Source organism: Lathamus discolor, chromosome 15 (assembly GCF_037157495.1).
Source record: "Lathamus discolor isolate bLatDis1 chromosome 15, bLatDis1.hap1, whole genome shotgun sequence".
In the NCBI taxonomy this organism is placed as follows: domain Eukaryota; kingdom Metazoa; phylum Chordata; class Aves; order Psittaciformes; family Psittacidae; genus Lathamus; species Lathamus discolor.
The window spans coordinates 1,566,247-1,688,391 of NC_088898.1; the positions used below are offsets into that span (position 1 = coordinate 1,566,247).

The 122,145-nt window shown below is 50.4% G+C and overlaps 2 protein-coding genes and 2 long non-coding RNA genes across 8 annotated transcripts; 3 read left to right on the forward strand and 1 right to left on the reverse strand.

Moving 5' to 3' along the window:
• Nucleotides 1-9,721: 9,721 nt before the first annotated feature.
• LOC136022536 (uncharacterized) lies at nucleotides 9,722-12,268 on the reverse strand. The gene is made up of 2 exons (XR_010616200.1): nucleotides 12,178-12,268; nucleotides 9,722-9,894 (listed from the first exon to the last, which is right to left on the reverse strand). It is a non-coding gene; the product is annotated as an uncharacterized LOC136022536 (long non-coding RNA).
• Nucleotides 11,887-69,090, forward strand: NACC2 (NACC family member 2). 5 transcript variants are annotated; one of them, XM_065695988.1, is made up of 6 exons: nucleotides 11,887-12,054; nucleotides 47,678-48,601; nucleotides 57,465-57,632; nucleotides 60,703-60,808; nucleotides 61,095-61,192; nucleotides 63,580-69,090. In XM_065695988.1, exons 2-6 carry the CDS (start codon nucleotides 47,740-47,742, stop codon nucleotides 64,077-64,079), a joined length of 1,734 nt encoding a protein of 577 aa, XP_065552060.1. In that variant the 5' UTR covers nucleotides 11,887-12,054; nucleotides 47,678-47,739; the 3' UTR covers nucleotides 64,080-69,090. The 5 variants fall into 5 exon arrangements, with proteins under 5 accessions (XP_065552060.1, XP_065552062.1, XP_065552063.1 ...); XM_065695990.1 differs by lacking the exon at nucleotides 11,887-12,054 and adding an exon at nucleotides 30,169-30,240; XM_065695991.1 differs by lacking the exon at nucleotides 11,887-12,054 and adding an exon at nucleotides 36,525-36,666.
• Nucleotides 69,091-77,700: 8,610 nt separating this feature from the next.
• On the forward strand, nucleotides 77,701-80,153 carry LOC136022535 (uncharacterized). Its single transcript, XR_010616199.1, has 3 exons — nucleotides 77,701-77,784; nucleotides 77,864-78,024; nucleotides 80,022-80,153. It is a non-coding gene; the product is annotated as an uncharacterized LOC136022535 (long non-coding RNA).
• Nucleotides 80,154-84,862: 4,709 nt separating this feature from the next.
• On the forward strand, nucleotides 84,863-108,835 carry UBAC1 (UBA domain containing 1). The gene is made up of 10 exons (XM_065695538.1): nucleotides 84,863-85,338; nucleotides 90,753-90,873; nucleotides 94,079-94,152; nucleotides 95,302-95,409; nucleotides 96,245-96,347; nucleotides 97,050-97,158; nucleotides 98,588-98,819; nucleotides 99,917-100,003; nucleotides 100,927-101,065; nucleotides 103,064-108,835. The coding sequence occupies exons 1-10, from the start codon at nucleotides 85,201-85,203 to the stop codon at nucleotides 103,177-103,179; spliced, it is 1,227 nt and encodes a 408-aa protein (XP_065551610.1). The 5' UTR covers nucleotides 84,863-85,200; the 3' UTR covers nucleotides 103,180-108,835.
• The last annotated feature ends 13,310 nt before the right edge of the window (nucleotides 108,836-122,145 follow it).

Genomic DNA, 122,145 nt, shown 5'->3' on the forward strand with positions numbered 1-122,145 from the left:
TCAGTCTCCCCTCGGGCAGGTTCAAGCCATTCCCCTTGGCCTGTCCCTACAGGCCCTTGTCCAAAGCCGTCTCCAGGTTTCCTGCAGCCCCTTTAGGCAGTGGAGCTGCTCTAAGGTCTCCCTGGAGCCTTCTGCAGGCTGAACACCCCCAGCTCTCTCAGCCTGTCTTTATGTACTGGAGGGCAGAAGAGCCCACATAACTTGCACAAGGGCTGCATAAACACAACACTTCTGAGCCGCTGCTTGCTGGGATCTGCAGAGCCTCTTCCCCCGCTGACCTCCACCCCACACTGCACTGGCTGCACACAGCGGGCTCCAGAAACGTGTGATGTTCCCCCAAGTGGGTGAGCGTGTGAAAGGGCTGGTGATGGAGCCTGCGGGGCCGCATCCTGACCTTGGATGCACAAGACTCTAGTAAAACAGAGCCTCTAATACATCCGAAAGCCAACTTTCCCCTGCATGGAAAATGCTGTATGTAACAGTGAGACAAATACCAAAGTCCTTAGCTGGAGCTTTGAACAAAAAAAAAAAAGAAGTAAAATATAAATCTCCCTTTGGCCCTGGTGAGAGTTTTGCCTGAGTAAGGACATCAGGATTATGCATGCTAATTAAATGAACGACCCATCCCTTCAGAGCCTGCTCTCTGCTGGGAATTCCCCTCTGAGTAACTTGCTCCCAGCGAGGAAAGGAGTTGCATGAAAAATTTCCCAGATGGTGAATCTGTTCGAGAAAATCACAATCTGTTTGTGGCTTTTTCAAACAAAAAAGAGCACAGGAGACGCTGCCGAATAAATTTGCTGTTGCAAACCATTTGCTCAGTAATGGGGAGAATTTAGATGGGCAAAGAGCTGGGTTTTTTTATCCAGAGGAGTCTTATCTGCCTGCCTGGAAAAATGAGCAATGGTTTAAAACATAAATCACAGCGATGGGTATTTTCAAAGCCCAATGCGCTTCCTGCAATGATGCCTCTTCGTTTATCCTGACATCAAGGGGGTCCAAAGCTACTGGGGGACAGCGGCCTCGGCCATGCAAACCTCCAAAGGAACAATTGCTGCTGTGTGCTGAGCAGAGCGCAGCTCTGTGCCTGCCCGGCACAAAGGAGCTGTTTCAACACCGAGCCGCTGTGTCCCGTGAGTCTCCAGCCAGCATCCCTGGGCACGGGGACCCACACAGCCCCGGGACCCCAGTGCTGGCTGTGCTTCAGGGCCTGGGCAACCACCCCAGGGGAAGGGGTTTGGGGGTGATGGAGCAGCCCTTGGCCTGGGGCAGGCATTGACAGAGCCCAGCAGCAGTCCCAGGCAGGAGCACGTCCATGGGATGGATGGTGCTGCAGGCTCAGCAGAAGGGAGCGTGTCCCACACTGTATGCAGCCTGGCTTTGCTGCATTTCTGATGTGCCCTGAACGTATTTCACTTGCAATCTGAACATCATAAAAAGCTCCAAGCCAAGGAAAATTCGTCCAAGTTTTTTTCCTGTTGCTGTTTGGGTATTTTTCATTTAAACTTCAAATGAACACTGCTTAATAGTTTCTTGGAAAGGCATTTGCTTGCAGTTATGTGCAATGTAGGCTCTGTTACTTCCTTCTTTTCCTTGTGAGGCTGACTGCGAGCTGTGTGGTGGCGAACCCGAAGCCCGGCGTTGTGCAATGCGGCGGGGCTGGGGAGCAGCAGGCGCAGCTCAGACGGGCTCAGGGTTAAACTGTGCTGTTTCCCATCCAAAACTGATGGTGAATTCTGCTTGTGAGTGCTTTGCTTTAATCAGCCCACATCCTTTTAATAACCCAGCTAAGAATTACATAAACCCGGGTGGCTTGGGTTTGCCAGGTTCAGTTTAAGAGAGATTTATGGCCCTTCAGGGTTTGTACAACTCACTGAGCTTCAAGGGCTGTGGGTCGGGGACGTGCGCGCAGTTCTCTTGTGCTCCAGCCTTTCCTAACGAACCGAGCTGGTAGTGCTGATTTGCCAACAAATCTCCTATTTACTGTTCACCAGAGCATCAGTTGTGACAAACAAACAGAAGAAGGCAGCATTTCGCTGAAAGCATTTCATGTACTGATTAAGACACTATGCAAAGAGAGCTCCTCAGGGGAAGGGGAAGGCTGGGTTGCAGAGGAGCCGTTGCAGTGCTCTGGGGGCTGCTGTCAGGGCTTCGCAGTGCTATCCAGGTTAACAAAATCCCAGAAATCCCTGTATTTCTGATACCTGCTGTCCAAAGCCGCTTCCCTTTGCAATAACAGGGGGGTGGTTTCCACAGAGATTGTTTAAATGATGCCTTTATTCACACATTGGGAACGCCTTCGGAAAGGGACGAGTGCGGGGCCTGGGTTGGAGAAAACACAGGATAACAACATGATAGCAATGTGCCATAATAAGGGCAAGCACATTTCACGCTTCAGGGACTGTAACTGCTTACCAAAGAGGGCAGGAAGGGACTGATGCTGCTTCTCCCATTCCTTGGGAATGCTGGGCATGCATAAAAGGGCGATAGGGGTTTTGGTCTCTTCCTTTAAAGCATCAAACACCAACAAAGAACTGAAGCAAGAACCAAGACCTGAAACCTGGTTATAGCTCTGGATAAATGTCTAGTTCCGCTGGAGGCAGTGGCAAAGTCTCAGTGCTTCCAGCGGGGTCAGGATTTCACCTTGTGTTCCTTTCAAACAAAACTGCCTGTTCTTGGGGAGATAAATAAAACATTTGAAAGCGATGCTCATGGGTCAAGTTGCGACGTGCGTATGTACAGAAGATGTACGGTGCTTTGTGTCCTGTGCAGCGCAAGAAATATGAGGCCAAATCCTGAAGTCCCTTCAGGGCTGTGCTGTGGGGGTTTTTCCCTGCTGACTTCGCTGTTTGTTGTAGCTCCCACGTTGCTGCTGTGCTTCCTGGCCTGCTCAGAACACACTGCTGCCTTCGAGAGCATAGGAGGACCATAAGAGGAAGATGGGTTTGCTTTTCCCATCTAAATGGTGAGCAGAAGGGGTTGGGTTCAGCCCAGGTTGCAAGCTGCACCTCCGCGGGGGGGCGGTCCAAAAGCCCTCCGAATAATAAGCAGCAAGGTGGGCCCCTTTGGAGAAGCCACCCACTGCTGTGGGTCCCATGGGGCAGTCGCACCCATCACCCTCAGCTTGTGCTCGGTTGACAAAGTGCAGTGAAACCACAGAGATGGGCGAGAGCCGGGTTTGTTCCCAGCCTGTGACCTTGAGCATCTTTTGCATCCTTCCAGCACATGATTCGGGGGAGAAGGCAGTGGCGGGGGCGGCGGCACAGGAGCTGAGCGTTTGTTCAGCAGTCGCTGCGGAGAGAAAAACTTGCTTCAATCTGCAGAGATGCCAAGTGAATTTTGTTTTGTTTTGGCACGTTGGAGGCAAGCCAGCAGCAGGATGTTGTGAAGTCTTCAGCAGCTCCTGCCTGCTTGTTCCATACCAAGCATAACTCTGTATGTATTTTTATCGGCAAACTCGGTCCCACGCATCTGATGCACAAACAAGCCCCGGCTGCAGGGCTGCTCTGCCAGGGCGCTGCAGAACGGAGCCCTTCTCCTTGGCTCTGCTCTGCCATCAGAGGTGCAGGAAGTGGCCTGCAAAGGTTTGCAGGGGTTTTCCCACCCCCCTGCCAGCTGCTAAGAGGAAAATCAAGCTGCTCATTTGATGGGAGAGGAAAGCAAACCAAGTTCTGTGCTGGCTGGGGTTCCTGCTTCCCGGCCTTGGGATTCAGCGTGTCCTGGCTGCCGTTCTGGAAAGGTTGCAGGGAATTTAGGGTATTCCTTTTTGCATTGCACATGGGGATGAGGCGCGTTTCTGCTTTGTCAGCAGAAGGGCCTGCTCTCTCCCTTGCACAATAGAAAGCCGCTGGGTATAAATAGCCTTTCATGCCTGTCACCTCGGTGACTCTAATGGCGATGCCCTGATTTAAGCCCTGCTTCCAGAAGATGCTTCAGGTGTGTGCTGTCCCCAGGGGACTGAGCACTCATTTGAATGAAACCTGTTTAAGAGGCTCTAAGCAGCAATGCGCTGAGCTCGTGTAAGCTCATGTTTTAGTGCGCTGCAGAGCTGGGACTGGCACGAGGGGGGAGGACTGAGCCCATCGTCGCTGTTTAAGCACTACAACTGTTGCCTTCACAAAGGATCAGTGCTCAGAACAGGGAGACATCTTAAGAGTGTCTGACAAATATATGTACATTCAGGGACCGTGAGCTTTGAATGCTTAATACAGTGAAGGGAATTGAACATGACAGAGCTCCACAGAGGGCAGAGCCGACGCTTTACCTGCCTGCCTCCAACAAGCCCCCGGGATCTCCAGGGTGGGATGGCAGCTGCTGGTGGGGGGCAGAATGGGTGCCCAGCACCCATCAGGCACAGAGAAGATGGGTGCTCTCTCCTTTCTCCCTTATTAATCTCCAGCCTCCTCTCGGAGATCTTCACAGCTCACTCTCATCAATGTTTTCCAGTGCTTTCCAGCCTGCAGCCCCAGCATCACCCGAGGTCAGGGAGCATTATCAGTTTAATAGTAATGATGACATGACTTGCCTCAGGGCACTTAAAGCTGGGCTGGGTGCAGATTCCCGACTGGAGCAACAGGAGGAATAGGCAGAAGCACCCTGACAGGGTGACCCAGTCCCACTCTTCCCTCATCCCATTTGCCCTGCCTGCATCCTCCTTGTCCCTTTGTTCCTAAGAAAAGCATCCGAGGTGACTATGGATGCCTTTTTAAATGCTTATGATCGCATTATCCATCAGATACATATTTACAATCATTCATTAAATTAGGATGTACGTTTCATTCTTCTTTCTTAGAATATTAATGCCTACTCCTGGCTGAAATGCCATATGAATATTCATTAAAAAATCAATCAATTCCTGTGCCAGGAGTGATGTCATTGGAGCAATAACTGAAGCAGTAATCGAGCATGCTATGGAGAAACGATGAATGCCATCAGATCTAATGTTTATTGAATTCCAGCTGGGTAAATCACAGGAGGTTTTTTTCCATCCTTTTGTGTGCATTAACTGGTGCTCCAGTTCCTCCTCCTGCCCGGCACCAATCGGCCCACCAGGAGCAGGGAGCACCTCGGAGCAGGTACGAGACACCCCACTAGGATGGATGAGGCTGGGGGACCGGGTGGGATGTCACATTGCTGCAGGGCTCTTAATGAAGAGAGGATTAGAAATCTGTCTTACAACAATGGGACACAAAAGCTCTCCAAACTGTTGTGGGAAAGCTGGGAAATTAATAGGCTGAGGTCCCCTTTCCAGCAGATCTTTGGCTGGCAAAGCTCTTTCTCATCACTTTGAGCATTGTCCTGAGGGACTTCAAGTGATGGCTTTTCTTGGGTTTTCCTCTCGGTTTTTAATGGTGGAGCTACCAGAGCAAATAGAGAATAAAGAGTAACAATACACTTCGGGAGGGATCATTATTATTCTACACTTTCTCACATCAAGACTTTCTCAACAATAGCAAAGGAGCTGTGCCAATGCACGGGCTCTGACTGCAGCTCCTGTGATAAGATCACACTCTGGTTGTGTGGGAAATATTAAGAGTTTTGGCTTGACTTCAGCAGCAAGAGTCGCTTTGCAAGGCTTTTGTGTGCAATGCACCAGCTTTAGACGAGAGGTGCTTTTCAGGATCCGCTTTTTGCCGGAGCTGCCGCAATCAAATCCTCCATCAGGTCTGCAGAACACATTTCACAGAGCATTTGTCCTGGGGAGAAGTGGGTTTGATTGTAACTAAACGCATTGCCAAAGGTGATTCTCAGGACGTGCTCACCGTATGTTGGAGCTAAATATTTAGGGACTGTCACAGCCGTAAGACATTAAAATTCTTAGCATGAATCAAGTTATTGCTTAGTCACTCCGATTACCTCGATCACTCAAAATAAAGGCTCAGACCATCCTATGTGCAGCAGCGATACTTCAGCTCAGAGCTGCAGGGCTGCTCCATCCCCCTGCCCACTCCGTGGGCTCCAGCCGTCAGTGGAGAAGACAAGCCCAGGTCGGCTGGTTTAGCTGTCACGTGTGAACGGTGCCAGGTAACATCTTCAGTGGGTGTCAGTGTCAGTATTGGCCCATTCTCAGCGGTGAAGGAGCCGCTTCCCAGCAGCACCCATCGGTGACACCGGGTCCTGGGCTCCTGGCAGAGGAGCAGCAGGGAGCCAAGGTTACCCGCTTCCACCTCCAGCACTGCAGCATCAACTCATGCATCACTGCTCTGACAACAGTGACTTGCTGTGTCAGTCACATCACAGACACTTCAATCCGAAGTGTTCTTCTATGGAAAGGAAGGGGAAACACAGACCGATTATGCCAGGCTCATTTACATGCTTAGCTTAGCGAAATGAGCCGCCTGACTCTGCCTCAGGCGGTGTGACGCTCTCCCTGAGGGCGTCATCGTCTCCTGCAGAGATGTGCAGCCTCCTCATCCCCTTCCCACCTGGCCAGGTTCATTCACCCCACCAAGGTTGCTGCTTGTGTTTCTGCACATCTAATTCCCCGAACGGTGAGGGATGTAAGAGGATGTGTAGGGAGAGGCTGAGCACCATTTATCTGCTTAGTGGTCAACTTTAGAGTAATGAGAATTGCTATGCAAGAAAGACTTTGGAAAAGGGATGGTTCTATCAAAGAAATGAGCCATTCTATGTGTCCTGTCCCAAGTTTCACAACTCTTTAAAGCAAAAGGTGACCTCAAATGCAACACGCTGCAGTGGGAGCAAGACCTAAAGGGTCTGGTGCTGCAGCCATCCAGGTTGCTTGGCACAATAGGTCCTGTGCTAACAAGATGCACGCTCACAGAGCCAAGAGAAAGATGGTGCATCTGGGAAGCAGAAATCCTGGTCAGACCTTAAAGAGGAAGCAGTGAGCCAGAGAAAGGCTTGTAAAGTCCTGTGAATTGTGCCAGTTGGAGTTAAATGCAGTTTCTGAGCAGTAAAGACAATTAAATACCAAGATCATTTACAAGAGGATGTTCTATCCACCAACACGTTGGGTCTTTAAGATGAAAGTAGGTATTTCTCTGAAACATTTATTTTAATGATGCTCTTGGGAAAAGAGTCTCCATTCTGTGTCTGGGGAGGTCAGGAGCATTCCAGCACCAGCCTGGCAGCATCAGCTGAGCCAGGGCAGTCCGTACCTGCCCCTGAATTAACACAGCCAGGAGGGAAACACATCCTGGGGCTGGGTTTTCTCTTGTCCCACTCATCACCAAACCCTCCTGTAACAAGTAGCTTCTGAAACAGGCCAATGATCCGTTGGTTTGTTGTTGTCCTGCTCTCACCTCATGGGATCCAGCTGGAAACAAGCAGTGCCTTGTGCTCCTGGAGCAGTTCTCATGCCAGGAGCTGAAGGATGTCTCTGTTTACAAACAAGGAAAGGCTTTGTGCGCACAACCCTGGACCGGTTGAGGCAGGACAATGCGGCCACCTTGGAGACACTCTCATTTCGGTTTGTTTAAACTTACTCCTAATCATTTTAATGTACACCAAATAAGCCTGGTCGTAATCAAAACAACCATCACCTTGTCAGCTCTGTGGCAGAGGGTGATTCCTGAGCCTTGTGCAGCTGCTTAATGTAAAGAACTCAGACCTTCATGTACTTTATTGATAAGAAATAACAACTGCAACCTCTGATTCCATCACACGGGCTCGCTCTGAGCGGTGCCTTATCCTATGAGTGACTTCATCATGTTCCTGGGGATGCTGATGAAGGAAAGCCCTGCCCAGGGCAGTGAGGTGGCAGAGCCTGCTGTAGTGGTGTTTCCCACTTCCTGGTCAGCATTCCGTGAGCGGAAGCAGGGGGAGGGTTGGGATAACTGAGGCTGTCACCTCGCGTTCGAAGCTGGAAAGGAGAATACCCAGCAGAGAAAAAAGAACTGAGCTGAACGGCCACCAAAGACAACAAAGGAAAGGCTTTCTTGGGTAAGAGATTGTCTCCTGGGTCCTGCAGCTTTGGCTGAGCAACGATTTCAGGGGCTTGTCCCTGGTGTTAGCACCCCATCCCTCCTCAAGCGTGGTGGGTATCAGGAAGGGGGTGTGAATACGCTGTTCGTTGTCCCATCACGCCCGGCAATTGCCATTACTAATGTTACAAGCAGGCTGTGATGACACTTATCTGCCAGGGTCATGGTCTGGTTCAGAGAGCTCAGACACCGTCAAAATGCCAATTCTGAGCCCTGGGCCTCCCGGGGGATCTCTGTGGGCTGACATGAAAACATTGCAGGGCTGGAATGAGACCCCCCGTGACCCAGGAGAGATTTACTGCAGCAGGGTTAAAGCTTTCCCAGTGAAATATGTGCCAGCAAGGCTCCCTAATGGGAGCAGAGTGTAATTCTGGAGTGGGAAGTGGAATGGAGACACCACAAAGCGGTCAAGGAGCACAGGAGCAAGAGACTAATGAGGCAGAGCCGGCATGGTCACAGGTTGTCATTTAACCTCCTTGTCTCCATTTTACAAAGGGAAATGCAGGCGTACTGCCCACCTCCAGACCCTTTTGAGTTTTGTAGCTGAGAGGTGTGTACTTAGAGCCATAGAATAGTGTGGGTTGGAAAGGACCTTAAGAGCCTCCAGTTCCAACCCCCCTGCCATGGGCAGGGACACCTCACACTAAACCAGGCCACCCAAGTAAACCATTACTTAGACAGTTACTGTTCTGTATGGCCAGAAGCTGGGTATCCTCCCACACCACTGAGCTCTACTACGCTGACTACAACAACCCCCTGAGGAGCCAGCTCTTTCCTCCCTTATGGTGTTTTAGGTTTGTACGAGGACATTAACGCTTGTCTCTACTCTTGCCGCTGGAGCACAAGCAAAACTCATCGCTTGGCTGCTGTGATGGGGAGAGGAAAAGGCAAATCCCTCCGCCATAAATAAGTACAGAAACGAGGGTTTCTGATGCATTTTGGTTTGTCATTTGCTCCTGTTCATGACGGTATGTTAATCCCAATGAACTTCACATGGCTGCTGTTTCCTCCCCTCTCTTCCATGAGTTCCAAGGACACTGAAGTGTAAGCTAAGTGTAGTGGCAAAGTAAAGGTTTCTAGCAGCACGTAATCCTCTCTGCACACCAAACTGCCTTGTAGTTCACAGTGCAGTGCACACACTGTTTGTGTGTGTTGGATTAGGGTGATAACACTGCTTCTACCTGCAAAGAAAGCTTCTGTCCCAGTTACAAAACTCCATCCCCATATGACAACTGATCCGCCTTGTGAAGGCCTCGGAAGGTTTGCTTCAGAGGAACCCGTTTCTCAGGCAGACTTCTTCATTTTTCCATTTCTTCCATCATCCTTTTCCAGCCCAGAGCTGCTCCACTGGGTGTATGAGGCACAGCCCAGCCTGCCCTGTGGCACACATGAGCCACACTGATGGCTGTCCCCATGGCATCGTCCCTGCAGGGAGGAAGGCTTGAAACATCTTGCAGGTCTTGCTCGTTACGGAGCTTGCTGGAAAGGCATGTCTCTGCACAAAATAAGTGTGTCCTCTGCTCACTGGCCTCATAGAATCATGGAATGGTTTGGGTTGGAAGGGAACTCATCCAGTTCCAACCCCTGCCAGGGGCAGGGACACCTTCCACTAGAGCGAGTTGCTCCAAGCCCTATCCAACCCGGGGCTTTGATTTGTGACCTGTGGCACCTGATACATCAGGGTTTGATGCTGTGGTGCTTTGCTGTGGGCTGCCTGAGAGCTCTGATGCCAGAACCAGGCCGGCTGCCTCCCACTGCCACTCACGAATACAACTGGAAACCAAGATCCAAAGTGTATTTTAACCACCTTCAGCATCCTTAGAGCCCGGAGTTTGGAAAAGGCACAAAATCCCTAAAGCTCTGCCATGGACAGCAGAAGTTTTACTGAAGAGCTGCAGCCAGGAAGGGTTAAATGGCCGTGAGCTGCTGCGGGGTTGTTTCTTCTGCTTCACTAAGATGAAAAAACAGAAGTTAGCTTTTCTCCTGCAAGGATGTAAATGCTGGGTGTTTCATCAAGTGATTTCTCAGCCCTGCAGCCATCCTTCAATTTGAAATGCTAGATTAAAAAAGAGAGAGAAAGAAAGAAAACATTTCCGTCAGCCCGAGCACACTTTGCAGACATTATGGGAACTGTCGCCCGTTCTGGTTCCTCTAGTCACTGAACCAATCTTTTGCATTACAATCAGCACAGTAGTAAATAAACATGTTTTTTCGAGCCCTGGGGCCATCCTGAGACATGAAATGGTACTTTAGAAATGTTTCTTTCTCCATCACAGAACGTTTTTAAGATGCCCATGGCTGAAGGGAAGGAAGATGCTCTCCTGGCTGCAGCATTAACAGCCTTTCTGCTCTCTCAGAGCTGGCGGAGGCCCTGGGCAAGTCACGGCACTTGGATTTTCCATCCTGCCTGAGCACCTGGGGAAGAACAGGAGCTCTCCACCTACGCAGGATGTCACAGCTCCCCATGGACGTGGCCTGGGGATTCCAGAATCCACACCGCTGACGCCCATCCCTGCACCGGGTGGGAAAACATGGCCAGTACATCGTGTCCTGTGTCCTCTGGAGCACAGGGATGCTCTGATGTCGGCTGTGGTCCCTCAAGGAGGGACGTGGGGCTGGGGCTGGCCGTTCCCACTGGGATATATATACTCCAGGAGGTATTTCATGTATTTGGACTGGAATGAAACTCAGAGGCTCTGCTATGTCCAGAAAGTGGCCAAATGGGCCATCAGTACCCAGTTCCCTCCTCTGTGAAACAGCCAATGGGTGTCATGCAGTGTTTGTAGCATCATGTTGGGATGCTTCATGGAAACGGGTGGTGAGGAGCAGGGAATGTCCCATTTTAAGGGCAGCAGGATTGCGCTGCCTCGGAATGCACTTTGGGATAGATTTCTCATGCATCATTCCTAAAAAAAACCCCAATTTTCTCTTGCGCAGCAAAGCAAATGTGGCTGTCCCGACCTGACACTGCTTTGCCACGTGTCGAGTGCTAATGGAATTCCTCAGCCTTGAGCAGCTCTAGGCTGATTTAAAAAAATGGGGATATTTTGGTGCAGATTTTAGGGCATCCTCAAAACGATGAATGTTGAGAGAGAAACTTCCAGATGCAAAGAAGCTCTGCCACGCTCTCAGCGCGGAACAGACAGAAAGAGGCTCGCGCTTTAAAGAGGGTTTCTGTGATCCCTTTGAAACGTGTTTGGGAGATGTGGGGTGAGCGCTGCGCGCTCGCATCACGCAGATCTGCTGCTGATTTGAATATCAGAGAAGCAACAAAGCAAAATGAGGTTTTGTTTTAGGCTACAGGAATGGGAATTTGCCCAAGAAGATAAAAGAAAGTGAGATAATAACACGAAATAAATAAAGCAAAACAAAGCAAAAGATAACGTGGAATGAAGTAAAACAGAGCAAGATAAAATGAAAGAAAGCAAAATAAAATAATGCAGGAAAGTCCAATAAAAAATAAAATAATAATAAGAAAGATAAATAAAATAAAAATAAATAAATAAATAGAATAGAATAAATCAAGGTAAATTAAAAAATAAAAAGATAATATAATAATAAACCAAAATAAAAGAATAATAAACCAAACTAAATTAAACAATTAATAATAAACCAAGCTAAAATAAAAAATATTAAAATAAAATAAGAGAAATAAAATGAGATAAAAGATGAAAAAGATCAAACAAAACAAGATAAAAGCAACGAGACGAATCCGACCCAGACCGAGCCGACCTCGCCCCAGGTCCCGCGCTCCGCAGGGGCGCACCCGGCGCGCAGCCGCCCCGCCCCGTGACCCGCCCGCGCCCGGCCGCGCCCTCCCCGCGGTGCCCGGTGGGGGCTGGGGGTGTCCGCGCCGGGTCCCGCCCCGCGGCCCCTCCTCCCGTGCGGGGCAGCCCGGGGGGGGCCGGTCCCGTCCCACCCCCCCCCCCCGTCCCCGTCCCCGAACCGCCGCCCCCCGCCCGCAGCGGGCGGCCCGGCCCGGTCCCGTCGGGGCCGTTTCTCGGCGGCTGCCGGCGCTGCCGGGCGAGGTCAGGCTCGGTCCGCGCGGAGCGGCCGGAATCACTTCCTGCTGCAGGCCCCGGGCAGCCTCCATGGGGCCGGCGCCCCGCAGGTGAGCGCCGCGGCCGGGCCCGGCGGGCGGGGAGCGGGGTTCGGCGCCGGGAGGCAGCGCGGTGGGACCCCCCCCCCCCCCCCTCCCCGGGCACCCCCCGGCACCCGCGCTGCGGACGCGCACCGAGCTCATCCCCCGCTGCCCTTCATTGTCACGGCGCGGTTACCGGAGGGAGGGCTGGGCTCAGCGCACGGGGTGCGAGGAGGGAGGGGGGGGCTGGGAGGACGGAGGGGGGCACCCAGGGGTGCCGGGGCCCCCCCGCCCGTGGGAAGCGGGGTTCGGGGGTGGGGGTGGGTTAGTTCCTGCTCTTCCCAAGTCTTGCACGGATGTGGGAAACCGGGAAATGGGGCGGTTGTTATTAGCGGTACCTTCCCGAGGCGGCCGCGGTGCCCGGCGCATGCCGTATTTTCTGCTGGCCCCATGCAGGCGCAGGCTCGGACTTTCTCTCACAGGGGAGGAAGGGGAGGTAGTCAAAAAAGCCAAACCTAAACCCCAGCGGAACGCTTAAATTCGGAGTTCAGGAATGACCCCAGGGGTTATTGGGGTGCCCGGTGCTTGCTTGAGACAGCGGCTGTGCCCCCATCCCGGCACGGAACCCACCCCAGGGCGTTCATGTGCGTGTCGGGGACGAAGCGGGGTCCGTGGCTGGGTGTTGCTGGGTGGGCGCGTTCCCCCGCTGCCGCAGCCTGCAGCCTGCTGTAGTTAAAGTGCCTTTGCTGTGCTCAAGGACTTCTCCAAACATCTTCCCTGCTGTAGCGAAATGAAGCGCCGGCAGCTCCCTGCGTGCTGCGCTCCTCCGGGCTCCCCCGTGCCCGAGTGCAGGATCAGGCCCAGCCAAGTCTCCATTACCCGCTGGGTCAGTAATTTGAATAGTCCCTTTCCCACCCACCGCCCCCCTTCCTTGCAGGAGGCATCTGTGGGCATCTTGATGTGCTTCGTGCCTGCCAAATGCTTGCCTCGCGCCCGGTGTAACTGCGGGGCCGGCGTGCTGGTTTACCTTCTCCGCCTGAAATATTAAACAGTGGGAGCAGTTGGAATCGGGAAGCAGACCGGAATGATTGCTGCCCTCCCGGTGGTGCGGCCTGGGCGATGCTGGCAGCGGCTCTGCAAAGCCCTTTGGGTCCCCAGTGCCCACTGGGGGTGACCTGGCCCCACTCTAAGACCCGAATCACCTTGTTCATAGCCTGCTCTTAAATAAACCCCTTCGAGTCAAGGGAACAAAGCTGAGCCTTTCCTTATTAGCTGAACTGATGTTGTTTACCCAGCCTAGGACAGTGAGTCTGTGACCTCAAGGTGGGGGTAATGGAGGCAATAATAGTTTGATATGAAAGAAGCAGCAAATATAAAATTATTAGGGATCTTGTCTTCCTCCTCCTGGGAATAAATGTCCTTCTGTAGCCATCGCTGCTGCGGGTTTGGGGGTTTTCCTTCTATACAGGCCTTAGAATTAAGACTTCATGGGGGGAAATGGTGGTATTGAACCCGAAAGGGTGGGGATGGATTTCTACAACTTAAAATTTGTCAGAGAAAACTTCCAAGGCTCGCTGCATGATGCAGGCAGCTGGGAAAAGGCAATGTTTTAATGCCTTTGGTTCCAGGCTCAGACCCCCTCCCTGGGGTTTCACCCTTTGGACCAGAGCATGCTGGCCAAGAGCTGGCCCTGGGGCAGGGGAACGGGTGCTGGTTGCTCTCTGTGGGTGCTAGTGACAGGTCAGTGTCTCTGTGGGGTGGCTGTGTGCTAGTCTGCGGTCCATAGAGCATCGTTACTGCTTGTAAGCCCTCTCCTTGAACTTGAAGGAGCCTGCCCATAAGGTCTTGGTAAGTCCTTCCTGGCCTAGGTTGAGGTTCAAATCCAAAGCTGAGATGTCAGGAGGTGCGCGGCTGCTGTGCGGCATTGCTGGTCGGCCCTTGAGGAAGAAGTGCCAAGAAATCTCCTGGCAGAGCCCGTTTGACTTGGTGAGCTCTGGGTTTGCTTTGGAGAAACCTCCAGGCTGGCATGGACCTGCCCGAGTGGGGACACAGCTCACGTCGGGATGGAGACACTGGCACAGGGTGCCCAGAGAAGCTGTGGCTGCCCCATCCCTGGCAGTGCTCAAGGCCAGGTTGGACACAGGGGCTTGGAGCAAGCTGCTCCAGTGGAAGGGGTCCCTGCCCGTGGCAGGGGTTGGGGCTGGACGAGCTTTAAGGTCCCTTCCAACGCAAACCGTTCTCTGATTCTAAGGCTGTCCAGTTTCCCTGCCAGGCCTCATGGAGGGCCGGTGCTGGGCTGAGGAGCTCTGCAGGGACGTGGTGTATCTAAGAGGCCTTGATGGACAATCCCAGTACTGAAGTTGGTTGGCGGCTCTGGGATGCGTGGTGGCGCAGAGCTTGGATTAGGGATAACCATAGCGGAACCACCTGCAGAGGGATGATGGGATCCGCTCTTGCTTTGCTCTGTGCAATGCCTGTGTTTAAAAATACCCAGGCCCGAAATGGGGTTAGAAGGAAGCTTCAGTCATGGGTTTGAGTATTCCCAGGTTTGCTGAGCCAGCCAGCTTTCTAAGGTGGGAGATGGGCTGGGATGTGCCAGGCCAAAAGGACCCACTCCTGGAGAGCTGCAGGGATGTTGAGGAGCAGGGGGGGCTGCACTTTAATTGCGCTTCTTTATTTTACTACTTTCCCTATATTTCTTTGGGTTCGCTTGAATGCAGTGAAAGAAAGAAAACAGAGGCATTCAGCTGGAGGAAATGAAAGTGAATTCAAGTTCCCTGCCTTACCTAATGGCCAGAGAGAGCATTGTGTCTTGCTGCGATTAGCCTTCAAATGGAGCCTGAGCCTGCCTTCACCCTCTGAAGGGCAGCTTCCCGGCCCTCCTATGCTTTGCCTGGGGCAGTGGAAGCAGATCCAAGAGCCACCAGCACCCAGCTGGGGTGGGCCCACCTACGGGAGGTGTCATTTGGGGGGGGGGGGGGTCTCCATCATTTTATTGACACCCAGGCTGGAGAGCAGTTGAGAAGTAGGTGAAGCGTGCTCCGGGGAGGGCGAGGCTGTGCGTTTGCTCTACCTGACTTTATTTGCGAAGTGACAGGGATTTTGACAGGCTTTGTGTCTTTTTTAGCAAATCAAGTGTCATGCCAGGTTTGCCGGTGGATGAGATCATTTGCAAAATATGTTTCCCAGCTTGCTTCAGGCATAATTCATTGTGTCAACTGCAATTGCTCATTTGCGAGGAGCTGTGATTCATTAGCGGTTTATTTTTTCCCGAGTTCAACTTGGTTTTAAGCAAATGTTTGGAGGCAGAACAGAAATTGAGGAAAATTGTTAAACCTTGCGCTCTTTGTATCCAAACCCGCCGCTGGGGAGGGAGAACTTGCTGAAATGCCATCAGGAGGGAGAGGCAATCCCTGGGCTGTGCAGGATTGCGCTCGGGTTTGTCCTGTGGTTACTCCTCAATGGGGACGGAGGTAATAACAATCGGACTGCTGGGACGGAGCCTGCCACGTAGAGCCTGGAGAGATGGAAGGAGCGCGTGGAGCTTCCTCCTTCTTTTCCGTGGTGGGGAGGGGGGTTCAGCCTGCTGAAGGTACCACATCTTCCTCATCCCCGGATTCAGCTGGGGCAGAGGCTGCCCTATGGATGGACAGATGGGTGATGGACGGGGGGCTGCTGGTGTTTGCGGCCCTTGCGTGACACCAGCTCTTCCCCATAGCTCCTTGATGGAGGAGGCCTTGGGGCTGGTGGAGATGGGGGCAGTTGCTTGTTACGGTGACCAGCACCCCCCAGAAGCTGATGCCTCAATGGGATAAAACGATGATAAATAGCCCTTGGCACATGTTCTGTGCTCTGTGTGTTCCCGGGGCCGTTGCAGACATCGCAGTTTGGCTTCAGTCTTTTTAGAGGTCCTCACGTCAGACTTCTTAAAAAAACCCCAAATCTGCATGTCAAGTACATTTTTGCGTTGCATTTCCTATGAAGACAAATATTTCAGTGCATTTTTTTTCCCCCTGGGTGGGTGGATGGGGGGGGGGGGGGGCAGAAATCACTGCTGCTGCTTCAGCAGCCAGAAACTACCCTCCAATAACAACCCAGTCTGTGTGGGCTGAATAAATTGATGTATTTTTCACAAAAAAGATTGATTTTTTTTTTCTATTTTCTTTTTAACTTCTAAGTGATTAAGTACATTTGAACAGAAGTCACTTGACAGGTTTTCTTTTCCCCGTGCAGCAATTCCCTGTAAAGTACTCTTAAAACGGGTTTGTCGGTTGGGTTTTTTTTTTCCCCGAGTATCTGCGCCTTCTCTCTCTGGTTTTCTCCCACTAGAAGGTTTGTCAGATTAAGAGCTGGGAAAGGGGGAGCGCTGATGGTAACGTGGGGAGTCTGCTGACCCGCGGCGCGCCGGCGCCGTGCCCAGGCACTGCTGCTTTGCTGCAGAGGCCAGTGCCAGGAGCGAAGGGCAGCAGAGCGTGAGGGGAGGGAGGTGACTCCATCACAGTGACCATATATAGTCACTGGGATGGGATTAAACCCTTCACCTCCCGGTGTCATCCCTGCGGCAATAAAGCCAATATCGGGATCTGTTAATCATTCCCAAAGCCAGGAGGAGAAGAATCCTCTTCTCTTCGCAGCATCCCGTTTGTAGCCATCGGGGCTCTTCTGGATCAGTCGATTTGGGGACAGGAGCCAGATGTTTTTCATCCCTGGGTGTCTGGAGGCTGGATTTCGGTGAAGAACAGAGCGTGTGAAGAGTTGCAAGTTAAATATGACCCAGCTTGTGCTTACTCAGGCTCGTGGGCTCGGTGGCAGAGCAGTTGTGTGGAAAGGGTCCTGTGTTCGGGTGCCAGCGCTGGCTCGGCTCCACGCGCGCGTTCTGATCGTGATATCCACTGGGGAAGCATATGGCAGCCTCGGTTATATATATATATTGTGTGGGGGTACATGTTTTACATGCCAGTTCTCTCTGTCATAGGACAAACATTTACGCTCTGATTATATGAAGCATTAGGCAAACAAGGGTTAGGTTTGGAAATAGGATAATTCCTTGCAGAGATGCTGTGGAAGGTGCTGTTAAATGATGACACGGCAAGGGAGTGATAATGTTTCGGTACTCGGTGCTTTCCAGGGTGCTAAGCTCTGAATGGATTGTGCTAGATAGAGGTGTAACATGCAGGTGTATAAATAAAGGGTTGGCAGTTCAAGGTGTGCAATGCAGAAGGCAATGGCCAGGTGCCCAAAAGACGCAGGGAGTGAGGTTTTGCACGGCTGAAGGTGGTTAAAATGGCTCGATTGGCAAGGGAAGAGGCGGATGGGCCTGGCCAGCGCTGGGTGGGAGATCTCCCGCAGGACAGGATGTGCCTGGCTGCACCATGGACCCTCCTGGGGAGAGGCTCTTTGCCTGGGTGCCAAGCTCATGGCTGAGATCCTGCTGGAATGAAACTCTCATAGACGGGGGTGACCCCCGTTCATGGGTGCCCCTTCGCTGGAAACCTGCCTGGATGCCGCACTGGCTGCAGCCACCTTGGCAGGACTGAAGCTGAGGAGCATAATGTGCTGTTCGGTTTTCTGTTGTGGTTGGAACCACGCTCTCGTGTGATTTTATGATTTGCTGGTGGTTGTATGGAGGGTTTGTGTCCCTCTGACTAGATCTCCTCCCTTCTCACAAGTTCTGATGGGCTATGAAGTAAAACTCCGCAGGTTTTGCATGGTCTCTGGAGCTGCTGCCCAGCCTCGCAGGCAGGTGAAAGCATCTGTAGCACTCAGCCATTCCTTTCTACAAGGAGAAGTCGCTTCAAACTTCATCTGTCTGCCCTGCGATTATCTTCTCTTTTCTGCCTCCCTCCATTTATACATGCTACCAGCATCAATACATGCCCGTGCTGAATGGAACATTGCTGCTTAGGTTTAATTGTCTCCTAATTAAGTAAACCAGAGCTTTGCATGGTGCTTGTAACTGCATCTTCATGTGAGTCCTGCTATGGCCAGGAGCCTCCAGAGCGGGGAGAGCAGCAGCATCAGGGCCCTTCAGGAGAGGGTCATGGTCCACAGCAGCAGCCTCCTGTGCGGCTGCTGCTCCGGGATACCACCCTGATTAAATTAGATGAATTGCCAGGTTTAAAGCATGCTTTTCTTTGGATAAATCTCTGCGTGCTTTGGGAATGCTGCCTGGGGTATTGCCTCAGCACAGCCCCACTGAAAGGCACGGATCTGGGGTCGTGGGGACGGCAAAGACAGGGCATGCAAGTGCAGCGCTGAATTTTTGACTCTTGTCTGAGTACAATTCCTGGTCTTAATGCATCATTAACACGGTTTTCTGCATTCCATTCCGTTCCCATTACAGCGCTCGGTTCCGTCGGGTAATTTTGGCATGTTGATATTTTTGTTGTCAGCAGTTTTTCTCTTTTCTCTCTTTTTTTTTTTTTTTTTTTGACGCATATAAAACCATTAGTGTGAGAGCAGATTAAAAAGATACATTACAATTAAAATGTTAATGAAATCGGCATCATACAACTTTTGAAACCATTTAGGCATTAATCTGTCTTGGTCTTATGGCCATTAACTCGGGCGATTCTTATTCTACACTGACCCCTGCTGAGAGAGTCGTGCTATAATTGGATTTTAAAACCTGGGGGGAAGCAAAGGAGGGAGAAAAGCCTTTTAAAAACATGGAAGTTGTGGAGGTGGCGTTAGCCTGCTGTGTGGGTGTCCACGGGAATGGAGCCGGCGGAGAACGGCCTCCTCTCTCCATCACTGCCCCAGTTCCCCACCGGGGCAGGTCTTGCCCCTGCACCGCTGCTCCGCAGCCTGGGAATGCCGTGGTGGTGGTGTGGGGCGGCGAGCTGGGATCCCCCAGGCTGGGATCCTCCTGGGCACTTCGCTGTCACCGTGACCTTGGGCAGGACACGAGCACCGCGATCCGCTTCGGTTTATCGCAGTGTAACGTGAGCAGGGCCGTAGCGGGGCGGGGGGAAGGCGTTTGAAGGCTCTCGGAGGAAGGGAATGGGACGGCAGCAGATAATCATTCACCCTCAGCTTTCCCCTGTTCCTCCCAAGTAGTGTTTCTACAGATCAACTGTTTGGGTTGGGGTTTGTAATTCTTTTTAAATAGGGTTTTTTGCAGCTTACACAATATTTGGATGGGGGCCAGCCCCCCCCCCCCCCCCCCCACCTCCTGCCCCTGGGTGAAAGAGGAGGATTGACTAATTCGCAGGCTGGGTAGTGAATCCAACAACGGGACTTCTTGACTCATCAGACAGCTCGCAGGATCCGTGCCATGGCTCTGCTGGGGCATGGCTCCATTGGCTGCTCCAGCCCCACCAAGCCTCCAGTCCATCCATGCTGGGCTGCTTGGTCTCTGGACACCTCCAGAGCTTTACCCTGTGCTGTCCATGAGCTTCACATCTGTGGGATGCTGGAGAAACTGGGAAGGGCAGGTCCCTTAGAGAAGGACCCAGAACTGGGATGGGGCACTGGCTTGTTAACAGGGTGGGTGTGCTGCTAACAAGGCAGTGATGCACCTCCTGAGGGGATGAGCTGTTAGTTGACGGATGAGCACATCCCGATGAGGGAGGAGTGGGGAGCCAGCCCTGCTTGCGTTTGTGCTGCAAGTGGGAAATTTATAATGAAGAAAGGCTAAATAGGAATGTGGAAGCTGCAGAGCTGTCGTCTTCCAGCTGCTCCGCTCTCCTCCGAGCTGCTGTGCCGTTGCATGATGGGGAGACTGGAATCTGGTGTGTTGGCCCAGAGGCCCGCTGGAGCTGACGCATCTGCAGGGCTTGGGGTAGCGATGGCAGTGATTGGGGCTGGGTTTTTGGCTGTGAAGCACAGAGCATGCCTCTGGCACCTCATCGCAGGGACTTGGAGCCTGGATGACCGGAGTGATGGAGGCTCTTCCTCGGAGCTCTGGAGTCACTGCTCACTCGCAGCAGAGGCTGGGGTTTAATGGGTTTATTCCCTTTTTACGTGGGCAAAAAAGTCGTTTATAGCGGTGCTATTTTGTGTCAAGTGTTCAGGCATTTTGTGAACTTACAACCTGAGAGAATTTGGGATGAGGATCCAGAATCATCTGACTTGACAGGAATTGCATGAGATTTCACTGGAGCATGACACATCCATGTCCCAGCTCTCCTGGCTGGACGACTGGGGGTGTATTGCTGGCATAGGGCTATCCCAGGCTGCTGTTTTGTGACCATGGGTGAAACCAATGGCATTTATGCCAGTCAGGTTAAAGTACCTTAGGGAATGGGAAGGAAAACCACTTCCCCAGAGCAGGAAACCTGCAGAAGATCCTGCCATATTGAACTTGTGTCTCTGCCCTCCCATCCTATAGTCCTATGGGAATCCTGCATGTGGAGGGCATTCCCGAGGGCAGGAGAGCTGGGAGGTTCCCAAGGGTTATCTGCAGGTCTGGTCTGGAAGCCCTCAGAGATGCAGGCAGGTGATGAACACCACCCGGGGGTGGGATGGGATCGGATGGGATGGGAGCTGCGGCATCACTGTTGCCCACTCCTTTTCCTGTGTGGGCATTCACATGCTCTTCCATGTCTCAGCACAGTGGCAGACGTGCAGGCAGGGAACAAAGAAATTCCCATTTGAAATTCCTGGCTTATTATATGGATGTGTACTGGCAGTTGTAGGCCAAGGAAGAGGGAGCAGAACAACCACCCCAGACAGTCCCAGTGTGTTTCAGCACACAGGTAGGATTTCCAGCAGGGGGGAATCTCTGTGTTGCAGCCCCAGCAAGATGCTCAGTTCACCAGAATCAATATGTGAGCAGTCCAATAAAATCCGTGGGAATTTAATTTCAGGCCATTTCGAGCAATCTGATAGCTGGTCTCGCAGATTGGGTGGCTTGGCTTTTGTTGGGTATTTTTTCATGGTGTTTTTCATTGTGCGACTGTGAAAATGCAGATTGAGCCCAAGGTACCTGTAGTGCTTTGGTGCTGCGGTGTCAGGGTCCTGCCCAAGGGCAGGGAGGGCTGGAGAACCCACGTTGCCAGCTGGGATAACTTGGCTCTGGCTGATGTTCAGATCCGCTGATGGTGGCAACGCTTCTGCTTCCAGATTGCAGTGCGGCACAAAGCAGCTTTTATATCCTTGCATGGCATTGCTAAGATCTCGAGTCCCATTTCCTTGCAGGTTCATGAACTGGTTTGGGGCAAAGCCCATAATGTGCCATCACCAGCCTGAGGAGGAGCACGGGATCCGGGCGAACCCGAACTCTTTCTAGCTGCTCTGTGGTCTGAGCACTGAGCCCAGTGGTTCTTCTCCTGCCTGTTGCTGGATGTGGTTGGGCAGACCCTGGAAGTCACCGAATCTTGTATGGCTTTGGAATGACCACAGGTCTCCATGATGATCTCCATACCCCGTGCAGCAGCTGAGCAGACAGGGCAGCCTTGCTGAGCTCGCTCTGGCACCCAAGAGGCTGTTTTCTCCGTGCCTTGACTGCACAGATCTGGTATTTGAATTTTAGACTTCGTTTTGTAGGTGGGAAAAAAACCACCCACCCTCCAGGCTGAATGATGCCCTGTTGTATATGATAGAGACGTGGGCAGCACTAGCTGGACTATATGTACTTTCCTCTGTGGTCCTGCAGATGCTATGGGTAGAGGCTGGGGACGCTGGCTTTCTGGGGCACGGCAATGCTCTCGGGAGCACAGCCTACGCCATGGATCCTGCCTCATGCTTTCCTCCAAATCTGAGACTTACATCATTTGTACCATGAGAAATAGATCGGTCTGGAAGTGGTGTCTGGCTTCGCTTCATTGCAGTGTGTGACTCCTGTATTTTATAGCCTTCTTCAAGGGCCTCCCCCAAGAACCTCTCCGAATTCCTTCTGCAGTTTTATTTTAGTTCAGGGAAGCTTAGCTCAGGTTTAAACCATTCAGTTGTGGTTGTTAAGTCTTAGTGACATATTAAGCATTTAATATCTAAGTGCATTAGCTTCCCACCCACATCCCCTGTTTGAGATGGGTTGAGGGAAATAGTCGGTGCCCACATCTAATAGGATGCTGCTCGGCGTGCTTGTGTAGATGGCTTCCTCCTGGTCCTCGTCTTCTTAGGTTTAGTTCCTGACCTAATTAAGCCTGAGCAGTGGTGGGAGCAGGGATCTTGTGACTGCATCAGACAGCACCTAAGCCCTCGGAGGGATGTCAGGAACGTTGCTAGTGCCGGAGGGGATGCTTTCAGTGCAGTGGGGATGTGGCAGTGGTGGCCCGGTCCTAATTCCCTGTGCCCTGCACGTGGCTCTGCAGCCACCCGGGTAAAAGAGGTACCCAGATAGAGCAGTGTCCCCAGTACCTGGTGGTAACTGGGGTATGCCCTGGTCCTGCCGCTGCTGCTTGGCTTGGTGTGAGTACAGATGGGAGAATCCGCCTTAATTGCGGTGGCACCTCTTGATTGTATTGCATCTTAATTTCTAGGCCCTTGCTTAACTTGTGCAGTACATCAGAAGCTCTTGTGAAATGTAATGTGCCGGAGCATCGGCGCAGGAAAAAGCTCTGCCTTCTGTGAAGCCAGACTGTTGCAGCGTAATTTGTTTTGTAAGATTTTGAAAGGCAGTGTTGCAATCTGTAACAGTAGAATAGTGGGAAGATGGTCAGGTGGTTCTTGGGACTTCAACAGACAGATTTCATGTCTGTGTGTTTTTGCAACACCTTTCTATAAAGGGAAACATAATTTAAAATATGATTACTTAGTGTTGTAACAGTCTTCTCAAACGTTTTTGCATTATGCAGAGATCATTATCAGAGGCTGATATTAACTTGCAAAGAATATTATGCAAATCATTCTCCTGTTCTTCTAAAAAGAAATTTCCTTCATAATGCAAAGCGTGACAAAAAAAATTGTGCAGAGGCTTTTGGCAAAATTACATTCAGAAGATGTAACAGTTTTTCTGCTTACTCGCACAATCCATTTGTGCCTTTCTACTGGATTTTCTCAACTCAGGCTGATAAAGGCTGAATTTTAAAATGAGGGCTGGGGAAGGAGGGGGGAGTATCGTACCTCGTGGGTTCAGGAGCAGGCAGGGAGGCTTTTCAGATCATTGTTTCAGAGCTGTGCTACAGTCAGTAGAGGTTCGGTTCATTCTCAGCTGTTCGTTGGTCTCTGAAATCACTCGGTGCTGCGTCTCCTCTTTCCAGGGTGCGCAGCATCACCCTCACCATGGGCAGCAGCTTGTAGGTACCCACTGAAATGCATCTCACTGTGTCGCACTTCCGACATGTCCAACAGTTACAGCACTGTTAAGGCTCAGTATCACTGGTACCAGTAAGAGCATCCCAAAGGAGGGGCACTGACTAGGTGATGGGAAGCTGGACCACAGACGCCCATGGTGGGATGGGTGGTCCTGCCCTGGGGTGGTCCAACCTCAGCATCTTCTTTGTGTTTCTCTGAGCAGCGTTCCTGGAGGAGATCCTGGTCCTGTGAAGTCACTGTGGGTTTTACCACTGACTTCATCCCTTCTCCATGGTTTTTTTTTCGTTACAAGCTGGTGGAATCAGTTCACAGCTGCCTGTTTCTAATACAGAAACCAGACACAGCTGAAATTGAGAGAATCATTCTATAGGTATTGGCTGTTCTGCGCTTATTATAGATTGATATATAGATTGATATTTCTGGGTGCTCGCAGCCCAGAAAGCCAACTGTATCCTGGGCCGCATCAAAAGGAGCGTGACCAGCAGGTCGAAGGAGGTGATCCTGCCCCTCTGCTCTGCTCTTGTGAGACCTCACCTGGAGCATTGTGTGCAGTTCTGGTGTCCTCAACATAAAAAGGACGTGGAACTGCTGGAAAAAGTCCAGAGGAGGCCACGGGGATGATCAGGGGACTGGAGCACCTCCCGTATGAAGACAGGCTGAGGAAGTTGGGGCTGTTCAGCCTGGAGAAGAGAAGGCTGCGTGGAGACCTCAGAGCAGCCTTCCAGTACCTGAAGGGGGCCTATAGGGATGCTGGGGAGGGACTCTTCATCAGGGACTGTGGTGACAGGACAAGGGGTAACGGGTTCAAACTTAAACAGGGGAAGTTTAGATTGGATCTAAGGAGGAAATTCTTTCCTGTGAGGGTGCTGAGGCACTGGAATGGGTTGCCCAGGGAGGTTGTGAGTGCTCCATCCCTGGCAGTGTTCAAGGCCAGGTTGGAGGAAGCCTTGGGTGGGATGGTTTAGTGTGAGGTGTCCCTGCCCATGGCAGGGGGGTTGGAACTGGATGATCTTGAGGTCCTTTCCAACCCTAACTATTCTATGATTATATGATTGACAAAACCAGACCCTAATAAATATTGTAACTGGCTTAAATGAGTAAAATATTTGCTGCTCTGGATGGCAGTCAGGGTTGGGAAGGCTCATTCAATGTAGACCCCGTTTTTCAGGCACTGCAGATCATGTAGAAAAAGTGTAGCATTTGTCCTGGTTTTATTTTTCCTTGGCCATTTCTCAATACAAATGTGATTCAGAGAAGTCAGGATTGTTCCGAGGTACAGATTGAATTATAGCATCGTAAAATGGCAGAGGGAGTCTTCACTGGCAGCGGAGATTTCTTGAGTTTTGTGTGTGTGTCTGGTTAGATAACTCAATCGTTTAAAATCAACCCAAATTAGATCAATACGCTGGAAGTTGTAGTTAGCATTCATCAAGCAACTTAGGCTGGATGTTCAGGCATTGACAGGCTCCACCTCTAGCTGCAGGGTTTCCCTGTTATGAACGGGTGAATACTAATCCTTGTTTATTCTCTGCTGCAGGGGAATGGATTCATCACTGGGTTTCGATCTTGAAGCCCTTGGTGGGAGCGGGGTTGGCTGTTATCTGTGCGATGGTGTTCAGCTGGATACCACCACTTACACCTCTACCAACACAAAATACCCTGTTCTGGTGGCATGGGGCTGAAGTTTAATACCCCAAACGTGGCCCCAGGTGCAGGGCTGGGGTGTGGTTGTGATGTGATAGTTACAGAGATTACAGGAGCTGGCTCTGACCTGTGCTTCGCATGGCGTGCCCTGGGCACGGTGTGCTGCTCAGCCCTCTAAGGAGCTGCTGGTTGAGCATCGAGGTCCTCCCTTCACGTGAGTCACGTATTTCCCTTTGGGACACTGTCCAGTGACGAGGCCAAACACTCAACAAAGCTTGTCCAGGTTGGAGGAAGCCCTCAGAGTCTGCTAAAATACAGTGACATTTCCCAGACTCGTCACTTGTGCTTTCTGTAGGTAAAAGACTCTCCAGTTCTCCTTTCTTAGGTGAGCCCAGCCTCCGTGCAGGGCTGTGGCACAAAGGCATGGAATTCATTTGGGTTTTATAGTATGTCTTAGAAGAACATTTGCAGAGCTAATCATCAGCTGCTTCATTCCCCCTCCCTTTCCCCATTAACCTCATATTAGCCTGTGCATATCAACAGTGGCTTTTATCCTCTGCTGCTCTTTGCCAGGTTTTATGTTCCTACTTGCCTCACTACAACCACATTCTTCCCGTCACGCATGAATAAAAGCAAAGCAGTGGCCACTGTGATCTCCTGCTGGAGGGAAACTCTTCCCAACAAACAGAGTGGAAATTGCAACTGGTTATGTAAGTGATGGGCAGAGATAAAAAGAACATTCAAACGTGGCTTGAGTTGTGAGTGTGTATCTTGGAAAGGAGTTGCAGCAGCGCGGGGCGCGGGTTATTCCAGTGTGAGTTACGGGCTCACCCTCCCGCAGGCGCGATGCTAGCTGCCGGCTGTGGAAGCAGATATTCCAACCTTGGAGAATCTTGTAGGACATAAAAGTTTTAATTAAAACCGTGGCTTGGTTGAGGTTATTTTGCTTTCCCGTGAACGTCTTCATTTCTTCTGCAAGAATTAAATGAAACCCTGGGTATTTTTATTTTTTTTTTGTTGTTTCTGCATATTTATTCTTGAAGTTGAAGCATTAGAAAATAATTGAGTAAAACAAAATCCACAAGGCTTCAAATTACCTCGCGCTTAATGTTTTATTTAAAGGCTTTGCTAACTGGCATCCTTTCTAATGAAGCGGGTCACGCGCTGTGAAGAGCGCTGGGTTTCTGTTTGCCGTTGAAATTGGAGGCTGCTCCCCTCAAACCTTGGGCTGTGCTGCTGTGAACCGCCGCACGGTTCTGACTTCCCGGCTCGGGGAATCTCGCTCTAATTGTTCTCAATCACACCAGTGCAAATGAATATAGCCGTGTTTGGAGGATGGAAGCGGTGTTGTCATGGCAATCTCCGTAAGGTCAAGAGAAACTCATGGATACTGTTTGCTGCCTCTCCCGGGAGACCTCTCCTAGTTTGCAAAACTATGGATTTGGGGGCTTTGGTAAGAAGTTGAAAGCACAGTTCGGTAGTGGTTTGGCTAAAAGGATTCTCTGTTTCCTACAGGGTAGCTGAAGGTGCCAGGGTTCAGGTGAAGGTGATTATGGGCTCATGTCTCACGTGCTGACTAGTCACCGTCCTCTGGGAGCTGTGTCTCACCAGCTCCCGACCTGGTATGTGGACCAGGAACGTTGGGATCCTTATAAAGGTTGCTCCAGAAGGGATTCATCTAAACCAGAGGGACAGTGGCGGGGACCCGTTTGGTGGGCTCAGTTTGCTGCGGTGAGCTCTGGCTTGGGTTTGGTCGGGATGGGGTTTGTTTTTGTGCTGTTTAAAAAGCCAAGAACCAAAGAATTTCCCCCCTCCCCCCAAAAAAAAAAACCCAACCCCAAAGTCCCCAAACCAACTCAGCTTTCTGAATCACAGGAGGCCATGCTCGTAACAGAGCTATAGCAACGGGCAGCTCAGAGCTGGCCCTGCCTCCCACCGCGGCTGGGGCTGTCACCCCCGAGTCTGCCCCTTCCCTCCATGCCCGCAGCAGGCAGGGAGCAGGGAATGGTGCTGAGTGCTGCGGTCACTGCAAAGGAATGTGGGCAATGAAGCACATGCATTGCCGGGCTGTAACTCCGGGATCGTGCTCTGCCGTTCCCGTGCACCGGGTGGGAGGGGATTCCTGTAAGAACTATGTGAACGGTAAACACGGAGAAGTGGCAAAGGCAGCAAGGGGATGTTTGCTCAGCACCGCCGGGACAGAGCTCTCCTCTCCTGATGGTGGCAAAGTCGCAGGATGGTTTTGGTTGGGGACTGCGGGTAAGGGGTTGGGAACAGCGTGCAGCTACGTGGGTGCACAGCAAGAGGCTTTTAGAGATGCCAGTGTGGGTCCGGGTGCTTTTGTGAACTTCAGTTTGTGAAAGGTGCTAAAGCTGAAATTAGCATGGAAGCTAAATTGAAATAAAGTGTAAAACTGACCCAAAAAGTTAGTTCATTCTGTCATAGAACCGCAGACTGGTTTGGGTTGCAAGGGATCCTAAAGCTCAGGCAGTTCCAACCCCCTGATGCTGTTATCTGTGTTCACTTGGGGTTTTATGCTGTTCAATAACCTCTGTGTACCTTCTGCATGTTTGGATTGTGGCAGCCACACCGATGCCTTTACAAACAGCTTGTGTAGCGGGACAAATGAGTTCCCTAAAACTGGCATGTAGCAAGCCTTGGGTTAGGTGATCTGTGTAATTGTGGGTTTATGGTTTGGCATTCCCAAATTCTTCTTGTTTCTTAAGAAAACCCCAAGACCACAAACAAAACAAACCCCAAAATGAGCCTTATTCAATAAGTCTTATTCATAGAGAGCCATGACAGCGTTTTGATGTACAACTAAATGCATGTTAAATCTGCAGTCCTTTTGCTAGCCCAAAGAAGTTATCCATACACCTCCCCTCACCCATCTTCACGGGAGCTATTAGACAGGTTTAGCACATACACAGGCAAATTATTTACGTGGAAATTGCTTGCTTTGAATGATCCGATGTTATTTAATGATTGATACCAAGATTGTACAAAAAGGGATGAGATCCATGTTTAAAATGAAAGGAGAATCTTCACTTCTATTGGCTGTGGAAGACGTGACTGTGCCTGTCGGATGCATGTACGGCTGTTACACTGTATGTGTTATCTGCACTTAGCCGCTCCTGGTTGTGCTGTCTTTCAGGCTGTTGATCCCCGCTGAGCTTGTCCTCACACCCAACAAGCGCTCGCGCATCAGAGCAAGAGGACAGGTTCTCACGGGTTTTGGCACCTTGGAGGTGTGCAGACACGTTCACCCCTGCCGAGCCAGGCCTGGCTTGCAGAGCCCCTGCCCCTGGCTGGCTTTGCCCCTGCCTGTGCAGGCAGCAGCCGCGCTGTGGGTGCCCTGGCACCGGGGTCCCACACATGGCAGGGGACACCGGGTCTGTTATCTCTGCCCTGTGACTCTCTGCCCATCATGGGGCTCGCTTTGACCTGATTTTCTTTAGGACTCTACAAAGAATGACATTAAAGGTTTTTAAAGGTCAGTTTAAAGGTTTTTAAATGAAATTTTAGCTACTGCTGTATGTCAAAGAAGTGTTTCTTGGATTCCAGGGTAGATATGAGTTAGGCTTAAAAGAACCCAACAAAACGCTTGGAATTTATCATTAAAAGCCTATTTACATCTAAACAACCATTTTAAATGCTCTTTCTCTGTGCTTTCTGCAGAGACACAAAGCAGAGACTGGGCTCAAAACAAAGCTGGTTTTCTCAGCTGACCTCCTGGCACATGGGTGTTCTCATTTACTGCGGCCTCGGCATCCGCACACAGGCACACAGGGCTTAAGCCCTTCATCTGGCACCTGTACTGTAGCTGTTAAGAACCTCCAGGTATTCCTCACACTGGCTTTTGTCAGTTGCTTGATGTCTAACATGTTCCCTTCAGCTTTGGTGTCAATAGCATGTGAGTAAGCTGAGTACCTGCATTTCTGAACAATGGCTCATGGTGATTTCCTCATTTTCCTCGGTGAGCTCAGGCTGCTTGGGGTCTCCTTCCTGTGCCAGAAAGACTATTTGCTCATACAAAGTTCTTCATTGTAATAGGGAAAAAATCAATTTGATTACTTTCATGTCAGCATGCATGTCTAATGGCTTAGAAGTTATTGCAGCCATAAAATATACAGTATCATTTCTCTCTCACTCTGAAATTTGACAGGATTAATATAGTCAGCATGAAATCTTAGTCATAAAGTCGACCATAAGTGATGGTAAAATTAGCTGCTGAAATCGTCTGCTTATGGAAAGCATCTTCTGTTTTTCCTTCTGGGAAAAAATGCCAAGGGGCTGGTGCGCGGATGGAACGGAGCTTGCAGCATCTCAGGCTCTAATACAGATATGTCCGTTTCATCCCGTGCTCTTCTATAACAAGGGAGATGGTGAGCGCTGGTCAGCTCTGGGATGTCCTGAGCGTTGTTCTACAGCCCGCTCATGGGCTGCCCGGGCAGTGGTGGGGCTGGGTTTCACGTCCGGCGCAGCCCTGATGGGGGGGATTGCGGCTCTTCTGCATCCCACCCTCCCCTGGGAGCCATTCCGTGTGTGAGCTGAGCAGGGTGACCACCTTCATCGGGGTGGTCCCATAGGAAGCTGCCTGCCTCCGAGCTGAGACTGAGAAACCTGTGCTTGGAGCTGAGTTTCCTCCTGGTCACGCTGGGTGCCAGCGGAGGAGCCCAGGAGATGACCAGTGCAGCCTCTCCTTCCTGCTTAGCTACCTCCAAAACTGCCTTTGGAAGGGGGGATGAAATGCCAGGGTTAGGCAGGGGGAGGTTTGCTGACTTCTACTCCTTCACCAGCCCAGCCTTTGAATTACTTGTTACTGGTTTTGTTTAATGACAGCTCCTTTCGGCTGCATTGTGTAAGGTGCCTATAGCTGGTTTTGTGCTAATGAAGCTGGTTCCAGACAGAAGGAAGGTGCTGGGTGTTGGTATCTTTAATATCATCTTTAAAATTAGCCCAAGGGAAGGCAGCATCTTGCATCTGGGCATCATTTACCCACTTGAGAAGGTCCAAGACTGGGGTTCATTGCGAGCCCTTCACCTGCTTGGCTTTGTGAGGGGAATTTTCTCCTGTCTCTTGATCAAAGACACGCAGGGTTTTACTTCCGAGGGGGGCTCAGGGGTCCCTCCTCTTGTATCCGGACGCTCCCACCTCCGCTGGAGGCTGTTGTCCTGCTGGTTCCACGTGTTCTGCCTCCCTTGGCAGCTTGTTGTGCAAAGTTAATATCTGGTCATTGGTTTTGGCTGCATCTCCAAGGCAACTTCATTCATACGCCAGCTCCCGGTTCATACCGATCCGGACATGCCTAGATGACTAACTCCCGGCTCCTGTTACGCTGTCCCAGAAGAGCTGTTAACTCCTTCGGCCCAGGTAGGTGATGATAGAGAGGGGGCACACAGGGCCCATGGATGCCACAAACACCCAGCAAATGCCGACTTGCTCTGTTCCCCCTCCATCCCTTCTGCTTCGGTTTGCTCCCAGTGCCCCGTCCAGCCTGGAGGGTAAAGAGCACGTCACTGTTGAAGGTCCTTTTCAGTGCAGAAAGGTCTCAGACTAAGTTTGTTTCTCCTGAAATTATTATGCTTCATTATCCTTCGGTTTGGGCAGAGCATTGCCTTTGGGGTCTAAACTCACCGAAGAGCTTGGCTGCACGGTAGCAGTTTGCTCTGGAATGCAGCTAAAATGTCATTTTGCATTTCCTGCACAGCCAGAGGAGGGGGGATTTCCTCAAAGGGCAGGTGATGTGGTGAGGCCACCACGTTCCTGATGTGCGCTGGGGGTACATGGGCCCTGCGAGATGAAGCTGTAACAGGTTAAACACGGAGATGCCCAGCGTTGCTGCAGCGCCTGGTCCCTCGCTGATGTGCCTCTTTCTCTATGGGTTTGTCAGATACAGATTTACAGCCCCCAGAGACTCCTTTTGCTTCTCACCAAAAGATGTAGGAAGGAGGAAAATGAGCCAAACTCTGGGGGCTTTTTGCTGTTTGTTTCTCTCACAGCAGTGCTGAGAGGTGCCGTTGCACTAGATGATGATGATAATGTCCTTAATCCCCACCACTCACTGGGATGGGTCCTGCAGTGCCTGACATTCCCTGTTGGGGCAAGTGGCTTGTTTCCAGGGAAGCATCCGACCCCAGGAAGGAGTGGGACTGGGAGAGGGGCAGTTTGGCTTGAGCTTGCTGAGCATCGCTTGGACGTGATGCTGCACTCTTCCCTTGGTGTGTTTGAACACTGACATATGATCCATGTACCCAACCTGGATGTCGTGATGCTGCTTTCTGGGGGTCCTGGAGGTGACAGGGCAAGAGCATAAGCACAAGTAGGCAAAGCACACTGGGTTTTACTGGTTCCTGTCCTCCTTGCAGCCAAAGTGGGGTATCAGCAGCAGAAATCAAGGCTCAGGGTAGCCCCGAGGGTCACTGAGATGTGCAAACTTGAAACCCTGTTAATTTTTTAACACCTAATGCACTACGGGAGATCCATTACGCTGAAACATCAGGTGGAGAACTGAACACAGTGGGAATACGAAGCTGCTGGGACTCATGACCGTGCCCAAGCGGCTGCACGAGCCCGCTCCTGGCAGCAGAGGGAATACTCTGTGGAAGAGTTAAATAGGGGAGCATCAGGGGCATTACCCCAAGGACCCGGGTACAACCCAGGCACCGCGTATGGAGCCCAGTGTCTCGCCAGCCTCCCTGTCCTGGGTGCTGCTTTCCCTTCGCAGAGAAGACAAACTGCTGCAGGACTGTTTGGCTGCTATAGAACCCTTAAATTTTAATAATAGATTACCATTAGTACCAGCCTTATATAATGCACACCTCATTATTGCTTACTCAGAATAATTTTGCAGCCTCCTTATAGAACCTTGGAACTTTATTTGCTGAGTATAAAATATGCAGAAATGCATGAATAGTTTTCAGACTCGGTACCCTAAACTAATACAGTGCGCCTCTCTTTTTCACCGGGCGCCGTGATTGAAGTCACATTAACATATTTACCTTCAGTGCTCCCAGGAGCAGCATTAAAAAATTCAGGAGGTGATTCAGAAGAGTCTCCCATTTACTGGAGAATGAAAGCTGGGTTTCAGTTCTCAATAAAACCAGGCAAACACTTGACTCCCTTTCAGCTCTGCAGCCTCTCTCCTCCCCGTGCGGGTCCTTGGACTTATCAACAGATGGTAGCAGTATTATTACGGCCATGTTCCCAAAAGGAAGCTTTTTCTTTCATTTTATTGGTTTTTTCAGGATGGGGGAGAAAGCAGGGGCAGAGGAGAGGGAGGGAAGGAGTTATAACAAATAGCACCGGAGCGGAGCTGCTGTTTTAATCTGAAGTAAGGGAAGGGATCAGTGTGATTTTTGCCTCGCTGCCTGCGAACGCTGGTTTGCCCTGTGGTGTTGGTTACGTTATCGTGCTCTGCCTCGCTTTATCTGGACGCGGTAACCGCTTCCTAAGGCAAATCCTGAAGCACAGTTTTTGCGATGTGTTGACATCTTCCCAGGAAGAAAAGCCATGTAAATGCAGGGTTAGGAAATGGGAATGGTTGCTTTATTGCCCAGAGGGTTCTTTATCCGTACCAATCATCACCCGGGAGCTGCCTGTGCTGTGATTTATTCCTACAGCTATAGGACGCAATGCCTATAGCTCCAGCAATTTCTGACCCCACAACGGCCGGGTTCAGGGGTCCACATTGCTGCCTGAAGCCCCAGGCTGCTTCATCATCACCTCTGCCATGGGCTTCCCTGGGGAAGCACCATCTCTGAAGCTTATCAGTGCTGCAAGGAAAGCTTCAACCCTCTTGGTTTTCCTGACCAGGTAATAAATACCATGGGGAGCAGGTCTGTGGAAGGAGCCCTTTGCTCAGCTGGGGTGAGCTGGAACCTTCAGAGGGAAAACTTTCCTTACCACAGACCAGAGGTACTGCAGTGTCTTTTTTATCTTGCCTGCTCCTAGATTAGGAAGTTCTTTCAGCAGATGTTGTCTCCTAAGAAAATGGGTTACTGCTTGGTGGTTCGAACAGTGTGGCAAAAAAAGAGCTTATTTGTGTGAGGTTTTGGCTAATGGCCGTGCAAGTGTTGCGGAGCATTGCAGCAAACTTCCTGGGTTTCGCAATCGCGATGGTTCTGGTTTAACTGGCCAGAAAGATTGTCAAAACCACACAAAGAACTGGGAAAACAGAGGCAAAGCACTTGCTGCAGGGGGCTGAAGGACCTTGTGTCCGGGGTGGAAAGGGTGCAGGTGTCTGAGCAAGCGACTGGGACATGAAGCTGCGCTGACCTCGGCTTTATCGTCTTTTAGTTGCTGAAAGGTGGCTGTTGCTCTGGGGCAGGCCAGGACAAACCCCTTGCAGAACTCAGAAGTAATTCCCAGGCTCAGAGTTCCCTGGGAGAACAGGGGTGTTTGTCATTCCCAGTTCATAGGAAAGGGGAAAAGGGTGGTTGTGCAAGGGAGGGAAAGGCTGCTGGGGCACAAACTATCCCTGCTCCGAGGGCAGGGACCTCGGGGGAGGCAGGTCCCAGCCCTGATGTGGAAGCTCTTCCTCCTGCTCTTCATCTGTGCTGGCAGGCAATAAGAAAAGGAGGGGAGATGTATTTCATGCACATATGAAATGCATCCGTGGAAGGTACTGATGCAGGTGAGAAGAGAGCATGGACTGAGGAACACGGTTGGTTTATGTTCAATAACATTGGTGCAATGAGTCATAGAATCATGGAATGGTTTGGGTTGGAAGGGACCTCAAAGCTCATCCAGTTCCAACCCCTGCCATGGGCAGGGACCCCTTCCACTGGAGCAGCTTGCTCCAAGCCCCTGTGTCCAACCTGGCCTTGAGCACTGCCAGGGATGGGGCAGCCACAGCTTCCCTGGGCACCCTGTGCCAGCGCCTCAGCACCCTCACAGGGAAGAGCTTCTGCCTAAGAGCTCATCTCAGTCTCCCCTCGGGCAGGTTCAAGCCATTCCCCTTGGCCTGTCCCTACAGGCCCTTTTCCAAAGCCCCTCTCCGGGTTTCTTATAGGCCCCCTTAGCTAGTCCATACTGCGATGGTCACATCCTGTCTCACTGACATAATGCCATCTCTTTGGGGAAAGCTGCTGGTCCCTGGTCTCACCCACCAGTGGCAGGGCTGCTCCCCACCAAGGCCTCAGCCCTGGTCTCATCCAGGACTGATGGAGGTGGAAGCCGCTCTATGCTGGGAGGACAAGGAGTAGTTTCAGCCTGCACAGAGTGAAGCCAGCAGAAAGGCCAGTGTGCAGGAGAATGCAAATGCAGTGTTGCTGTTTCTGAGAGCATCCCTGTAGAAAGACTTGCGCTGTGTCAAAGCGCGGTGGTGCTGAACTGCGGCGGGTGGGGATGGAGGAAACATCAGGCGGTCTCCTGAGCACTTCTGCACTGGGGTCTTTGGGGAAGGCCTCAGCATCACCCTTCAGCCAGTCCTGCCACCCTGTGCCCCAGAGGAAACCCATTTCTGGGCAGGGTCCCTGGGGCCACGTGCTGGCACAGCCAAGTCGGGGGCGTGCGGCGTCGCCCGGCACTGCATCCCCACGCTGCTGGTTAAATGGCTAATTAGCTTCCATCCGAACAGCAGCATAAACCGGGAATAAATGGAATTGGCTTCATAAAATTAGCACTTAAATATTTTCCCAGGCAGGAAAAAAAACACATTTGCTTTCCATGCAAAACATATAAATCTTGGAAAAGTTCCCAAAGTTGCGTGTTTAACCGTTAGATCGGGTGTTTGTAGCACCGAAGTGGTTATTCCTCTGCATAATTATTTTTCCTTTTAAAAGGAAGCTGAGATGTTTGCGAGGGAGACATTTTAAGTGACTGCTGGGGATGAGCAAGAGTGAAGGGAGAGTCAGGTTTAATGATGATTGCTTTGCTTTGCTTTCTCACTGTTGGAAAGAAGCACCTTCTCCTCATCGCCTCCCCGCAAGGACTAACCACAAATGCTGCTTTTACCGTTGTGTTTTGGGTCTGTTTCTGCTCGTCTTACAGGTTTTATTGGAACATGTGTCTGGTTGCTCGTTTCTCTTTAATCCTCCCAAAATACAAGAACTGTTACTGGAGTTTATTTAACGTGGTGGAGTCTCTGCATAGTTAAAATTGCGGATGCTGTATAAAACACAGGCTCTCCTTGTCCTTCCCGACAGCTCCAGTGCAGAAGATGCTGCAGTGGGATGCTCCGTTACTTAACCAGTGTGGGCAAGGGGTGGAAGGGAAGGGAGCAGCTTCCTCCAGCAGGGCAGGGCCATCGGTGCCACTCGCCCCTTTGCCATGTGCTGTGGTAGCAGGCGAGGGGTTCCCATAGGAAATGGGGGGCTGACACCCAATGGGGGGCTTCTGCCTCCAGCCACCAGTGTTATTTGTCCAGGATGGAGATTTCCATATCCATCAGCTATTTCTTACATTACCCTTCCCTCATGCTCACCCCATGAGGGACCCCACTCTATCTCTGTATATAAATACACAGATAAGGAGCATAAAATCACCATTTCACATATAATCCCCAAAGTGATGCTGTCGAGACTTGTCACCATGATTCGTGTGATGCTCAGGTGGAGTTGGCATCACTCTGTCCCCATCCTGGGGTGCAGATGGGTGGCAGCACCCCCGGCCCAGCCGTGACACTGGGATGTGGGTGGGAATGGGGACTGGAGGTGATGGAGAAGCAGGTCTGTAGTGACTGCCCTGCCTGGAGCGGGTCACGTTTTGGCATGAGGACAATGAAATGGGTTTGGGGTCTCCTTGTTTGATGGAGTGTCAAAACAAGATGATTTATTGTCATTACTCAGGGTTTCTCCGAGCACTTTCTGCACGCTTTGCTGTCACTAACAGCCACCGGTCCAGAGCTGGAGCTGCCTAATGTATCTGTGTTCTCCTCACACCTCTGTGTTCTATCAGAGCAGCCGCCCCTTGGGGTCTGGCCGGGAGGCAGCGGTGCCTGCGCGCTCCCGCTAATCCAGGAGTGAATCAAAGCAACTTTTTACAAAACAAGATTCTCTCGCTGTTGCAAAAGAGCTTTGGGGAAATCTGGGTTTTGTGGTTAAGGATCTTACTCTGATGCACAAGGAAAATGATGTGTAGCTTTTATTTGGCCCAAAGGATTCTTACAACATTATCCGTATTTCCTTTAATTTGTGGGATTTCTAGTAAATGGGCTTAAAAATAGGTCCGGGCAAGATGCCAGGGTACATATGAACAGCAAGAAAGCTCTGCAGGCTGCGAGCAGCTCGCTTTCACTTCTCCCTCGGTGCGGGCTGGGACGGGGCGAGCGCTCACCTTTGGGGGTTAAATTTAACCATGGCCCTGGAATTCGTTGAAGTTGGTGCGGCAGAAAAGGCCTTGGAACTCTTTCCCAGCACTGGTGCGGTGTCGTAGAGCCGGACACGGGTCTGGAAAGGGGCAGGAGGAGCTGTGGCGCCAGGAAGGGCAGGAGGGGGGGGGGATCCTCACGTGAGTCCCTGGACCCGTTTGCTGAGGGGACTGGGGGCTCTGGAGGCCCGGTGTACGAGTGGGGCAGGACTTGGCCTTGGATTTTATGGTTTAGTTTTTCATTCTCAGAAGTCTCTTAAAGCGCATTTTAAAGCAGGCGAAGTCTCATAAGGGAGAGGCTGCGGTTGGAGCCGGAGCGACTGCTTGTGCCCGGCTCCCTTCGGTGATGTTCTCCTGGTTCTTTCTTCAAAATCAGTCTCGGTTCAGGTGACTTCAGAATGCGTTTTTCCCTGGGGACAGCCACCCACAAAAGCCTTTCATTAAGACGTAGTGGGTTTACGCAGCTGGAGTCCCAGCGGTAAAGGGAAGGTAAGCGGGGAATGATGCCAGCTCGCTTCGCGTTCCTCGGCTGGGCAAGGGCGCCTCAGCTTCCCAAAACGTGCCGGGTTTGTCCTATTTCTGCACAGTTTAGTTCGTTTGATTTTAATTAAATCTTTGGGCATAAACCTGTAAAACTCCAGTGTGAGTACCGCGGATGCTGCGCCCCTCTGCTGCGAGCAGCTTCCGGGAGGTGAAGAGGAGGAGCAGGGAGATGGATGAAGGGCAGGGAGGTTTTGAGCTTCCTGGGAGCAGCAGTGCTGGATCGGTGCAGTGGGCAAGGAGAGGTGCGGGGAAGGGAAATGCGGGGTTGTGGCAGCAAGGCTGGGGTTGGGTTGGGATTGCAGCAGGTCCTGTGGGTCATGACAATGAGGAACCCTCCTTGCACAAGCAGCGTGCGGGTGCAGGCTCACACCATGCCTCTGCCAGCTCTCTTGAGCTCAAAATGTCCATTTTTCATGTGTTGGTAGTGATGGACTTCCATAAAATCGAGAGGACCCTGGTGCCTGATGCGGAAGCAAGGTTGTTAAAGGGAAATTATTGATGCCATTGGCAGTAATGTTCTAATAACACTTTCACACAAGGGTATCCAGTTGCTTTACCGGTTATTAAGTCTTCTGATGCCTCTGTAAACTGGGGGAAGTGCGGTGAATTGGGTTGTACAGGTGAGAACCCCAGGCCTCACCCCTGCTCCCCCTCCCAGCACAGCCTGGCTCCTCATCCTGCACCGTGCTTTTCCTTAGAAGTCAGTAAGTTAAGAGCTGTTGTAGGAACCAGCCCCCCGGGACTGTGGTGGCTGGGGACTGCAGTCCCACAAGCCATCGATGCCGCCACGCAGTTCCCAGTCCCCTTTCCGGAGGAGGCAGGTGAATTTGCTGCAGGGATAATATCCGGGATGTGTCTGGAGGGCACTGGGCTCCGTAACACAAACCCTTCCCATTTCCAACCAGCAGCCGAAGGGGATCTTGAGCCTTTCCCGTGGGACTGGTGGTGGGTGCTGCAGTAGATGCGGGAGCACCACAGGGCAGCTCCCAGCTCCGAGGGTTTTTCCATGTTTCAGGGAAGAGCAGAGCAGAGAACGCCCCGTGCTATTTCAGCATGGGTTTGGCACATTGTGAGCAGAAGGCATCTGTTTCCCTCTGGACATGGAGGTGCTGAGTGCAGGCACCCCAAGACATCTCTTTAATCATCAAACTTTGGTATTTAGCGGCTTCCAGCCCCAGGAACTCTTTCCCTCCTGCACTGGCGATGCCAAAGCACCACCCTCCAGCCAGCCCGGTGCTGGAGCAGAAGTTCACATTCAAGCTGATTCTTCAACTTTACCTCCTTAACTGGAGATCAGCTTTCCCGGCTGCCCCGGAGGAAGAGGCTCCTGTTGTTTCTTCAGCAACCAAGGTTAAATGAGCGGCTGCAGCACGGCTGGGTGGTAAATGTGAAGGGTATGGGGAGATGAGCTGGTGCTGGGCAATGGGTCATAGCCAGGGCTGCTGCTGGGTTCCATCACCAGGGCTGGGATGCGTGAGGGCCCCTCTTCAAACAGTGTCAGCCCTGCTACAGACCCCTTTGGTTTTCCTCCTTAAGACTGATTGGGTTTGTGCGTGTTGCTTGGGTTTAGGGTTTTCTTTGTTGTGGGGTTTTTTTTTTCTTGAAGATTTTTAACTGAGAGACAGCAAATTTAATATTTTCTGTGTCTTGGATGTGTTGTGATTTACATTTGATTTTAGGCATAATTAGAAATGCAAGTAGAGCGCTTTGTGTTTTACCTCTGCTTCGACTATTTATGGCATGATATGCAAATGAAGCAAGCTATGAATATTAAAGATTAGAGTATGTTACAAAGTATCACTGTCTTTAATGAGTTGGGTAATGGGCACAGGCTTTGCACACACTTTAATATGGAGGTGGTTTATGTTGTGTGCCGGCTCCGCGGCTCTGCAGCGCTCGATGCCGGGTTCGGTTACATCCCAAGAGAGCGGGGCCGTGATTTAAGCCCCATCGAGCCCCGCGTCAGCTGCAGTAGGTAGGTGCCATTTCCAAGCGTGCCCATGACAAAGGCGGCTGCGGCTGGCGAAGGGTGTTGATGGATTATTTCACAGAGACTGTTTCAGTTCTTGTCTAGGTCAATCCGTTTCATCTGCTGCAGTGTTGTAGATGGAGCTGAGAATATGAAAGCACTCGTCGACCTTTCAAGGTGCTTTGCAGCACTGGGAGGGAATCTTAAACACGCTCCTGCCGGAATGGAGCTGCTGCTGTAACATCACACAGACCCCAAGAAATTAATTTTGCCATTCCTTGCCAATTAGATTTATTGTCAGAGAATTATTTGGGGCTTTATTGACATATCTGAAGGCATTTGAAGGAACATCCTATCTGCTGGATAGCAGAGGGTTGGGAAGTGGGCTCCTTGGATTAACTCTTCCTTGCCGTGGGAGTCTGGGCAGCCCGGGTAGGATGGGTTTATCTCTAAACCAGTGAACGGCTTTAAACCAGTATCATAAAGGAGGAAGGTTGCGGTGTCTTGGGGCACTGCGCTGCAAGCAGAGGTTTCACCCATGGGTAATCTGAAGCAGCAGCAGTGGGGTCCCTGCAGGATGCTGTGGGGTGATGCTGGGGGGCTGCAGGAGATGGGGCGGGGGGAACCAGCCAGGGAGGGAAAGCAGCGGGTTTTGTGCCGAATGGGGCTTGGGGAGGGTGGGCGGCGGGGAGGGGGAACGCAGCATGCCCCGGGGAGCGTGCTTTTGAGATTGGAGGTATTTAAATTACAAATTTGGATGGGGAAGATTGTCAGCAGTATTCAAAACAGTGCTGAAATTCTTTTGAAACACTGTCGAGCTGTGCTGTGGCAGTTGAAAAGTTTGGCACACAAGAACTTGGCCCAGAAGTTGCTGCTTGGGTTTTTTCCTTTAAAACTCAATTCATCTGTATGCAAGTATCCCACATGCTTAAGGCAAAAAAATCCCACCAGGCTCACAGCGGTTTGAGGCAGACCCGTGTGAAGCTGCAGAAGTCACCGATCTCTGATGGCAGGGGCTTCTGTATTTATACCTTTATAATTAAGATCATCATTTTACAGTGCTTGTATCTACTCATAACGTTGCGTGTTCGGCTGCGGCACAGCAGCACACGACTTGTAAGGTGTTAGTGTTGGCTCTGAAGATGTACTTGACCATATAGAATCATAGAATAGTTAGGGTTGGAAAGGACCTTAAGATCACCTAGTTCCAGCCCCCCTGCCATGGGCAAGGTATATGTATATATATAATATGTGCATATATTATATATATATATATACACACAAAAAAACTCTATATTGACCATATCTAATCTGCCTTATAATAGTTATATAATGCAATATTCTGGGCTGCAGCATTGTCTGGGGGTGTTTTAGGCCATCACATTCAGAAGTTTTGGGCAAAATTTGTTGCACCCAGTGAATGGTTTTGTTGTAAGAGCAGAGAAGTCAAATGAAAAGTCGGTGTTGAGTCTCTGGTACCTGCCAGCCTCGATGCTGGGATCTGGGAGCAGGAGATGGGTCCGGAGGGAGTTTTCCTTTCAGGAAACTGGGAGGGGGACAGAGAATTGTTTGCTGAAGTGCAAGTAACGAATGCAATGTATGGAAAATGCAGGTCTCCTGCTTTGCCCCCATCCCCCTGGGGAAAGTGGGCGCCAGGCTGGGGTGACCCCCTCGCATCACCTATTTTAGGTCTCTCAGGGGGTTTGCTGCAGGATTGGAAACCTCCGTTTTGAAAAGCATTCCGTGCACTCTGTTATTCGCTTCTCTAAACCTAGAAGCACAGCGTTAAATGTCTGCAGTCCGTAAGTTGCCTTTTCTGCAGGCTTGTACTTCCATTAAGGATCAGGCTCCGATGCAACTGTGGCTTTACTTTATAGAGTATTAAAAGTTTAATGAATAAATCTCTTCCTTCGCCAGAACTTTTGGGCAATATTGTTTCCCAGTGCTGAAATCCCAGCCGAAACACGGCGATCCCGGGGCTCAGGAAGGGTTAATTCTATCATACCTACTTTTTCCTTAAAGCAGGGAGAATAAGCTGTAGCCAAAAGTAAAAGTCATTAATTTGAAGACAGAGATGTAAGCAAAGTTTCCTTCCCCTCTGCAGGCTGGTCAGGGTAGGCTATGCAGTAATTGAAAAGTAAAGGCAATTGAATTACAGGCTCCTGTCCAAACGGAGCGCGATTTCTTCTTCTTTTTTTTTTCCACCCTCCATTGCATCAGAACTAGGCAGTATTCCTGATGTTCTCATGTGTGTTAATGCTGACTCACAGACTAACTTGCACAAGAAAAAAAACACACAGGCAGCTCCACCATACTAGGTAATGAGCTCTAGCAAGAAGCAGCGTCTGATGTTTTGTAAGCTTTTTTAATTGACCTTTTAAGATATTGACTTTATTTTAAGGCTTTCTGTTCCGTAGTGGTAGAACTGAGTCATGCATGTTATATATATTGCTAGCTCTGCCGTTGTGTACGGGGAGTGAGGAGAATACCATTCAGCATGGCACTTGTCTTTTTGATGTGTTACGGATGTGGATTAGCGTTTGGATGGGATGCAGGCAGTGCAGGCGTTGCGGAAGGTGATGGGGTGCTCTGTGCTTTCTGGTGGCTGTAACTTTGTCGGGGTCTTGAGTTTTTATTACATAGCAAGCAATTAAATCCTGCAGGATAATTGTATTTTTCCTTCTTTTCTCCATGTCTCTCCCTTCCCTTTCTTCCTTGCAGCAACGTGGAAAAGAAATGAAAATGTTGCATTTTCTATTTTCGCTTTCCTTGCTTTGAGAGCTCTTAAAATCAGTGATAGAGAAGGGAGGGAAAGAAACCCCAAACTTAATTAAATAATAATGGCAATAACACGCTTCGCCCTGGCTGCATGACGGCACTTTAAGGAGGCAGCAGCCAGCCGGGGGGTGACCTCGAGCAGCGCTGGAGTGTCCAGCCTGCCTCTGACTCACCTTGCAGCAGCACGGAGCCTGGGGGACCAGTGCCACCAGTGCCGGGGTCCCTGGGGATGACCCCATCACCGCATCCCCGGCAGTCCCGGCCGCCGGGCTGCAGCATCACCGTTCATTTAATTCACTTTTCCATCTTTCCCCCCCCTCCCTCATTCCCTGCCCGTGCCTGCGGGTCTGTACTTTCTGTGCGAACTTTCAGGGTTATGAAGCAAGCGTAGCCCCGTGCCGCATGTCTGCTGCGTGTGCGGTGCTTGTGGGTTACTTGGTTAATATTTGCAGATTCAGTTCCTGCGCTCTTTAATACGGCAGAAATCGCCTTCGCTCACCCATTGCCACTGGCTGCTACACTAAAAATAGGGACGGTTCGCGCTGCTCGCTGCTTGCCACTTGCAGCATTTCAGACATAAATACTTGGGAGCTGCAGGGACAAATGCTGCAGGAGGGGAGAGGAGTCTCGCTGGTGCTGGCATTCGCTTACCAAACTTAACCTTGTTCGCTTTCCCCTGCCAAAGACGGGCATTAAGCAGTGCCGGCGTTCGCAGTCATTCCCCAACCCCTCTCCCATCCCCTCCTGGGTTTTCTCCCCCCCAAACCCCAACGGGGGCAAAGGGGAGGCTTGTTTTTGGTGCCGGGGGGGTGTGTGTGTGTGTGTATGGACTTGTCTGCTTTGCTCCTCTGTTGCCTGATACAGTGATCTGCATGGAAGGGGGGGGTGGAGGGGGTGATGGTGGTGGAATATGCCCAAACCAGACCTGAAATGTGTTTTATTTGACTTTATTTAACTCTTTATCTTGCTGACAGCGTTGCAGCAGCTCCGTGCTTGGGGAATGGTGCTTTGCCTCCCAGTTTTGCAGTTAGCTGTTGCCTATTTTAATGCGGGCTTATGTAAAAAGTGCGTTTCCTTCTCATTAAAAAAAAAAAAGGGGGGGGGCACCCCAAAAAAGCTGGGTGCGTGGTTGTGGGTCTGGGGACAGCGGGTGGCTTTGGGGAGCCCCTGGGTGGGTGACATCCCCCTGGCAGCCTCAAAGCCAAGGGGGGGCCAAGGCGGGGGGGGGGGATGTGGATTTTCTCCCTCTCTCCTCATTTACAGAAGAAAGGGAAGTTCCCTTTGACCCTTTGGGGCCTTCAAGGGCAGGACTTTTCAGCTCTTTTCTTTTGAGGGGTTTGGCTGGGTGGGGGTGAAAGCCCTCGGCCCCTTTTGTCTCCCATCCCTGGAGGGTCCCGCTGCCTTTGTCCCTGCCCAGCGCACCTTCCTGCGGGGAGCTTGGGACTTTGGGGGGGCTTGGGGGTGTTTTCGGGGGGGGGGGGGAAGTCTCTTTTTACATTGGCCAAGAAAAAAGCCCATTTAAATACATTATCTGATTATTTCTGATCACTCCTGGGGGGTGGCTCTGATGCCAGATATCTTATTCTAGGTCGATGCTTTTTTCCTTTGTTGTCGCCTTGCCCCGACCTCGGAGCAGGAAAATAGTTTAGGGAAGAGCAAACCTGCTCTTTTCCCCTCCCCTTCCCAAAGCGCGTGAATGCAGAAACTGGGAATTCTCCAGCTCTCATGGAAGTTGTCTCAAATAACGGCTGCATTTTTGATGAACCTCCTGTGACAAAGGCTATGACTTTACAAAAACCATGCAGACACGTATAGCTTGTCCTGCTCTGTCCAAGGGATAGGAAAAGAGGCTGCCGTCAGAAAACAGAATGATGTCTTGCTTGAATGGTCAGGTACCTTCAATAATAGGGGTGGGAGGGGGGCTTGGCTGGTTTTAATCCTGTTTTGTCCCAAGTTTTCCCATTTAGTAGGAGGTCCGTTGGATGATTGTCACCTGTAGGACATGGCAGCCCCAAAAGGGACTTTTTAGGGTTGTGCTGGTGCTTCTGCACCCCAGGGCACAGCTCAGCTTGGGAGATGAGACTGTAAAATACAGTTTACATCTGTAATGGCTAAGGTCATTTGCCTGCAGCGCAGCTCTCCCCGTGTCAGATGGACTGAAGCCATTCCAAACCATTCAAAAGCCGCTCGGTGCTCTATTAAAAAGAAATAAATCCTATTTAATAGAGGAGATTTTAAATGAGACATTATCAGGCATTATTGCATTCGCTATCTGGTCACAGGAATGTTTTGTTGTGTTGGGTTCAGAGGATGGGAGGTCTGGGGGTGAGCAGGTTCTGCTTGGCTTTCAAGTCTGCTGTTATTTCTTGTATTTGGGGGGGGCATTGATTTGTTGGGGTTTTTGATGGGTTTTTTGTATATTCTGGTCCTACAGAGGCAGAGGTAGAGAAGGGAGGAGGAAATAAAAGCCCAGCAGTCCTGGCCAAGACCATATTGAAGTGGTTTGGGCTTTTCAGTGTGCTGGTATTGGCTTTGCTCATGTTCCTCAGTGCCCTATCTAGACCAAACACAGGTTTTCACCATTTCCCTGTGGGCACATTTCAGGGCCTTTTTTCTCTGGGAAGACTGGAGGTTTAGACCATTCCTTGGCTGCTTTGTGACCAGCAGCTACAAAGTCTGCTGGAATCAGAGCTGAGACCACCGGGAGCTGGAATGATGGGGTTTTTGGGGGTGGGATCCCTTGAGGATGGTCAGGCCAGGCTGCAGTGCAGGGGAAGGTGCACCTCAGGAGGAATCAGTTTTGTGAAGCATCTTGGTTCAAACTCCAGTGTCTCATAGGAGGTTTTACATAAAACCCAGGCAGTGATTTGCTAGGCTGGGGCACTCTGGTGCTTCTCTCTGGCTTAAACATGCCCTGAAGCAGCATGGTTCTGGTGGTTTTAGAGAGACATGGGTTCCTCCTGGCATGCCTGGCTTGTTTACAGAGCAAATTCGAAGCGACATTAATAATTGATACCTATTTTAAGCCGGTTTGTCTGTGCTACCAAGCTGTCCTTGGCTGGTCCTGCCCTGCCAGGTTTCTCCGAGGCAGGGGTTATGAGAGGCTCCAGGGGGGTCCAATCCAGTACCTCCCTGGTCTCTCTTCCAGCTGGAAGGGAGCTCTTGCTGGAAGAAAAGAGAAGATCCTTCTGCACCCATGATGTGCCATCACCATGGATGCTCAGGTGCCTGAGTGGTGAAGTTCTGTTGCCTTGAAGTCATTTTCAGGGATACAGGGCAGATCCGTGTTTGCCAGGGCAGGCTCCTTTCCTTCTCCAGGGGAGATGGGCAGTGTCATGGTTGGAACAGGCTCTCGGGCTTGGCTGTCGTTGTGTCACCTCTGACCTCCTTGCAGGATGTCACCTTGGTCCTTCTCCTCCTCCACACAAGACAGAGCTCCCGTTGACCTGACCCAGGGTTTGGATGAACCCTTTGGGCGCTTCCGACACGTGAAGGTCCTGAAGATCCTCTTGGGAGGCTGCAGGTGCTGTGGGATGCAGAGCAGATGTTAGTACCGTTTGCTGGAGGCGCAGGGGGAGGCAGGCAGCCCCGAGCACTCGGCAGCAGCAGCAGCAGCAGCAGTTTGCTGCTGTGGAGTTGAACTTAATGCACCAAACATCTATTTGGGTGGTGGATGTGGAGATGGCAGCGGGGATCAGCAGGGAAGGGTCGCACCGGAGCATCCCTGCAGTTACCCTCCTCTGAGGATGCTTCACCTCTAATCTCCTGCATTTTAACCGCCTGAGCAGAGCAGTTGAAACAAATCTGAGACCAATAGCAGGAATCAAAAGGCTCTGGGCAAGAGAGAAGTAAGCAAAGGGAGGCCCCACCCTCTTTCCCAGAAAAAAGCACCAAACATGCTCAATAAATGCGAAGGTAATTTAAAATCTGAATCCAGGAGACAATGTGACTGGGATTTCATTACTTAAGCAAATGGATTTGCTTTTAGTGGATTCAGCCACAGACCGAAAGAAGCTTTCCCCAAGGGGTAAACATTTTTCCTGCATTTGAAAGGCTTTCTTGTATGGGGGGGTGAGGGACGACTGGGGGGGGGGGGGGCAGGAATCAGGACTGTGGCTGCCCAAGGAGCACCTTTATTTGGGGCAGATTTGGGCATTCTCAAAGCTGTCCTTTTGGGCGGGTGGTTTTGGGGAGCTCCTGCTGTGGGATGCAGGGGGATGCTGAGGGGATGCTGGGGGGGATGCAGGGGGATGCTCACAGCCCCCGCCCTGCGCCTTCCCCCGGCCGCAGGAGTTAACCAGCAGCAGTGCCAGCTCTGCAGACTGTTTGGAATAGTTTAAATGCTTTGACACTCTGGATGTACTAGATGGCAGGGGAGGCAGTTTACAGCGTAATTCATATGCAAAACTGCACTATAAATTTAAAACCTGTCTCAGTTGCCGTGGCACCACTAAGCATTTCATCAGCATACAGTACAGTATTTCTGCCATCTTTGTTTGCATTGCAGTGACTCATCAAAAGTCTGTCTTGTACCAACACTGAGAGCATTCCTCTGGCACTGATATTTCTCTGTTTTTAAAGCTTCGGTTTGAAACTGGCATTTACTTCAGGTCCCTAATCAAAGGGCTCTATTCATTGCAGAGAGCAGCCTGAATGTTAATCTGCATCCGGCCTATTCATTTAGATGCTGTGCGCTGCCGGGGAGATTTGACTTGGTAAAAGCTTGAGCTACAGCAGATACAAACCCAGGGTTTGATCCCAGAGTTGGTGGGGTTCGGTGCCTGCCCTGAGCCGCAGCGTGCGGTGGGCGACCCGGAGGGACGCGGACGGGCGCTGCGGAAGGTACGTTCGAGGGCACCGGGAACTTCCTCGCTCGCTCGGGAGGGGTTTTTTGACCATGCAGATACAATGAAATTGGCTCCGAGTCCGTTCCCTTTTCTTCCTGTTACCCCGTGGCCTTACAGATAGGACTTTCTATTTTTTTCCGCCCAGCAATGGGAACAGAGCGGCTCTGTGTGGGTTATTATTTTCTTTTCGTGGATTTTTTTTCTCCTGGGTAATCTTTCTCAGATAAACTTCTTTTTTCTTCATATTCTTCTTACCAGCTTTCAGGACTAGTTAACCGTAGTTTTTCTTCACTAGTATTGAAGGCAGACGGGGGTTTTAAATCTCCTGGACTCTTGCATGGAGCTCGGGGAGGGGGGACGGGGAGGTTTGGGCTCCGGCTCATGTCAGTGAATCCGCAGTGATTTGCTTTGCTGGAGTTTCGGTGCACGGGCTGCACTCGCGCTACCTGCACGGGGTTTGTGCACGAAGGCAAGGCTTCATTTGGTCAGTGAAAGGAGGAATTAGCCCCACGGCCAAAAGGTACCGCCGGCCCCAGGGGCGGCCGCGGTGGGATGCGAAGCCGGAGCCATCATCCCGAGCCTGTTTTGTGGGAGGTTGCTGGGAGGGTCCTCGATGCCGGGGCAATGGGGGCCGGGGGCTCGGGCTGCAGGAGCCCCAGCTCAGCCCCACTTTGGGTTTAGGGGAGGAAAACCAGAAGACAGCTCGCCTCGCTGCGGCACGTTGGTTTGTTTTATTGGGGCTCAAATATCTGGCTTAATTTGGAGATAAGCCTCGTTTTGTTGGAGGATAAATCTGTTGAGAAGGGGTTTAACTGTTGAAATGCTTCCTCTTTCTGGTGCAAATGGCAAGATTGCTTTTCAAAGTGCTTGTCCCTGGGAGCTGTCGCTCGGGCAGAATCCTGCATTTATTTCAGGCAGAATGGCACATTGTTTTATAAATATCTTTTCTGTAGTTTCAACATAGCTGCTGGTTGTTGTGTTTCTTATATAATGCTGCCCGAGGTCTGTCTTCACTGTCTTAGGTTTGCTTTCCTGCTCGCTCCTCTCCCTTTACTGTTCAGATTTTCCTGCATAAAGTAAACCCCCCCCAGGGGAATAAATCAGTGGTGCTTATTTAAACAGCACAACTCAAAGAAAATACTGGTGGTTTTGGGATCTCCTTTGCCATCCACCAATGGCATTTCCAATGCTGTCTGAAAACACTGATAAGTAATTTCTATAAGCGGTTGCTTTTCTGCCCCGGCTCTCGGGGCTTCGCTTTGAGCCTTTGATGTGGGGTGAGGTGGGTTCCTCTGCTCCTGCCTGCTTTGGTGAACTGTCTAAAAACGCTCTGCCTCTTTCCCTGCCTTCTCCCTTTTTTCAGATGTGCCCTACTTTGGATATTCCTGCATTGAATGTCTGAGGAGCTCCAGCCGATCCTGAGCCATGTCGCAGATGTTGCACATAGAGATTCCCAACTTTGGGAACACCGTTCTGGGCTGCCTGAACGAGCAGCGGCTGCTGGGGCTGTACTGCGATGTCTCCATCGTGGTGAAGGGCCAAGCCTTCAAGGCTCACCGGGCGGTCCTGGCCGCCAGCAGCCTCTACTTCCGAGACTTGTTCAGTGGGAACAGCAAAAACGCCTTTGAGCTGCCGGGTACCGTCCCCCCCGCTTGCTTCCAGCAGATCCTCTCCTTCTGCTACACCGGGAAGCTGACCATGGCGGCGAGCGAGCAGCTGGTGGTGATGTACACGGCGGGCTTCCTGCAGATCCAGCACATCGTGGAGAAAGGGACGGACTTGATGTTCAAGGTCAGCTCTCCCCACTGTGACTCTCAGACCACCATGATCGAAGACCCCAGCTCGGAGCCGCAGAGCCCCTGCAACCAGCTGCAGTCGGCCTCGGCGCCCTACGTCATGTCCCCTTCCATGCCCATCCCGCTCCTCACGCGTGTCAAGCACGAGAACCTCGAGCTGCAGGCGGCCGCCCTGCCCGGCCTGCCCGGCAAGCGGCCTCTCGAGCCCGGCGCCCGCGATGGGGCTGGTGGTGGCACCAACACGGGCCCCCTGAAGCTCTCCCGCGTCTCCTACTATGGGATGCCCAACCTGGCCACCCTCATCCCCAACGTCCAGCAGGTCCAGTACTCGCAGGGGGAGCGGACGAGCCCCGGCGCCAGCAGCATTCCCACCACTGACAGCCCCACCTCCTACCACAACGAGGAGGATGAGGAGGACGACGAGGCGTACGACACCATGGTGGAGGAGCAGTACGGGCAGATGTACATCAAGTCCTCAGGAGGCTACTCTGGTAACGGACAGTCTCTCTTCTTGGGTTTTCTGCTCTCCTGCAGTGGTTGCTTGGTTCTTCTCCAGCCATTGTGGGTAGTTCTGGGCTTGTTCATCAGGCTTTTATCTCTGGGGCTTTGTTTGTTTATGTGGCGCTGTGCAGAAAGTGATGCACATGGTGGGCTTGGGGCTGGTGTCCAGGTATGGCATGGGCAGGTTCCCCCGTGCCATCACTCATGGACTACATCCCAGGCTCTTTGTCTCATCTGTCACAGTGGGTTTAGCTCTTGTCAGCTGGGGCTGCTCACAAGGTGCCTGGTGGCTACATGAGCCATGCGCTGGTGCCACCCATCCTATGGTGATGACTGGGTCACCGGCTGTGGGTCATCGAGAGGGGTGGTCATCCATGGGATGGGAAGTGTCAGCCCTCGCCCAGCAGGGGTTAGGAGGTCAGCCTGGGAGTTAATCTTCAGCAAGGTGAATGTTCCCTCTGCACTGGCTTTTTAGAATAGACCTTTTTTAAAGTGATGAACACGGGACATTTGGAGGCGGGGAGAAAACAGCGAATAAATCATTTCCATGTACGTTGTTCATTAGGAATACCTGCAAAAAGAACAAACGAAGGATTTTTATCCCCACTGTTTGAAGTGACCCCCCCCCTCCTTTGCCAGCCTTGACCCACACATCGCTGTCAAAAAGGGAAAAGCAGTTGGGGGGGGGGGGGCTTGATATTATTTTAGCTCCCCGTTAGAAACACCATGCCCGGAACTAAACAAGACCCCTCTCTTGCCCTTCCAGAAGCCGTGGTTAAAAGATGGTAGAGCGAGTCCCTGGATGTGCCTTAGAGGAGGTGGCTTCACTTTGGTAGTGCTCAGCCAGGAGCTACCGGCTCAGCCCCAGGGTGGCACAGGGGCAAGAGGCCCCTTCCCTCTGGCTTCCCATGTAGGAGAAGGCTTCCTCAGGCACCTGGCAAGGCTCAGGCCCTGCTGAGGAGCAGGGGAAGGCTGGGGTCTGGAGCTGCGGGCTCAGGACCACAGATGCCGAGTCAGGTCGCCGGCGTGCCTGTATCCCGCACGGAGGCAGCGCGCAGCATCCCACGCAGAGACTCAGCCTCGGCACAGTGGCCTCCCCGTCGGAGCTGCAGGTGTTTATGGCAGCAGCTTTGATCCATGCGTGATTCCCAGGGAGGGACATCTTTCTGCTGGCACTGGCCACATGGAGCATCCTCTCGTCTGGAGCCGCTTTCCCCGTTACGGTTCTGCGCTGGAAGCGCTGGGCTAATTTTGCAGCGATTTCGCTCGTGCGTTGGAGAGCTGCTGGAGTCTGTTTCCTTAAAGCTGCTTCCATTTATTCCTGAGCAAGGGAGACCGTTTGACAAGTGTGACCTTTTCTGTTACCTAAAGCCAGGCTTTCCCTAGTACTGAAAACCGGCTCATCCCACTCACTGTCCCGTCCCGTCCCAAAGAGCAGGAGCCCAGCATCCCCTTGGCACGTCACCTGCCGGGGATCAAGCAGATAACCAGTATTTTCCAAGCATTTTTAGCAAGCCACGTGCAAAAGGAGGGAAGCAGGCTGGTAGCAGTGTTACTATTTTAATATCAGAAATATCTGCTGAGACAAATGGATGAGCCACTTGTAGAAAACGAGCCTCGGAAGCCTGTGTGCTCTCTGCCGTGCTGCAGGTCCCGGCGGTTGGTACCAGGTGGGTGAGGAGGAGCGGGACCAGGGCTGGGGACAAGGTCCATGGTCTCCCACCTGACAGGAGCAGGGCCCCATGCCCTGGCTGCTGTTGGAGCCAGACCAAACAGAAATCAGGCTGGTTTCCCACACGCTGGTTTTGTTTCTGTTTTGCTGCGCGCTTCCCCTGTGCTGCGGAGCACGCAGTGAGTAACGTGGCTTCGCCTTCAGCGCCGGGGCTCGCAGCGTTGTTCCTCACAGCCATGGGATTATACCCTTGGACGCGTTTTTTTCCCTTCCCTGTCACGGGGCCAGTTCGTGCAGTAACAGAACAAACTGAATTCCGAAGGCGAGGGCAGGACCGGGCCAGCGCAGCAGCAGCAGCTATTGCTGTACCGAACGCTTGTGGTGTGGGAATCATCCCAGTTGGAAAAGTGAAAATAGGAGCAGCTTTTTTGAGTGTTGCTGGAGGTGCCAGCCCCAGACACCGATTTTTCCTGCTCGGTTTCTGTAGGGAGAAGACTTGAACCGCATCAGGATGCCGAGGCAGGGGTCACGCAGGGAGGAGGCAGGTTGGAAGCGTGGCGCTGCCCGGCCGCACTGTTAAGCTGTGATATACCACAGTTGTGCTAAAATACCTCTTCCACACCAGGATGTTTCAAGGGAGTCTCCTGTTTTAAATAAGCCAGCTATAGTAGCAGGCTTCCTGGAAAAGAGGGCACACACAAAAAAAAGAGATTAAAAACAATAAAACCTAAGCTATTCCATTATGGTTTGGGCTTGTAGAGCTAACTGTGTTTTAATTACTCGGGATAAACTGTACCCTCAAAAGGTGCAGAATAATAAAACCATAAGATGGAATAGAGAAGCCAGCTAATCCTGCTCCTGGCATGTAGATCCCGACAGCCTTACAAAGGCCTGGGGGAGGGGGGAGCCCTTTAAAATAGTGATTGCCAAGGTTTCCAAGAGCCCCGTTTGTAAAAACACAAACAAAGCCAAAGAAGAGCAGAGCAGATGAAGCCCTGGGTTTCAGAGGCTTTTTGTTGGGTTTTTTTCCTCCTTTTTCTCCAGTTTCTCATTCCCAGCTGAAGCGCTGACTGAGCTAATGCTGGTGAGTGTGCGGTTGGGATGCTGGTGCCTGATGCTCTTCGCTTGCCTTGTTCACCCCTTTTCATAGTCAGAGCCGTGCTGAATCTCCAAAGCCAGGATCAGAGAGACGGGAAGCACATCATCACCTTAGCCAGGGGTTTGGTGGCAGAAGAGGCGGTGAGGAGGAGGTCTTGTTAAGCAGTGTGCCTCCTGCAGCGCTGGCACTGGTGTGATGGATCGGGACAAGAGCTGGACCTGGGAAAGGAGGAGCAGAGCAGCAGATAAGAGGATAAACCCAGTGTTAACCACAGGCCGATAGGAGTGTTAGGTTTAGGTGCTGGTGGACCGGGTGGCAGCTTGTAGGGGGATGTAGGAGAAGGTACCTCAGCTCCCACCGGCTTCTGGCCGCGTTTGGTGGCCGCAGTGTCCCCTCTGCCATCGCCCGTGCCTGCCTGCTGCTGTGGCAAGCTGGGAGCATTGCGGTAAAATGGCTCCTTATTCTCTAACTAGGTCTGGTTGTGGAGAACATGTGGGCCTTGAGGACACGGGTGAGACTTAATGAGGTTTCTAGCATCTGATCTGAGGAATGCACAACTCCAGAAAATATTAAACAAAGGCAAAGTATTTTTATCCTGGTTAATTACAGCGTTGTGGGCCTGATCTGAAGTGGGTTTCAGCAGGACTTGCAGATGCTCGGCGTTTCTCTGCGCTGAACCTCGTTCTTGTCAGTCAGCTCTGCTCAGCAGATGCAGTTGATTCAGTTTTGACAGGCACAAGCGAAGTTGCACCGGGGTCCGTCCTCCTTCCCTGCTCCTCCTGCGCCCGTTTGCAGGGGAGAGGAAAAACCTTTATGCAGCAAATGGCTGGAATGTAAAGGCTGGGCTTGAAAGTTATGAAATCCCGAACTGACAAGAGCACGCTTCATTAAAAATTCATCTAAAATAGCCATTATAGAATAGTTGTGGTAATTAGCTGAGAGAATAGTTTTCTCTCCTGGCCTCTTGATTCCTGACAGTAAGGAAAGAGGGCAAGAAACAACCCAGAATCCATAATGAGCAGCTCCGGCACAGCCTGTGCAGCATCCCGGCCCAAGCCTGGGAATGACACGCTGCAGCGCTGTAAATCACAGCTCGTGACGCCGGATAATTACAGCTGGAATAAAGTAGCTGATTCTGACTGCAGGAGCAGTGACCTGCTTGGGTTCGAAAGGACCTTAAGTCTCATCCAAGCCCACGGGCAGGGACCCCTTCCACTGGAGCAGCTTGCTCCAAGCCCCTGTGTCCAACCTGGCCTTGAGCACTGCCAGGGATGGGGCAGCCACAGCTTCTCTGGGCACCCTGTGCCAGCGCCTCAGCACCCTCACAGGGAAGAGCTTCTCTCCAGATTCCTTTAGATCTCAGCCCCTTTGGGTTCTGGAAGGGTACCGTAAGATTTTCCTTTGGCTTTTTGTTGCTTTTTCACACAGCCCTGCTGCTGGGGGCACCACTGCGTGCTGATGGGAGCCCGCCAGCTCCAGCATCGCCCATCCCAGCGCGGGGACCGGTGATGCTGAGCAGCCGGAGGCAGCCAAGCCCCACACCGGGGACATGCAGCCTCTGGCCTTTTTTGGCATTAAACCTCCAGTCCCAGTTTCCTCACCGTAAAACACAGATGTTTAATTCTGGGCTGGCAGATGTTTCACTCCTGGCTGAGATTTGAAGCGAAGGCAAGATAGGGGTATTTATAAACCAGTAATATTTTTCCTATACTAATTCCAGATTACCTCCCTGTATAAATAGGTCACAAATCAAATCTCTCCATTCCAGCCCGTTGTTATAAATGTACTAATTGTAAAACGTAAACTATCCCAGTTGGGACTATATCATCTCCCTGTCCCGCAGTGCGTGCGTGTGTCCTCTGTGGTACAGGTTTACATACGCAGGCTGATGCTGGCGATGCCGGCGCCGTAGCAGGGATGCTATTTTTGGGTTAGTCCCACTGCCAGTGGAAAATAGGCTAATGGGATAAAAATGTTTGTGAAGTGCAGCTATGTGAAAAGAAACTTCTTGCCATGTAGAGAACAGGGAGAATTATCCCTGTGATTGCGTATGTAGTGGTTGGCAGTGGAGCAGGTGATGGTTTTGGAGCTGTTCTGTTGGACCAGGGCTCCTGATTTGTAGTTTCGTGTTGAGTGAGGCTCTGTAAATGTTAACTTTTGGGTGAGGGTCCATGACTCTGATCTTTCTGTATCTCAAAATCTCATTCCTAAACCAGAAGTAGGTGTTTGCTGCCCACGGGTGTAGGTTGTAGTTTATCTGCAGGAAATGGTCAAGAGGAGAACCCAGGCTGGTGGGGTTTGGGGATTCAGGAATAATTTTGAAGCCCTGGTGTTTGGGTTGTAAGGAAATAAGTGAATACTGGCCCCAAGTGTGCGGCCAGCAATTCCCAGCACTGCCAGACCCCAGGCAGTCGCCCAAGCAGCTTGTTGCCCATCACTGATGAGGGTCAACAGGAGCTGTGTGGGCTCAGCATCTCTGATGCAACTGTCCCAGCATCCCCAAAACCACTGTGGGTTCAGCAAGAAGGCGTAATGGACCTCTGAGCTGGACAGTATATTTTAGGGACAAGGAAGACATGTGCCCGTAGCGTCACGCAAAGCTTGGAGCCATGAAGCACCCGTGACTCCAGCTTTCCTCCGAGCTGCTTCTTCAGCCAGAAAACCCAGGATGTTTCCCATTCTGGACCAGTTGTCGCCAGCTGCAGCATCCATGTAAGTTTGGGATAAATAAAATATAGCCGTGTTTGGCTGGCAGCTCTCATTGCTTCCTCTGTAATGATTTCCGGCCCCTCTCCGCTAGCTGGTAGGCTCCTTTCTTGGTCCAGAACAAAACTGTGTTAAACAATACCTCACATTGTTTGCCCTTTCATTCAAAGGGAAGGAGCCGCTGCCCTCTGAAGATACAAATTAATTAGAAGCGAATACTATCCTGTTCTTCAGAGCATAAAGGCCAAACAGACTGGCTTTCTTTGAGAACATGGGACCAAAGTGTCTCTTGTATCCTGCTTCTTTACATAACCGATGGCTATCTGCTGAATTGAGGTGGCACTGAAAGGCCTAAATCTTTGGTTGGTTTTGTTTAGTATCGTTGAGTTTGTGCTGATGTTTTAATGGAAACCGAGTCCAAAAACAATGATTGGTGCCCATGTTTAAAGAGATTTATAGGCAGCGAGCCAGCAGGACAGCTGTAATCGAAACAGAAGCATGCATTGAGTTGCCCTTGGTCATTTTAGCCCAAATTTTAGTTTATGAAGTATTTGATTTCACAGGAAGGAATGCAAACTTCTCAATGGCTCCATGTGTAGGAAGTGAAATGCCTTCAAAAGCAAAGAATTCCTTCAAGGCAAGACTGTTACCAACCAGGACAGCAGCGTTGTCTTCCTGAAAAGCTGCTTTTCTTTCAGGTTTGACACCAAATCCTTCCAAATTCCTCCAGGATGGTAGCGTGAGCACAGTGCTTGTGATGATCTTTCCCTTGCCTGCCCCATTCTGCCTACCTTAGGATCTCTTTAGCCCCAGAATTGGTTTTTATTGGATGTTTGCCTATGAAGGTGGTAGAGCAGGTAGGCTCGTCCTTGTCTGCTGTAGCTGTTTGCCCCTTGGATGCTGTGGGTGTTTGATTTCTTCAGTGACAGCAGTTTGATGAAGGAGCAGGCAGGAGGAGGAGATGGCTGATGGCTGCTCAAGGCTTTCTCCTCTGTTCCCATTACAGCAGTGGAGGGTCACAAGCTGCGAGGAACCTTCTCCTGCTCTGACCTCTGTCTCATTTGGGATATTGATTGCAACTGCTTTCCCTGGAGACCCACAGCCTTTGTATTGCTTAAAAATTAACTGGAGGCCTCTAAGAAACGTTCTGAGAATCCATCTCAGTCTGCTCAGCTTCCCCTCAGCAGCTCAGCAACTGCTGGGTTTTAGGTGGGGAGGAATGTCATAAAGCTATTGCCAAGTTCTCTTTTAACCCCCAGTAGCATCATTCACCTGTCTTCTGTTGCTGCTGCGGAGGATCTCAGCACATCCCAGCCTGGTTTTGGGGGTTTATCAGCAGAGCAATAGCTCGTACATGGGGTATATACAATTTTACCTTCTATTTCAGCCTGTGTGTAACCTGCTGCGGGCTCTGGGTAGGAGCTGATGGTGATGTCCATTCCTCCTGCTTCCTCTCCCCTTGGGATTTGCATTTTGCAGTGGCCCTTGTGCTGTAGCATGCTGTGGTGACCATGCATTGCCAGAGCCAAAAAGCTTGTGAAGGACAGCAGAGCAGGCCCTCCCGGAGTGTTGGTTCCCTCATACCCAGTGCACCTCTGCTTTTGATAGGTTTAAGCTAGAACATACTAGTATTTCCTTGGATATACTCTGCTCCTCACTCTTTGAAAGCATCGGAAATACAGGAGGTCTTTGAGATGCTTCCTCTGTACGCACAGAAGGTGACTTCTCTCTCCAAGGAGAGGGTGTCTGGATGCTTGGAAGTGCTATTAAGCAGGGAAACATGGCAGTTGGTGAAAATGCTGTGTGCCAGTGGGACTGCACATCAGCGCTGCACAGCATAGATAATCGGGCTGTGATGGCAGGAGAAGTTAGTTTAAAAACATCATGGGAGTTGTTCTGCTGCTGTTTGGTCCTTAATCACTGAAGGAAAGGCTCCTCTGCCACGATGCAGCTCCACGACCAAGGGGCATCCTCCTGGTATTCCAGCTTTTTAGGGAAGGAGGGAGCGATGAGGGTGGCGATGCCTCCAGCCCCGTGCCTGCGATAGGATGCCACGGCACAGCACGGCGGCGCGGGGCATGTCCTAGTTAGAACACTGCTCCCATTGTACCCGAGCCATCGTCCCTCGGTTACTGCAGCAACAAGTCTGCAAAACTTGTTATTTTATCTAGAGAGAGGAAAAGTGGCCCCCAGAACACCAAAATAATTGCAGGAAAAGGCACCTTTTGAACAGGAGACGTTTTGAGTTCAGAAACGCCAATTGCTGGGGTTTTTCCTTCTCTCTGTATTCACAGGTACTCAAGCACAGAGCTGAGTTTGAATTTATGTGTGGCACTTGTACCATTATCACATTTTGGGTTAAAAAAAGATGGATTGTTGTAGAGCTGGGCTGCGGTTCAGAACTGTAGCTGCTCCCACCGTGCCCCAGTGCAGCTGGAGCTTCTGTATGCGTCAGCCCAATTTGGTGTCAGAAATTGGAATTTTAGGCAAGCCTGTGGACTTGCACTGTAAATGTGCTTTAGCAAGGAATCCTCTGTATGCCCACAAGACCCAGACTTGCACAGTGCTGGTAGGACAGTTCAGTACTTCCAGTGTCAATGATTGCAGTGGTGCATTGGTGGGCTACAGGAATTATGTGTTGGGGCAAGTCACAGCCATGTCCTGGCAAACCCCCGTAGTTTGGTTGTGAAGCCACAGCTCAGTAACATATTTTGGCTTGTTGATTGGGGTGTCCCTTGTTACTGAGAGGAAACAGTCGCCTGCAACAGGCAGAGGAAGAGAAGGAGCTTCAGGGCGTGAGTTGGAGCTTGTAGGTTGTGGCTGGTGGGTGCCATCTTCAGGAGAGGCTGTGGTGACCTTTCTCAGTGCAGAGGGTACCTGCAGAGCCTGCCTTTTAACTTCAGCAGGAAAAAAACACCAGGAGAAGCAGTTTTGGTACTGACGCAGGTATTTATCAAACTCGGGCAATTCATTGCCTCTTTTAGAAACCCCTGGTGAAGTGAGCTGCTGTTCTTCTGGGAGCGTTTGGGGAAGCCAGCTTCCTGTGCCGCGCTTGCAGAGCGATGCCAGCTGTGCAGAGTTGCCCATTTTCATAAATGATTAACTTAGGCAAAGTTAAAGCCTAATTAGATTCTAAGAATCCCTCCCGCAGAACCTGAACGCACATACGAGACTGCTGTGGCAGGTGATGGGGGAGACCGGGGCATCTTCCCATGCTTTCAGGTGGCATCTGCCCCGCAGCCGATAGCCCTGGTGACAGCATCTGGAGGGGAGGAATATTTCCAGCAGCTACGTGAAAAATTCAATACCTGACCTTCTGTTAATGCTGTTCCTGCATCATGAGCTGGTTTAATGGTGTTCCCTTTTAATTTTTAAGTTGCTCAAGAGAAGCCGGAGCAGATCCCACTGGAGAACCGCTCCTGTGTCCTCATCCGACGGGATCTTGTTGCGCTCCCAGCCAGTCTTATCAGTCAAATTGGATACCGTTGCCACCCAAAACTCTACTCGGAGGGAGATCCTGGAGAAAAGCTTGAGCTTGTTGCAGGTAATGAAGGGGGAACTTTCATTCGGTTGGCAATTCATGGGAATCATTGATGTTTTCCTTCTTGAAATGTGGTGTTCGTCCTGCACCACTGCCGGAGTCAAGCATCCTGTGTGCCCTTCCTGTGTCTTTCTGGATTATTCATCACCAATCATCGTTTTGAAAGTTCTAAGTTTCCTTTAATTTGCTGATAGAAAAATGTGTCATTAACAGGATTTATTCAATTGAATTAATTTAGCATTTTAATTGAATTCTCCAGCTTGTGTTCTTCCTGATTGGTGCGGGCTGCATCGCAATTGTGGTTTGATTTAGATGCACAGATCTAAAAAAAACCTGCTGAAAACCCCAAACCCCTCTCACATTATCAGATTTACAAAGCCATGGAGAGAAAGCCTGTGTCAGTGCAGAGGCTTTGAAAAGCCTATGAAAGCTCTTATAAAACTGGGGGTATTATTAAGTGGTCAAACCCTGCAGTAGGCAGGAAGAGAAGGAATTGGGTTTGGTCCTTTCTTCCATCTTTATTTTCATTTTGGGAGGAGTTTACGATATTGGAAGAACTCATTACTTCTCTGTAAAGGATTTATGGGCAACCTGAGGTGGAAGATGATGCTGTTTAGCTTGTAATGGTACTGGTTGTGTAGAGCTGAATAAGACATGAAATCCGGTAGCTGTCCAACGTGTCCATGCCAGCCTGCAGCCCAGGTACCTCGAGTGCTGCACAGGAGATGGATGTTGGACTGGGGTATCCAGGTCAAATTCCAGTTTCAATAATTACATTCTGCTTTTATCAGTTCCCCCCCCAGTTTCGCTTTGCTGTAGTGCTCCTCTCAGCCTATAGCCCATGCTGCTGGGAGGTTTTTCCCCCTGGATGTAGCTGCTTTTAGTTGAAGTGATCTTTGCACAACTGCCCATGCCTGCTGCCACAGCGGGGGGTGTCAATTAGTACCTATAAAGCCCTTGGTATGAAAATGATGCGTGGCAGTGCAATCAGTCCAGATCAGTTGTCCTTTCCTTCTGGTCATTTATCTCATGGTGAGTAGCGTGATTTTATTTTCAGGCTGTAGAAGGAATCCTTGTTTCAGGGGGTGCCCAGAAAGTTTCCCACCTGATGGAGGATGGGGCTCGGATGGAAGGCAGCAGTAAAACACACACGCCGCAGCACAGCGGACAACCACAAGTATTTCTTTCGTATCTGGAGTAGTCATTTTGTGCCCATTTACATTTTATGTGAGATTTCTTAAAACCATCAAGTGGTGCAGGTTGTTTTCACAGGGAGAGCTGCAAATTGGCTTGAGGCAGCTCGGCTTGATTTGCATTTTTCAATCTGGGAAAAAAAAGTAGATGAATATCACTAACTGATAGTGGCTGCCTCGGTTGGGCTTTATTTATCAAAGTGAAGCTACCCTCTGATGGATTAGCTCTTAAAATACAGCTGCTGAAGGAAGCCAATTCCTGTCTCAAACCGGGTGAGAGCTGGGGCAGGGGCTTTTGCCTGCAGCAAAAGTTTTCCTCAGCTCTCCACTCTGGAGCATTTTCCTTTTGTCTCTAATTATTTGTGCCATGATTGGTGCTGGGAACTTCAGCAGCTCTGTCCAAGAGGGTTTTCAACAAGTCTTGCAGTCATTGCACATCTGACGGATGGATTCTGTGCGTGGAAGAGAACACATGCAACCTAGAAAAGGGCTCTGGACAAGGGCCTGTAGGGACAGGCCAAGGGCAATGGCTTGAACCTGCCAGAAGGGAGACTGAGATGAGCTCTTAGGCAGAAGCTCTTCCCTGTGAGGGTGCTGAGGCGCTGGCACAGGGTGCCCAGAGAAGCTGCAGCTGCCCCATCCCTGGCAGTGCTCAAGGCCAGGTTGGACACAGGGGCTTGGAGCAAGCTGCTCCAGTGGAAGGGGTCCCTGCCCGTGGCAGGGGTTGGGGCTGGATGAGCTTTAAGGTTCCTTCCAACCCAAACCAGGCTGGGATTAATGATAGCACATTGAGAAGCAGGATGGCTCAGGGATCCGAGTGGGGATTGCTCTTTCCTGGGGCAGGACCAGGGGCCTGGCTGCCATCTCTGGGCAGAGGGTTGGGCTCAGGGAGCTGCCAGTGCCTGCCCCGATGGCATGGGCTGCTCTGCAGCTCTGTCTCCATCCGGAAGGTCAGGGACAATCATCTGTAGGGTTTCCTGGAAATCCAGGAGGTAATTTTATTGCTCCGGTGCATGTTTTTATATCTTGAGAACAGAGTGTGTTCTGGGTCCAGATACAACCCATTATTTAATCTTAATTAAAAGCAAATACCAGAACCCTCTCGTATAACAGTGTGCTTGAAAGATAGGATAACCTCCTCCTGTAAGCTGATGCTGAGGCGGGAGCAGTTTGCTCTGTGTGACTATGTGCAAAGTAAAAGGGTTTGATAAGAAACCTGCTGTAAAGCACTGCCAAAGCCCTGGACGTGTGCAGCTGCTTTGGCAGGGGCTCTTTTTTCTGCTGGAGAACATTCTCCGAGACAGCGTGTTTCAAAGTCAGCAGTTCCTGTGCATTAGAAGGAAAATTCCCTGCGCACCACCAGTATCAGGAGGTGATGGGCTGGGGTTTTTGGAAGCAGTTACATCTGTAGTGTAACCCCGTACCTTTTCTGTGCTAGATGGGGATATTCCTTTTCTTTCTAGCTCTATGTTCTGCAGTCTTTCACTGGAGAGAATGAAAGGCCAAACGGACTGGGGTTTCCTTCCTTCAGAAAGAATAAATAATCTGATCTGAACATATAAAATCACGGTATAAAGCCTTGCTCTGTGTGTATTTGCAAGAAAAAGAGAAGGATACTTTCATTTGAGTTCCATACAGATAAAATTAGTTATTATTCTTACCAGGGCCTTGCCGTGACGCCAGTGATGACAGTCCCTGCTAGGCTTCTCCAGAGATCCTGCTGCCCTTGGTGGGCTTCCATAGCAGCGTGTGAAGAACACACTCCCTCCTGTGTTACACCGGAGGCCGACCAGCACAGGAGCAGTTTGCTCGTGCTCGGAGGCGATGCTGTCAGTGAGACAAGGGTTTAATTTTGAATTCTCCCTTCCCAACCCCTCCAGGCTCAGGTGTTTATATCACCCGCGGGCAGCTGATGAATTGCCACTTATGTGCCGGTGTCAAACACAAGGTCCTTCTGAGACGTCTTCTGGCCACCTTCTTTGATCGGTATGTCCTCTTGCTCTCCAGAACCCACGGGATTTGGTTTATTTTCTGCTATTCTAACCATGTTACTAGATAATGTGTCAGGAGTGCTTCATCTTTCGTATGTGCTGCACTGATTTCTGTGCTTTTTCTTAGTGATGCATGAACCTGAGCACAAGGGTTTCCAATTCCTTACCTTAAAATCGTGTCACATAGTGATCCCTCCGTAAGAACCTAAAGGGAAGAGGACAAGGCAGTGGCTGTCACTTGGAGTCCCCAGTGTAAGGATCCTCCTTTGCCTTTCTTGCAGGAACACGCTTGCCAACAGCTGCGGAACTGGAATCCGGTCCTCCACAAGCGATCCCAGCAGGAAGCCCCTGGACAGCAGGGTTCTTAATGCAGTCAAATGTAAGGAGAGAGATTTTTCTGCTGCTCTGATGGAAGAGCAGGCTAAGAGCAAAGCCAAAACCTGAGCAGGGAAGGCCATCTCTGTTGTGTAACAATGGGAACTATCTGTGGTGAAATTGGGTTATAGGAAAAGTAATTCTCTTAATTTTTTTTTGCATCATTTTGGGGCCGAAGTTAATTTTTTGGTGGGTTTGGCAGTATCTTAATATAAAACGTTATTGCTGCTTGACTTTTGCTATATTTTAAAGCAGTGATTTTGCAGTTAATTAACTTATTGATAGGTGTTCTAAGGAGGAAACTGAAGTTATGTTTTTGGCAGCATCCAGAGCTCAATACCACTGAAACAGCCCATCTGCATGTGCTGGCTTTTGTGCCTCCAGGCTCATCTGAGCACAGGGCTCCACCAGATCCCCTGGTTTATAGGAGCAGAACATACAGCTCCAGCCCATGGTCCAGTCCCAGCTTCTGCCCATCCCTTGGTGGTGCTGGCCCCACTGTGCCCAGGCTGTGGCTATGTCCTGGGCTTTTGGGACTGTTGGTCTTCAGCAGGAAATGCTGGAGTGGGGTGAGCAGCACCTCGCTGGCAGCCTGTCTGGTGCTTTTACAGTCTTATTTCCTTGAATGGGTATTGTAAACCCTTTTTGTTTTCCTGAATACCTCCAGTGGGAGCTCTGCTGCAGGTATCTGCCTTTTAAAAGGTTGCATAAAGCAACAGGAGCTTTTGGTTTTAACACTGGAGCTGCAGACAAAGTTCTGCATCGTGCCACGTGGCTTGGCTGGTGGCTCTCTTTGTAGAGCCGCTGAGCTCTGTCTCAGGGCTGGGGTTGCAAAAGGTTCAGATGTTTAACACCTCTTCTGCTGTCCTGCAGGTAAGATCCCCTCGTGTTTGCATGATACACAGCGCCCTGACTTGAGCCAGGGCTGGGATGTGCAGGGCTACCTGTGCGTTCGTGCCCAACATTGGTGTTTATACAAGAAAAGGAGAGTTTGGTTACTTCCATCGAGGTAGTTTAGTTATTTATGGCAGGCACTAGAGACGAATGGTTAAATACTTGGCTTCTGAAGTCACTCTTGAATACAAGCACCATGCTGTGGGACAAAAGGTGCCTGCTGCTGAGGGAGGACCTGGGCGGTGCAGGAGACCCTGATGGGTTGGTGCAGCGAGGCCTGTTTACCATGAGCTTGATATACAGTGGAAAGCAGCGTGTTCTCTCACCCACGCTGGATGCTGGGTACTGAATCTGGATGTAAACTTTATTGTGCTGGAAAATGAAACTCTAAGCAGGTTTTTTGTTACTGTTTTTTATTTTTAAGATTGGGAAGATAAATCTTTCCTCTCCCTAATTGTTGCTGTGCTGCTGAACTCCAGGGGCCTTCCAGCCACCCTCTGGGATCTGTAGCACATGGAGAAAAGGGATAAGATGGCAGATGTTCAATACATAGAGACAGAATCACTAAGCTGTGCCGGTGGTGCTTGCCCATAGCTTGTGCATGGTGCTCTCCTAAGACAGGCTCCCTGTTAGCAGCTCACACTGCAGAGCCATGGGTCTGGACCTTCCAGGTTTGGTCTTTGCTGATGTTTGCAAATACCTGCAGAGGCTGGAAAGGCATCGCTGCCCAGTGACACTGCCATGTGTCAGGGCATAAGATGACTTCTTACTGCCTGAATTTTACCTTGTGCACAAGCTTTAGCTGGTAGTTATTCACTGTGGCAGTTCCTTGGATGTTGTTCTATAACATCAGGTGCTTGGTCCCCTTGGAGGAGCAGGGCTGCAGCCAAGGTCTTGCTGGCCTTCTGCAGAGTATGTGCTGGTGAAGGGATGTCAGAGCAGCCACACTGGCAGGGTTGGTGGTCCATGCAGCACTGGCTGGCCCTGCAGTGGCTGGCATGAGGTGTGGGACAGGCAGAGGACAGTCCTTTGGGCAGCTCCTTTGCTCAGCCAAGAGGAGCTCTGACATTTCCCAGCCCCACAGCTGTGCCTGCACCTCTGTGGCTTTAAGACCCATTGGTGGATCTGCTCTTGAGGTGTTTGCGTTGACCTTTTCTGTGTCCATCTCTGCTTCTGGCCATCCCAGCGTTGGTGCCGTACTCCGGCTGGAGGCTGGGTCCTCTGTGGGTCCCTGCATCCCCAAGGGCTGAGTGGTCCTTCCCCAGGCCTGCTGGGCTTTCTATGCCTTCTGGTTTTATCCCTTCCTGATTGTCCCAATCTCAAGCTGAGGAATCCTTGTCTGTAAGGCTTTCCTTGCAAGAGCTCTGGTCCATGGGTGAGCCTCCTCTCCATGGCATCTGCAGGTCCGCAGGATGGGGCAGAGGCTGTGTTCACCTCTGGGCCACCTTTGTGATGCTTCCTCTGAATCCTCAGCTCTGTGTATCCCTGTCTTTGCAGTGTATTGTCAGAATTTTGCCCCGAGCTTTAAGGAAAGCGAGATGAATGTTATAGCAGCCGATATGTGCACCAACGCCCGCCGCGTCCGCAAGCGCTGGCTGCCGAAGATTAAGTCCATGCTGCCGGAAGGGATGGAGATGTACCGCACGGTCATGGGCTCCACCACAAACAGTGTCCCCCTGGATCCTGAATTCCAGCCCAACACTGCTCAGGTCTTTGAGCAGCGAATCTATGCAGAAAGGAGGAGCGATTCAGGAACTATAGTAGCCTTGAGAACTAACACAGTGAATGTAGAGCTAAGCAATGGATCCAACCAGTCCTTCGAACAGAGCGAGGATGCCGAAGGGGCTGGCTCTGTGATACAGGAGGCAGCTGCCACAGATGCTATGGCATCGGATACCCAAAGCACTCCGCAACCTTTTGAACAAGGTTCGGGCTCCTCCAGCCGGCCCGAAACTCCTGTGCGAAGACAAGATGGTACTTTTGGAGGGACTTTATAAAGAGAGCAAACATTTCATGACCTATAAGGGATCTGTAATACTAAAGCTGCTTGCATGCATTACTAATACAAAACAAAACAATGTGATCAAGCCACTTACCTACTGAACTGCTACTGTTGCCTGAAAAAAATGTGATTTTTATTCTGCTTGTATTTAAAATTTATGAAGGAAATAATCGCATTCGTTATACTGTAAACGACTAGGTCTGTGGCGACCTACTTCAAACTATTGGGCTCCTTTTTTGATATTCCTGAGGTTAGTCTATAAGATTGTAGCTTTTTCCTTATTTTTTTTTCCTTCCTTTTTCTTTTCTTTTTTGGTTTTATTTGAAGAAGGGGAGGAGAAAAGCTCGCCACCCCCCACCCCCGCCATCACCACCCCATCCATCACTCAGCTCAGAAGTAAAGCCATCGTTGACCTTGTCCTCTAAAGCAAGTTTTACCGTCACTTAACAGGAAAGCGAGGTGCGTGAGGGTGCAGGTGCTGGGCCTGGCGATGGGTGTCTCTAGCAGAAGGGCTTTAGCCAAGTGGGACAGGGTGGGGGAAATCGTTACAGGCTCCTGGTGTCTGAGGGAGCCCCTTGCAGTGGGTGCTGCAGGGCAGGATGCTGCGGTGCCCAGGTGCTGCGGTGCCCGGCTGCTGCTGGAGGCTGGCAGGGACTCGGTGCCGTTGTCTCTGGCAGTGTTATCCAGTTCCTGGGATCCGGGATGGTTCCATGGGAGTTCAGGCTTGCACGTGTCGGGAGGACTGCGTGGGGTGCAGGTGGAGGCCCTGGCCGGTGTTGTGGTTGTTGTCGGGTTTTTTCCCTCAATACGGCTGGGTTTGGGGTTTGGTTTCTCTCTCCCTCCCTCCCAGCAACCCCTTTTTGTTTGCTGCTCCTTCCTTGCACCTTCGCATCACCCACTTGGGTGAACGGGCTCATGGCACCCACGGCAGCAGGGTGTGCAGGTCCTGGGGCATGTCCCAGAGTGGGGAATCGCCCCCCTCAGCCACCTCCAAAGGGCTTTGGAGAGGAATCCAAGCATGGAAAACGCGGTGTTCTTGCTCCAGAGGGCATGGAGCCGGGAGCTCTGCACTGGAGGCACAGTGAGGTGTGTGGGGCTCGTCCACTGCCCCTTCCCTCCTCCCCAGGCCAACCAGGCTCTCACTTTGTGATAACTTGGAGTGTATAGGAAGTAAAAACAGAAAAGATCAGCTTCGTTGCCTTCCGTGAAGAGGTTCTGGGGAGGAGGAGGAAGCATTTTGCCTCTTGCTCATCCTCCAGACAGGCCCTGCTGGGGTAAAAGCCCAATGTTGAGTTATTCCTCTCTTATTTCTATGTTGAAAGCTGATGTTTCCAGACTGTGTTGGCTTTGGTGGCCCCAGCTGGCCTCAGCTCAATGGTGCAGGAGCTGGGATGGGACCTGCAGGTGCCCTGGCTGGGCAGCAGGTCCCATCTTTACCCGTTCGCTGCCTACATCAGCTCTGCCTGCTCACCCTTGGGGTGCCCCAAGGACCTGGAGTCCCTTCCTCGTGCTCCTGTCAGGCTGGGGAATGCCGGGCATCCAGGGGGATGCTGAGGCCCGGGTGCCCCAAGGGATGGGGGCAGTGATATGGGAGCCAAGTATGGCTTTTTCCTTTCCTTTTTGACTTCCTATCTTTACTGTGACTAAACACCTGCTTTAATGACATTTGCAGCTTGTTCTTTAGCGAGTTTGGGACTATGAACAAGTGCAAAGTGCACAAAGAGTCACTTTGAAGGCTACTGTGGCTGTGCTCTTCTCTTCCCTGCTTTGGTTCCTGAATCCAGACAGCGCTTGCTCAGGGTTTTCTTCCTTCTTTGTATTTCCATTGGGAAAGGGGGCGGGAGGAGAGGATAACCCAACTTTTGGCCATTTCTTTTGTTTTCTTTGATACTTGAAGCAGTTTTTTGCATCGTAGTGACAAAGCTGTCCAGAGCTTAGCCTGGTCCAGGGCTCCAGGAAAAGAAATCAGTGATGGGGTGGTTCCTGCCTCATGGCTGGCACAGATTTGGGGTTTTGGCATGGCTTGGCTTGGGTGGACCATGATGCCCTGGACCACTTGACCTGGTGGTGGTGAGGGCTGGTGAGGGTGGCAGCGTGAGGAGCTGCCGAGAGGTGTGTGATGCTTCAGAGGAGCGGGGACAGGCAGGGCCAGGGGCTCTATTTGCACTTTACCCACGTCAGCAAATCAAACTCGTGCTCTTGCTGAAGCCCAGAGCTGGGGCAGCTCGTCCCGTGCCTGGCAGCACAATGGGAGGAGGCTCCTTCTGCACAGTGATGCCCATTGGTGCTTACCTGTACCGGGGGCATGCAGCCGGAGGACAAACATGAGCAGGGGGTGCACTGGGGACCACAGAGCTGAGCTTGGGGTGCGCTTCTTCCCTTGCCATCCCCGAGGAGATGCAGTGGCCCAGGTCCTTGGCCATGGGGGTGTCCTGTCCCCCAGGAGCAGTTGCTGGGGTCCAGCTCTTGGTCAGCTCAGCCAGGCCATGGGGCTGGGCGGGGGGGCTCATCCGCCACCACCTCCCCAGCAGTTTTGGGTTTGCCAAAAGCTTGAGGCAAACCGGGAGCGGAGCCGGGTGTCAGAGATCAGAAGTCGTCCTGTGTGTGTCTGTGTGCGTATATATACACGTATATAGAGATTTATATTAAAAGAGAGAATGCAAAGGATTCCTCCTCCTTTTTGGCACTTGCTGGGGCTGGGGAGCAGCCTGAGCCCCGCGGCCGGGCGCTGCACTCGGCTGTAGGGATTCATTCTGGACCAAACCCGAGCCCAGACAGTCGGTCCTTGCCCAGTGGGGCCACCCCGGGGGCAGCAGCAGAAGTACTTGAATGGCTTAGGACAGAGAGTCTGAAGAGAGTCAAGTTGCACAGTGAAAATATCTATTTTTATACCTAGCACAACTTCCTGTATATTTTGGGGGTTTTTCTTTCTTTTTTTTTTTCTTTTCCATTTTCTTTCATTTCTTTTTTTTTTTTTTTTTTAATTATTTGGGTTTGTTTTATGAATTATTATTATTAGGAAGGCAAACTTCTCAAATGTGAAGGGCGTTGGGTTTCTCCTTATCTGGTAGATGAGGGCAAAGCATTTTGCACTAATGTTTCCTGTGTGTGGAGGATTCCTGATATGTTTGCAGATGTTACATGGGAATGATTGTATTCTTCCGAGAAAAAAAACCCTACAAAAACATAGAGTAACCCCTCTCAAACACTGAATGTAAGGTGGGAACAGAGCAGTCATCGATTGTATGCGGCTTTCCTGAGTGCCTTAGAATTTTTTGATCCTTTTCTTTTCCAAGGAAAACAGATGAAGATCAGATCAGAACCGACTCCTTCCTCCTCTTTGTTTACGACACTATTTTCAATTCTAGAATTTGGGGCTGCTTTATAATGTGAATAGGAAACTGCATTCATCTAGGTCTGACAGTGTAAAATCAAAGCATCAGTATTTATGGTATGTCTGCACCTTTATTCTTATGCTTGACTATTAGCAATATTACATGTATATTATATATCTAAAGTTATACCAAGCACCTTTAAAGAACTCCGAGTGTAAGCATCCAAGTTACCTGCAGCTGCCATATAGTGTAGAAGCCAGCCCCTCTCCTCCTCCTCCTCCTCCTTAGCACCAGTTACCACCACCCTGAGAGCTGCTGCTTTGCAGAAGGGCTGCATGGCCTCTGCTGCACCCCGGTCCCGCTCGGCATCGGCCGCGGCTCACGGTGACCCCCGGTGTCCCCCGGGCTGGCTCGGTGACGGAAGGGGCTCGGGAGGAGGGATGGATGGTGCCGGCCCAAGGTGGGGAGCGGGTCCTGTTTGCCACCTTGATGGTTTAATCCATCCAACCGCGGTTTCACCCTCGTGATCCCCTGGGGGTCGTGGGGCTGGTGGTGGGAGCCTGTCCATGGGTGGCACCAACCAGGGCTCCCCTCCTTCCACCCCACCCGGCCCCCCCAAACTGGAACCACGCACGGCTTCGGGGGGAGCAGAGCACCCCAGGGAGCAGCCGCCTCCTTCCCCTCCACCCTTTGCCCACCCCTCAGATCCTTGTGTGTCTGGAATCCGCTCCCTGCGAGCGGAGAAGGGCCCGCGGGAGGCCGGGATGAGCCCCGGCACCGCATCCCCATCGCCCCATCGCCAGCCCGGGAGCCCCGGGCTCCAACTGCTGTTCAAAGTGTTCCTGCTCTCTGAATCGTGCTGTGAGCGCTGGGGGGGGGGGGGGGGGGGTGGTGGGGGGCAATCTGACATTGGAAACCCCTCGACTCCTCCGATGAGTTTCTTCCACTGTTAAAGCGTTTTGCACACAAAATGATGATTTTTATGTCAAGGTAAAAAAGCCAAAACTTGCAATACTATTTTTAGCAGACAAAAAAAAAAAAAAAAGAGAAAAAAAATAAATAATAATAATAAAAAAATAATAATAATAAACCAACTGAGTATAAATGTATAAATATTTTTGACTTGAACATTTGGATGGCACTTGATTCAAACAGAACATTAATCCTTTGGACAGGATGTTTGGGGAAAACCAAGGAAAAAAGGACTTAAAGTACAAGGTTGTTTTTAAAGCGTCTTCATAGGGTATTAAGTAGTACTGTAATTCATGACTGTTAAAATACTGTGTGCTGTAGGGAAATCTCACAGTACCACTGAGTTATGTTCCTCGACTGTCGCAGCCACAAACGATGCTTGCTTCTTCTTTATGTTGGTTTTCTCGTGCATTATTCACTGGTATTTATGTGCTCTTACTCTGTATAGTTAAGACTGTTATTTTGTAGCCATGGCTGACACGATGTATCAGTAACTAAAACAACAAGAGACAAGATTAAGGCACCCCCTCTGCCCCCCCCTTACCCCCCGAGCTGGAACTGTGCTCGTAGCTGTTTTCATATGATGAAAAATCCATTTAAACCCCCCCCAAAACAACCGACCCGACGTGATCATTAATTGTAAAGCGCTTTGTAAAATTCACATTTACAGAATAATAAAGTAAATTACGATTAAAAGCGGGTTTTTGCCCTGGTTTTCCTTTCCTGGTGGGGGTGGATGTTGTTCATCGGGAGTTAATGGGTGCCGAAGGGCAGCCACGTCCCTGTGCTGCTCCACTTTAAGGTATGAACCAAGCCCCAGTCATGGCCAATTGTCTGGGTTTGCCCAGATTTTGGGGGTTTTGGGGTTTCCTGCCCTGGGCTCTCCCCATGCCTCAACTCAGCTCCTTTGGGCATCTCTTGGCTTTTTTTGCTGGACACGTCCCATGGTCCCTTCTTCCCTGGACACATCCCATGGTCCCTTCTTCCCTCTTCCTTCCCTTCTCCCCTCCCTCCTGCACTCACTTTATTTATTGTTATCTCTTTAAATTGAATTCACAGCCCCCAGATCCGTGCTCGGTTGAGGCCGGAGGATGCTGCATCAGCCAGACCCCACTTGCTGCCTGTTCATCACAGGAAAACCTTCACCAGGCTCCAGAGTAGGGGCAGGTAAATGGCTGCTGCAGGAGAAACCGCATCCCCGCTCCCAAGGTGGGAATCAGGACCCGGATACATGTGATGAGTTTCCAGGCCTTGAGGAGTAAGTGGCTCGAAGCCGAGCCCGGTGCAGGGTGAGGCTCCATGTGGGATGTGGTGCTGGTGGCTGCCTGCACCATCCCTGCTGCCAGGGGGCGAGGTACCCATGTGGATGGGGAAGATGCTCCAGTGGTGAGGCCATTGGAGAGCACTGGGAGGTCCAAGCCCTGCTCCAGGGCTCCTGGCTCAGGCTGTGTGCAGGGATGGGGCTGTTGCAGGTGTTGATGTTGTCTATGGGGTGGGGAGGGGGAGAAAAGGGTTGCAAAGCCAAAGAGCCTGAGATGCACTTGCAGGGGTTGAGTAGGGTGCGAGGGACCCCTTGGCTGGGAGGGAGGGCAGGGGCTGCTGGGGTGGCAGGAGCAGGAGGGGCTGCTGGGGTGGCAGGAGCAGGATGGGTTGCGAGCACGGCAACGCTGCTCTCCCTCATTTTTGTCTCTCTTTTCTTTTCTCCCAACCCAATTGGCCATAAAATTGCTGAGAAGCTGCATTTCCTCTGCTTAGCAGGGGAAAAAAAAAAGTGCCCAAAACCACTTGCATTTGGGGTTTCATTTAATCTCATCTCACTGAAAGGAAAAACACAGAAACTTGGATGCTCGTGCGCGGCTCACACCGCGCGTTACATAAACCATTTCAAACTGATTTATTCTAAATGAGTTCTTATAATCAGAGTTTTCCTTAGGAGCAGCTTTCTTGCAAACGTCAGGGTTTCAGGGAACGGGGCGGGGGGGGGGGAAATAAGCCCCAACTCCAAGCATCACGCGACCGCTCCAATATTTCAAACTGATTACTTATAAACACCGCGTCTAAAATTAGGCCTTTGGTGCGCGGCATTGTCAGGGTGGGTGTGTTATGATCTGCAGGGAGCATAAAGAGATAAATGAGTTATTTAACCAAGTAAACGACGTTGCTGTAGAAATGTGCAGAGGGAAGGAGCACGGTGGAGGGGAGGGCTGGGGGGGGGACGGGGCCTCGCACTGCGGCAGCCGAGCGGGGCCGGCGCAGAACGCGGGGTGCACGGAGGAAGGTTTCCTCTTTGCACTGATGCTGTGAAGGAGCCGGTCTCTGCCCCACACGGGGCTGTGATTTGGGAGAGGGAGGCAGCGAGGGGCACCCATGGGTGCGCTCTTCCCCGGGGCGTTAAAACATCCTGTTTGTGGATGCTGTGTTGGGTCACAGCTGCTTCCTGGAGGCAGCTCTGGGGTTTAAAGGCTCGATCTGTCCTCCTCGTCTCAGGGTCTGCTCCGGGGAGCACTGCACCCTCAAAGTCCCTGAATTGGGCTTTTCCCCTCAGCCTGTGCTGTGTTTTGTCCCCCAGGGTGTCCCAGCGCTGCCCTGGGTGCAGGTTGACCCCAGGGACGCAGCTGGGGGGGCACTGCCCCAGCCGCCATGGGGAAAATACCCCCAGGTCTCTCAGTGCCCAGCGGCTCCCTCGTCCTCCAGGAAAGGAGCCCCCAGTTAAGTGAATGCTGTTCCCTTGGTGCAGCCCCTGCTGGGCTTTTGGATGGGCTTAGGGTTTGTTTCCTGGCACTGCTCTGCTTTGGCTCCTGGTGTCCCCCCCGGGAGGGGGAAGAGGAGCTCATCACCCACCGCAGCAGGGGGGGTGAGGCATCAGGCACTGGGGAAGGTGCTGGCCATTGCAGGAGGCAGTGGCTATTGCAGAAGGTGCTGGTCCTTGCCTTTGCAGCTGGGGGATGCCAGCAGGCAGGCAGCAGACACCGGGGGCTGCGGTACCCCAGCACCGCACTGCTCCACCGGCACCAAGCTCCTGTGTCAGCCCAGCACCAAGAGCTGCCCTGGCCAGAGCCGGGACCGCGTTTTGCTGGGTCCATCCCGGTTCTCCCCCCTTACCCAAGGTTGCTGCCCTGGAGGGTGGCCCAGGAGGGGTGCAGCAGGGGGGGTTCGTGCCCGCGGGTGCTGGGGGTGCTGCCGCTCCCTCTCCCTCACTCCACGCACGTGAATGAAGTGAGGGATTTATGCCAGAGAGGCCCCATGAGCGGCTGCCATAAATCACGGCCGCGAGCGCTCCCTGCACCGGCGGCACAGGAACGCTTCACGCCTGCTCTTATTTATATGCATCTTTTGCACCGAGCCATTTTATAATAGACTGCGGAGCAGCTCCCGCGCCCTGGCGGGGGCTGATCCGTGTCGTGCAGGACAGAAAATACAAAGAAAGGGTGAGGAGAAGGAACTGCATCATTCCCGACGCGCGCCGCGTGCCCGCCGCGCTCTGCGGAGCTGACTTGGGCGCACCGGCGCTGAGTTAGGGTCGCTGCTGGCACATCAATCAGCCCCGGCGAGCAGGGCTGCGGGGAGGCTCTGCGGAGGGTTATTGTAGGGTGGCTGAAGAGTAGTCATAGGAATAGCAGTAATGCCCCTGGGCTGGTGAAGGGGTGCTGGGGGGTGGCAGGGATGGGTCGGAGCGCGATGGGCGCATCCTTGGGGTGGCATCGCAAAGCCTCGGTGGTGGGTCTGGTCCTTGCTAGGTTTGGGCAGGGTCCCGCTGGGCCGGCAGCCCTCCCTCAGCCCTCTAGGGGAGGAATTAGATCAGTCTAATTCAATGCAAGGACAAAAGGAAGAGAAGAAATGCCAAGCCACGAACCAAGATGACAGCGAAAGCCAGGAGGGGGATGTAACCTCACCCCCTGGGCCCAACCAGAAGTTACAATGCATAAATTATTGCACCTAAAAGCTTCTATAATTTCACTTCTATTTGATTCACCATAAAGTACCACAATGCTCTCTGCATCTACCCGTTTGATTATACATTTGTACCAAGGCACAGCTTACGCTTAAAATAACATTACTGGAATAGAGACGGACAAGAGAATTCATTTGAATGGAAATCAATTTGATTAGAAAAGTAAATTACGCAGAGTCTGAGCAGCAGATTCTGGTTCTGAATAATCATCCAAGAAAGGGGTGGCAGCAAAGGTTCTTAAATGCTTCCATGGAACGGAGCTGCTCGGGCAGGAACTGTGGTCACTGCCCAGCACGGAGGTGGGGCTGGGTCCCTTGGACAGGACACCCCGAGCAGAGCTGCTCCGTGTCCCCAGGACCATGGGACAAGGTCATCCGTGTCTGCCTGAAGCGATGTGCACGGCGCGGTGCAGGTGCAGGGCCGTGGGCAATGGGCATGGCTGTGCTGGCTGAAGGGGATGTGCGCAGGTTCATGTGGCTGGAGGCGCCTTCAGAGCTGTGATTTCATGTGCGCAGGGGCGATGCTGGGCTCAAACAGCCATCGGATGAGCAGTGCTCCCTGGGTTAGGGAATCACTGCTCCGAGTGGGTGACCCTTGGGATAGACAGGGCACCGGGGCACTGGCCTGGCTGTGGGGAGGACATCAGTGTCCCTTTGAGTCCAAGGTCGAGGAGGCCAACAAGGTGCAAGGAGCCAGGGAGGACGGTGCCGACCAGTGCCCCCCAGTGCCCCCCAGTGCCCCCCTTCCCTCCCTCCAGGTACGTTCCCCTGTGCCAGCTGCGGAGCGAGGAGCCGCGGAGCAGAGCTGCTCTTTGCTGAGCTGGGCTATTTTATAAATAATCAATTGGTATTTAATCCCCATGTGATAACTGTCTTATTAAATCTAAATTTAATGTGTATTTGGGAAACCCTAATTTAAAGTGTTACTGCATGCACCATCTGGTGTTGCTCTCTAAATACAAATGCAATAACATAATTCAGAATTACATCATAAAAGTAAGTTATAAGAGATTAAAATGCACAACTGTGTTCTTCAGTCGAGGCAGCTTTTATGCTTTTCCTCCTGATTCAGACACAAATCACAGACAAAACGTCCCTGCCCTGATTAAGTGATTTTCTGCAGGGATTTTTGGTTTAGTGGCGAGCAGGAGCGCACGGGAGGGAGGTGAGAGCGGATCGGGAGCTGGCAATGGGCTCCGCTGCTGCTGAAGACACTGGAGCCATGGAAACCTTCAGCTCATCGGTGCCAGGTTGGTTCGGGACACCCAGTACTGCCCAGGCAGGGGTAGGTGATGGGCACAGGGCACCCCAGGGTGTTGCATCTCCCACAACCCAATAGCAAGCCCCCAGCACAGGGGAGGACTGCTCACCTGGAGCATCAGGGGCCTTAAAGGTAAGCATGGAATGGTTTGGGTTGGAAGGGACCTTAAAGCTCCTCCAGCTCCAACCCCTGCCCCGGGCAGGGACCCCTTCCACTGGAGCAGCTTGCTCCAAGCCCCTGTGTCCAACCTGGCCTCGAGCCCTGCCGGGGATGGAGCATTCATAACTTCCTTGGGAATGCTTTAGGTCAGAGCATCCCCTCCCAGCCCCTTCCCAGTGGCGAGGGGAGGCTCAGTGACACAAAGCTGCCCTTTGTTGAAGAACTGGTCAAATGTAATGCAGAGTTCGGTGCATCAATGATCTTTTATAGTGGCAGTAAATCTGATATCTTTGCAAAACCCCCTATTTTCTCTCTGCGTTGAATGAAACATGAGATTCCTTAATAGAGAGGGAAATTAAAATCTAGTTTTATTGCAGTTCCTGTAACTGGTATCTAAGCTATTAATAATCAATCCCTTCTTGCTTAAAAGCTAACATTTATCACGCCAGCTAAGATGAGCTGACGGGCACTGGGGGGAAAGTACAATTGACTGCAATTACACTTTGAAAAATGTTATCTGTGCCACTGACCACTGGGGATGAATGATGAGGTTTCATTTGTTTCTTCAGGCTTCGGACTCTTTCTACCCAACTTCTTGTTTGCTGCTGGGTTGGGTCGTGTTCTCCTTTTACCCACAGCTTGCCTCCACTTTGGGCTGCTCAGAGCCAGGGCTGAGGGTACTGGAGTGTCCCAAAGTCATGGGCATCTTCCGTGCTGTGCCCTGGTGAGTGCAGGTGCCATCCCCTGCTCCCATCCCGGCTGGTACAGCGCATCTTCCTCATCCCAACGTGGGGACATCATACCCAGGGACATCGCACCTTCCTCATCCTCCCCTGCGGACGTCGTGCTCAGGGTGAGCAGTGCTTTATGCCGCTGGGGGCCAGAGCACCCATGGGTGCGTATTGAGGGGGATCACCCAGCCTTGTTCTGGGCTCACCAAACCTCTTTTAACAAAGACCCCAGCGCAAAAGGTGATTACGTTTATTCCTTCACTTTACAACGGGGAGGAAGAGGCTGGTGAAGGAATTGATTTGCTTGATTTACCGGTATTAATGAAGCACTGACCGCGGCTCGCCCGCAGCAGTATCGCGCTCCCTGGGACGATCCTGCAGCCTCCAAACTTCTCAAATGAGTTTCTGCAATCTAAAATTACAAATTGCTCTGTCTCGAGCAAGGGTAATGAAACGCCTGCTCAGCCTCATCATTGTCAGCCCTGTGATTTGTTGTTTGCTCTGTAATGGAATTAACCGCTTTACCTAATGGGTGCCAAAACTTGATAATTAAAGCTGAGCAAATAATTTGCAACAAATGATTTGCCCTCTGGGTTTGGTGGGGTCCGTGGTGGGTGTGGGGCTGATGCGATGCCATCAGCCGCGGTGATGGGAGCCGGCAGCGGTGCCCAACCCAGCACAGGGCACCCCCACCAACCGCCTATTCCTTAAAATGATGATTTTTCACTTGAAAACGCTTTTATTCTTTCCTTCCCAGGAAAAGAGGCTCCATCCCGGGCTCTTCCACACACCTGGAGCACGAGGCAGATTGTTCATCAGGGCGTTGTTGGCTCATCCGTCAGCCCCATAAGGAATATCAGGTGCTCCCTGGTAAACCCCGAGGGCTGCGTGGTTGGAAAATGGGGAGAGAAATCCCAGTAATGAGCCAACAAAAGGAATTTGGTCGGACACAATCTTCTAGCAAGAACGGACGTTAAAATGATGGTTCTTAGCCAGGTTTCAGCAACACTTACAGGGGCTTTAGAAGACCTCACAATTAACTTGTAAGTTTATATTACACATTATAGCACAAAGGGGCCATTAACACCGCGGTGACACTGAGTTTAATGTACTTGGCGAACGGGACAGTTTGCCTCTCCCTCCTCACTGCATTCCCAGTGGATGGCTGGGATTCAGCGCTGCTGTTTGCCTCTCGGGGTGGGGGGGGATGCTCAAGGGGTTGGCTGGTACCACCGGCACTGGGGATGATGGTGGTGATGCCGGGGCTGGGGGGCACTGATGGGAAGGGGCGTTCTGGCCCCAGCTCTGCGCCACAGCCAACGAGACTCAGATGAATATAAGGAGAATATGAAATGTCTCATACCTATAACTTTGAATTAAAAAAGCAATGTAGTGTTTATTGGTTCTTCCGAGTGTCTCCGGAGCGGCAGGCTCATAAAGATCATATTACAGTACAAGCCATTATGCAAAGAGTTTACTATATATACATTTCTAAATGCTTCAGCAAACAGCAGCCTACTTATGAGCAGAGAAGGATAACTGGTTCGTTTGGGGTAACAAATGATCCTTGATTTGATTTTAAATGCAATGACAGCAAAATTTACTTCTTATTTAATCACTTGCCAGAGCTGTTGAGGACGGGCTGGTATTAAACTGCACAATGCCGCATATGACTACTGAATCAGTTGAAATAGGCATAAGAATATATTATGTTTATAGGATAGAAAAAGATTGTACAGCAATGCATATAGCTAGAATGGGTATTTTTGTCATTTATACAGTAGCTCAGATCATTATTTCTTCCCGCTTCCAATTTTTCAGTAATAAAAATACAGGGGATGTGATTCTCTTTGCATTACAGATAAACCACCTTGATTCTTTATTAAATATTTTTATTAATCTGAAGTACTACAAAGCATTTGAGCAGATAAATCAGGCGCCGAGTAGTCATTTCCTCTCTGCTATGGCTCTATAAAGTGGATTCATTTATGAGTGCGCAATACCAGAAAAGAAGGTTTCCATATTCATTAATATGCTCTTTACGGGTCCTGTTTTCATCTCCCACTGCACCTCCAGAAGGATTAGCACTGACTCGGTCTGCAAAAGCAAACAGGTCTCAGTGATCCACCTTTAATCCTGCCTTGTCCAAGGTCCGGTTTAATCAGGAATCATGATTTGGGTGCCACCGGCCAGCCCTAGGGTGCTCGGGATCTCAGCACTGGGGGGCACCAGCACCTTTGGAGTGATCTGGGGATGGATCCAGCTCCAGCATCATCCCAGCTTTGGCAGCACCCGGCAGCTCTCCCAGTAGGATGTGAGGATCCCATTACTCAGCAAAGGGACCGATGGGGATTTGGGGACCAGCTCTGCTGGAAGCTGCTCAACCTCCTAAGGTGTCTCTGGCCTCGCGCTGTCCCTGAGCCCCATCACCCTGCATCCTCCCACCCCACTTTGTGGCTAGCCCCCCAGGGCCCAAGTGGCCCCAGGCCATCCCAGGGGATGCTGCCAGGGATGCGGGACCAGTGCAGGGGCAAGTTGAAGCAGCAGCATTCAGCCTTCATTCTGAATGCTGACAAGTCATTTAGTCATCAGAGGAAGCTGCGGAGAGGCACAAAGGAATTAAATCTATTTAAAACACAGCCAGGTGTGCAAACAAGTTTATCCTATTGTAACAGCTAAGGTGTGAATCAGGAGGGCTCTATAAAGGTTACAGCAGCTGCGTGGTTATTTAGGGCTTCTTGGGAGATGTGACATTTAGTGCCTGCATTTGCTGGGGCTGTGGGACTCACCGGGACCCCCGGAGCTGCTGCCTTCACCACACTGAGCCCAGGGCTGCGATTCCCTGCCCTGTGCTGGGGTTGGCCTCATCCTGCCCCTTCACCCCTCCTGGCCCCGGCTGCTGCTGGCACCCCCGGGGGACTTGGCTTTGATTTCACATTTGACTGCAGCAGCTGCCGAGCATTTGTTTGCTGTTTGGAAACAGGAATTATGGCACTCGGCAAAAGGCAGGCTCCCTCCAGGGCTGCAGCCGGCACAGCGCCAGCCTGGCACCCCGGGGCTCCAGAATGCTCCTCCTGCTATGGGTGGCCTTTTGTGGCCAAGCTGTGATCGCATGGTGGGGAGTGGGAGTCCAGATTCGGGGGGATTTAGCTCTGCTTCTGCCCAGGCTGCTGCTGCTTCCTGCTTTTGAGCATCCCTGCTCCCTCCAGGGCATCCTCGGGCAGGACTGTGCACGCTCACCTGGTCCAGCACGTGGTGGGAGCCCACCAGCATCACAGAAGGATGCAGATGGTGGAGCCTGTCCCCATGGGGAGGGGTCTGCACGGGGCACTGCAGCGGGGTGGCTGATTTCATGTGTTTCACCGACCAGGTCAGGGCTGTTTGGAGGCAGAGGAGCGGGCTCTCCGGATGCACCGGGATGCTTTCCCCGCCAGGAGCCATGGGGCTGCGTATAAATCCGCCATCAGCCACAACCGTGTCACACATGTCCCAGGACACGAATTTCTTCTCCAGTTTTAGTGCTGTGTCAAGGTAAGTTATGGTACTTGTCAGCATTAGCGAAACCCATCACCTCCGTCCTGCCTGGAGAAAGCACAGCGGTGGGGCCGGGGGGCTGGAAGAGGTGGAGGAAAGGTGGCTCAGCTCCTGTCTGCAGGAAATTATAGGGACTGGTTTATTGCTGGTGCTTGTCCCTGGCCGAGGTCATCAGCACAGCAGCAAAAGCCACTGCAGGGTGGCTGTGGAGGCACCTCAGCCACGGGGAGCTCTTCTCCATCCCTCCACCTCCCTCTTCAATGCTGGCGAGGATCAGCGGCACGCTCAGACCCCTCCTGGGGCCCGTGGCTGCAGCCAGGGCGGTGGAAACTGCATTCAAGCTAAATCCAACCAGAAACTCTCATGGTGCCAGCCAGGGCTTGAGCACGGACAGCTTGGGAAGCGCTGGAGCTCCGCACCTCTATGGCAGGTGAGCGCTGATGTAGAGCAGCGGCTCCTCATTCCCAGGACACGCGGATGCTGTTCAACAGCGGCTTAGGGAAAAGCAGGAGCAGGCGAGTTTTACACCTTCGCCAAACAGTGTTGAGGAAGGAAACGAGCAGCCAGGCCTTGTAATTGAGATGGATGAAAGGGCGTCCAGCTTCCCCTAAAGCGTTTCAGGCAACATACTTGAGGAGAATATGAAGTGCTGCTGCTCTCTAAAGATCGCCACGCTGCGGCTAAATTATTAATGACGAGGAATGATTTCATATTTAATCTAAAGACTATTAATTACACTGCAGACGAGCAACACATCAGCCCGAGAGCCCCTCTCACCAGCTGAATTATTTAGTGATGCCCCATATTTTACCTCGGTGTCGCGGCCGGCGGTGACACACGTGGCTTTTGGGGCAGACATTGGTGTCCTAATGGGGTACATGGTGCTGAGGACTCACCCCAAGCTCTGAGCCCCCCGGCCTGAGGAAGGGTGCTGTGCAGAGGGGAACATGTGGGGCTCCATGGGGCTGGGGGCATGGCTGCCTCCCCACCTTGGCCGGGCTCAGAGCCCAGCGGCAGCCCCAGCTGTGGGAACACTAAAGACAGATGCTTGTTTGCCCAGGATTATTTGCTGATCACTGTTACAGCGATCCAAGATGATCATTAAAAAGTGAAATGGGCTGTTTAATAATAATGCTCACAGCACTCAGTGTGCCTCGCATTAAGAGGATGTTTAAGCATGAGCCCAATTAAGTCCCTCGCATCCCTACAGAATTACCCCGGTTGTGCAAACTATTAGGCAAACTCCAGGCTCCTCGTACTCGCAGGCGGTGCTGGAGCCCGGCACTCTGCTAGAGACCCATTTCTATCCTGAGGCTAAATTAAAATCCTATTGTGCCGGTGCTGCTAATATTTCCTGCTCTTGTTTCCAACAATTAAACTGTGTCATTGTGCCGAAACGTATGAGGAAGCAAGGAAACGCTCTGGATCAGCTGGAAAGGGAAGGCAAATCCTGCTGGCTGCCTCCTGCCAGCCAGACACGTGGTGATGGTCACCCCTGATGGATGAGGTAGCAGATGTGGGTATGCATCATTCTCTGCTGGCACGCAAGGGAAACAGGACTTCAAATACGAAGCCAAAGGGGGTTTCTTCTCTGCTTAGGAAAGAAATGTGTGAACAGGGTCCCTGCAGGACCCCAGAGCAGAACACTGATGTACTGGGGGTACATGGCAAGGGTTTGGTAGCGAGGGGCTACAGGGGTGGCTTGTGAGAAGCTGTTGGAAGCAACTGTGTCCAACAGAGCCAGTGCCAGCCAAGACGGACCCGCTGCTGGCCCAGACCGAGTCCATCGGTGATGGTGGTAGCACCTCTGGGGTAATGTATTTAAGAAGGGGGAAAAGACTGCACATGGCAGCAGGAGACGGCAGTGAGAATATGTGAGAGGAACGGCTCTGCAGGCCCCAGGGTCAGTGCAGGAGGAGGGGCTATGGTCAGCCCACCGCAGCTCAGCATAAGGAAGGACTCAGAGGATGATTTCTTCTCCCCTTCTCACACAGGTACTGCCACATCCCTTTACATACCCCATGACTGGGACGGGCACCCGAAGAGCTGCAGGTGCTGCAAAGCTGGTGAGAGCAGGTGAACTGATGGGGAGAAAGAGAGGGTAATAGCAGGCTGTTTAAGAAAGCAAAGGCTGTTTGGTCATGGCTTAGAAGTTGGTACTTAGAAATTCCATGAATTTTAAAATAAAGACATGGTAAGATTTGAACTTTCTTTTGAATACTGGGGAACTGCAGTGCCTAATACCTTCCCTGGCCATTAAGGAGCTGTGCTGGCGAGCAGAGAGCGCTAAGTACTACACTGATAGAGCAGTTAAACACGGTAATAGAATTGTGTTTGGAGAGGCTGCAAAGCCAGGTATAGAGCCCATACATAAACAAGGCCATTACCAGCCAGGGTAAGCGGTGATAGAATTTCATGAATATCCCCACAAAAAGCTTTGTATATTTATAACAACCCACAGAGTCGTTTGGAGCACAGTCAGGGGCCTTTCAGAGTGATTCTGGAGTTAAATTGTACAACAAATCTGCCTGTGTCTGCACTGGGGTAGCAGCAGCAGCGCTGATGGCAGAGCTGGATGGGGCAGAGAGCTCCTGGGGTGCTGCACGGGGGGTGAGGCAGCCCTGTGGTGCTGTTGGTCCTGACCCAGTGCTGGAAATAGCCCGATGGATATTGCCCTCGAATTTTCCCAGTTTCCAACTTAAAACACTCATTTAAATGGTTTTTAAGATGATCCTCGGTTTGCAGGGAAGGAGAAGCGGAAAGGGGCTGCTCCCGCAGCCGGGATGGAGAGGGGAGCAGGAGCAGTGATTGCTCCTCCACTGTCTGATGGGGAAGTTGCTCAGGGGCACAAGATGGAAGTTTCCATGTTTCAGGTAAAGAGAAATAAATCTGGAACCCATCAGCCTTGAAGCGTGAGGATGGGGATGCTGTGAGGTCCAGAGACTGGGTGAGATGGGGGGGTCCTCTGTGGTACAGTGTGATGAACAAAGCCAGGATCCCATACAGGGGTTGTGGGCACAGATAGATCCTGGTGCTTCTCGTGGCTGCTTTGCTGGTGATCCTGCAGCATTCCCAGGACAGGCTGTCAGACACAAGCAGGATACATGTGCGTGCTGCTGGAGCCTGGGCAAGGCGAGCCATGCGAGCCAGAACCCCGGCAGCCTCCGCAAGAAATCCACACTCTCAACCTCTGCAGCTTGCAAACAACCCCTTTGAGCATATTTATTGCTTCCATTTAAATAAATAGCTACTTTAAACTGAGGAAAACTTCACTTTGCAACTCTTGCAAAACCCAAACCCAAGTGACAGGTCCGCAGCTCCCACACGAGCCATAATAAAATGCTAATTGCAATTCATAAATTATATCGGGATGCCCGGGACTATTGAAGAGCCTGGATGAAGTGTAGCGTTCAATTTATCCTGTGCATGCTGCCGACAGTGCTGCCAGCCTCCTTCTTGTCCCCCTGTGTTGTTTTGTCATCTCTGTACTATCACCAATTCATCACAAAGGCAAGTGAACTCTCCGATGTCCACCCACCGGGTGACTTTGTCTTCGCTGCTCTATGACTTCTAAATTAAATTGTCAAAACACATTACTGAGAGAAATATCACAAAGGGAAAGTTCTTTACCCTTTTATCCCGGCTTAAGAGAGAATGGGTTTGATTTGAAGAAAATATGTCTGCTTCATTATCCCTCCCGCTATCATAATTCTTCACTCAGCAGCAGCAGGAAAAGGGAGTCGATACACAAGTCTTGGATGACATGATGTAGCATCCCACTGGAGTCATCTCAATAAATCCCGAGATTGCCCGAGAAAAGGTTGGGGGGGTGGTGGTGGTGTAATTTTCACTCTCTTTTTATTCCTCCCACTCTCAGACAATTTAAAAGAGATTATGGGTTTGCTGGTGTGGATTTCCCTGGGCTGGACTCCCCTGCTCCACCAGCACTGCTTGGTGTGGAATGAGCCCCTTGGAGTTCCTTGCAAAGAGAAGAAATCAGCCAAGCCAACACCCTTGTGTACTAAGGGGTCCTGTGTCCTCCCTAGAGAGCCACAGACAACTTGCAGGCAGTAGAGCAGTCCCAAACCTGCTCCAGTTTGCACCAAAGGAGACCCTGGGCAGCAGCGCCTGTTTCCATTCCCTCCTCTGTAGCTCCCGCAGGAGTCAATGCTCATGTCACGATGCTCCCCAGGTACAACCCCACTCTCCACGGGGTACTCACTGTTCCCCTACACAGGGGCCTCACCATTCTCCATAGGGGTAGCCCCCAGGCTAACACTGCATCACTCTGAGTAAAAGCAGGAGGGTCCTGCTGCGAGATGCAACCAGGGAGAATAATTCACCTGGAGACACAAACCAAAAAGAGCCGTTTCTCAAAGGAAAAGGGCCGTTGATTTCCTTTTTCCTCGTTCGCACATTGGTCTGGGCATAATGAATCAGTCGTAAAAAGCAAGTAACACATTGTGCACTCATTCTTTTGGCTTTGGACAATATTAACATAATACACACATATTGTTTATTTATTCAGCTGTAGTGCAAGTAAAGGAGGTAGAGCCCAACGTTTAAATGGGGTATCTTTAAATGCTCGCGTTTCCTTCGCCGTTATGATGCATTAGCCATCAGTAGTCAAATTGCCTCATATTTGCAATTTTATGGGTACATTTTATCAAGCACATGGGAGCGGCATTCAAAGCATGAAGATAAAGTATTCCACTTGTGTTAGGCAAGCACTGTCTCAACGCGAGATATGGCCAGAAAGCAGAAATCTCCCCTTTTTCCTGCCTCAGCTCCAGATTCATCTCCAAACACCGCTTCTACTTGCAGTAGTGACTGCTAGGAGCCCCCTTTATGGCTGGTAGCATCCACACATCCACATCACCACTGAGTTTAGCTGGGTGTGAAATCACCCAGCGTTTCTTTACTGGTTTAAGGTATCTCACAGCAAAAAACGTTACCGTTGTTCTCCCCACAGACAGAGCCGCTGCCGGGGTCACTCAGCATCCCATTCCCGAGGCAGTGTCCAGGCTTCCAGCTCCCTTCCCGAAGCAGGAAACGTTGTGGTGAGTGAATAACGGTGGTAACCAGGTGAAAAGCAGGGCTCTCCCTGTGCCAGCACCCATGAAAGTGGCTTTGCCAACCGGGACCTGTCTTGGTGCTGGGGTTCAAACGGCGGCTGCCTGGGGTCAGAGCTTGGCTCTTCGCAAAGGCAGGGTTTGGGGTCACCTCACTGCCCCAACGGGCACCCCATGGAGCCAGGGCCACGCTTGGATTGATGGGGGGGGGGGAGCTCACCCAAGCTCTTCCCAAAGGGAGCTGCTGCCGGCAGGGAATTCACTGAGCGGGAATTTGCTCCCTCTCGTGGGTTCTGGGAGGTGGTGCCTGAGCTCTCCAGCAGTGGTTGCACAAAGCCACGGGATTCCTGCGCACCTGGGAAACAGGGAAGAAAACCTCGCGTTGGGCCCCAGGAGCTGCCACCGGGCTACGGGACAAGTGTAAAGACCCCTGCAGCGGTGCCTACAGCTTCTGAGGAGCCAAAACTCAGTCTGCTTTTTGACGGGATTGGGGTTCGGCTCCCCGGAGCTCCCAGCCCCTTCTCACGGAACACTTTATTCATAGAATCATAGAATGGTTTGGGTTGGAAAGGACCTCAAGATCATCCAGTTCCAAGCCCCCTGCCATGGGCAGGGACACCTCACACTAAACCATCCCACCCAAGGCTTCATCCAACCTGGCCTTGAACGCTGCCAGGGATGGAGCACTCACAACCTCCCTGGGCAACCCATTCCAGTGCCTCACCACCCTAACAGGAAAGAATTTCCTCCTTAGATCCAATCTAAACTTCCCCTGTTTCAGTTTGAACCCGTTACCCCTTGCCTTTATTGTCTCTGGATCTGCTGATCCCGCCTGGATTTATTCCTTGCAGCCAGCTTTAGTTCAACCAGCTCCAGGCTGAGCGTGTAACATGAACATTACAGCGCTCACTCTGAGAGGAACAATGGCACGTTCCTTGTATTTCCTAGGCAAGTCCAGCTCCATTTAGCACATACAGCATATTCCACAGCGGCAGTGCCCTTTTGTTTCATTTCATGTTCCCTTTAACAGCGATTTTAACACCCAAAAACCCCACAGGCTGCAGGCAACGACCTGGAAACAGAGAACAACCCAAAGCACATCGAGTGCGGGCAGTGTGCGGCCGGTGTTTCACTGGGGATGAGAGGAACGGGGAGAGGGCTCAACCTCGGCCGGGTATGGACAGAGACAGGTCCCGGTCGGGCAGGCAGGCCCCGGTACAGCGCCCACCGCCGCCCGGGCCGCCACCGGCTGCCTCTCCGAGCAGGCAGCTCGCGGTTCCCCTCTAGCGGCGGCCGGGAGAACGCCGCATGCCCGCGGCCGCCCCGACCCGCTCGGGCTGCGGGCTGCGGGGTGCACGACCCGGCCGGGCCCCCCTCCGGTGCCCCGGGGGAGCGGTGTCCGTGGGGCGGCCGCTGCCCGGGGGCCGCTGCGGCCTGGCCGAGATCGGCGGGCGGCGCTACAGCTAGGAGGACTACAACTCCCAGCGTGCACCGCGGGGACTGCACGTCCCACAGTGCTCGGGGGGGGCCGGTTCCACTTGAAAACATTATTATTATTATTATTATTATTATTATTATTATTATTATTATTATTATTATTATTATTATTATTATTATTATTATTATTATTACTATTATCCCTTCGCGGAGGCGTTAATAAGCGTTAATAACTTTAATAAACGTCAATAAACTCCCCCGCGCTGCCCGGGCCACCGGGGTCTGTCCCCGCCCGGGTCCGCCTCAGCCCTTACTTCCGGCGCAGCGCCTCGCCGCCCCGCCGTTAGGACTACACCTCCACGCATACACCGCGCTGCCGCGCTCTTCCGGTTCCGGTCGCCGCGGGAGCGCCCCCGTCCCCCCGGAGGGACCGGCGGGCCCAGGCGCGGGCAGCGGCGGCGGTCGGGGGCGCGGCGGGGCGGCGGCGGCGGCAGCGGCTTCCGGGCGCTCCTTCTCCCAGCGCGGCCCGGCCGGGCTCGCCGCCCCCCTCGGGCCTGACGGGGTCACCTTCATGGGAGGGCGGTAGCGCGGGGCCCGGCGGTGCCCGGGGCCTGCGGAGGAGTCGGCGGAGCGGGGGCCGGAGGCGGCGGCGGGGCCCGGGGCGATGTTCGTGCAGGAGGAGAAGATCTTCACGGGCAAGGTGCTGAGGCTCCATGTGTGCACCATGGAGGGCGCGGAGTGGCTGGAGGAGGTCCCCGAGGACACCACGGTGGAGAAGCTGAAGGAGCGGTGCCTCAAGCACGTAAGGAGCCGTGTCCCGGTGCGCGGGGAGGGAGCGGCGAGCCCGGGTGGGTGTCGGGCTGGGGCTGGAAATCACGGTCGGGGTGGGCGGGTGAGTTCCCATTGTGAAGAAAACGGATTTTCGCAACGCCCTGTAAATGTCTTAAAGCGAGATAAGACAAAGAACGGGCTCAAGTCAACGAGGGTTTGTGTTCTGGTTCCGTGTTTACCGTGTCTGCCACCCCCCCGAATTACGTGAAGCTGTTCCGCATAGAAAGAAAACGCCTGTTTCAAGAGTTTTGTGTGTTGGGAAGGAGGATTTAGGGGAGGGAAATACTTCGCAACCTTTAGTTACAGGATTTGGCATGTGCTTTGTGTGGTGGTAGAGACTGCCAGCTCCTGCGTGCTTCTTGTGACCTGGTGGCTCTGCACCGCAGGAGTCTGAAGTGGGTCCTCATGATTTCCCTTCAGAACTTAATCTCGTTTGTTTCTTGTTTCTGTGGAAGAGCAGAGAAGGAAAGTAAAGGAGAACTTCCCTTGTCTGAAAGAGCCTTAGCCCAGTCGTACCCGGTGTTGGCACAGTGGGATGTTTGGTGGGGAGATAATGGACTCTTGTAAAGCTCTCCCTGAGCTCTAAGCAGTAAGGTCTTAATGGACATGTCCGATGGGTAAATTACCACTGTGTGGAAGAGAAAACAAGTAAAACTGCACAGGCAAAGCCTGTGGAAGTTGAGCTGGAAAACACAGGCTCTTTGTACCCATGTGCTCAGAACTGGTGTGTTTGAGGGTGTTAGATGTGAAAACCTGTGGTTCCAAAACTACTGGACTGATTTTTTGAAGCTCTGCCGTGACGGTGTTTTACTTTAAATCAAACCCAGGATTTACAACAGCTGGGTGTAAGGTTGTGACCTGTCACCAGGGCTCTGCTAAAGTCTGTCATTCTGGAACCTGTGCAGCCTGACTGGGGGCTTGAGAGCATTGTTGAGGGATATGTAGCTTTAGTGTGGCAAAAGAAAGAGCCTCTGCTCTGACCTTTGGGAGTGCTGCTTACTGGACTGCATTTAATAGTGAGGTTTGTTTTGGCTACAAAGCCTTGCAAAGACGTTGTTACATAAACCACACTTGCAATAGGCAATCGTATGTGTAATACTTAATTCCTTAACCCCCATTTGAAGGGTAAAAGGTTTTAGTTTCTGGCTGAACACTCTGTGAAGGAAGGGTGCCAGGAGCCCTCTGCCTTGGGTCAGCTCATTGCTTCCAGCTAGAACCCCTGGCTACAACAGGTCACAGCACACACTGTTTTTCTTGTCTTTTAGTCTTTTTAAGTGCTTTTTGACTTGGGGATCAGAAGAGCTACATCCTGAGGGAAAATGCGGATGCCTTGCTGCAAATTGTGGAGTTCAGGTCCCCCCACACTGTTACAGTCCTGGGATAAGGCTTGTACTTCCCTCCTGTCCCTCTTCAGCACAGCTGAGTGATTAAGTGGTGCAAAACCTGCCAAAACAGGGTGGGGTAACAATTACATGCATGTGTGCAGCACTGAAAGGCCTTTAATTATCAGGAAGCTTAATTGAATAGCTGCTTGCATTGCAGAGCGAGTCAGGGCAGAAGACAATTGATAACTTGGCATGATGTTTGATTTCATTCTCTCTGCTGCTTTGTGCTAATGGTGTGGATTTGCATAACCATTATGGATAATATATAGTTTTATGGAGGGGGGAAAAATAGAAATGGAAAAATCATCAGCTCTCCTGATCATGGGTATATTGCAATGAATCTTGATAGCACCTCGAGATAATTTATGCAGCCATCTCTTGTGAGATGCTGGCTATTATGTTCCCTAAAGTCTTTGAAATCATTCTTTTGAGAAGCAAGGGAAGTTGGTATTTGGAACAGTTTTGAACCATTTAGTGCTGATTATTGTTAAACTCCTACCTTTAGTAAAGCTGTCTTGATAGTATATGAACCTGATAATACGTTGTTTCCCTTCCCAGTGATTTTTTTAACTCGTGTTTTACCATCAAAGTGTTCTCTTGGAACAGTCGCTACAGCACAAGGTCCCACTGCCTCAGCAGGAGCAGACCCTGAGCTCTCCTGTGGCTTCCTTAAGAAGCAGCTGTTCATTTGAGAACCGGACTTCAGAAGGGTCAGCTTAGCACAAACTCACACTTACATACTTTGTATGTCCAAGTATGGCCTGGTTCTGATACTCTAATCACAAGAGACCCTTGCTTCTTGCTGAGGCTCACAGCGGTTCTGAAATCCTGGTGTAAAATTGAGGTCATGCACTTGGGACACACAAACATGGGCTGTATGTTCGTGCAAGCTCCACCTGTAACTTTCCAGGCACTGTGGGACAAGCTTTTAACGCTCTGTGCTTCTGTTCCCCTTAAGCAGTCTCAGCGATACTCACCTGGCTTTTAAGGTATGATAAGGAGTATCTGTGGAATAGAGATGCAAGGCGCTAGTTTTCAGAGTACAAAGATAAGGTAGGTTCATGCCGCTGGGCATGGTTTGGTTACTATGTGAGGGATGCAAATGGTTTAAGCCACCCAAGCTTAGCAGCAGGGAGTGTCAGTGTTATTTACAAATGTTTCTGTTTAATAAAAACAAACAAAATAAAAGCTTTTTCTTATTTTCAAACCAACCAAACAGCCCTGTGGTTTATCAGCATTCCAGGCTTCACAAATAGCATTTGGCATCAGCAGGGTTTACAAGTTCAGCAGTTGCTCAGGCACCTGTGAACAAAGATTTCTCTCACCTGCCTGGCAAAGCAGCCTGAACTCCGGTGTTAAAAAGAAATGCAAATATTGATGCTGGAAGCAAAAGGATGAAACAGCAGATCCTCTCCTTGCAATCCTTTTGTACAAAAAGATGAGAGAGAGCTCATCATCCCCATGCACTGTGCCTCTGATTGTGGGGAGCAGTGCTCCTTAGCCCTGCCATGCCCTGGGGCAGCAGGGTGCACCCTGCAATTTCCCTTGCTTCCTCTGTGCTCTGCAGGAATTCCTCTCTTCTTTCCTGCTCTTCCTGGGGATTACCAGTGCTGTTCTGTCTCTGGGCAGGAAGGTGGCATTAGGTGCACTTTAAAACATCGTCTTTAATACAAAAATCCTGTGTTTTGGCAGAATGGTTCTCGTGAAGCAAGATTCCACAGTGAGATCTAGTGATAGGTGCTCACAGTTCCTGGTGCTCTGTTAAGAGCTAGTAGAGGCATTGCCTAAGATAGCGTTTCTATTTCCAGGGCATGTTAAAATGTTAAGATAAATATTTCACTGAGCAGTCTCTTTGATATATGTACTCCATATTTGCCTTCTTATTCTATGCAGTTGTCAATAAAGTGGTTAGAGGATCTGGCAGTTAGAATGGGTGTCCGCAGGACTTGTCTTTTAAAACAGCAACTTTCATTGTATCACGTGTTTTCACCTTAGTACGATGGTTGCACACACATACGCACACTCCTCCCCTTTATCTGTGCCAGGGAAAAAATGGATAATAGTTCCTATGCTGCCCCAAACATACATCTCCCAGCTCCTGTTTTCAAGTTCTTCCTTTTGGGGTAGAACTCTCAGGATCTGTGACTAATATATCCTCCATAAGAGGAGATGTTCCACTGATGTACTCTTATGCATTTTGGGTAACTTATCAGATCAATTACAGGCGGTGCTCCCAGCTGCTTCTAGGCTTTAATGTGTTCTTTGGCTCTGGTTCAGCAGTTAATATGCTGAAGGATTAGTAAGAAGCTACTGTTATACAGAGCAGGGCTCAGATGTTCTCACATCAATCTTACTGAGGCATCAGAGCTGTGTAGAAGCTCATATGAGGAACTGAAGGTCAGTGTTGAAAACAAGTGCATCGTGTTTGAAAAGAGCAGGTAGCTGAGCCTTCCATCAGCTGCAGTCAAAACAGGAAAGGTGGTGATGAGCTAAAAGGATTCCTTTGAAGGAGGCTGGTGATCCATATTATTTATGATGGACAGGACTACATCAAAGTGAAGTAGTGATTTCAGTGGGATTTCTGGAAATGGCTCGTACCTGAAGGGTGAGCACATTCTTCTGCAGACATGGTAAAAGCATCTTGAAAGAAGCGTCATTAAAAGCTGTTTCTGTGTGCAGAGCAGGTGAGGTCAGTGTTAAGTGTCCTATTGTGGCGAGAACAGCAGCGTCACTTCCATGGCTTTGGTAGGTCGTTATTTTTAATGTAGCCTTTCTGGAATCGCTACCACTGTGCTCTCTTTCTGCTCAAACAAGTTAGAAGTCTCTAGATGCACTGATGTAATGTTCTTGAGATATGTCGCTGGGTCTGGAAGTCGCTGTGGTGTGGAGTCAGTTCAAGGCCTCTGTGTGTGCACGTGCTCTTCTGTCAGGATTTGAACTGGATTTCCTAGTGAATTGTTTGACGTACAGTTTATAATTGTAATAAGGAATTGAGCGCAATGTTCATCTATGAAAACAAGTTACTATATGCTGATTATTTATGGTTGGGAAGAAAAGTTGTGAATGTAACTTTGGTTCAGCGCTTTGAGCAGGAGCCCAGGTCAGGGCTCCAGCAGCCAAATCTGTTGGTTTCACTTTGAAAGAAGGTGCAGAAACTGCTGTTTCCTTCCCAGTTTAAGGGCAAGTGTACCAAAATCACTGCTGGCTGTTGCTTGTTTCGTCTGACGGTGCGTGTAAATAATAATTGTTAGATGAAGCAGAGTCTCTCCTCTGTTTTGACGCTGGTTACAAATGAGAAACATGCTGTGTTATTACAGCCCTTCTGTAGAAACACTGGCTGCTCTTTGTAGATTTGCATTCTTAGTTCACGATACTAATTGCTACCCTCAGACTTTTCACTAAGAGGAGTGACCTTAGTGATCTGTTGCAGAACTGACGCAGCTGTGGGTCCTGGAGCATCCGTGCTTTGCTCCAAATCTCTGCAGGCCTGAATACAGGACCAAGGACTCAGAATTGTGTGATGGAGACATAATGTGGATGTATAAATCCACTCACGTAGGCCGGTGCCCCTGAAGAGCTCACTTGCGATGATTGAGCTGTAATGTTAATGCTTTGAAACTGTCTAAAGAAGTTTTTTAGACTGTCACAATCAGTTGGAACTTAAATCATAGAATCGTAGAACATGTCAAGTTGGAAGGGACCCTGGAGGATCAAGTCCAACTCCCTGAAGTAGCTATTAATTTAACAGCATTGAGGAAGGAAAACTAAAATCCTTCCTTTTGTTGATTATTCCTCCCAGCCAGGAGCCTGGATATGCAGGTAGAAACCTCAGTTTCTTTAGTAAAACATATTCTGTGCACTGGCCTCTAGCTTAAGCTGTTAAGAAGCTAGTAAATGATGGCACAGCTTGTATGTGGAGAATCTTAAGTGCAGGGTGCAGTGATTCATGCAGGAGGCTTATTTCTGTGCTCTGATCTTTAATATTTATCGTCTTCTGCAGTGTGTACCTGGGAGCTTGGAGGATCCAAAAACCGTGACGCATCATAAGTTGATCCATGCTACTTCTGAGAAGGTGCTGACAGACACAAAAACAGTGTTGGAGGAAAATGTTCAAGACGGAGGTGAGGTTGTCTGGTTTTTAATGCTATCAGCCTGGAAACATGAGATTGTGCTTAACCGTTTGGCGAGTTCCAGATGGTAGCTTTCTAATATCTACCCTGCTTTGACATAGGAAGCTAGTAAGATGGCAAAAAAGGAAGAGGAAAAAAGACTTTTCCCCCCAGAGAAAGCACCTTGAGCAGTTTGCTTTTCTTCGCTCTTCCTTTTGAGAGTTGAAAAGGAATTAAGTGTGTTCATTAAGTTGTAAAATTAAACAGGTGATTTTTTTTTTGTCTCCTTCTAAAGGAATTTTTCTTAATCTCCAGGGCAGCATTTATCCTTCAGAATGATTCAAAAATCATTCAATTATGGCTGACTATTCCAAGCCAGACAACCCAATGGTTTTGGGAGGGGGTTTTTCTTGAAATCTCTCAGTCAAGTAGAAGGATGGTTGCTGTATCTGAGTGTCTGCAATTCAGGCCTCATTCAGTCCTCTGCAATCCCAGGTCAGAATCCATCACACTGTAGTATCACTGACTACAGCAGAGTATGTGAGGTGTGTATTTACTCCTGAACTTTAAAGGTGTAAAGGATTAATGTAAGACAAAAGTTCTAAAGATGAGAGCCGGAGTCAGTTACTAGACAGCTCAAGCTAATGGCCCCTTCTGGAGATAAAGGGCAGTGGTACAGAAAGAAGCAGGACTGCTGTAGACTGAAATACTGTCTGAGCCAGAAACTCAGCAGGAATAGAGTTCCTGGGTTTTCGCCTGAGTTCATTCAGGCTGCAGAACATGTGCCGTGACCACGAGCGTTTTGGTGTCTGTTCCCAGGCAGTGTCACCTATCACCTTTAGAGCTCAGAAGCGTCCTCTTAGGAAGAGGCGACAGGCACCATTTTTGCTGATTCGTGGTGTATTATTTCTAGGCGAGGTGCTGGCTCTTGGAGTTTTGAATTGCATTTGCAGCAGCTATGCAGTGTTAACTGTGTAGTCACAGCAAGCTGGCATGCCTCCTCACTCCTCCCTCTGCAGCATGTGCCTTGCTTGTCACGGAGACAAGATTGCAGCCAACAGCTGACTGCACAGGGCAGCCAAGAGTCAGCATGTGGACCCTTTCACATTCTGGTCAGCTGGGCAAATGAGGGTTAACAGCCTGCACCAGCTGTTGCTCTTGGCTGTTATGTGCTGAGCCAGATCAAGGGAACTTGTTGTGCAAAGCGTACTTTGTTTGCTTTGTACCTGCTTAACACAGTGGACTAAAAACTGTGTGGCAGGCGTATCTGGGTGAAGGACTGCAGATGCTGCACAGGCCTGTTTTGGGCTCTGCAGTCTGCATGTTTCCACCCTCAGAATGTAGGTGGTGGTAACTGAGATGCTAGAAACTTGGAAAGCATCTAGTATTTCTAGAAACCGAGTTTCTGCATCTCTAGAAAAAGGGCACCTTGTAAGGAAGTATTAGTAAGTGCTAGTCTTAAAAGTACAAAGCAAGCCCTTGCCTGGTGATGCTGCAGTGGCGCGGTGATTGTTTGCCCTCGAGACTTGCCCTGGTGGCCTCCCAGGGATACATCCTACTGTAGACCATGAATCTCTCTACTGCCATTCACCTGCAAAGGTGAGCTTCAGCCTGGTACTGGAAGTTCTTGTTGGAAGACTGGTGCTTTCCTTGCTGTAGTTGGATGGTCCCAGTGTAGACCCAAACCCATCTGTGACCTGTCTCTATTGCTTCCTTCTTAGTGGAAGCACTGAAAGGCTTGTTGCTTTCTAATTATTATGAGCCAATTGCTGTCCTATTAACGTAGAAGACAACTGGAGCCTCTAATACTCTTTGTGTGAAGAGAAGAAACCAGTAACAGCCAAAGTGTAATTAATAATGGACCATGTTTTGAATTGACTGTACACTCAGGAGCTGTGGGCACTGAAGGAGTGTGTAAAGCTGTAGAGGCTTTGAAGTATGAAGGTCTGTCTGTATGAAGATACTGTCTCCCACAGCATCCTCATAGATAAGCTAAGGAAGTGTGGGCTTGACGATCAAGTAGTGAGGTGGATCGAGAACTGGTTGAAAGGAAGAAGGCAGAGAGTTGTGGTCAATGGCGCAGAATCTAGCTGGAGGTCTGTGACTAGTGGAGTTCCCCAGGGGTCGGTGCTGGGACCGGTGCTGTTTAATATTTTCATCAATGACCTGGATGAGGGAATTGAGTGCACCCTCAGCAAGTTCGCTGATGACACAAAACTGGGAGGAGTGGCTGACACACCAGAGGACTGTGCTGCCATTCAGCGAGACCTGGACAGGCTGGAGAGTTGGGCGGGGAGAAACTTTATGAAATTTAACAAGGGCAAGTGTAGAGTCTTGCATCTGGGGAAGAACAACCCCATGTACCAGTACAGGTTGGGGGGTGACCTGCTGGAAAGTAGTGAAGGGGAAAGGGACCTGGGGGTCCTGGTGGATAGGAGGATGACCATGAGCCAGCAATGTGCTCTTGTGGCCAAGAAGGCAAATGGCATCTTAGGGTGCATTAGAAAGGGAGTGGTTAGTAGGTCAAGAGAGGTTCTCCTCCCCCTCTACTCATCCTTGGTGAGGCCGCATCTGGAATATTGCGTCCAGTTCTGGGCCCCTCTGTTCAAGAAGGACAGGGAATTGCTTGAAGGAGTCCAGCGCAGAGCCACAAAGATGATTAAGGGAGTGGAACATCTCCCTTATGAGGAGAGGCTGAGGGAGCTGGGTCTCTTTAGCTTGGAGAAGAGGAGACTGAGGGGTGACCTCATCAATGTTTACAAATATGTAAAGGGTAGGTGTCAGGATGATGGAGCTAGGCTTTTTTCAGTGATATCCAGTGATAGGACAAGGGGCAATGGGTGTAAACTGGAACATAGGAAATTCCACGTTAACATCAGGAAGAACTTCTTTACTGTAAGAGTGACAGAGCACTGGAACAGGTTGCCCAGGGGGGTTGTGGAGTCTCCTACACTGGAGATATTCAAGGCCCGCCTGGACAAGTTCCTGTGTGATGTACTGTAGGTTACCCTGCTCTTGCAGGGGGGTTGGACTAGATGATCTTTTTAGGTCCCTTCCAACCCTTGGGATTCTGTGATTCTGTGATTCTGTGATTCTGTCTGATGCTACAGGGGAATTAATACAAATTAATCTCTAGGAAAATGGAATTTGTGAGGTATCTCACAAGACCTGTTTTCATATAACTTTCTGATGTATTTTTGTGTCATTCTCTTTCTAGATGTCTTGCTGTTGATAAAGAAGCGTGCGCCACCACCACTCCCCAAAATGGCAGATGTGTCAGCAGAGGAGAAAGTGAGTTTGAAAGACTCCTCAACTTGCTTAACTGCTTTATTAATGATATGTGGAGGGATTACAGTGGTGTACTTTTTAACTTTGATTGTGAGAACATTTGCCTTAGAATAAGACATGCACATACTCTGTGGAAGTGGTATAGATTTGCTGTTTGAACAAATGTCTGTTAACTGTGTAAGTATAGTTCAGCAAGTGTCTTGCTTTGTGTCTGAAAACCCAACAAATACATTGACTTGCTGTCAGGCTGTCTCCTATCTTTAGCTATATGTGGCTTGTCACCCTCTAACCTGGTCTCTAGAGCTGGAGTGTTGCCCCCTTACTATTTTTTTATTGAAACTATTGGATTGTGGTTGTTACTGAGGGTCAGTGGTACCCAGGATGCTGCTTATGCACCATGCATTTGATGTTACTGCATAAACACCTTGAGCAATGCTTGTGCTTGATGTTGTGTATTCCTAAGTCTCTTTACTTTGTCCTTGCACAGCTTTGTTTCTTCTTGCTTCCTGTAGGTATTGGTGTATGTCTCTGTAGCCCTTCCTGTAGGTATTGGTGTATGTCTCTCTCTTCAGTATGGTCTTGCTGAGCTGAATGTCGCTGTAAGAGCCTAAGTTATAAGACTGGAAATATTTATAGTTTGTACCCTGCTATGTTTTATCCTGGACTATGAGCATGTAGTGAAAATCCAAGGCACCCTATATCTCTGCATGATACTTGCAAGCAGCAAAGCACTTCCACTGTGAAGCAGTTGTTGTTCTGTGCACAGCATTAATCTATCTCTGGGTTTGAAGAGAGCATGATATGAGCAGACCACGTGGAGCAGAATATGGTCCTGGGCACTGAGGCCTCTAGGTTCTCTGTTTGATACATCACTTTCCCTCAATGCTGGAATTTCTCTGTGTGATTAGGTAGCAGAAATAGGTGTAAGGACTGAAAGTGGGGCAGCCCGACAGGTCCAGTTTTGCTCTATAATTGCAAAATGGTACTGGTGCTGTTAATCTTACTGTATTGCTAGACTGCTGTTTCTCTTAGTTGCGAGTTACAGAGCACTGCTTGATGCCTTGGTGAAGAATATGAAACTGCTCTCTGTGCTGTGTTCTCTGTTCTGTGGATAATGGGTTATGAAACCTGATCATGTTTCCTGTCCTTCAGAGGAAACAAGAGCAAAAAGCTCCTGATAAAGACGCTATTCTCAAAGCGACTGCAAATCTGCCCTCTCGCAATGTAGATCGCACTGTGGCCCATCACAACATGAGGGATGTAAGTATTAGACTTGGCCTTAACTCGCACACTAACATCCAAATAGGCTTTTATCTCCTATAACCTTTTGTTTTATACATAAATGTGATTCTTTTTTCTCTATAAGAGAAATACAGATGTATATAATGTATATTAAAGTAGATAGCTTAAGATTTGGATACAGGTCATACTATTTGGTGATAATCAATAACTCTGTCTTCAGCAGTGTGGGGACCACTTCTGCCCTCCTGTACTAGTAGGATATGAAGCAGAGAATCTGCCCACGTATTGCAGGCTGTCAGTGTGCCCTAGTAACCTAAAGGGGACAGTTGTCATTTAAGCTGTTTAATGGCCAAATGACCTGCTGAGCACAGCTTATTTAAAAACAAGTGTCCAGCTGAAAGGAATTTGTGATGCTTCAGTTTAGAAAATAGCCTTGATCTGTGTTGTTCAAATTTAGATTACTGGAAAGCAAAGAGTAGACCAGGAAAGCTCGTTGGTTCAGAGAAGCAAGTACTGCTGCTACAGAGGTACTGTGACTGTCTCTTATAACACATCTGCAGTGTATTAAAGTGTTTCTGTGAAGCAGTGAGTTTTCTGGACCACCACACCTCCTGTGGTGGAACTGGGTGGCTGTGGTAGAAATAAAGAACTTTCTGCCCATCCTGTTTACATGTAGCACTTCACAGGAAAGGCCAGTGCCTCTTGAGAGACTAAATAATGCAGAGGAAGCCCTAATAAAGCAATTATCTGTACAGAGGGCCAGACCACTGCTGAGATACTAACAACAGATATATTAAGATTCAGTGATGCCTGGTAACTTGTCTAAATGTTCTGACAGTTTCCTTTCTTGCAGTTCCAGACAGAGCTCCGGAAGATCTTGGTGTCTCTCATAGAAGTTGCACAGAAACTGCTAGCACTGAACCCAGATGCAGTTGAACTATTTAAGAAGGCAAATGGTATGAACATACCTTTATAGTTGCTAGTTCAATCTTGGGAACTTGTTTGCTTCCATAGCAGAGGAGCAGGCTTAGTGAAGTCCAGACCTTGATGTAATAGCAAAACTGCTACAAACTTTGCAGCCAAGATTTTCACCTTGTGGATATAGCTTTTATAAAACTGAGTTTCTGAGGTCCCTTTGGGATGAATGAGAAGTTCCATTTAAAAATAAAATTTTTAGCAGTGAAAAAGTTGGAAAACTTCAAGTTGTGCTTTAGGGATGGTAAAGAATGGTTGAAAATGCACAAGGAGATAGTAAAAGGAGGAGAAGGTGTAGCTGTTGGTTCCGTTTGTGGGAAATGCTTGCCCTTGAGATCTGCTATGACCAGATCCAATTTACTTTTCAGATAAATGGTAGATAGATCTTCAGTGGATCTCATACATATTTGCTTAAGTGGAAATACCACAGTCATGTGAGTTATTTGTCTTTTATGTGAGATCTTGAACACACCTGGACAAAGTCTTTGTCCTGGAAGAATATCTGAGCCAAACCAAGCTGAGTGCAGCATATTAAATGATGAGATAGCAAATTCAGGGCAGAAACAAAAGAAAGGATGGAAGAGAAGAATGGAGTCTGAACTTAACGCATGCCATTCCATTGAGGAAGGGGTTTATTTCAGCTTGAAGTCAATCTGAACGTTGTTTTGTTTGTGTATGTGTAGCCATGCTGGATGAGGATGAGGAAGACAGAGTGGATGAGATAGCTCTGCGACAGCTTACAGAAATGGGGTTTCCAGAAAGCAGAGCTGTCAAAGCCCTTCGATTAAATCAGTAAGTGTACTCAGCACGCTGCCTGTGAACTACTTGATATGGTTAAAACAACAAAATGAATCTTTTCTCTAAAGTCTCCGTATGTGGGTCACCTAAAACTAGGTTGGAGAAAGCATTAACTCAAAGAAGAGTGCTGCCTCAGGCAGCAGGTGTGGATGGCACAGGGAAGGGAAGCAGTGCTGTGCTTGCTCTGGAAAGAGCTGCTGGTCTGTGGTTCACTGGCACTGTTTCCAAGTATTGAACTCGCATTTTATTCCACTTTAGGATTCAGATTTTGCAGAGAAAAAAGCAAACCCATTCCATCTCCACTGGTCTTTCAGCTGAAGAAAAGTACTTTGTGCTGATCTTTTAAAAACATGCGAAGTTCAGATAGCAACTGTAGGAAAATAGCCGGTGCTGTAGTTCTTATCCCCTAAGAAGGATCAGCTGTACTGACTCACTCCTGTGATGGGTTTGTTAGGCCATTCTCAGAAACTTGTAATGATAGAGAATCCACAACATATTCCAGTCACTCTTTTCCACTCCCTTGTGACTCAGAAAGGCTTTCTCCCCCAGTGTTCTCCATCATTCATGTTGGAACTGAAAAGTCAGATAGGCAAAGACTTTCTTTTCTATGAACATGTAATAATTCCCATGTGTCAAATGAAATTAAATGTTCAGTTGCCCCGTTTCTGTTTCAGTTGACCTTTGTTTCTTCTTCTGTATTCACTGGGAAGAGATGTGTTGGGGCTCTCAAGATCCCTTAGCTTGAGCACTTGCACTGCATAGCAAGTGACTGTGTTCTGATCACGATGTTCTGTTCCCTTGGGCTGGCCCCTCCTTTGAGGGATAACAGATTTCTGCTTAAGTCAGAGTGGAAGAACAACGAAGTGGTACATGTCCAAGCGCAATTGCCTGTGTTGAATCTTGCTCAAGGCATATTGTGTACATGTAACATTTTTCACCCTCCTTATTTCTTGTTTTGCTATAATGGCATTCCTCGGTGACTGGATAGATGTCTGAGAGAGATCTTTTTAAGCATCAAAGCAGCTTGCATCTGAGATGTGGTTCCATGTGAATTTGGAACATGCTTTGCTTGCAGCTTTGTCAACAGTTGCACATAGTGTTTTCTCTGTTGTGAAATAAAGCAGCTGATGTGGAGAATAAGGTGACTCCCTCAGAAATGCCTCTTAAAATCTAGGTTGCAGCTCTCCAAGTTGGATTTCATCCCTATGTCTTCCAGGCTTCAGAGAAGATTGTGGTGCCCTGAAAGCACAGAGAATTAAGGTGCTCTGAGATTTGCTCCAAAACTTTATTATTTGTGACTTTTCAGATACTAGTTAACCTGCAAGTCAGTATACCATGGGTGTAAATGCAAAGGCAAAAGTCTGTGGAATGCTACTGTACATCTGGTGTGTTTTTCACCCCTGTGTTTTGATTTGCTTTTCAGTATGTCAGTGACGCAGGCCATGGAGTGGTTGATAGAACACGCAGATGACCCTACGGTGGATGCTCCGCTTCCAGGTCAGACTCCATCAGAAGCCGCAGATGAAGCCGGTGCATCTTCTGCTGAAGCAACTGCAGGTCCTAGTTCAGAAGCAGGTGAGGAAGAGGCCAAGGATGAGCTGACGGAGATATTCAAGAAGATCCGGAGGAAAAGAGAGTTCCGTCCAGACCCACGAGTACGTGCTGTTTATCTTGCTATGTAGCTGTTGGGATTGGAACGGCCGGTGCAGGCACCATGGGATCCAAATGATCATTTAGTTAATAAATGAAATGGGACATCTGGCTGGATGTATGTTATGCTGGCTTGACAGTATTTTAGTGGAAGTCTTTAGGGACAGTTTAAATTCAGGCTGCTGAAAGGGATATTACCTAATTAATGCACCGCTGTCTTAGATAGCAGTATCTAAACTACTGACACGGTTACTTCTGCACCCAAAAACCATCTGATGGGACTAAAATGAGCTGCTGAACTGGCATTGCTTTTTATGACTGCTGTCTAGGAAAGAGGAGGGGTTGCAGGATGGCAATAGTCCTTTTGCTGTAGAAAAGGATGGAAAAGCATTATTGTATTTTAAGGGGGCAATGAAAAGTATCATCATTAGATTTAAGTCTGCTGAAGATTTAAAGAAGTTAGCCTTTTTATCAGTATCAGCTGAAGAGAAAATGTGTTGTCATCGCACTGTAAACTCACCAGGAGGTGCTCTTTAGAATGTAGAACTTGGTTTTTACAACTGTTTCTTGTGATTTCAGTTAAAAGTGGTAAATGTATTTGACCTGGGTACAGTTTCTAAATGCTTAAACATTCTTCTAACAATATCTAGGTATGCTTGTCTAAACACATAACACTGACTAGCTATATAATAAATCTGGGAGGTGAAATTAAATCAAGTGAATAGAACTACAAGTGCATGTGGAGTTTGGTCTACCAGTGAGATGTGAACAAAAGCTTTGTGACAGGAGAAGTCTTAAAATAAGATGTTTCTGTTGTGCTCTTCTCCTTTCTGCCCCGGGTACACTTGCTCTTTGCCTTGCATTCAGCTTTCAGTGTTGAGGATAGGAACTACCTTCACTCTTGAGATTTATTTTTCTTCCATAATAAAGACACTTCTGATACAAGATATTTGAGAACCTTGTAGATAAGATTACGTAGTGGTCTACAGATGGAAGCAGTGGGGATTTTTTACCCCACAAATGCTCCTCACAAATAAAGATGTGAATGTTCTCATTTCTCTTTTAAATGTTACGTGTATTAAGCTGTGCAAATCTGATCTAGGCTGTCATTGCCCTGATGGAGATGGGATTTGATGAAAAAGAAGTGGTAGATGCACTCAGAGTAAACAACAACCAGCAGAACGCAGCCGTGAGTACACTGTCACTTCTGTTCTTTATTGCTGTAATAGTCTGTTCAACTGATTCTTTTCATCATGGAATTGGTTGATGTTTTGATCTGTCATAAAGCCCAACTGATATTGGAGATTAAATGAGCACTACATATTCTGTGCCTCTTTCAAATTAGATACACAAGTGGAATACAAAGGTTTTAGACTTCTTAGAGGAACTCAGCATGTGTGAGGTTGAGGCTGATCTGGCTGGGATAGCATATGTGGGCTTTCAAAGAGCTTTTGAGAAACTCCCTCAGTGGAGTCTGCCAAAGAGATTATGCTGTCATGAGAAAGGAGAAGGTATTCCAAATAATTAACAACCGATTAAAGAGTAGGAATAAATGATCAAACAAGAGAATCAAGCCATGTAATGTGTAAATTACCATTCTGCAGCAGTGCATTCCACAGTTTATGGAGTCAAAAAATATAAAGGCTTTCAAAGATTGGTTAGTCCCCTGCTAGTGGATATGTTAAGGAAAGTTATGTGGGCACAGCTGACAGCCAAGGAGTCTTCTCTCAAGTATCCAGTGCTGGCCACTGTTAGAGGATATTGGCCTGGATGATACTTGAGGCTGCTGAGGTGTAGCTGTGCTGATGGGGTTCCTTTGAGGCAGTGTGTGTGTAGGATAACACACGTCGTTCCTGAGCTCTGAGGCATCCAAAGTTGGTATTAACTTTACTACCACACCAAGCACTGCTGCTGTTCCTGTTGAAATAAAAGCTTATTTCTATGGGAGAAACACACAAATGAATAGTAATCTAGTGTGAAAATGAATGTATAGCTCTCTCTTTACTGTGAGAGGGAAAAATAGGTAACATGCCACATTGTCAAAACTTTTGAGACACTTTCATTCTGATGTACCCAATCGTGAAGTCTGTTGTGCCTGCTGATTTCTTTCAGTGTGAATGGCTGCTGGGAGACAGAAAGCCTTCTCCAGAGGACTTAGATAAGGGCATTGACACCAACAGCCCTCTCTTCCAAGCCATCTTAGAAAACCCAGTGGTACAGTTAGGGCTAACCAACCCTAAAACTCTACTAGGTAAGTCCGGTGTGGGTTCGTGATATATAAACACTGTCTCTGTAGTTGCCAGCAGAGTAGAGGCTGGATGATGACAGCTCACTTTGTGGGATAGGTGCAGCTCTGTACCCTTTTCCTCACTTTCAGCAGCTGTATTGTTTGTTTGCTTCATACTGCAACTCAGCTAAACCCAGAACAGGACTTGGGGCTGCCCCAGAAATGCTGCTCATGCCCCAGGCTACTGGATTACACTTGCTGAACTCAGAACTTTAATAGCTGCTGGCTGCAATGCTTTTGTGGATTTAGGAGACCTTTTGTGTGCTCCCTTTGGCCAAAAGGGGAAAAATCTGGAATGTCTGACTAGAACTCTGATTATTTAGTGTTAAAAACAAGGCTGCCTTCTGCTGTACAGCTTACTGCATGCTGAGGCCTGGTCACTGAGAGGAAAGATAACTTGTGGAAGAGTAAGCAAACAAGTCTGAGCTAAGGCCTTGCCTGTCGAAGTTGAGATATGTGACAATACACTTCCCCTCGCTAGGGTTTCGGCTCCTTTGTAAAGCCTGTGTGCTGGTGGTCAGACTGTGAGCACAGCAAGTACCCAACTGATGAGCCTGGCAGTAAAACATCAGTCTCTCCAATGCTGGAGGGCGATACAGAAGAATGACATTGGCTCTGTGATGTGTATAAAAAGTTTTGCATTTAGTCTTTTTGGCTTCAAAATGTATTTGAAGCAGTGCTTTTAAAGAAAGCAGCGCTTTCCAGAGAGCTTTTAGAAATCCTACTTTAAATGTAATTAGGAGAGTTTGCAAGCCTTTAAATAATTCAAGAGCAGAACCTTCCCACTCTGCTTTCCGAACAAATGGTCTCTTCATTTCCAGCGAGGGTTCCACACTGCAGCTCAGAATATAAATAGAAAATGAAATGCCATTATATGTGCTTGTGAAGCTTGGATGAACATCAGAGAAAATATATTCCTAATGATACATCTGCAAATTGCTTATGTCACAGATTTTAATAATGAATTTAATGAGATACTTGCAGAATGTTAATTAATCTTGAGTTTTAAGCTTTTGACTCTGTGTGAAGAATATAGTTGAAGTGGTGAAAGGTGAGATCTGCACTTTTCTGTAGGCATGCTGCATGACCTTGAGCAGGGTATTAATGATGAGCCTTTCAGAGGTGCTGGGTACTTACAGCTCCCACTAATGTCAGTTGGAGCTTTGTACACTAACATCCCTAGGGAATATTAAGAAACTGACCTTGGTGCCAGTCTGCCAGACTCTCCCAACACTGACATTTCGGTGGCTTCTGAATAGGTCAGATGTGCAACTGCTGTTTTGTCCTGTTCCGTAGTGACTGCTCCAAATGTCCACTAGTCCAGCTCAGTGTCTGTCACAAAGCTTATAAGTTACTGCCTGGACCATTCTTCTGCCAAATTTGCAACTTAACTCTTGCAGTAGCTGTCTGGGTCCTTGAACATAAGTAGGAGAGTGAAAACTGGCACATTTAAATAAGCAAAAGAAAACAACAAAGCTTATCGTAAAGACAGCTGTGTAAAGAAAGCAAAAACTGCTCTGAAATAGTTGGATGGCTGTCAGTGTGCAGAAATGGAGGTAATTGTTGTGCACAACCTTTCCCCCTCTATGTGTAGGCAGGTGGAACTGGCTGCCTCCCCAGCATCCTTTGCTTTCCAGACACCAGGAAGGAGAAAGCATGAGCTCCTCAGAGGGAAGATGCTGCTTCCCTTCTGGATCCTGGGGCCTCTGAAAAGACAGAGCTTGAGATGTGGGAGCTTAAGGCACTGTACTTCTGTCTGCTGTGTGCAGTGAATTTAGTGCTGGGGAAGGGGGAAGCGGAGTGCAGTGCATAATGTGTATTCCCACCATTTTGGGGTGATGTTTTGCCCCTGCCTTAGGGTTGTAACTGTTTCTAACTGTCCTCTTGTTGGAGCATCCCAAACACTGAAGCCTTTGCTGACTAAGGGACTAATTGAGTGTTGCACTTTCCATCTCTTGGCAGCCTTCGAGGATATGCTTGAAAACCCCTTGAACAGCACTCAGTGGATGAATGACCCGGAAACTGGGCCTGTTATGCTACAGATCTCTCGAATCTTCCAGACACTGAATCGCACGTAGAGGGGGATGCCAGTCCACTGTGCCACTTCCTACTGCCCCTCACCTCCCCTTCACCCCAGCGGGAGGGTGCATGGAGTGCTTGGGAGGAGGTGGATGGAAGGGGAGAGGGGTTGATCCTGTCTGAACAGGGGGTCTCACACGAGAGCTTATGTAGTTATGGCCAACTGAAGTTAATTGCCTTGTGGATTTAGTGTTAGTGGAAGAGGTTTGAAGACTTGTTTTCAGGTATTAGATTTCAAATGAAATATATCCAAAAATAGGAAAAGGTTTTGTGAAAATAACCAAGAATCTGACTGTTGGAAAGAAATCCAATCATTCTTGTTAAAAAGGCCTGTGACAGTAGTTTTCTAGCCAGTTTTGCTAGCATCTGGCTAGTGTTTACAAAAGGTCACTGACCACTAGCATAGGATATTAAAATCATCTCCATACAGTATTAATTTATGGCTCTATCCAATTCTAAAAAGCTTTTTAAAATTGATTCTTAGGAAATGTTTTTTAAAAGCTCAACTCCATTGGGAGAGGAAGCCCATTTCTATCCAGACCTGTTAATCGTGCGTTTTAATTTAAGTGAGAATAACTCAGAGATGAAATTGTTTTAATAAATAGCATTACTTTTTCCTATTTATTTTCTGCGTTAGTGTTGTTGCAGTACTTGTAGGGGATTCTCTGTCAGCTCTGTTAAAGATGTAGTATCTCTTTCACAGCAGAACTCGCTACACCAAGGCTTGGGATCTCAAGTAGGCTGCTGTTCATAGGTTCATACTCTGCCGTATCCTAGTGCAAGGAGGGATATATTCACATAGTGGGGTGTTTTCCATTTTTATGTGCACAGTTTGGGAAAGGGAGACTTGTGTTTTTTGACTTTGTTTCAACCTGTTTACAAAGATTTGCATGGTTTTTTCGTTGGTGAGCTCTAAGGCAGCAGAACAGTTTAGGTTTTTACCTTGTTTAACGTGTTTAAAAGTAAGCTTGAAATGACCATCTTTGAGATACAAGTGGCTTTTCTTGCCACTTGTTTTTATCTTGGAAGTACCAAGAATGTCAGGCTGGGGCTTTCCCATTTTGTCAAAAGCCTGGTTGGGATTTCAGGCAGGAGCTGAGAGCTTTCAAGGACAGAACTTGCTGTGATTCTCCAGCCAGTTTTCAGCTGGGCTCTGCAGGTGTGAGTCCGAACAGAAATAGGTTTTGTTTTCAGATAAATGGAACGTGCTTCACTTCTGCCCTGATCCCTGCCCTATCTTGCACTTCACAGCTGTGTTTGTGGAAAGCCAGCCTAGGCAAGCCCTGCCTCTCCAAAATGCAGAGAAACCAGCTGGGGACCCCATCCTTAGCTAGCACAAAGGTGCCCTGTCAAGTTGAGGGATCCTGAGGAGCAATGCAGGTCACCTTGTTAAATATGGGGCTTCTCTTAAGCTAAAGTGCAACAAGATGCAACCCGAAACCTTACAACAAGTTTTGGCCTGAACTTGGCATCCAGTCTCTGCTGTTATGCAGTCAAGGCACCGGAGTTGCCAATTTCACATCATTCATATGGAGGGTGGGGAAATCAAAACGGCATGAGATTTTATCTGGACTGACTATCCCAGGACTTTATTTGTAATTCCATATTAAGCTTTGCAGTTCATGGCTGCTGAAATACTTACTTCTACATCCAGAAATGCCAAGCTTTATAGAGATGATGCTTCTGTTCAGACTGGACTCTCACCAAGAACAGATTGACAGCATGATATGGAGTTGTAATCTGTCTTATAACAGCTAGGAGCCAAGTCCTGCAGCTCAGTGAGTACAGCACGACTCTTGAGTAGCTGGGACTGAATGTTGTAGAGTTATCAAAGGTTTTGATTGTTTTATCCATTTTTGTTCTTGCTCCCTGAAGCTTTTTGCCTGTAATACCACCAGAAGACGCTGTTACTTGAAGCTCTTAATGTCAGAAGCTCGTGCCCTTCTCTACCAGTTGGGTTTCTTGTAAATATTCCTTTTAATGAGTGTTTTTAGAAGACAGCTGAGGAAAACGACCCTGTAGTTTGGGGGCTTTTTGGCCTCTGAATGAGTAAGGACAGGTTCAGACGTAACAGATACTTTGGTAGCAGTCTTGGTCTTTGAGGAATGTAAAGCCTTGTTGGTGAAATGCTGCTTTTGATTTCAGTCCTCCATGACCAGACCCTGGAGTGGCTGTGGAGCTTCCAGGCAGACCAGCAAGGGTCATCTGTCAACTTCAGAGTCTTCTGCAAGTTTGGCATCTGGTTTGCAGGCAGAACCTTGGGGATTTGCTACGTGGCAAGTGAGCAACCCCAGCTGCCATGGGAGGAGCAGCCCCAGGACTACCTGTGGCTACTGCCAGGGCAGCGTGGATGATGAACTTGAACCAGCCCCCCAGCTTTTAGGGGTTGAAGCTGGGGCATTCCTGGTACTCAGTGTCTGAGGAGCAGGTGGCTCGCTTCTAAGGGTGCAGGTTCTGCTGCTTGTGTATCTCTGCATCAACGCCACAGCAGTGAGATCAGAGAGAGGATGATACTGCCAGGACCTGCTGATGAACTGTGCATGTTCTTCAGTGTCAGTTTGATCGGGGAGATAAAGGTTGCCAGAGCTGCCCCCTCTGTGTGCCAGAACAGTCAGTGCTGGTGAGCCTTCACAAGGTGTGGGGAAAAAAGCACTGGTAAAACACATCATGCTTATGAAATAGAGGAGGGTAAGAGTGTACGGGTTCAACAACATAACCAGGTATTGCAGCAGCAGTTAGAGACCTTAGGAATACTGTGTCTTTAAGGTGCCTGAAGGCTCAGGAATATGTGGTTATTTCTGGAATTCGTTATTCTAGGGCTCCACATTTACATAGCCAAAGTGTTGGGGAGTGTGTTCTTCCTGATCTGCCAAATGGTCATCTTGTTTGGTACAGCTTTAACATAGATAGTCCAGCTTGTCTTCTGAGAACTCACATTGCCAGTGGCTGAAAGAGGCCAGAATTTAGGAGGTGATAAGCACAGAAGTCATAGGAGTTGATTTAAAACAAAAAATGCACTGGAGGTTACATGAACACTTGAATTGGTCAAGACATGGTGGTGGTGTTAGGGCATGGACTAGTAGCAGACAAGGGAGCTGTGTGCCCCGTCACACTGGGGTGTAGTGCTGCTTCATCCCAGTGAACAGAGCCCACAGTGCCTGCGAAAGGTGTTGGTTACCCTCATTGTTACAAAACCTGCAGAAACCCCAGAAAGATCCCTGCTGTTGAGTCAGAACATGCAGACAGGTCTCCAGGCACAAGGAGCATGTGTGCTAAGAGCTGTGCCTGGTGATGAGCTGCCCTGTCACAGGCTGAAGGGTAGAGGGCTGGTGGATCTGGTCTGTGAGCCAGTGAGAGGTCCTTGAGCACGTGGGGATGGAAGTCTTTGCTTTAAAGAGTGAAACACTGTCTTTTTGTGAGGAAGAGCTACTCACAGGAATAAGGATTTACAGGCTCAGGTCCCGTGCTTGCATCTCTGGTGTTCAAGTTCTAACTAGCAGGCACGTTTATGTGTCTCATAGCGTGGTCAAGGGAATATTTGGAAGCCTGTGAAATCAAGCAGTAAGGAAGCAGGGAGGTAGGTGGCTAATCCCATGTGTCTTACGGTTCTAGCTCTTCACCCCATCAGTCGATACAGACAATCTACTTTTGATGTCGTGTGACTCTTGAAAGCTAGCTGTTTATTTAAATATATGTAACTTGTAATTTTGTCATCAAAGCACTGATATTCTTAATAGATGTGTGCTAAATGGAAGTTTGTTCTCAGGGCTTCGTATTTATACTCTTTATAGGGTGCATTTAACAGGATGTAGCTGGGGAAAAATGCCAGTGGCTGCTTTACAACTTGGATCTTGATTGTCTTTCCCTGTGAGCCTGAGCTAGCATCACCCTTGGAACAAATCTCCAGTGTCTGGCCCAGGCCAAAGCATCCTCCACTGTTTCTCTCCCTGTGAGCAGTGATTTGAGTCTTCTTTAATGGCTGCATCCCTTTGGCCATGGTCACACAAGATCTGCCTGTACTTCACAGGTCGCTGATCTTTCCTTCGTTTCAAGGACACTTCCCCATGTGCTGGGAAATGGGGTGGTTTCTAACGTGGTTTTCCGTGCGTTCCTATGGGAAGGTGTGAGGGTCCCTCCTGCCAGAAGCCAGGAACCTGCAGCAAATCCCTGCTTCCTGGCTGCTCACAGCAGCCAGGCACAGATGAGTCCCACAGCCTTGACCCCTCTTTCTTTTCTCACCCTCCTGGAACCATACTTGTCCTCTGGGAATCGATCTTCACACCCAAGAAACACTTGAGTGGTTCTTGAAATCCTTTTTAGTTAGGCCTGTTAAGGTTATTTTATTTGTGATTCATGGGCTGAGGATCTTTTAATGTATTTTGGAAGCTGTTTAACCAAACGAATGTATAGGAGAGCCGTTGGCAAACGTTGCCTGGGGAATGAGAGAGATGAGCAGTGACCTCGACTTCAGTGGCAGTTTTCTCCAGGTCCCTTGCACAGGATGGTGAGTGGTTCATCCAGAGCCAATGCCCTGGCTTTCTACTTTTAATACATAACATTTCTATTAGCTAGCAGGATAGTGGACCTTGCAGCTGGGTATTTCCATCTGATCATAAGTCCTTTTGCTTTAAGGCATAAGCAAACCACTGATTGTATCTTCCTCTCTGGCTCATTATTCATCTGAAGGGTTTGTGGTGCTGTTGTTGGGTAGGACAGTTGGTGACTGTGGCCAGGTCAGTGGTCCCCATGTCCCCACACGTGGTGCACAGTATCGAGGTGAATGTGTGGTCATGGTGGTGGCTCTCACATCTGGGTATAACAAAAGGGATTTTTAAGGACCTCTCGCCCTATATTTGAAGATCTTTAGGTCCTGTTTGTGGTGTGTGAACTTCAGTCAATGTAAAGGCATTAAATTCTTACTGAATTTGGGTATAGTTTTCTATCAGTCTCTGGGAACAGGGGAGAAATTGGAGCACAGTTTTAAACCAAGCCCCACAAAACCAAGTGTCTTTGCAGCAGGGAACAGAAGCCCGTAGAGCTTCCTAAATTGCTTGGTTTTATCAAAATGAACTGCCCAAGACAGTGATTTGCCATCCAGCACTTACCACAAGGCAGCACCAGGAAGATTTATCTTGCAAGGTACTGGCTCCATATTTGACACTTCACCTGTGTAGCACATCCTTAGGTACAGCATCCGAGGCTCTTTGTACGCACTGGCACTGACGTGTGGCATGCACAGCTCTTTCCAAGATGTAACATTACTTTTAGGAAGCTTCACTAGGGCGGATGTCACCGAGCCTGTGGAATTCGGGGTTCATTCTGGATGGGCTCCTGTGGGTCACTGACCTCTCCTCAAGTGGGAAAACCAGCAGGGCTTGCTCCTGGACAGCAGCCCTCAGGCAAGGAGCACCAAAGGCTGCTCATCTGCACTGAAATCTATTCCTGGAAGTTCCTGGGGTTGTTATCAAAGCCCAGCCTGCTCCGACTGAAACAATTCCATCCCTTGACCGTGTGGAGAGGTCGTACCCACAAACAAGGCCAGAATGAACGCTGAGTCTTTCAACCTGCTCACACATACACACTGAAGACACTGATGTTATGTGTGCTGTAAATTTATAATATATCTTAAAAATAAAGTTTTTTGATTTATTACAAGGTGTTCTGAAGCGTCATTCTCGGGAGCAGCAGAGGTTTATGAATCCGCATCATTCAGTGTTCCTTGTACCTGCAGGCTGCTGGAGTTGTTTGTCAGGAAATAAGGTATTTCAATAGCTGGTCGAGAAACCTGTAACAAAACTTGTGCAGGAATTCCTGGTTCAGTGCCTGGTTTTACACCTGGAAGTTATTTCTCCATTTTCCAGGAAGTCCCCTTGGTGAGATTCATTGCAAGGGCTGTGTGAAACAGGATTTGGTTATCCCCTGGGATGGACCAGGGCCATTTAAGAAGGATTTGTCCTCATGGTGATTGACTTGATAAATTGGAAGCCTTTTCTTCCATAACAAGGGAGCCCTCATGAAGGAAAACAGATCAATAGCAACCAGCACCTGGTGGTGTGGAGGGAGGCAGTAACTCCGTGCGATGAAACCAAAATGCTCTTGTGGTGCCAGTGGTGCTGGCTCTGTGGCGATGAGCTGTGTGTGGTTGCCTTGGAGGTGACTGATGGAGTGTAAGTGTGCGAGGTGGTTTCTCTAAGGAAGAGGAGGGGTTATCATTTTCACCCCACATTCAGGGCAAGGAGAGCACTGACCGCAGCCTGTTTAGCCTGTGGTGCAGCAGCTGGTAAGGAGTTAATGTTTGTTGTGTCCCGTGAAAGATGGAGGATTAGGGCATGAGACATGGAACTGCTGCTTGTTCAGCACAGGTTTGCTACTGTGGTGGTGGTAAGTGCAGGTATTGTGGTGCCAGGTGGCCCCTAACTCAGACTTCCTTTATTGCACTGATGAGCAGGAGGCTGCAGGACAGTGCAAAGGTCCAGCTCTCCACTCATTCAAACACAAAACCCCTTAAAGCCGCTCGTGGTGCATCATTAGATAATGGTGCTTTGCACCTGAACCGGTACAGCAGGTCTGGGCAGGAACCCACGCCTTAAACATGAAGAAGTGCTGCTATCCGAGTGACAGGATGGGTGGTGGTTGAGGTGCGTGCTGGCTCTCGGGGCCAGAAGCACATGGAGATGTGTTGCTGGTGTCCTCCAGCAGGGACAAGGACAGAGTGTCGCTGCTGCTTCACCCGAGAGCAGCCTCCAGCCACATCCGGGCTGCAAAGGGTGGGGAAGGTAAGTACGGGTTGCACCTGCCTGTGAAAACACATCTTGGTGTTGGCACGGCGAGGCATCGCTAACAGCACAAATGGTGTGGCAAGGGAGGCATTCCCAGCCCTTCCATGGGTGGTTGACGGAGCCGCTCCCAGCACGCTCTGCACTGCTCGGGCCTTCTCCTCTCGTGCCTTCACCCGTCCCCATGAATCAGTGGTCGCAGTAACCCCTGAAAAGGAGCAGCACATCCACTAGCTTCAGGGGACCTATAGGAAACACAGAGAGTGGGGTTTGATAAGGGCCTGTAGGGACACAACAAGGGGCTCCTGCACGCCAGCAGCACCCAGAACAAGGCACCATTCCTCTGTGACAGCCCAAATCTTTGTGCTTAACTGTGCTGTTTAATGGTGACTTTCCCAGGAGAGAGAATTGGCCAAAGGGAGCAGCAGCTCTGGGGATGCTTTGCTACAGGGGGAAATGGGTTTGGAGCAGAATTAATGGCGCGAATTCTTTCCTCTTGCTATTCAGAAGCCTTCCCTTCAAAGGCAGGAGGTGCAGCTGTGAGCTGGGCTGTTGCTCTGGTGGCTTGGTCCTGGTAAATGGCTTGGAAACAGGCAGGTCTGCAGGGTACACGTGTGAGCAGCGTTGGTACAACTGCCAGCGAGCGTGACCTGAGCGGGGACAGCAACGCCCGAGCCCTGCGTATCCAGTGTCAGCAGGAATCCGGTCACTGGTGGAGCTGGGGGAGGGACATCGGTAACTCGAGATGCGCTGGACCAGGCCATGCTGACCAAAATAAACCTGGAGAGGTGACCGGCTCCATAAGGGAGTCAGTCGGGTGCCTGGATCGGGGTCAGTGCCCAGATACACAGCCTGAGCTCGGAGCCTGTGAGTGCCGGGGGCTCCTGAGGGGTCACCGGTGGCTCTGGATGCTGGGGTACCACAGCGCAGCCGGGTGCTGGGATGCAGGTGGTCAGTGCAGTTGCATGCGGTTAACACGGTTGTAGGTGGTCGATGCAGCAGCCGATGGGATGCAAACCCCACGTCTTGGCGCCCTGCACGTCTCCTGCACCCCAAGACGCTGTTCTGCTGCTTCCCTGCTGCTGTGCCAGGGAAGGGTTGAGCTCTCAACCAGGTTTCATGAGCGATGCCATCAGCAGTTGCATAACGAGCTCTCCCACTCCGGGGAGCAGCGCGTGTGCATGGAGCCGGGAGCTGGGGCAGAGCCAGGGCTCTGCGTGCATGGAGCAGGCGATGCCTGCGGTGGCTTCATACTTATAGCAGGGCAAGAACTGCCTGAGCACCCCGGTGCTGTGCAGTGTGAGCAGCCACAGGTGCACCCTCAAAGCAGTAATTGATGGGAGACTGGTAGCGCTTATGCATGATGTGGTTACTTGGCTTTCATGAGCTGGAGCTTGGGCATAAACCACATCTGTGTCGGAGTAAACCTCTATTTGTCCTCTGTGGAAGGGCTGCTCCGGAGGGAATCTGTGCCTGGGAGCCCTGTACCTGCAGCAGCTCCCAGTGCCTGGCGTTGGGTTCAGTTGATATTTATTCAATACTCATTTAGCCCTTGGAATAGCGCAGGTGCCAACCCTGCTGCCTCCAGCCGTGCCCCCGCCTCAAGCCCTTCCCATCGCGTGAGGGCTGCGGTGGGATTTGGGATGTATCTCTGGATTTCTTGGCTCATGGGATTCGATCTGCTCTGTTCCCCGTGGTCCCTGCAGCCGCAGCACAGCCTCAGTAGGGGTGAGCCAGGCTCCGTGGGCTGCTGGCCCCTCACTTCCTGCATGGCTCCTATGGGAAGCGTGCACTAAGAGGCAGATCGACCCTGCTAACTCCATCCTTAAAAGGGCACCAGGGGCTATTCCCGGGCTGTGCTTCCATCTGTGTGTGCCCCGACACAGGAGCTCGTTGCCGGGCTGCGTGCGGTGAATCACGGGGCGCTCTCTGCCTCCCACCCTGGGCCTGCCTTCCCCGCCGCCGGGCGCCTTCCTCCCTGCTCCGACACCAAGAGCAAACACCCAATTCCCCAGGAAACAAGCGACCCTTCCCTGGCTTTTTTCAGTGATATCCAGTGCTAGGACAAGGGGCAATGGGTGTAAACTGGAGCATAGGAAGTTCCACGTTAACATCAGGAAGAACTTCTTTACTGTAAGAGTGACAGAGCACTGGAACAGGCTGCCCAGGGGGGTCGTGGAGTCTCCTACACTGGAGATATTCAAGGCCCGCCTGGACAAGTTCCTGTGTGATGTACTGTAGGTTACCCTGCTCTTGCGGGGGGGTTGGACTGGATGATCTTTTGAGGTCCCTTCCATCCCTTGGGATTCTGGGATCCTGTGATCCCTCCTCTCCCATCCTGTGTTCCCCTTGCGGGTGCCCACTGAGGCCCAGCCCATCAGTGGTGCAAAGCTCCCTGTGTTTTCCCTCATCCGGGTGTCTGGAAGCGGGATGGTGCCTTTCCCACTGGGCCCAGGGGTGCAGCCCCGGTCGCTGCGGGCTTCCCCGGTGCTGCCATTGAAGTCACTCAGATTCATGGGTTACCGTGGGCTTTATTTATAGTTTGCTGGGCTAAAAATAGAAGCCCCGAGTGTTGGGTTCCCTGATCCCAGCCTCAGGCAGGGGGGATGCCCAGGAGCCCCTAAAAGGTGTCTGGTGGGGTTGGGTGATGCCCTCAGGGCTGCTCCTAGGGAGGGCTGAGAACAGTTTCTGCCCTGGTGTCTGTGGAGCTGCTGTGACCCGGCGCTGTCCCTGCTCAGTGCAGAGCCTCGAGCGGGACTCATCCCCTTCTGTCTCATCGGGCTCAATCTAACGGAGCCTGTGAGTGAGAGGGGAAGGAGCATCCGTGTCTCTGTGTGTAAGGAATCCCTGCGTGGCTACGAGCAACTGTGCTACCAAACCACTCTGAGGGATGTCTGCAAGTGGAGCGTCTGTGGTCATCCCCCGTGCCCTGGCCGTGTGTCCAGCGATGCTCCTCCCTGCTCTTGACCAGTTTCCAAGCAAAGCCCCCTTTTTGGCTCCCATTGCATGACCCCGCCAGGCTGCTGACACTGGGAGCTGTGAGTGCCTCTGAGATACAGCTATGGTCCTGTTGGGATGATGGGCAGGATCCCATTGGGATGATGGGTAAGAGCAGCATGGCTCAAGGTAAGGGGCCCCTCTACTCTGCTCTTGTGAGACCTCACCTGGAGCATTGTGTGCAGTTCTGGTGGCCTCAACATACAAAGGACATGGAACTGCTGGAACAAGTCCAGAGGAGGCCACGAGGATGATCAGGAGCTGGAGCACCTCCCGTATGAAGACAGGCTGAGGAAGTTGGGGCTGTTCAGCCTGGAGAAGAGAAGCTGCGTGGAGACCTCAAAGCAGCCTTCCAGTACCTGAAGGGGGCCTATAGGGATGCTGGGGAGGGACTCTTCATCAGGGACTGTAGTGGCAGGACAAGGGGTAACGGGTTCAAACTTAAACAGGGGAAGTTTAGATTGGATCTAAGGAGGAAATTCTTTCCTGTTAGGGTGCTGAGGCACTGGAATGGGTTGCCCAGGGAGGCTGGGAGTGCTCCATCCCTGGCAGTGTTCAAGGCCAGGCTGGATGAAGCCTTGGGTGGGATGGTTTAGTGTGAGGTGTCCCTGCCCATGGCAGAGGCGTTGGAACTGGACGATCCTGAGGTCCTTTCCAACCCAAACCATTCTATGATTCTATAAGGTGACCTTCCCTTGTTCTTGTGCCTGGTGTGAAGACGAAGCCAGACAAGACAAGCAATCTCTACCCATTTTCCTCAATCTGGTTGTGTTTTGTATAGAATTGAGGCCCAAGTGCAGCTCAGGGGAGCAGGACCTCTTCTGCCTGGGGTGTCCCCCTTGCTTTGCCTCGGCCCCTTTCATGCCAGCAGACCCATGGAGGGGCTCCAGCATCTCCTGCCTCCTAATTCCACGCGTCTCCAGGACCCTGTTGAGGTGCTGCCCGGGGGGGCTGGATCCGGATGTTTTCCCAGCACAAAACCTTCCATCTTTAACAGGAAAACCAAACTAGGAATGTCTGCTCCCGGCCCCCTCCTCTGCATCTCTGATGTCACTCACAATAAGCGTGAGTCATTCAGCCGTTGCCGTGGCAACGGCGGGGATGCTGTGGAACACAGCGCTGCCCCGCTGCCCCCAGCCCTTCCTGGGGAGCGGAGGGAACCGGGCCCCCTGGTGCTGAGACCCGGGACGTGCCATGGGCTCCCGTGCCGCAGGCTGCTGCCCACAGCCCCCCGGCCCCTGAGGCTGCGAGGATGCCGATGGCTGCCACCGGTAAGTCAGCGTTATCGGGGGGGGGGGGGGGGGGGGTTCAGTGGGGGTTCTGTGTGTCCTGATCAGCACCCCATGGCCCAGCCCCATGGATAGGGGTGTCCTTTACAGCATCCCCTTCTCTGAGCGCTCCTGGCAGCCCCAGGGGTCCTGTCACCCCGGTTCCTAGGGCCAGCCTGGGGGTATGGGCTCCTCTCAGCCAGCTCTGAACCCTGGGAGCGAGGGGAGCCTGGGGCATCACCCTCAGCATGCCTGGGGACCGGGATGGCACTGCACATATGGGCCAGGTCCATGCAGCCCCACACATGGGGGTAGCACCCATGCCTGGTGGCCCAGGTCACCAGCACATTGCCTGCTTTGATGGGGGCAGCAGGGTTCACCCCTGTCACAGCAGGATGGGGCCACCCCCATCCACATTGCATTTGAGCTCCGGGTGCCGCTCGCAGTGGCACGGCCTCTCTCTCGGGATGTGCAGGGAGCAAATGGTGTGCCAAGCTCTGCAGCACAGGGGATATGCCATGAACCCCGCGGCAGGAGCAGGCAGGGGTTAGCTGGGTCCCCACACTCCTGGCTGGGATGCTAACGCCCCGGGGTGCACGGCATGACCTCTGCTCTGAGGTCCTCAGCTGCAGTTTGCTCTCAGTGGCTCGGAGCTGCTGCCGGGGTTTGGTTTTTCCTGCTCGGTGTGAGTTTTACAGTCATCAAGTTCCTGCTGTAAATAGGACCCGGAAAAGCAGGATGGAGCTGTTTCAATTCCTCTGACTAATTTGTGCATTAACACACTTCCCTGGCTGCAGATTTGAGAGCGTTCAAGTGCGGCATGTGCAGGCTGGCCGGCACCCAAGGGGGTGAGGAAGGCCGTGTTTGGTTTGGCACCTCTTTAGAGGCAGGGTGAGAGGGGACGGGGCTGCCAGGTGAAGGGCTTGGCTGCGGCACGGGGCTGGCACCAAGGTGAACCAGGAACTGCGTCCCACTGGAATGACAGGAGCTAAAACTACTGAATGGGATGAGTGAAATGCAGTGCGAAGTCAGCAGCTGCCCCCCACCAGACCCTGCTGTGGTGAACTGGTGATGCTTTAAGTGGCTTTTGAGGCAGTTTATCTGCCTTTAGAAGCTCTCTGGGCTGAAGTCTTGCGCACCAAAATCATCCGGAGCGAGTTGCAGTGCTGTCCTCCAGGGCCACATGGTTTCTATTTGTGGAGGGAGAAGGCTTAAAATCCAGGATTGACGGCCCTTTCCTCACAATCCCCCTGTATTCCAGACCGTAACACAAACCTGCCCCGGGAAAGGAAGTGCCTGGGTCAGGTTCATCCCTCCTGTGTCAGAGGTGATATTCCAGGAGCTGGCAGGCAGCTCCCATCTTTGTGCATCCCCTGGGGGACCTGGAACAGGGCGGCCCTGGTTTGGTTCCCATGTGAACACCTCCCTCTGTGTAACGAATGTGAAACGTTTCAGTGAATGATGCTGTAACACGTTTTGGGATAAAGGTTGGCTGGAGCCTGCTGTGAAATCCCAAAGGTAACACTTCCCAGTGCTTCAGGATGTTGGGTTTGGGATCAGTCACACCCCAGCTCACGTGGAGAGAGGACTGCTGTGCCGTGTGGCTGGAAGTCCGGTTATTGGTGTGCCAGAGCTTTGTACTGCTCCGGCCACAAACCCAATGGCATTTATTGGGATGGCGGAGAAGCTGTGGCTGCCCCATCCCTGGCAGTGCTCAAGGCCAGGTTGGACACAGGGGCTTGGAGCAAGCGGCTCCAGTGGAAGGGGTCCCTGCCCGTGGCAGGGGTTGGAACTGGATGAGCTTAAGGTCCCTTCCAACACAAACCATTCCATCATTGTATGAAGATGCTGGGTACATCCAACCTTGCTGTCAGCTACTGCACCTCCCAAAGCACAGCCAGGAGCAGGGGCAGAGGATTCAGTTAGGGTTTTTTTCTTATTCATTTCTTCTGCCTTTCAATTGTTCATTGCTTTCCGATAGCGTTTAAAAAGTGGTGAAAAAGTTGGAGATGAGTTACGCTGTCTTTGCGTAGTTCTATGTTTGTGGTAAATACAGTTTGACTTTCCAAAGTGCCCTTAGGAAAAAAGTGACTTAAAAAGAAATCATCTGGGTAAAGTAAATCAACAGTTCCCAACGAAAATGATCTCTGCCCGAATGCGGCCCAACTCCGACTGCTGAAAAGGGTTTAACGAATACAAAGATACAGAGAAATTTACTCATTAGTTAGACGATGACAACAGCCTTTCAGCACTTACCCAGCTAGTCCCTGGTTGGAGATGCTGAAGAAAGGACAAGGCATGGGGAAGGCACGCTGGGATCAAACCTCTTGGTGTGAAAGTCTCTCTGGAAAACTCTGTAAATGCTATTGATCCGCCATCCTCCTGAACATAGTCCAGGGACTTTAAACATAAATAACCTTAGAGAGAAATAGATCTTACATCTTAAACCCCCTCCTGTTATTAATGCAGGCACTTAAACTCCCCCGCCAGTGCGTCCGGAGCTGTAATTGCTGCGGATAACCACAGGCCCGGTGAGGGAGACCCCGCTCCTCACAGCCGGCAAGGGAAGGTCTGGCTCCCAGTCTGATAACGCTTGCCCTGGCCATAGGAGTCATTAATTCGTGTTTGTGCAGTGCTCTGGAGAGAAGAGCTCAACAGGAGGAGTATTTTAATACCATTTTAATACTGTTATTTTAATGCCCATCGGAGGGGCAGCCCCTCTGCGGGGACCAGAGCTGCCAGCACTCCCTGCCTGGCTGTTTTCTCCCTGGAGCAGGACAGTCCCTGTGGACAGAGGGATATGAGAACCCACCAAGCATCCCCATGAGTTACCAGGGACACCCAGGCAAGGCCCAAACATCAGAGGTGGAGGTGTGAAGCGGTTCTTCCCCTGGTGCCATTGAATACACATCAAACATGTTAAGCAGGGGAAAAGAAAGAAATCTGAATAACTTGCTGCACCCATCAGCATAAACAGCTGAGCTGCGTAAGCATTACCCGCAAAATGATGCGAACACATGAATGAATGGAGCCCTGCTATCTGTGCTTCATTTGTTTTCTGTATTTACATGAAAAACATGGCTTGTTGCATGTGGTTCCTGCTGCACAAGGCCATGCCACTGCATATTCCTCATGAGTTACAGAACTGGATATAAGTACTGACTGACGGCGGCATCATGCCTTAGAAACTGTTCCCGTGGTGTTGGTAATCGCGCTGGAGTGACTGTTCTATTACTAAGAATAATATTCTGCTCTCTTCTCCTTAAGGCTGGCAGCGTGATGAACTGTCAGAGGAAACTCTTTGTACGGGGGAGAAAAAGACATTTTGAGCTGTCAGAGCACAGTTGAATGGGGGGGTCTGCAGCCCATTGTGTTACAGTACCCTGGCTCCACTCATCTGAGTGATTATTGAAATGCCTTTTTGACCACAACTCTTTTTTCTTCATGAATTTCTAACCAGATATAACTTTTTTTTTTTTTTTGAGCTTTGTAGTATGTACTGGGGATACTACAGCCCATTGGCATAGAGGAGATGGACCTCTCTGCCTCCCAGGTAGCCCGCATGGTGGTACCAGTGTTCACCCCAGGCAGTGACCTCCGGAAGAGCCCAGGCTCTAAGTCAATCTCAGCTGGGGATATTAAGGGCAAATGAGGCCCTGCAGAACTAAGCAGAGGGAAGCAGATACAGAAGTGTTCAAAATTAGTCCAGGACTGAAAATAGAGCTATGAGGAGAGAGCTGCAGGCAGTCTGGGCGGCAAGTGCACACGCGCTGCTCTGCGCTGCTCTGCCGCGGCCGTCCTCACGCTGTTGGCTGTTTTGCAAGGATAAGAGGACAAAATCCTGTTGATTCATTTGACTGTCTGCTCTGGCTGCCCCTGAGAGCACAGGCAGGAGCTGTTGAGCAAGATTAAAGACAAAGAACCTCTTCCCAGATAGAGCCATCAGCCTTTGCACACTGATGAAGAGGAGGGATGAATTAGCGAGTGCTGCCCCAGCAGTGCTAATGAGCAGGCAGCTCGGTCCTGAAGGATGTGGGTTGTAAATCATCCAAAGGGAATAAGGAGCACAGCACGAACCACACCAGAGTGGTTTCTTCTTGTCTGTTCTGTGGTGGTGCTGCCTGGTGCAAACCCACCTGCACAGTGTTTGTGCTGTGGAGTTGGGTATGGTGAACCTTGCCAGGGGGTGCCTGAGGAGTCAGTGGAAGGAAGGGCTCACTGTGTGCTGATGCCTGCTCTTTGCCTGGGGAAAGGAAGGAAGGAGATGAAGGATGGGAAATCATCACTTTGGAAAGTGGTAAGTCCTACTGAGGAAAGTCAGTGAAGCAGAAATCAGGCTGCCCAGCATGCTGAAATTCCCAAGCCTGGCTTTTTTTTTTTTTCACTGGTTTTAGCACTAGGAGCATTATGTGATGGGCAGAGACATCATATGAAGACCTCGCTCTAGACAAATAGCTGCAGGGGACAGTGAAGCATGGGCTTCATGAAGTCTGCAGCAGTCTGCATTTTCCTTCATCTGAAGGGGCTTTTTGTGATGCTGAGGGAGAATCCTGATTCCCTGCTGCCCTTTCTAACTGGAAGGTGCCACTGATGGGTCAGCTCTTGCTTTCTGCACGTACCTGATCTGTATCTCCACCCTACACCATCCCAGCACACAGCACGCTTATATTGCCACAGACTATACACTTTTTTTACAACATAAACTTAGATCTGAAGTCTTTGGGATGCCACGGGACTGATACTCTTATTCCACATGTGCTCTTCCATACTGATATATGAAACACAGTGGAAGAGCTGAAATCCCAGGCAGTTTTCCAGAGAACAAGCACATGGGTTTAGCTTCGTTACCTGCAATAGGTGTCGTGTTCAAGCATGGTAATTTGTCACAGGTATTGCCTCCTTGTAATTACTCTGAGCTCTGCTCACAAGTTGCGCAGTGTTTGTCAGCTCGCAGGTACACCCACTCTGAATGGTTAATAGGAAAATTAGTTCCTATAGAAAAGCAATGTATTAACATTTTCCAGAAGAAAGGCCTTGAAGCAGGTTTAGTAGTGGAGTACAGGAAAGAAACAAGGAGCAGGCAAATTAAAGATGAATTTGCTGCTACTGAATATGGGAGTCATTTTCTTCTGGAAAAGGCAAACATGTTTAGCAATCCACTGAGGACCCTCCCATTTAAATGCAGGCTTTTTATCTCCAGGACAATGCTGAGGACGCTGGTGTGGGACGGTGCCGAGTTCTTGACAAACCACTTCATCATCATCTACAAAGTTTCCCAAAGCATCAATTTCAGCTTCCACTTAGGGACACGCAAATGCCCTAAGCAGCATTTTCAGGGCATTACCATGGAGGAAGAAGTGGCAGCACATTACACATCAGACTGGAAGACAGTGATACCGAAACTTGGATGTGGACGATAGCACCATATGAATGACAGGGGGAGAGCAAGATGTAATGCTAAGGTCAGGATCCCAAGTGCAGCAGAGGGGTGTAAAATGAGAGCATTCTCCTTACCATGGGACACCCCCCATGCTTTTTCTTCACAATGTCCATTTTCTTGGGCTTGTATTCGGAGAGTTTCAAGGGTCCAGGTAACACTGACTTGGTTTTGCACTGGTAGCCTGGCACCCTCTTAAATGTGTTTTGTTCCTAAGCGATGCTGATAGGTTTAACAACTGGATCCATTCTTTGCCTCCAGAAAAAATACATCAGAGGAAGAGGTAGGTCAGTTTTCTCCCAGTTGCACCTTCTCCCTCCCATACAGGTCACCTGCTCTAAGCCCCAAAGGGCCGTTCTGTTTCTACAGCCCACTTAGTGCCCGATCCACCACACAAATGAAACCATTCTTCCTGAATTTAAGGGGATTTGGATTGGGCCTTAATGCTTAATTTAAAAACAAGAGCAGCTTGTTCTAATGGCAACGTCACAAAACAGGAACCTGCAAATACTCTAGCGAAAACCTAACTCTTAAAACAGAGATTATAAAACAACTAGCAAGTTGTTTGCAAAGGACATTGACTTCAGTTGTGTGCAATCTTGCAGTAGGGAAGAGTGATAGAGACTAGAATAACCTTTGAACACCAGGTTGTATTTCCTGATGACACGTAGCAGAATGCCCTCTACTTGCACTCTGAGAAGGCATAAGGAAATAAATGTTGAATCTTAAGATGGACCCAAATTAATCTTTAATGATTTGAAACACATTTCATGTCAATGTTACATGCAGAAAATAGGATTTATGAGAATCCTAACAAAATTAGGTAAAGTCAGTCTGCTCTCACTGTTGTGCAGCTAAACTTACAATCACATTTTCAGCAGATGGTTATTGAGATAATTCATCTCCCCATCAAAAGCATTAAAGACTCAAGCCCCTACTCTCTTAGTTATGCAGCTTCACTTTTCCAATGAGCCCTGAAACTCACTTGTTAAGTGAGTTAATCTGGAGGATCCAGTTTGGATCATGATGAACTTGGGGCTCCCATATAGAATCATAGAATAGTTAGGGTTGGAAAGGACCTCAAGATCATCCAGTTCCAACCCCCCTGCCATGGGCAGGGACACCTCACACTAAACCATCCCACCCAAGGCTTCATCCAGCCTGGCCTTGAACACTGCCAGGGATGGAGCACTCACAACCTCCCTGGGCAACCCATTCCAGTGCCTCACCACCCTAACAGGAAAGAATTTCCTCCTTAGATCCAATCTAAACTTCCCCTGTTTCAGTTTGAACCCGTTACCCCTTGTCCTGTCACTACAGTCCCTGATGAAGAGCTCCTCCCCAGCATCCCTATAGGCCCCCTTCAGGTACTGGAAGGCTGCTCTGAGGTCTCCACGCAGCCTTCTCTTCTCCAGGCTGAACAGCCCCAACTTCCTCAGCCTGTCTTCATACGGGAGGTGCTCCAGTCACCTGATCATCCTCGTGGCCTCCTCTGGACTTGTTCCAACAGTTCCATGTCCTTTTTATGTTGAGGCCACCAGAACTGCACACAATGCTCCAGGTGAGGTCTCACAAGAGCAGAGTAGAGGGGCAGGATCACCTTCGACCTGCTGGTCACGCTCCTTTTGATGCGGCCCAGGATACGGTTGGCTTTCTGGGCTGCGAGCGCGCACTGCCGGCTCATGTTCATTTTCTCATTGACCAGTGGACAGTGGCTGGTAGACAATGGGGTCTAATGGTACCTGGTGGGCTGGCCCCAAGGTGGTTTTGAAGTGTTAACTTCACCCTGCAAAGACCAACCACCAACCTGTCACACGTTTCTTGCTGTTTTCTATTGATCGTACCATACACCAGGTGCAGAAATTCCCTATTTGCTAAGAAACGCACATGATGCCGAAGCCACACTTTTGCCTGAAAGCCACCTTTGGCATCCTTTGATCACGATCAGCTGTTAACTCATCAAGTCTTGAGGGGAATTATTCGTGATACTGCTGATTGTCAGCCCATGTCTTGTCAGCGTGGCTGGCAGATGGGCTGTGCAAGGCAGTGGGGGAAGCAGCTCGAGCCTGTCTCATTGTTCACCCTGCTTTTAGCCAGGAAGGCCCCTTCTCCATCATCACAGAATCAATCGCATTGGGAAAGCCCTTTAAGCCCATCCAGTCCAACCATTCCCAGCACTGCCAAGGCCACCCCTGCCCCATGGCACTGAGGCCTCGTCTCCACGGTGTGTGAGCACTTGCAGGGCCGGTGCCTGCAGCCCTGCCCTGGGCAGCCTGTTCCAATGCCTGAGCACCCTCTGGGGCAGGAATTGTTCCTCAGCTCCATCTAACCCTGCCCTGGTGCAGCTTGAGGCCGGTTCCTCTTGTCCCATCCCTTGTTCCTTGGGAGCAGAGCCCAGCCCCTCCTGGCTCCATCCTCCTGTCAGGCAGCTGTAGGGAGCCATCAGGTCCCCCTGAGCCTTCTCTTCTCCATCTGAACCCCGCAGGT

Bases quoted from the DNA above. Each gene is read 5' to 3' on its own strand.
- NACC2 (XM_065695988.1), top strand. From the start codon at position 47,740: ATGTCGCAGATGTTGCACATAGAGATTCCCAACTTTGGGAACACCGTT. The intron at 48,602-57,464 runs GTAACGGACAGT...TTAATTTTTAAG, and splicing joins GTCCTCAGGAGGCTACTCTG to TTGCTCAAGAGAAGCCGGAG. The intron at 61,193-63,579 runs GTAAGGAGAGAG...CTGTCTTTGCAG, and splicing joins GGTTCTTAATGCAGTCAAAT to TGTATTGTCAGAATTTTGCC.
- UBAC1 (XM_065695538.1), top strand. From the start codon at position 85,201: ATGTTCGTGCAGGAGGAGAAGATCTTCACGGGCAAGGTGCTGAGGCTC. The intron at 85,339-90,752 runs GTAAGGAGCCGT...CGTCTTCTGCAG, and splicing joins AGGAGCGGTGCCTCAAGCAC to TGTGTACCTGGGAGCTTGGA. The intron at 95,410-96,244 runs GTAAGTATTAGA...CCTTTCTTGCAG, and splicing joins CCCATCACAACATGAGGGAT to TTCCAGACAGAGCTCCGGAA.